This window comes from Mercenaria mercenaria, chromosome 12 (genome assembly GCF_021730395.1).
Source record: "Mercenaria mercenaria strain notata chromosome 12, MADL_Memer_1, whole genome shotgun sequence".
NCBI lineage: Eukaryota > Metazoa > Mollusca > Bivalvia > Venerida > Veneridae > Mercenaria > Mercenaria mercenaria.
Window position 1 is genome coordinate 23,060,186 of NC_069372.1, and position 144,179 is coordinate 23,204,364.

At 36.3% G+C, this 144,179-nt stretch overlaps 4 protein-coding genes across 7 annotated transcripts; 3 read left to right on the forward strand and 1 right to left on the reverse strand.

Moving 5' to 3' along the window:
* Nucleotides 1–28,146: 28,146 nt before the first annotated feature.
* On the forward strand, nucleotides 28,147–68,514 carry LOC123534235 (uncharacterized). The gene is made up of 4 exons (XM_053519433.1): nucleotides 28,147–28,680; nucleotides 40,213–47,619; nucleotides 52,086–52,252; nucleotides 60,555–68,514. The coding sequence occupies exons 1-4, from the start codon at nucleotides 28,286–28,288 to the stop codon at nucleotides 63,611–63,613; spliced, it is 11,028 nt and encodes a 3,675-aa protein (XP_053375408.1). The 5' UTR covers nucleotides 28,147–28,285; the 3' UTR covers nucleotides 63,614–68,514.
* A 19,866-nt stretch (nucleotides 68,515–88,380) lies between these two features.
* Nucleotides 88,381–91,782, forward strand: LOC123539835 (uncharacterized protein K02A2.6-like). Its single transcript, XM_045324618.2, has one exon. The coding sequence runs from the start codon at nucleotides 88,381–88,383 to the stop codon at nucleotides 91,780–91,782; it is 3,402 nt and encodes a 1,133-aa protein (XP_045180553.2).
* Nucleotides 91,783–94,105: 2,323 nt separating this feature from the next.
* Nucleotides 94,106–141,565, forward strand: LOC123533785 (RUS family member 1-like). Its single transcript, XM_053519434.1, has 14 exons — nucleotides 94,106–94,354; nucleotides 117,736–117,813; nucleotides 121,655–121,769; nucleotides 122,724–122,769; nucleotides 124,794–124,826; nucleotides 126,210–126,315; nucleotides 127,571–127,672; nucleotides 128,170–128,240; nucleotides 132,665–132,849; nucleotides 133,807–133,864; nucleotides 134,710–134,783; nucleotides 135,787–135,893; nucleotides 137,385–137,430; nucleotides 140,570–141,565. Exons 1-14 carry the CDS (start codon nucleotides 94,178–94,180, stop codon nucleotides 140,734–140,736), a joined length of 1,365 nt encoding a protein of 454 aa, XP_053375409.1. The 5' UTR covers nucleotides 94,106–94,177; the 3' UTR covers nucleotides 140,737–141,565.
* LOC123543734 (uncharacterized) lies at nucleotides 94,445–108,036 on the reverse strand. Of its 4 annotated transcripts, XM_053519439.1 has the most exons (5): nucleotides 107,304–108,036; nucleotides 100,128–100,869; nucleotides 97,878–97,996; nucleotides 95,652–95,717; nucleotides 94,445–94,516 (listed from the first exon to the last, which is right to left on the reverse strand). In XM_053519439.1, the coding sequence occupies exons 2-5, from the start codon at nucleotides 100,859–100,861 to the stop codon at nucleotides 94,461–94,463; spliced, it is 975 nt and encodes a 324-aa protein (XP_053375414.1). In that variant the 5' UTR covers nucleotides 100,862–100,869; nucleotides 107,304–108,036; the 3' UTR covers nucleotides 94,445–94,460. The 4 variants fall into 4 exon arrangements, with proteins under 4 accessions (XP_053375414.1, XP_053375411.1, XP_053375410.1 ...); XM_053519436.1 differs by lacking the exons at nucleotides 94,445–94,516; nucleotides 95,652–95,717 and having other exon boundaries at nucleotides 97,601–97,996; nucleotides 107,869–108,036; XM_053519435.1 differs by lacking the exons at nucleotides 94,445–94,516; nucleotides 95,652–95,717 and having other exon boundaries at nucleotides 97,601–97,996.
* Nucleotides 141,566–144,179: the final 2,614 nt, after the last annotated feature.

The following is a 144,179-nucleotide window of genomic DNA, read 5'->3' on the forward strand; positions in this document are numbered from 1 at the left end:
CCTATAACTTCCATCGTATTTTTCGGCATTACAACTGTCATAATTAGTCCATTTATAACGGGCAGTTAATCTTTCTTTACACTGATTGCTTTCAACTTGCCACACATCTAAAATGGCCTGCTATAAAACAGAAAGCTGATCATTTCGATCTGATTGAAAGATAAAAGGTAAGGGTAAATTTTCTGGAAGCACAGAGCACCCCAAACACGCTATTTGCAACATTGAACACACTTCACCATACCGTTGCTCTTCACCCCTGTTTTTATCTTTTAAATCACTAACACACTTTTCTTTCCCGATTTTCTTTTATTTTCTATTAACAATCATTGTGGCTTGACGCGCACAAAAGTGTAAACGTCCCAGTAAAGGGTCAGACAGTATTGGAAGATAGATAGATAGACATATGTAAAGTTGAATTCTTCTAAACCCGGGGCTAGAGGGCGTGGACGGTAGCTTGCATTTCCACTACCGTCCATGAACAGGCTCAATCAGACCGAGCCTGCATCATTTTCTTTTATGTCATGTTGAGCGACCTGTTGTTTTCCACTTTTTCTATTTCATTCTGATTCAAGATACAGTTTTCTTGGTAAAGTGTCAGGAAACGGATTGCTTTCCTACTCCTGTATCATATCGCTGCATTCACATAGCCTTGCTGCTGCTTCTACTGTTGCTGCTGCTGCAAAGAGTGTTTTTACATATCTGGATCATAACACTAGGTAAAAAGGCTTTAGCACCCAAGTTCAATGTCAGCGTAATTCTTTTCACTAATTGTTAGTGACTTGGTAGCATATATTATAGGTGTATCCTCTTTGAGGCGTGCTGCTCCTAAGTCTGACTAAGACATTGAAAGCTAATACTGGTTATTACATGCTTGGACCTTTCACAAATCTGCGCATGTGACTCATCCCAGGAAAATCCTGCCTCCTTGGATAATTATTCTCATAATAATGACTCTCAAAGGCTCTGTGACCTGTGCAAAGTTTGGTGCATATCTAGAGAAATAACTAACCATGCTAAGGACAGTGTCAATTTCTAAACATGTGTAAGCGAATAGTATTTTGGCAGGATCGGGACTGATATCTTTTTCGGAAATCAGTGTTAACAAATATTTGATAAATATATAGCTTTGTGTGATTTTCTGTAGTTTGTATTTTACACCCCACAATAGTTTTCTAAAGGTATGTGTTGCATTTCTTAAAGATTCTGTCGACATGTGGTAAACATTAAGGTAATTTATATTAACACCATTCTTTTTATAGCATCTATTTCATCTTACAGATTTTATTTTAAAAAAAGAAATTTTTGTATGTATTATCAAAATTTTATCTGTGGCAGAAAGAAGAAGTTGTGATATATAGACTCATCGGCGTTGTCTGTTTTGACAAATCTTTTTGTATAAAAAATCCAAGGCACTGCAAAAATGTAAGATTCTTTTGGTGTTGTATGTTACAAGTTGTAACGTTTATGAAATACATGTAAATTTGATGATACTAGGCAAATATATATCCTTTGCAAGCTATGATTAAAAACAAAAACACAAGTCCTATCATATGATAAAGTGATGCAATATGAACTGCAGAATAACAGCTGTACTAAAACTAAATTATCTTGAGAAAGGAGCATGAAAAATATAAATATGATTAAAAACACTGTAGAAATAAAACACGGACAACGTTTCATATAATAACGCTTAACGAACAGTACCGAAAAAAATATGACAAAGATCCAAAAAGAATAGCCACGTTCCAAAAAAAAATATCTTAAAAGAATAGCCATGGTCCAAGAACGCATCCCTTGTATTCGTGTGTACATTGCACGTATTAGATGCGAAGTAAAAGTATTTATTTTCAGCATTAATGTTGCTAATCACCTGAACAGTATCATTGGATTAGTACTACAACAAATCTTGAGTGCCCAATGAAGACAATTACACACTATTTTGAGCCCAAAAAGAACAGGGAAATCGAACGCTTTGAATTCAGAAATATTAAACAAAGAACGGACGAATCAACTGATCAATTTTGTACGCGTCTTCGTCAAAAGTCAGAACTTTGTGAATTTACACAGACAGATGATGAAATAAAGATTCAAATAATTCAAGGCTGCTTCTCAAAAAGTCTTAGAACAAAATGCCTTGAGGAAGAAAGGGCATTACCGGATATTTTAATTCTCGCACGGTCAATGGAAATAGCCAAGAAATAAGCTTCAGAAATGGAAAAAAATACGTATCAAGACGGTGTTCAAAGGCTTAAGACGAAACAAAACCTACAACAACAGCCAATGTGTGTGACTGCACGTCAACAACAACGTCAGCCGCAACTTCAACAACGACGTCAGTTCCCAAAACCGAATAACACCTGTAGAAACTGTGGTGGAAAATATCCACACCATATGAACGAACTTGTAATTATTGTCATAAGAGGAATCATCTGATATCAGTTTGTTACAAACGACGAAAATTCAGACAATTTTGAAAATTCTGACTCTGAAGGAACATACGGAATGCGTGAAGAAATCAAATCTGTGAAATCAAAGAAAGTGCCGAAAATAAATGTCAAAATCAATGACATTGATACGAAGGTTTTGATCGATACGGGAAGTTCAATAAAAATTATTAACCGGTCAGTGATTGATAAAATGTCACCAGCGCCAAAACTTGAAAAATCAGAAATCAAATCAAATCAAATCTGAAAAGTAGATCCCTCGGAAGCACCGAGAAGAAAGCAAAAAGCATATCCTTTCGAACAAAAGCAGCCTTTTTATATTAAAGGAAAATATAAATTAACAGTGGAATCGAACTGTAGATTTGTGCTTACTGATTTTCAAAATATCAAAGGAAATTCAGAAAACATTATTAGTTATGAAACAGCTGTAGAGTTGGGAATCGTACCTGTAATTAACAGTATGAGAAACAGTGACTATAACAAGGAACTGTATGAAAAATATAGTCAGTTGTTCAATGGTCTAGGAAAACATAAAGACGTTGAAGTCAAATTCCACGTCGACGAATCAGTTGTTCCGTCAACACAACTGCCAAGGCGTGTTCCGTTCCCCGTCAGAGAAAATGTCGACAAAGGGCTCCATATATAGCGCAATGCCTTGAAAACCTTGACGTCATAGAAAAGGTCGACGGTCCGACGCCTTGGGTATCAAACCTGGTAATCACTAGCAAGCCTCGCGCTCCTGAAGAACTCCGAAAATGTGTCGATATGAGACATGCAAACAAGGCTATTAAACGTGAAGGTCACGTGACACCAACAATTTAAGACATTCTGATATGGCTCTCAATGGCTCTACTGCATTCAGTTGTGTAGATCTCATAAAAGGGTTTCTAACAAGAATCACGCAATATGACGACATTCGCAACTCATGTTGGTCTACATCGTTATAAACGTCTGCATTTCGGTGTTAACGCAGCTCCGGAAATATTTCAAAATGAAATACGCCAAGCTTTTAGTGGATTAAAAGGTGTCATGAATATCAGCGATGACATAATCATTCATGGTAAAACGCGAGAGGAACATGACAAAAATCTAGAAGCATTATTTTAACGTTTGACAGAGAAAAGAGATTTTTCGGGAAAATCAAAAATCGCGTTCTATGGATACGTATTTTCCGACCAGAGAATCTCGCCAGATCTGAAGAAAGCAGAATAACCTAAAAGTGCATCTGAGGTCAAAAGTTTTCTAGGATTAACAAATTACCTGTCCCAATTCATAGACAATTACTCTACGTTAACATAACATCTGCGTAAAATAACGCAGCAGGGCGTGAAATTTCAATGGAATGACTCACACGAATCAGCATTCATTCGTCTGTGTTGCAAAGTGATAAAGTACTTGCGTACTTTGACTCCAAGAAAAAACAACAGAACTCTGGGTCGATGGATTCCCAGTAGGCGTGTCAGGGATTTTAACACAAGAGGGCAGTAGTGGCACTAGTAGGTCTTTACCTGAAGTAGAGCAACGCTATTCGCAAGTCGAAATCGAAACATTAGCAGCCGTGCACAGATTCACTCATTTCCAACTGTACCTGTTTGGGAAAAAGTTTATCTTGAAAACAGATCATCGCCCAATTCTTGGAATTTTAAACAGTACCAAGGACATTCAATCAGCAAGTCTTGACCGATGGAAATTAAAACTTACGGCTTACAATTCTGAACTTGTCTGGGTACCGGGCCCGTCCCAGATAAGCGGCTACTTATCCAGACACCCAGTCAATCAATAATCAGTCTATAGCATCGCCGAGAATTATGTAAATTTCATCGTAAACAATGCCCTTCCTTAAACTGTGACATTAGCGGATATTGCACATGCAACACAGGACGACTGTGTCTTACAGTGTACAATAAAAACAATGAAAACAAATGATTGGAAATTACAAAATTGTGCAGTTAACGATTCGTTTAAGTGCTACAAAATGATATCTAAAGAACTGTCAGTGCTTTACACAGAAGATCGACAAGTACTGCTACGTGGTATAAGACTGTGCATGCCAACAAAATTTCAGAGACACTTGTGTAAATTAGCAAACCAAGGATACATCGGTCGCGTGAAATCAAAGGCTTTATTACGTGAAACTTGCTGGTTTCCGAACATGGCCAGACTTGTTGATCAAGAAATCATGCCAAAAACAACAACGAAACAAAGTGCAAGATCCTATCAAAATCTTGGAATTACAAAAATCTGTGTTTTCGAAGGTTTCTGTCGATTTTTGTGGACCATTTTCAGCAGAAATTTATTACATGGTTATCATTTGCGATCATTCGAGGTATCTTATTGCAGAGAAACTGACTAGTCTTCCGGCAAACACAGTCATTAACAAATTGGAATCAGTTTTCGCAATGTTCGGTTATTGCCAGGTCATTCGAAGCGACAATGGCCCACCGTTTCAGAGAGTATGCAGAGCATGCAGGATTCAAGCATAGGAAAATAACTCGATGGGTAATCCTATAGCAGAATCGTTTATGAAACCGCTCTCAAAAGCAATCAAATCTGCCGCAATTACTGGAAATATTGTAAAAGATGAAAAAACGAGTTTCTTGCTGAACTATAGAAACGCACCTCACAGTATAACACAGCTATCTCCAGCTGAGGTAACTTTTTCTTGTATCAAATATAATCTTGTGACCCTGACATGATCCCACTAGGGGTTAGGGCATATGATCCAAAGACGAAATAAGTTCAAACCTTGAAAATGACCTCGTGAACTTGACACATCAAACTGGAACACAGGTTTTGAACATTATCTTGATGAGATAGACCCAAACTTGATGACAATTCGACATGGCGTTTAGAAGATAAGGACTGCACACGAATTTAAGTCTTAAACTTTCAAAGTGACCTAGCTTGACTTTGATACAATACGGCTGGGACATGAATTCTTCACACAGCTATGGTTAGGTGAACATTTGAACCATGTTTGATGGAAATTCGACAGGACGTTTTAGAGACATAAACTAGGCAAAAATGTACTGACGGGTGGATGGATAGACAGATGGACGGGCGAAGACATCTCTATCTCCTGTTACCACGGCTGGGTATACAGTTGAATAACGCATAAGTTGGTGCAACTAGATATCTTTTATAAAAATGACTTTCCATCTTAGCGGAATTGCCGTCTTAGCATATTTTGCATTTTCTACAGTTTTTCAATAATTCTGCTACATTTTTGTGAGTGAGTGAGTTAGATTTTACGGCGAATCGACACAAAATGGTCATATATCGCCGAGCTACATTTTTGTCAACTAAGATCTCCCACAGAGCCGGCATTAAGTCCCTGTAAATCGGTAATACGTACGACACCTTTGGTTTGCACAATCATCCGTTTTTTCTGTCAAAAAAGGCACTTGCTTGACGTCTTAGCATGCTAATTTTCTCTAAACAAAACAGTTTTCCCGTTTTCAGGCCAAAACTGTTCATCTGTTCATAAAACCGTTTACTTGTGAGTGAAGTACTCACTTTTTGTCTTAGCCTGCGCATATTTAGTCATATTTGATCAAGAAATAAAGAACTTACGCTACTTTGAAGAATCAAAGCGACGGAATTCAGCTTGCCGTATTAGCCATAAAATAACGTCAAAGTCACGTGGTATGGGCACACTGATAATGTTCGGACGAAAACTCAACATAAAACTACCAAAATTCACTGCGAAAGTCAAAGACAAATATATCAGACAACGAGACTGTCTGTTAAATTGAAAAACAAAACGTATGCTGACAAAACACGACATGCTCGAGCATCGCGACCTGAAAGTTGGAGACAAAGTACTTCTGCGACGTGAAACCTACACGAAAAATCAAACATTTTATCATCCGACCCCGCGGGAATTTGTTAAAAGGCAAGGGTCAACAAGGAGGAGTCTTCATCGACATTTACAGGTCTACAACGATCGCAATGTCAAATGTACCTTTTGACATATGACAAAACAATGTGAATGAATGTACGAAAACATGTGTTTATTTTCATTGAGCAATGATTATGCTGAAACAAATGTGTTTAAATGATATACTAGTACGTGGAACTTCATGTAATTCTGTTTATAAGATTTTCTTTGGAATCATAAAATCATCCAGTTTCATAGTTATATGCTATTTTTCTCATTATGCTAGATTCGAAAATTCACTGGAATATGCTGGATATATTAATTCAGTGGCAATATAGCGTGACATTTCATGAAGTGATACGCGTCATAATAATACGCGTTTGAAAATCATCACAAGCAATTAGTGTAAGCATTATGCGAGAACAAACCATGGCATTTTTCCCTTTATTTTTCAAACATTTTATCACAGCAATATTATTCTGTTGAATCATGCAAAAAAAATTAAATGCCATATTATTCACCTTGCTAATAGTTTAATGTTTTCGCAAAATGCATTTATAATTAAGATTTATCAGTGATTCTCAGGACCTCAACGACGCAAGATAAACATTACTTGATTTTACAGCGAAGGATCATAACGGCAACAAAACTGATATTTTAATGTTATCGAAGTTGGATTTTATCTCAAGTGCTAATTTGTATGAGACTAACTTTTGTCGAAGGTGAAAGAGTGGGCATTAAAAAAATGTTCGCAAATAGGAATTCAATTAATGTAGTCATCCAATTTCAAACAAAAAACATGTGTTTGATATACCAGTTTCATTTCAATTACATAATCAGTTTATGCTGACATGTTATATAAATTTCAGACTTTTATCACAAGGACGAATCTAAAAGAAGACAGGGATGTAGTATTCGAATGTATTCATATTTAGCCCCGCTTCTCAGCGGATCAGAGAACAGCATCTCTTGTTGCATTGCCTCTATATATTATTGTACAATACTGTAATATGGTCAGAGTGTGTATGTGCCTGTATGATAGTAACGTATATAAAACCATCCCAGTCTTGAGTCTGAATACTTATCCCTTAATACCAAGGGTCTGGACATAAATAACACATAGATAAACACTACAATCTCCTTGATGCTCTAAACTATAAACTGACAAACCCAAATGTCATCATTATCTTGAAAAACGCGGAAAGAAACGCAAACTGCTTATGAAAGATAGTGTGAAAATGAAGTACTGTGTTTCATGTAAATTATGCACAAATTTATGGGTTTGCTGTTTGCGCGAAAATCTTAGAACGTGCTTTTTCACATTGAATATTTATTCTTTCCTATTGAGCTACTCAATGGTGTTTTGCCAATGTTACACTACTGTGTTCTTTTATTATTTTGTCATAGTTGTCTCTTTACTTTGTCTATGTATTTTTGTTTATTTACATGATGTACAAATACACGCTGCTATTTGGGTTCAGAATGAGGTGACAGCGTTCTGTGAAAGTGGCTGTTTCTATTGATTTTGTTTGTTTGTTTTGGGTTTAACGCCGTTTTTCAACAGTATTTCAGTCATGTAACGACGGGCAGTTAACCTAACCAGTGTTCCTGGATTCTGTACCAGTACAAACCTGTTCTCCGCAAGTAACTGCCAACTTTCCCACATGAATTATCGGAGGTGGAGGACGAATGATTCAGACACAATATGTCCTTTATCAAATCGTCACGGAGAACAGACGATCGAACTCGCGACCCCGCGATTCATAGACCAACGCTGTCCCTACTAAGCTAAGCGGGCGGGCTCCCTGTTTCTATTGAACCTTTACCTTTGCTTTGCTATGCCAAATATACAGAATTATAAGAGTACAAAGCTAGACCGATTGCTAGACGTGTAGGTCCACTATAGGTTTGAAAGATTTTGAAAGGGAGTATTTCTGTCAAATTTATACCCCACATTTTTACAGACGAACGAAAACATTAATATGGTTCGACAACTGACCGAGACTCTTTAGCTATTATATATATGGCATCGTATTAATTTCTAGTTTTAGTGATGGAAGAAGAAACCTAGGATTGTTACAGTTAAAGCAGACAGAAAAAAACAACAATATTTGGACAACAGCGACCGTTATCAATTTGTCCATATGTACCACTTTGTCTCTATATTTCGTGTATATCAATTACGTACACATCCACACATGCACTAATTCGATCGGGTTTCGTTTTAAGAGAGATTTATTCTTATCAAATCTTTCTCTTTTTTCATGTTAACATGTTTAAATCATTTGTGTGAATAAATGCATATGATAGTAAATAAAACACTTATATGACTTACGTCAGAAAAGAATATGATTTGTACAAATACACGGAATTATGTATACATGTACAGTCAAATTGCAATCACTCGAAGTGCCAAGGGACTACCTAATAATTTCGAGTTAACACGTCTTTTGACTGACCGCATTCGATAATTTGTCGAGTTGACTTGGGATATTTTTTAGGTAACACCGGGCCTTTCTCTAGATTACTCGTCATTATCTTTTATCACCACACTCAACAAAATTCCTAATCGGTCAGTTTGTATTGTATTACTATTTTGTTAATAATGTATTTACAACAAATTTCACATACCGACATTTCAATAGGTACTGCAGCTAATTATTGATTTATTTTTGGCCGACTCACGGCCAACGTAACCGTTTTAGGCGTTTTGAACAAAATTGCATATTTTGCACGTGCAAGGCACGTGCACCATTATGCACGTGTTAATGAACACTTTTGGCATAACTGACGAAAGTCCTTCTAGAAAAACACAAATCATCGTGAAATTGACACAAGAGCAATGCGCACAGGCTGTCGGGATTTTACAACAAAATTCAAAATCGGTCACTTCAATAATTGTACTTCGGTTAGATTTTGCCAAAAGAGCGCGGATGGTAGATAACTAACGACTGAAGGCTCTTGTAAAGGGAAATAAGGTTAAAATGGAAATAACTATCAAAGTAATAGCTACAAACAAATTATATCAAAATTCTTTTGAAATTGCAAAAAGTAATTACAAACGTGTCGTAAATGTGTCCCGGCTGGCATCATTCCGACAGCTCGCTCGCGTTGCTTTTGTGTCAATTTCACCATGATATGTGTTTTTCTAGTAGGACTTTCGTCAGTAATGCCAAAAGTGTAAACGAACACGTCCATATTGGTGCGCATGCACTGCACGTGCAAAATATGCAATTTTAGTCAAAACGCCTAATATGGTTATTTTGACCGTGAATCGCCAAAAATAAATTATTAATTAGCTGCTTTCCATATTCAAATGTCGGTATGTGAAATTTCGTGTGAATACATGCATTATTAACAAAATAATAATACAATATAAACTGACCGATTAGGAATTTTGTTGAGTGTATATATTATTGCAGTTTTATTGTATTCTTTTATGTATAAGGTAATTGGTGAAATAACAGTATTACTAAAAGAATGAATTCAGCGTCAGTCAAACCAGTACTTAAAAAATTTAATCACCCAATTTAATGAACATCGCACTCGCATGTTATTAATTCCAACATGTTTAAACTGATCGACAGTTGTTTAGAGATTATATAACACTGATGACGTAATTAGCGAAAACACAAGCCGAGACACGCTAACACACTTATCCAATCAAAGGTGTGAAAAACTTCGATTGAACGTTTCGAGTGATAGAGATATCTATCGACGAGTTTTTCCCATGTCGGGGTTAGAATTATTGTCGAGTCATCGCAGTTTTCGAGACATCGTATGAGGAGTAATTGCATTTTATTTACATTGAAGATATTAGGAAAACGCCGTAACTTCATATTTATTTCAAGTGGGCTTGTGGAGTAAGTGCTTTTTCGAGTGTGACATCTTTGCTAAATGTGTTTTTTTATCACGGACGAACAAGACGAAAACATACTCCAAGCGATCGCACTACCGCATGTTGTCTCAGGTGCATAACTTTTACTATGAATTTCCATTCCAATAAAGTGTAGTGACTGCAGGTAAAATCCTTTTTGAGATATGTGTAACATAACTTTTCTCTGACGGACAGAATGAGGGATGGACAGACAAACAACGCTAAATCTATATCAGCCCCACAGCAAAGCAAAGTATATTGTATTACAACTGCAGTCTTTAAGTGCTGTGTGGCGGCTGTAAAAAGCCAACCCCGTTCTTGGACTCAGCGTTATATTTTTGGTCCTTTGGAATCATGGAGAGCATTCATATTTACTATAATAGAATTCTGCTTAAACCGGTCTTAGAGGGGTTCGAGCCTCACTCGGGGCGTTGACATCTTCATGTGAAGAGGCCCCATCCAGCTGACTTACGGAAGGTCGGTGGTTCTACCCAGATGCCCACTCGTAATAAAATAATGCACGGAGGGGCACCTGGGGTCTTCCTCCACCATCAAAGCTGGAAAGTGGCCATATTACCTATAATTGTATCGGTGCGACGTTAAACCCTACAAAATAAATAAATAAACCGGTCTTAGGGGGGTGGGATGTTGCACATTTCTTTATCACTCATGGGCAGACTTAATAAAACCGAGTTTGTTATTATATTGCTTGTTTTGTTTCCTGATGCTTCACAGATTTTATTATAATAAGCAAAACCTCATCACTGTTATAGGCTCGATTTTCCAACGAAACATAAAAATTAGATTATGTGAACATTAGCACCTTGAAATATCGCTCGTCCTCGTAGCTCACACTGTTACTTCGTAAATGTCAGTTACAGATACTTAGACGATTTAATGATATTTATATGTATCTGAAATAGAATAACTTATTGAACATGTAGTCTTTTATATAATTAAACGATTATATAATTGCTCGTACAGGAGCATTTTTGTGTTTTAGATGCCATGCCTTTTTGTTTCCATTGCGTGTGTTAGACATTCACCTGGCGGGGATTTCTTTTATTTACACTGTTCCATGTCTTTTGGGCATGGTGGGGGTAAGAGTGAGGTTGGGTGCGCACCATAAACCAGTTTAAGATCCACTGGTGTTTTGCTTGCCGCTGACTGTTCCAAGGCGGTGCCCCACTGTGTTCCTTAATTTGTTCGTTTTGTCCTCGTGTGTTTGCTTTATTTGCGAGTGTGTGTGTGTTGGTAGTGTGCATATCTGCGTGCTGTGAGTTTCGTTTTGGGGAGACTGCGTTTTCGGAACATGGCATTCCCTGTTCAGTGCTGTTTTATATTTTTCCTTGTTTTTTTTTTTCAGTTGGAGCTAAAATTTTGCGAAAACCTTTCTTTTGGTAAAAAGCGTTATATTAGCACACACATACACATATGAATAACGTTCAACACCTCCGTGCATTATTGCCCCTCCGTGTATTATTTCATCACGAGCAGACACCTGGATAAAGCCAATTAACGACCTTCCGTAAGCCAGCTGGATGGCTTCCTCACATGAAGAATTCAACGCCCCGAGTGAGGCTCGATCGAACCCACATCGGTAAGGGGCAAGTGATTCAAAGTCAGCGACCTTAACCACTCGGCCACAGAGGCCCCACACCATATCCAAGGGATGATTAAACAATACCGAAAGCTATGAAAGTGGGATTATTGGAACCACAATCCGAAGCCGAAATAATGGTACTAAATAACCCCACATTTTTGAAACCTAGAATATGGCTCGAGTGCTCAGGGAGACTGAATGAGATACGATGCATGATTCACTTGTTTAACCATTTCGTATCGATAATATACATATAGCACATAGCACAGACCCTTTTTGCTCACGAATGCTAAACGTATTTTTTTACATACACTGGACGCGAGCGTATTTTTTTATTCAAAAGAATATATATCGGTAAAATAAAGGGCAGATACCAGTATCCAAACGTTCTCTCGCTATTTCGGTTAAACTTGATCATCTTAATTAATGTATTTAGGACCGTTGGCGTATGTTTTAAGCTTGGATTCATCGATATAGACTTTCGGGGGCATTAACGACCCTGTGTGTCACGCATAGTGCTTCTTGGAAACTTCAACAGGCATGATCAATACAAACAGCCTCAATCAAACCGAGCCTGCAGCATTTTCATTTATGTCGTGTTGGGCGACCTTTGGTTTTCCACTTTTTCATTTTGGTTAACCTTCAACTATGCTGTGAGATGATATACTTAGATAAAAGCGGTATAAATATCAGCGTGTACACCTACATGTAGCTCAATTAAACAGAAGCAACTTGCCTAGTTGTTTACACATTCCCTTGGTAATTTAATAAATACATTTCTTTATCATTTGACATAACAGATCAATTATTTTACATCTTTCGAAAATTCGTATAATTGCAAAGCTTTAATTACATGGACACACTTTTAAATTAATAGATTAATCATTGAAAAGAATGTTAAATTACCAATATTCATACGTACAATGTACATTAATTAAAACATTCAAAAAGCTGTTGAAATGAAATTTTATTTATTTCAGATGTATAGATCAATGTGAATATTTGGACTCAACAACGCAAAATGACATAAATCTGGAGAAACATTTAATCAGTTCTCTGCTGATTTCATCGAAGTTATTTAGAAGTAAATTCTGAGTTTACCTGCAGATGTCTCTAAATTGGATTTAGTTCCTGTAACGTGCAAATGTTGACTTCTGCTCAGCCCGGGGATACAGGGCGTGGGCGATAGCATGCAGTTCCACTACCACCTATGAACATGCAGGCTCAGGCAAATCATGCATTCTATATTAATTTCATGTTTGTCGTCTTTGGCGACCTGTGCAATTTCCGTATTTTTCTATATAGTGGAATTTCTGAATACCAAATTTTCCAAAAAAACACCCCCAGAAACTTCTTAAAAACGGACGATTTTCTCGGTCCTGATTTTTCTTTTTTCTCCATGAATTTTCTATATAGACCGTACTTCTAAATACCGATACTTCGAAATTTAGAAAACAGGGCGATATTTTCGGGAAAAAAATGCTTGACTTATTTAAATACAATTTTACTTAAAAAAAAACAACAAACAAACAAAAAAAACCAAAAAACAAAAAAAAAAAAAACAAAAAAAACAAAAAAAAAACCGCACGACACGCGCAAGTAGATATTTGTTCAAATGTAAATCTGCACCTTCGGGAGAATTTCATCTACAGTACGCCATTGTCTACCAATTATCGGGGACCAATTATTTTTATACGCATTAGAGTCACCGTCTGTCAACAAAGGATTAAAATGCCAGCCGACGATCGTGTTAATTAGATAATTAATGATCTTTCATTTAAGAAATGATTAGCGGATTAAGGTTGTGTGTTTTCATCAAACATCTTAATGGACTTTTAATTCTTACTGTGGTAGCATTAAAGGTTAGTCTAAATAATAGGACGTATACCTTTTGACTGTCGTTGTCTCCGTCACGTCCTAACTAATTCTGCATATTTCTGTTAGAAAATCCCCAATGAAATCCGTTTGGAACGTTTTCTGGTACATGTACAAAGTATTTACAATGATTACATCTCTGGTAATGAATTTATGTTGACATTAAAGCATAAACTTGCCTCGCTGACATTTTATGAATGTATATTTTGTGTTTTGTTTCTGCAATTTAGTGTTATCGTCAGTCTGCTGTTTATTGAAATCGGTGTCAGGATAGATATCTTCTCGCACCTGTCACAGCATATTTTCAATGATTTAATTAAGTCTCTTATTGAAAATTATTAATTAAATTCAACCCATTTGAAGTTTCTACATGAATATTATAATGTTTAATTTATTAAAGCAAGTAAGTCTGACCAGTATATTATGACTTTTTTGGATTTTTTAATGTCTTCGTTTTCCTAACAGTAAAATGCAGATACGGGATTGACAAGTTCTATAAAATATCAGATCATAAAATAAGTCATCCCGATAAGCCAAATGAGCAAGGCTAATTAATTTAAAGGTGTGCATTAAGTTAAGTAATTCATTAGCTACCGTGAAAATTTAACTCCGGGCAATGGTTTGATTTCGTAACTGGTCAAACAGTTTCACAAAATGTCACAAACTTCAAAGCTGGATGTAGATCATGGCAGGTTTAATGATTAAACCCTTTAAAATCACAACATATCATTTTTATAGATGCAGCTAGTCGAAACGTCGTCAGGACAAAATAAAAATCATTCGCGAGTCTGAAGTTTCTCCAAATCAGAAAGAATAACAAATAAAAAAGTTTATAGTATGCAGAGCTCTGTACTTTACCAAATAACTCCGTTACAAAAAAAGTAACATCGAAATATCGGAAACCTCCAAAAACTCGACTCTCTTCTGGTCCCGAGGGTGTGCAATTTTCGGAAGTCTTGTTACATTAAAAGGTTTAGAAGGCGTAAAAAATCTGTTCGTTTCCGGTATCCCGACCTACCCTAAATTTTTGGCCCGACCCTAAATGTTTTTATGGCCTTGGAGATTTTTTTTTTCAACTTTTTGACAAAAAGTTGCAAAACTGCACCTTTTATGTTTTAAACATGCTTAGTGATGTTAGAAATCAACTTACTGATGCTCTAAAGGCATAACCCCCTTGTTTGTATTCAGTTTTTGACACAAAAATAATTTCTGAAAAGTCTCCCTTAACAAAAAAAATCCCCCCCCCCCCCAAAAATCCGACCTACCTACCCTATTTTTTTGAGCATATGTTACCGGAAACAAAATTTTTTTTTCGGCCTAATGACTAAAATGATATGTTGGTCCTTTGGCAACAAGGTAACATTCGTCAGAAATAGTTTTGGGGTTAAATCCAAGTTTTAAAGAAACCGACATGAATCTAAAAAAAGCATAATATTTTCAAACAAAATCCAACGTTGATCCATTATTTATATAATTTGGTGTCCAGCGTTAGCTCCACGTACGTCTGTTCGGCGGCGGATGCTGTTCTAGAAATTAATTCACAAATTAAATCAAAACTGATATTTTCCTGAATTTTTGTCGCAAAATATTGACAGTATATATATTTTTGACGACAAATTGAAAATTAGTAAAATATATTTTTGCAAACCAGAAACGTTAATATAGCAACCATCCGTTCTTTTTTTAAATGATCGATGTATCCTGTTATTAGATGTAATTTTAATCAAGGAACTAAACAAATCAACGATGTAAAATATTCACACATACGGTACCACCTTTCCATCATTCACATGTAATGCATTCTAAATATAGTTATGTAGTCATCGGTTATTTCTTACTACGCAGTATATCTTGAACAAGTCATCACATGATCAAATCAAACCATAGTATTGGTTTACCCAATATCACGTCGACATCCAAATAAGGTCAATGACGTCATTCAATCTGTTTTGACCATGCGCAATATATTCCTAAGTTATCCGCCATTTTGTTTCATCGGTCATAACGCAATGTTTGTGAAATAGACCTAATTTCCTAAATAACGTATGTGATTGCATATAGCATGTATGTAAGTTCAATTCATTATACCTGTACTGTATTTTTGTTTGATCGATTAACAAAAATTTTGTACCGAAGGAAGTATCGATTTAATTGTAAAAGTTTATCAGTCATAGATTTATAAAGGTGTATCCGGTCCATATTCCGGATGGAAATTAGGCTATCGTCATTTATCGGGTTTGGTTGCATGGTATTCATTGTATTTTGCGTACACAGCTGTTTTTTGCAATAATGTATTTACTCGAGTTATTGGATAATTCGTTTGGAAAATGGAATATCTTACGGAACGTAGATTTGTCGCGGTAATTTATGCACAAGGCCAAGGGAGATAATTTGGTACCGAAAAACTAGATAACTCCGGACAATGATACCAGGGCACTGACATTATATCAGTAAGACTCCAGAAGTCTCTCTTTAAAAATAAAATACCCCCAATACTGCAGTTTATAAAATAAAGACAAATTCTATTGTCGCCAGAAGTCTATCTTTATGCCAATAACATAAAATACCCCTCTACATGTGAATAAAAGTGTCAATCAAATTTTTTTTAGATTCCTTATAATTACCAATATTTTAGGCAGTGGTTAGGGAACTGGTTGTTAAAATATGTACCAAAGAAAACTTTATACTGTCTCTCTACCGTTCTTCTGTTGTTTGTATTTATATGCTACTTACAATAGCTTACAGTTTCCTGACCTTAGATTTTGAAATTTACAGAATGCTGCAGAAAACAGTTCTATGCAATACAATTATGGAACCCCAAAAGTGACACCGTTCTGTTTGTTATTGCGTGAAAACAAAATAGTATTTCGAAAACTTGAACAATGTAACTTATTTCATTAAATGGTTTAGTTCGTAAAAAGGAATTAACGAATTTCTTTTTTGAAAAAAAAAATCAGTATACTTTGATTTTGTAACACTTGTAAATATATTCACCTATTTTTAACAAGGAAGTGGCTAGAGAACCTAGACAGCGAACTTATTTGTCCGGAACCGGTTCTCTAGCCAGAATATGGTGCATTAGGATAGGGAACCGGAATTTTATTTCTATGCATAAAGCTTTTGAAATTCACTTTGTTTCTTTTGGAAAGTATCATGTATGTTATTATCTTAATTAATTTTACCATTTCAACCAACCATGCCCTTTCATTTATTTGTGTTTACTGTGTCTCCTAAAGTGTACTAGTACGAATGAATGCGGAAATTGTCAGCACTAGAGCAAGCCGAAATAAACTTGAAATTTAAACTAAAAAGGTACAATACAATAAAACTTATAAAAGAAACAAATTTAAAACAAATTAAGTGATTTCTGTTAATCAGTATTGATTACGTATCTTTGAACGTGAAATGACGAGGTGTTACAAACCAATATTTAAAGTGATCAAAGAATCTGTATGAAGTTAAAATGGCAATTGAATTAGTTTGTACATCTATAAACATGTTTACAATGACACAAATACAAATCAGTATTATTTCACGCATTCATTTGTATTAGTTTATATCATTCAAATATGGCAGGCACGGTATGCGGCGAGTACACTTCTGAAGACAGTAAACGCAGATAAATGCAAGGGCATGGTAAAATTAATTAAGATAATATGCAATACACTTACCAAAAAAAAAAAAAAGTGCATTTTGGCAACATTATGCATAGAAATAAAACTCCGGTTGTTTAGCTTATGCACGGTAGTTTGGTTAGAGAACCGGTTCAGGACGAATAAGTTCGCTGTCTAGGGAACCAATTCCGTTTCTCTAGCCACTGCCTTTTACCAAATATTGCAGTTTTACAAAATATTTATCAAGAATGCGATAAAATTTTCTAAAAATATGTAATTACAGTACAACCTCTCCAGAGTGGCCCTCTCTAAAACAAAAACCTCTCTATAACAACAACATCATCAAAATTTCCCAAAGCTGAAATATACTATCAAACTTCCCTCTCCAGAACAACAACCTCTGCATAACAGTCAATAAGTTTCTCTCAAAGGGTGTTGCTCTACAGAGGTTGCACTGTACTCTGTGTCATGTGCATTTTTAAGAAATGTTTCTTTGTTGTTCACGAAATAAAGATAGATCTAGTAACTGAACAAATAACATAAATTGTAATTTTATTTTTGTATTTACAAAAAAAAAGGAATTTATGGATTGGGTTCTGGTGCAAAATCTTTATAACACCCTCGTAAAGAGCTCGTAACTTTATGTATTGTTAGTTACCCTAACAGAAGAAAAAGGCCTGCTGCGTACTCTTGCTGTGTACATACAGCGTATATGATGCGTACATGATGTGTACTGAAATCAAGGGCTTTAAATAGTACGCAGGATATACACCGCACATACACCGATAGTACGTTTGTAGTACACTTTTGACATGCAAATGAGCTCTGCCGCGTACTACTTGCTGCGTACATGCTGTGGACTACATAGTACACAGGATGTACGCTAGAGGAATTTAGTATGCGGGAAATAGTACGCAGCATGTACGCGGCACATACACTTTTCACATGCAAATGAGCCTGCGGTGTACTACCCCTGCGGCGTACATGCTGTGTACTCCTGCGGCGTACATTCTGTGTACTCCTGGCCCGAGTCCTGCGGCGTACATGCTGTGTACTCCTGCGGCGTACATTCTGTGTACTCCTGGCCCGAGTCCTGCGGCGTACATGCTGTGTACTCCTGCTGCATACATGCTGTGTACTCTTGTGGCGAAACTGCTGTGATAATGTAAATTCCTTACCCCACCAACTTTCTTATGCAAATGCTGATCATTTGGACAGAAAAAAACAGAAAAAAGATAAGTGACATGCATCAATAAGTATTTACCCTTACCAAAATAATGTAGATTGATGCTATCAAATAAATTAGTATGCTTTTCTTCATCTACTTTTCAATGAAATAAATCAATTTTTGTAGCATGTAATTTGGTAAACATCTGAAGAAAATGGCGTAACTGCATCAAGGGGAAACAACTTTAATGCAACTAAATATAAGTGTTATAAATTTCGAAGTATCTGCAGTGTACATGCAGTGTACTATTTTCTTGTACAAGTCCCTCCTGCGTACATGCAGTGTACTCCTTAAATTTTCAGAGTCTGTGCTGCGTACTTGAAGTGTACTAGTGACCTCCTGCGTACATGCTGTGTACTCGTCGAAATAGTACGCGGCATGTACGCGGCATGCGGTGTATGTAAAATGTACTCCTCTGGCGTACTACTGTGTTCGCGGCATATACACAGCAAATACGCAGCATGTACGCCACAGAGGCTGCTTCTGTAAGGGTAGTTACGATACCGTAAGTCATGGATAATCCATTTAATGACATCTTTTTCAACCAACTGCGCATGTACCTAATAGCCCACAAGCTGTCTATTGCTAAACAACATGGGAAATGTATCCACATTATTAAAATGAATTTTTACGGTGGTATGTTTAGAACATGCATTTATTATCCCCTGCCGATGAAATCGGGAGTGGGTATTGAAATAGCGTTGTCCGTCCTTGCGTGCGTCTGTCCACAGCCATTTCTCAGTACCTAGCAGGTAGAATTTCATAAAACTTGAAATAAACATGAACCAACATACTGCGATGAAGCCCGTCAATTTTTTTTTTTGGATTGGTCAATTTCCCTTAGAGTAACTGCCCTTGATTTAATGAAAAATCCACGTCTGCAGCCATTTCTCAATAACAAGCTTGTAGAATTTCATGAAACTTGAAATAAATATGAACCAACCAACTTCGATGATGCCCGTCACCTCACTACTCCACCCAGTCATGCCCCCCACCCCGATCATGCATCCCCCACAACCCCCCTGCCCATTTTGTTTCTTTTTTTTTTCATTTTTTATTTTCCATCAATATTTATAATCAACATGTGGTTTTGTACCCTCACCCGGTCCCCCCCCCCCCCCCCCCCCCCCCCCCCCAAAAAAAAAGCATTCATTTTCTGTTAAATTGATTTTGACTAATGAAATTTTTTGCTTCTTAGTAAACATCCTTAACTTTTTGCCGGATATATCTTTTGCCATTCCTCACCACAAACCCTTTCGACGGGGGAATCCATTACCAATTCATCGAATTTGCTTGTTTCTTTAAGATTAAATTATCTCGAGCGCATGACATCTCATCTAGTGCGCACAACATCTTATCTGGAGCGTATGACATCTCTAGTACACAAGACATCTTATCTTAAACGCAGAACATCTTATCTCGTGGATTTGACATCTTATCACGTGTGCTTGACATCTTACCTTGTGTGCATGACATTTAATCTCGAGCGCACGCATCTTATTTCGTGCGCTCCACATCTTATCTAGTGCACATGACATCTTATTTTGAGCGCACAACATCTTTTTTAAAAAAGTTTTTTTTCTATAATTATACATCAACATACATTGTGCATATAAACTTACATATATATCATAATGCATGTATATAAGTCAGCAGCTACAATATGACGTATATCTATCATGTTATGAAAAAAAAGAAAAACAAGTGCAATTAATATGTGTAGATTTTTTTATTGTCGTTGTGTGTGTGTGTGGATTTGTTTGTGGTCGTGCGTGCTGTGCGTTTGTGTGTGCGTGCGTACATGCATATGCATGATGTTTGTTTGTGTATGCAATTTTATAACTATTCTGACAATGTGCAAATTGATACTATCAGCCAAACTGAAATTTGTTGCTATTCTAACATGCAGTTAAAGCATAATTTTGTTATATTATTTTGACGATAGGATTACCAATTATGTGCACTGCTTCCCCAAATGATGTGATAAACTTGTACTTGTGGGAAGTTTAAATAACATCAGAATAGGGCGGGACGCGAATTATCCACTGGTCCATATGTTTTTACTGATGACCTGAATACACAGAAAGGGCCCTAATAAAATATAGATAATATGTTGAGCGAACGAGATAAGAAGTTGTGCGTTCGAGATAAGATGTCATGTGCACGAGATGACATGTCGTGTGCATGATATAAAGATGTTGTGCATTCCAGATAAGACGTGGTGCGCACGAGATACATGTTGTGCACATGAGATAAGATGTCGAGCAATGAGATATTAAGATGTCGTGCGCTGGAGATAAGATGTTATGCATATGAGATATAAGATGTTGTGTGCTCGAGATAAGATGTTGTGCGCACAAGATAACATGTCTAGCGCACGAGATAACATGTTGTGCGCACAAGATAACATGTCGAACAATGAGATAAGATGTTGTGCGCTGGAGATAAGTTGTCATGCACTGATATGTTCTCCGTGTTCGAAATTAGGGGTAGTCCGATAGCCCGTGGCTACCGAATTTCAGCTCGGGGCTACCGATTTTCCTCTGATACAAGCCAGACCAGACTACCGTTTTTTCCAAATGTGAATAAAAAACATGCTAATTCGTATAGCATCATGATTTCATACAATCTCCATTAATAAACATTTATTGTTCAACAATGCATCATGCATCGTCCAGATTGAGGAACACTTATTGAATTACTGATGCATCGTCCAGGTTGAGGAACACTTATTGAGTAATTGAAACTACAGTGCAACCTCTGTAGAGCAGCACCCTTTGGAAGATACAAATATTGACAGTTTTGTAGAGGTTGATGTTCTGGAGAGGTAAATTTGATAGTATATTTCAGCTTAGGGAAATTTTGATGATGTTGTTTTAGAGAGGTTTTTGCTTAAGAGAGGGCTGCTCTGGAGAAGTTGTACTGTATATGAGCATGCTCAGTTGAGTGGTCAGAATCGTGAGGGAATGGAATTCTAACTGTTTCATAAATTCTTCAAACGAATGATTAAGAGTTAGTCAAAACACAATCATGCACTTAGATCTAAAAAACTTTCACAAATGCAAATGATGCTGCTCACATTACCTGTTGGAAGACGGTCGGAAGAGTGAGTGTACAGATGCATTTGATTCCTGTTCTCTTTCTAGGAATCCCCAGTCGAGGCTCGAGCATGCCCTTAGTAAACAATATGGCAAATTTCTTGAAGTATTTTGAAAACATGGCAAACATATGCCTTTTTTATTCCTTCAAACATGCACAGATGTCAGTAAAACAAAATGTTTTATGGTGCAAAAATTAGATATTTTATGGTGTTTAAGTTTGGGCTGGTGAAATTGGTGTCGGGCTTGGAAAATTTCCTATCTGCTAGCCTGAATGGGCTTGTGGATTCAAATCCGAATTTCGTACACTGTTCTGCGCACGAGAGAAGATGTTGTGCGCTCCAGATAAGATGTCATACGCACAAGATAACATGTCCAGCAAACAAGATAAGATGTCTGGCGCACGAAATAACACGTGTGCAGGAGATAAGATGTCAAGCAGTGAGATAAGATGTTGTGTGCTGGAGATAAGATGTCATGCACATAAAATAAGATGTTCTGCTCTCGAGATAGATATCGTGTACTCGAGATAAGATGTTGTGTGCACAAGATAATATGTCGAGCGAACAAGATAATATGTCATTCACATGAGATAAGATGTTGTGCGCTCGTGATAAGATGTCATGCACACGAAATAAGATATTGTGTGCTCGTGATAAGATGTCGTGCGCATGAGGTAATTTAATCTTAAAAAAATAAATGCATGTCCTAAACATACCACCGTAAATTTTATCCCTTGTCAACAGTATAATGTCAGCCCGCCTGCTTAGCTCAATATAGGTAGAGCGCAGATCTATGGATTGCAGGGTGGTGAGTTCAATCCCCGGGCAGGGCTTATGTTCTCCGTGACGATTTGATAAAAGACATTGTGTCTGAAATCATTCGTCCTCCACCTCTGATTCATGTAGGGAAGTTGGCAGTTACTTGCGGAGAACAAGTTTGTACTGGTACAGAATCCAGGAACACTGGTTAGGTTTACTGCCCACCGTTGTACATAACTGAAATACTGTTGAAAAATGGCGTTAAACCCAAAACAAACAGTATAATGTCTGTTAAAAAGTATTTACATTTCATTTATTAAATAAGAAAAAGTGTTTGATATTTATTCAGCAATGACTTCTATAATTTTAGACATGCCTATTAGCTAATAAGTATGCTTAACTTAAACTTTAAAGTTCTGGCCGCATATACCAAGTTTTGTAAGGAGTGTACTGTATTTTTTCTAAGGTATTGAGCATCGATATTTGGCATGTGACATCATCTAATGGTCCTCTATGAAGATTGTTCAAATTATGCTTCTGGGGTGAAAAGAGGCCCGACCCAGGGGGTCCCAAGTTTTACATAGACTTATATAGGAAATTTTTAAAAAAAGATCTTTTTGTCTGAAACCAGAAGACCTAGGCCTTTGATATTTGGTATGTAACATTGCCTTGTGGTCCTCTACCAAGAGTATTCAAATTATAACCCTGGGGTGATAAGAGACCCCACAACGGGGTCCCAAGTTTTACAATTATAGATTTATATAGGAAAAAACTTTAAATATCTTCTTGTCTGAAACTGCAAGGCCTAGGCTTTTGATATTGGTATGTTGCATTGCCCAGTTGTCCTCTATCAAGATTATTCAAATTATGCCCCTGAGGTAAAAAGAGGCCCACCCAGGCCCTCCCAAGTTTTACATAGACATATATAGGAAAAAACTTGAAAAACCTTGCCTAAAACTGCAAGGCCTAGGCTTTTGATATTTGGTATGTTGCATTGCCTAGTGGTCCTCTACCAAAATTGTTCAAATTATGCCCCTGGGGTGAAAAGAGGCCCTGCCCTGGGGGTCCCAAGTTTTACATAGATTTAATTTACATTAAATATTATGATTTATATAGGAAAAAAGGCCCCACCCTTGGGGTCACTTGTATGAGTTATAATATATTGGAAAAAATACTTCAAAAATTATTTGATCATATATCCTAGACTGTTTAATTATAATTACCTGATGACCTCAAGTAATTAGGTGTCACTTTATTGTGACCTTGACCTAGTCTACTGACCTACTTTCTTGTTTTTATGCCCCCAGCATCTACTGATGCGGGAGGCACATAGTGATTGTCCTGTTCGTTCATCCGTACGAGGTTAACCAAATGGGACCGTTTCGTCTAGCATCAATACCCCTTACTAGAATGACTTGATACTAATGCATATGTAACCTGTGACCACTCATCATCTTCAAACATCACCTGACCTCAGTTAGACCTTGACCTTGAACTTGACCTCCTTTTGGACTTGGGTTGCTTTGTATCGACAAGGATGCCACTGGGGGCATCAAGTGTTTATTGAACGCAGCTTCTTGTTGAAGATACAGCAGTGTTCTCGGAGACACCGAATTCCTCGGTATTCCCCATAATAATGTCTCCACCCGCTGGGGGAGACATACTGATTTTGCCCTGTCCGTCTGTCCTTCCGTCCATCCATACATCACACTTCATTTCCGATCAATAACTGGAGAACCATTTGACCTAGAACCTTCAGACTTCATAGGGTAGTAGGGCTGCTGCTATTGTTTTTGGGGTCACTCCATCAAAGATCAAGGTCACAGGGATCTGAACATTGAAAACCATTTCCGATCAATAACTTTAGAACCACTTGACCCAGAATGTTGAAACTTCATAGGATGATTTGTCATGCAGAGTAGATGACCCCTATTGATTTTGGAGTCACTCTGTTAAAGATCAAGGTCACAGGGGCCTGAACATTGAATCCGATCAATAACTTGAGAACCACTTGACCAAGAATGTTGAAACTTCTTAGGATGATCGGTCGACCAAAGTAGATGACCCCTATCGATTTTGGGGTCACTCTGTTAAAGGTCAAGGTCACAGGGGCCTGAACATTGAAAACCATTTCCGATCAATAACTTGAGTACCACTTGACCCAGAATGTTGAAACTTCATAGGATGATTGTACATGCAAAGTAGATGACACCTATTGATTTTGGGGTCACTCTGTTAAAGGTCAAGGTCACAGGGGCCTGAACATTGAAAACCATTTCCGGTCAGTAACTTGAGAACCACTTGACCCAGAATGTTGAAACTTCATAGGATGATTGAACATTCAGAGTAGATGACCCCTATTGATTTTTGGGTCAGTCTGTTAAAGGTCAAGGTCACAGGGGCCTGGTCATGTAAAATCATTTCCGGAAAATAACTTGAGAACCACTTGACCTAGAATGTTGAAACTTAATAGGATGATTGGACATGCAGAGTAGATAACCCCTATTTATTTTGGGTCACTTGATCAAAGGTCAAGGTCACAGGAGCCTGAACAGTGACTTGAGAACCACTAGGCCAAGAGTGTTGAAACTTAGCAGGATGACTGGACATGCCAAGTATATGATCCCTATTGCAGCCAACCGTCAGTGTCTCTTTGACTTTCGCTCCTGACCCCTATTGACTTCTTGCCTATACGACTTTGCATTGGGGGAGACATGCACTTTTTTTACAAAAGCATCTTCTAGTTTTGATGCATATTCACTATATCTCAAGTTATTACAAAATGGATTTGATTCAACATGACACAAGGTGCATTACTCCTGCACCAATATTTCATGAATTATGCCCCCTTTTTGCTAAGAATTACACTTAATATTTAATGTTTTGATACACTTGATCATTATCTCTCTTATTATTTAATACTTTTGACACAGACTCAAGCTATTATTATTCAATATTTCATCCACGTTGGTGTCATTAAACACTCCAGCTCCAGCTCCAGCTTCATCAAATGTGCCCAGTTTCACTATCCAGCATCGAAATAGTCGAGCACGCTGTCTCCTGTGACAGCTCTTGTTGATATTCCATCAGTATTTATAATCAACATGAAAAGTTTTGTACCCCCCAACGTCCCCCACCCACCATATTATTTTTTTGCTCACCTGTGAGCTTTTGTGATCGTCCGTCATCCATCCGTCCACAGTTTCTTGCTATTTTGGCTTTTACAGCAATATAGAGACTTCGTTTATGGTTTGATTTGATACAAACTTGCAAAATATCTTCAACAACAATAAGTCTTGGATTCCTTGATGAATCTGTCAGATCCAGTCATAGATTCCAGAGTTACAGCCCCTGATTGACCCCTGAAAGAGCCAAAATTTATTAAGTTTTACCTTGTGAACACGATAGAAGTGACATTTTATATTTGATTTTAACCACACTTACACACAACTTTAGTCACAATAAGGTCTCGATTTGTTTCGAAAACTGGCTAGATTCCATCATGGGTTCTAGAGTTACTGCCCCTGAAAGGGGCAGAATTTTCTATTTTGGCCCTTTCAGCCATATAGAGGTTTCATTTATGCTTTGATTTGATACAAACTAGCACAGAATGATTATCTTGATGATCTCTAGGCTTGGATCGAAACTGGGTCATTTCGGGTGAAAAAATTGGTTCTCAGGTCATTGCAAAGGAAAAGCTTGTTAACAACCTAGAGGCCACATTTATGATCCTATCTTCATTAAACTTGGTCAGAATGTTTATCTTGATGATTTCTAGGATAAGTTCGAAACTGGGTCATATGAGGCAAAAACTAGGTCACCCAGTCAAATCGAAGGAAAAGCTTGTTAACACTCTTAAGGCAGCATTTATGACCCTAACCTCATGAAACTTGGTCAGAATTTTTATCTTGATGATTCCTATGCTAAGTTTGAAATTGGGTCATACGGGGTCAAAAACTAGGTCACCCTGTCAAATCAAAGAAAAAGCTTGTTAACGCTCTTGTTCATTTGATGTGCATGAAACTTTGTCACAATGTTTGTCTGCATGAAATATCACAATATTTTCTATCTGGGTCACGTGGGGTCAAAAACTAGGTCACCAGGTCAAATGAAGGAATAAGCTTGTTTACACCCTAGGGGGCACATTTTTGATTCTGTCTTCATAAAACTTGGTCAGAATGTTTGTTGTCATCAAGTCTTGGATGATTTCAAATCTGGGTCACGTGGGGTCAAAAGCTAGGTCACTAGGCCAAATTAAAGGAAAAGCTTGTATACACTCTAAAGGCCACTTTTTTGCTCCAATCTTCCCGAAACTTTGTCAGAATGTTTGTTTTCATGAAATTTTGGACAAGTTTGAGGATGATACTTATAATTTTAAGCCTTTCAGGTTTCATACTACATGTATTCCCAGCACAAGAACTTAAATTCTTACTTTAGGTACCACGCACTGCGGAAATAAAGATACATATAGGAAACATTAAAACAACCAAATATGAGCTTAAAAATGCAGACATTATAATTTCAGCCTAGAATAAACCTGTACTTAATGTTTACATCATTAGGTAAGCTACTTGTGTATGAGTACTTGTGTATATATCTGCGTTTGTGTCAGGAAAAAATTGTTTCTGGCCAAAATCTTTGTAATGCATTATGACAATCTGAAATGTATCCTGACTGGCATTACAAGATAAAGGACACTCTGTTTTTAGCTCGACTATTCGAAGAATATGGGAGCTATCCTACTCGCCCCGGTGTCGGCGTGAGCGTTAGCGTGAGCGTCACACAAATGTTAAAGTTTGCGTACCAAACAAAGTCCATTGAGATATTGCTTTCATATTTTGCATACTTGTTTACCATCATGACCTTAGTCTGTAAAAAGGAGGAGGCAACTCTATCAAGCATTTTGACTGAATTATGGTACCTTTTCGACTTAGAATAAATGTTAAAGTTTGCTTACCACCCCAAATATTTTCAAAGTCCATTGAGATATTGCTTTCATATTTTGCATACTTGTTTACCATCATGACCCCAGTCTGTAAAAAGGAGGAGGCAACTCTATCAAGCATTTTGACTGAATTATGGCCCCTTTTCGACTTAGAATAAATGTTAAAGTTTGCGTACCACACCAAATATTTTCAAAGTCCATTGAGATATTGCTTTCATATTTTGCATACTTGTTTACCATCATGACCCCAGTCTGTAAAAAGGAGGAGGCAACTCTATCAAGCATTTTGACTGAATTATGGCCCCTTTTCAACTTAGAATATGCTAATTGTAATGTTGAAGTTTTACTCATTGCTTATACTATACTATCAAGAAATGAGAATAGTCGAGCGCGCTGTCCACTGACAGCTCTTGTTGTCTTTTCACTATACAGCAGTGACATGTTTGGCCTATTGACAGTCAGGGGTGTAACTGTTTCATAAGCAGTTTATGACCCATTTGAGTTATGCAAGGGGATAAAGGCTTACCCAAAAGCTTCAAAGCTATAAAACTCTTTAACGTCCCATTATGCTTAACAGGTCATGATCAGACAAAAAGAGAATTGGATTAACCAGTTTGCTACTAATTACACTTTAAAAGTCACTGTGTGAAAACACTGCTGAAAGACTTTTTTTTAATAACTTACCAGAGTTAACTATATTTTATAAATAATACAGATTATAAAATGCTTGAATTATGTTGAAAAAGTAACTGAAATAGGTTACATGACTTAAAACAGTTTTTATCAAGTAAATACTCAGGAATTCCATATATATTTGCAGGACAGATGAGAAGGTAGATCAGCAGAAGCAGCCCAGTGCTTGTTTCATTCAGTGGTGAAAAGCACTGTGTATTAAAAACTGTTACATGTTAGAGAACACACTAGAATACATGTAGGTGGATTTTTGAATACGTGTTGAAGATGGAAAAAGATAATACAGAGCAGGCGTTGATAAATCTGGAGTCTTCTTTAAAGAAATTCCATGAAAATGCTTCAGAGGATTCAACTGCTGAATCTAAAGGCAGCGAATCTGGAGAAAATAAAGAAATGACTGAAAAATGTGCTGATCAAAAGAACGATAAAGGTTATGTCAGTGACTTCTTTGAGGATAGAAATCCAGATGTGAAAACAGCAAGTGGAAGCAGTGCAAAAGAATCTTCAGATCTGGAAAAGAATCCAAAACAGGCATTCGATCAGTTTAAAGTGAAGCCTGCAGTAACGCCAGAAATTGAACAAATTGCATCTTCTTCATCTAAACCTAGAAGACCTTCAGCAGAAGAAATTGCAAAAAATTGGCAAGACCTTGGAGTTCAAAGGTATTCTTTCGCACTATCTGTCATGCTATACTGTTAAGTGTTCCAAGTTTGACACACAGGCTAGCCAACTATAAGTGCTCTCAAAAGTCTGAAAACAAATGTAAAATTGTTGAAACTTAAGTACGATGTTTTTATTATACAACTGTGAAAACAATATGTATTATTGGAGGGTAGAAAACGTCTGCAAAAGTTGTCCACTTTATAACTTGAGCAGTTTTTATCCAGTGTACACCAAACTTGGTCACACCGTTTATGTGCATAATATCTCGAAAAGTTTGATAACAAGCAGATAGTACCAGTCACTCTTGAGTTACGGCCCTTGAATTAGTTAATATTGACAGTGTCCTCTTTAATAATAACTTATTAGCAGTTCTTATCTGATGTTTACCTAATTTAGTCAGAATTTATATATATGGCATATTATCTTGGCCACTCTGTAGTTATGGCCCTTTAGTTACCGTATAACCCCGTTTAAACGCCCCCGGGGCGATGCATTTTACGAAAAATTTGATCCAAACAATGTTAGTAACTCGTATAAACTCCCCCCTATTCATCCCAATTCATGCACTGACATATTAACCCAATACGTCATATTACTGGGAATCTGTGTAAAGTCGCGCGCTGAGTGACGTGATCCGAGTTAAATTCGATCAATACTGTAGCGTTTATGAACCCAGATGTTTATCTGGATTTACCTGCACGTAGCATATTCAGTACTTACACACAGTAGATTTATTTGTGCCATGCCTGTTGACGTGTTTAAAAGTTTGTGTTAATAAAATGTGGGGTATTTTTTGAAATTCATTTGTATTTTTATGGAATTGTTATTATCTGGATATTATTGTGTTGGATCTAGGACCAATTTTTGAAGGTAAGATTTTTTTATTTTCCCCAAAAAACATGGGGGGGGGGGGGGGGCTTTAATTAGAGGGGGGGGGGCGTTAATACGGGGTTATACGGTAGTTGAAATTGAGAAAATTGACAACTAATCTGCTCCATAAGTAGAGTATTTTAAAAGTCAAAAGTAGTTTGCTGTGAAAACTGTTCATTGTGACAGTTTGGCACTCTTACTTCTTGGTTAAGCAATTGGTGTTCTTTTTGTGCCCCCTCCACCCCTTCCCCCCCCACACACAAATTTTCTTGGGGGCACTGTTATGCATATTTTTGACTAAGTCAAGGGCCATAAGTCTGCGAGTGATAGATCTGTAACAAAACTCCAGGTGCACAACTTCACATTCTGAATAATATTCCTGTAATGTTTCATAATCCTGGGTCAAATATTTTTGAGATATGTGCAACACAAACATGATAGGCCCTATTTATGCATACCTTAAGGCTTTAACTGAGTAAAGGGCCATAACTCTGATCTGACTGTGTGAGATCCCAAATAAAACAGCAGATCTATGCGAGATTTCCTATGCTGAATAACAATCCTGTGAGGTTTAATGATTCTTGGTCAAATAGTTTTTGAGATATATGCATGACAGAAATTTGGACGGACGCTACTCTAAGGACATAAAAGTTAGTGTAGCACATATCTAAAAAAGTATTTGACCTTGGTTCATGAAACAGTATTGGAATATTATTCACCTTGTGAAGTTGTGCACCTGGGATTTTGTTGCAGATTTCTATCAGTCAGACAGGAATGCAATAAAGGGCATACAAGTTTGTGTTTTGCATGTATCCCAAAAAGTATTTGACATTGAGGCATAAAACATTAGGGGATTGTTATATATAGTATATGAAGTCACACACCTGGTGTTCTGTTTAGGATTTCAATCAACCAGACCAGAGTTATGGTCTTTGACTTAGTGAAAAATACAACTTAAAAGATTGTGTTTCATATACATTTTTGTATCTTTAAAAAATTCACCAAGGTCACAGTGGATAGAACATGGAAATTCATTTCCGGTCAATAACTGGAGAACCTAGACCTAGAACCGTCAAACTTCATAGGAAGATAGGACTTACAGAGTAGATGACCCCACTTGTTTTTGGGGTCACTCCATCACAGAGGGCTGAACGTAGAAAACTCTTTCCAATCAAACTTAAGAACCACTTGACCAAGAATGTTGAAACTTTTTTAAATGATTGGACATGCAGAGTAGATGACCACTACTGATTTTGGGGTCACTCGATCAAAGGTCAAGGTCACAAGGGCCTGAACATGGAAAATCGTTTCCAATTCATAACTTGAGAACCACTGGGTCCAAAATGTTGAAACTTAGTGGGATGATTGGACATGCCAAGTAGATGATCCCTATTGCAGCCAACCATCAGTGTCTGACTTTCGCTCCTGTCCCCTATTGACTTCTTGCCTATACGACTATGCACTGGGGGAGACATGCGCTTTTCTACAAAAGCATCTTCTGGTTATAAGCTAGTATTGGGTGAAAAGGCTGCAGATAGTTGAGCATGCTGTCATATATGAAGCTCTTTCTTTTTTAGCTCACCGGAACCCGCAGGTTCAGGGTGAGCTGTTAGTATAGGTCACTAGGTAGATGGTCTGGCACCCATCATTCGGTGTCTGTAATTATATAATATCTTCTTCTCTGAAACTGCTTATGAGAATTACACAAGACTTTGCCTGTAGTGTAGCATCCTGGCATGGTTTTCTCTCAGTTTTATACAACTATAGGCACTTGAACCCTTTTAGGGGCAGCTAGAGCAATATTAAAATAGAAAACTCTTTAAACATCTTCTCATGAACCTCTTGATGGATCTTCATCAAACTTGATCTGTAGCATCATTTTAAGGTCATCTCCCAATTTAGTTCTAATGGGAGCGCTTGGCCCTTTAAGGGCTGCTAGAGCTAAAAATAGAATAACCTTTGAATAGCTTCATCTCATGAACCGCTTGATGGATCTTCATCAAACTTGGGTCTGTAACATCACTGTAAGGTCCTCTCTCAAATTTGTGAATGGGGGCACTAAGCCCCATTAAGGGGCTGCTAGAGCTTAAAAAGAATAAAAGTTAAAACTACATCTTTTCATGAACCGCTTGATCGATTTTTGTCAAACTTGGTATAGCATCAGTATAAGGTCCTCTCCCAAATCTGTTCAAATGAGGATGTTTGACCCCTTCTAAGAATCCCACTAGACCTAAGAATAGAAATACCTTTAAATGACTTCTCATGATTCACACAATGGATCTTCATCAAACTTTGTTTTAAGTGCTCATTATTATAAGGTCCTCTCCCAATTTTGTTGAAAAGGGGTGCTTCACTCCTTTTAGAGCTGAAAATAGAAATACAATTTTTAGCTTGACTATTCGAAGAATAGGGGAGCTATCCTACTTGCCCCGGCGTTGGCGTGAGCGTCACAAATGATAGGGAGGTTGGTCATGACAAACAGATGACCCCTATTGATTTTAAGGTCAGTAGGTCAAAGGTCAATGTCACATTTACACAGAACAATAGAACTTTTTATGCCCCCGAAGGGAGGCATATAGTTTTTGAACCGTCTGTCTGTCTGTCGGTCTGTCAGTCTGTCGGTCTGTCCGCAATTTTCGTGTCCGGTCCATATCTTTGTCATTGATGGATGGATTTTCAAATAACTTGGCATGAATGTGTACCACAGTAAGACGACGTGCAGTGCGCAAGACCCAGGTCCGTAGCTCAAAGGTCAAGGTCACACTTAGACGTTAAAGGATAGTGCATTGATGGGCGTGTCCGGTCCATATCTTTGTCATCGATGGATGGATTTTCAAATAACTTGGCATGAATGTGTACCACAGTAAGACAACGTGCAGTGCGCAAGACCCAGGTCCGTAGCTCAAAGGTCAAGGTCACACTTAGACGTTAAAGGATAGTGCATTGATGGGCGTGTCCGGTCCATATCTTTGTCATCGATGGATGGATTTTCAAATAACTTGGCATGAATGTGTACCACAGTAAGACGACGTGCAGTGCGCAAGACCCAGGTCCGTAGCTCAAAGGTCAAGGTCACACTTAGACGTTAAAGATCATTTTTCATGATAGTGCATTGATGGGCATGTCCGGTCCTATCTTTGTCATTCATGCATGGATTTTAAAATAACTGTGCATGAATGTGTGACACAGTAAGAAGATGTGTCGCGCGCAAGACCCAGCTCCGTAGGTCAAAGGTCCTAAACTCTATCATTGGCCATAACTATTCATTCAAAGTGCCATCGGGGGCATGTGTCATCCTACGGAGACAGCTCTTGTTTTGCCAAATAACTAGAGAATGCTTTGGTTTAAGATCATATTTGATACAGAGGTCAAGGTCACCATGACCCGGAACAGTTAAACGGTTTCCGGATGATAACTCAAGAATGCTTTGGCCTAGGATCGTGAAAATTGATAGGGAGATTGGTCATGACCAGCAGATGACCCCAAAAGATTTTGAGGTCAGTAGGTCAAAGGTCAACGTCACATTTACACAGAACAATAGAACTTTTTTTGCCAAACAACTAGAGAATGCTTTGGTTTAAGATCATATTTGATACAGAGGTCACTTATTACTGGTAAATGACCCATAATTATTGATTTGAGGTCAGTAGGTCAAATAAGCAAAGTGGTTGAGCTATCTATGGTTTTAAGCAATCATTCAAGCATGTATAGAAGATACAGTCACAATGTATATTGGAAATTGCCAGGGGTAAAATTAATAAATTATTAATCTAAAACTTTACACTGAACTTGGTACTTAGGTGTCTTGCACAGTTACCGAGGCTCTATTTAACAGCGAAACCCTAATCCAGTTCAATGGGAATAGTTGCTTTGATGTTTTGAGTAACTTTTTAGCCCACCATCATCAGATGGTGGGCTATTAAAATCACTCTGCGTCCGTGGTCCGTCCGTCCGTCATTCCGTCCGTCCGTCCGTCCGTCCGTCCGTTAACAATTTCTCGTTATCGCATCTCCTCAGAAACTACTGGGGGGATTTTGACCAAACTTTGTCAGAATGATGTATTGGTACCCTAGTTGTGTCCCCCTGAAAATCAGACTGGTTCAACAATTTATGAGTGAATTATGGCCCTTTGTTTATTTCTATAATTTATATAGATTTATATAGGGAAAAACTTTGAAAACCTTCTTGTCCAAAACCACAGAGCCTAGGGCTTTGATATTTGGCATGAAGCATCATCTAATGGTCCTCTACCAAGATGATTCAAATTATTTCTCTGGGGTCAAATATGGCAGCGCCCTGGGGGTCACATGGTTTATATAGACTTATATAGGGAAAAACTTTGAATAACCTCTTGTCCAAAACCACAGGGCCTAGGGCTTTGATATTTTGTATGTGACATCATCTAGTGGTCTTCAACTAAGATTGTTCAAATTATACCCCTAGGGTCAAATATGGCCCCGCCCTTGGGGTCATATGGTTTACATTGACTTATATAGGGAAAAATTTTGAAGATCTTCTTGTCCAAACCACAAAGCCTAGGGCTTTGATACTTGTAATGTAGCATCATCTAGTGTTCTCTACCAAGTTTGTTCAAATTATCCTCCTAGGGTTAAATATGGCCCTGCCCCGGGGGTCACATGGTTCATATAGACTTATATAGGGGAAAACTTTTAAAATGTTCTTGTCAGTAACTACAACATTCAGACTTGGACCACATGTATATTTTTGAGTGGCAAGATGAACCTTGACATGAGTTGACCTTGATTTTGACCTAGTGACCTACTTTCACATTTCTGTAGCTACAGCCTTCAAATTTGGACCACATGCATAATTTTGTGCACTGGAAAAAACTTTGACCTTTATTTTGACCTAGTGACCTACTTTCACATTTTTGAAGGTACAGGCATCAAATTTGGACCATATGCATAGTTTCGTGTTTCAAAATGAAATTTGACATTGATATTGACCTAGTGACCTACTTTCACATTTCTCAAGCTACAGCCTTCATATTTGGACTACATGCATAGTTTTGTGTACCGAAAAAAACTTTGACCTTGACTTTGATCTAGTGACCTACTTTCACATTTTTGAAGGTACAGGCTTCAAATTTGGACCACATGCATAGTTTTGTATTCTGAAATAAAATTTGACCTTGATTTTGACCTAGTGACCTACTTTTACATTTCTCAAGCTACAGCCTTCAAATTTGGACCACTTGCATAGTTTTGTGTACTGAAATGACCTGTGACCTTTACATTGACCTAGTGACCTACTTTCACATTTTTAAGGTAAAGGCTTCAAATTTGGACCACATGCATAGTTTTGTATTCCGAATTAAAATTTGACCTTGATTTTGACCTAGAGACCAACTTTTACATTTCTCAAGCTACAGCCTTCAAATTTGGACGACATGCATAGTTTTTTGTACCGAAACAAACTTTGACCTTTACATTGACCTAGTGACCTACTTTCACATTTTTGACCTACTTTCACATTTTTGAAGGTACAGGCTTCAAATTTGGACCTCATGCATAGTTTTGTATTCCGAAGTAAAATTTGACCTGGATTTTGACCTAGTGACCTACTTTTACATTTCTCAAGCTACAGCCTTCAAATTTGGACCACTTGCATAGTTTTGTGTAACGAAATGAACTTTGACCTAAAATTGACCTAGTGACCTACTTTCACATTTCTGTAGCTACAGGCTTCAAATTTAGGACCACATGCATAGTTTTGTGTACCCAAACAAACTTTGACCTTGACATTGACCTAGTGACCTACTTTCACATTTTTGAAGGTACAGGCTTCAAATTTGGACCACATGCATAGATTTGTGTTGTGTACGGAAACGAAATTTGACCTTGAGCTAGTCAATAAGTCTTGAAATTTGGAACACTCAAAAATGGCACATTGGTGGGCGCCAAGATCACTCTGTGATCTCTTGTTCTTTAGTGTATTATCTTAATTAGTTGATTGAACATGTATTCTGATTTTTTTCTACATGCTGCAGTATATATAAATTGTGTATGACATTTCAAAGTATGATTTGCTTCAGAGCCAAGTGCACTTGATCGCTGGCAAAGACAGATGTTAAATTGAAATTTCCTAATTATTGGAATGTTTTGGTTAAGTTCATCCATTTGATGTACTTAGACGTACTTAAACATTTATGTAAATTGATTGACACCCTAACAGAAGAAAAAGGCCTGCTGCGTACTCTTGCTGTGTACATACAGCGTATATGATGCGTACATGATGTGTACTGAAATCAAGGGCTTTAAATAGTACGCAGGATATACACCGCACATACACCGAAAGTACGTTTGTAGTACACTTTTGACATGCAAATGAGCTCTGCCGCGTACTACTTGCTGCGTACATGCTGTGGACTACATAGTACACAGGATGTACGCTAGAGGAATTTAGTATGCGGGAAATAGTACGCAGCATGTACGCGGCACATACACTTTTCACATGCAAATGAGCCTGCGGTGTACTACCCCTGCGGCGTACATGCTGTGTACTCCTGGCCCGAGTCCTGCGGCGTACATGCTGTGTACTCCTGCGGCGTACATTCTGTGTACTCCTGGCCCGAGTCCTGCGGCGTACATGCTGTGTACTCCTGCTGCATACATGCTGTGTACTCTTGTGGCGAAACTGCTGTGATAATGTAAATTCCTTACCCCACCAACTTTCTTATGCAAATGCTGATCATTTGGACAGAAAAAAACAGAAAAAAGATAAGTGACATGCATCAATAAGTATTTACCCTTACCAAAATAATGTAGATTGATGCTATCAAATAAATTAGTATGCTTTTCTTCATCTACTTTTCAATGAAATAAATCAATTTTTGTAGCATGTAATTTGGTAAACATCTGAAGAAAATGGCGTAACTGCATCAAGGGGAAACAACTTTAATGCAACTAAATATAAGTGTTATAAATTTCGAAGTATCTGCAGTGTACATGCAGTGTACTATTTTCTTGTACAAGTCCCTCCTGCGTACATGCAGTGTACTCCTTAAATTTTCAGAGTCTGTGCTGCGTACTTGAAGTGTACTAGTGACCTCCTGCGTACATGCTGTGTACTCGTCGAAATAGTACGCGGCATGTACGCGGCATGCGGTGTATGTAAAATGTACTCCTCTGGCGTACTACTGTGTTCGCGGCATATACACAGCAAATACGCAGCATGTACGCCACAGAGGCTTGCTTCTGTAAGGGCACATAAATTGAATAAACTGTCAATTTTGCATAAATTTTGGATACATTTCATATACATTTTGACAACACATTTCAAACATGACATTTCTGAAATATCATGTTGAGTAAATTGTATCTGATAGTGTTAAAAACATTTTGATTGTTTTTTAAATTATAAATGTAAGATCATTTTTGATTAGTTTGAATTACTTTTGCCTTTTCTGACAAAACATTTGTCAGCACAGTATAGAGTGCACATGGTGCACTTGTCTCAAAAGAAGTCGTTGATGTTATCTTGTGTAGACCTTATCTTTTATACGCCAGTTTGAAAAACAGGACGTATTATGGGAACGCCCCTGGCGGGCGGATGGGCGGGCTGCATCCACAGACTTTGTCTGGAGCATATCTTCTACATGCATGGAGGGATTTTGATGAAACTTGGCGCAGTTGTTCACCTTCATGAGACGGAGTGTCATGCGCAAAAACCAGGTTCCTAGGTCTAAGGTCAAGGTCACACTTAGAGGTCAAAGGTCAAATTCAAGAATGACTTTGTCCGGAGCATATCTTCTTCATGCATGGAGAGATTTTGATGAAAATTAGCACAATTGTTCATCATCATGAGACGCAGTGTCTTGCGCAAGAACCAGGTCCCTAGGTCTAAGGTCAAGGTCACAATTAGAGGTCAAAAGATACAGGAATTAAAACTTTGTCCAGAGCATTTCTTCTTCATGCATAGAGGGATTTTGATATAACTTGGCACAAATGTTCACCATCATGAGACGGAGTGTCATGCGCAAGAACCAGGTCCTTAGATCTAAGGTCAAGGTCACACTTAGAGGCCAAAGGTCAGATACAAGAATGACACTGTCCGAAGCATTTCTTCTTCATGCATGGAGGGATTTTGATGTAACTTGGCACAATTTTACACCATCATGAGACAAAGTGTCATGCGCAGTTCCCTTTTTACCTCACCTGAGCCAAAGGCTCATGGTGAGCTTTTGTGACCGCTCAGTGTCTGTCGTCCGTTGTGCGTTGTCCGTCGTCAGTCGTGCGTCGTGTGTCCGTCAACATTTTCTAAAAAAATCTTCTTGAAAACCACTGGGCAGAATTACACCAAACTTCACAGGAATGATCCTTGGGTGGCCCCCTTTCAAAATTGTTCAAAGAATTGAATTCCATGCAGAACTCTGGTTGCCATGGCAACCGAAAGGAAAACCTTTAAAAATCTTCTTGTCCAAAACCACAGGGCCTAGGGCTTTGATGTCTGGTGTGTAGCATCATCTAGTGGTCCTCTACCAAAATTGTTCAAATTATTCCCCTAGGGTCAAATATGGCCCCGCCCCGGGGGTCACATGGTTTATATAGACTTGTATTGGGAAAACTTTGAAAATCTTCTTGTCCAAAACCACAGGGCCTAGGGCTTTGATATCTGGTGTGTAGCATCATCTAGTGGTCCTTTATCAAAATTATTCAAATTATTCCCCTAGGGTCAAATATGGCCCGCACCGGGGGTCACATGGTTTATATAGACTTATAGGGAAAACTTTGAAAATTTTCTTGTACAAAACCAGATGGCCTAGGGCTTTGATATTTGGTATGTAGCATCATCTAGTGGTCCTCTACCAAGATTGTTCAAATTATCCCCCTAGGGTCAAATATGGCCCTGCCCCGGGGGTCCCAAATTTTACATAGACTTATATAGGAAAAAAAGTTTAAAAAGCTACTTCTCTGAAACCACAACACTTACACCTTTGATATTTGGTTTGTAGCATTGTCTTATGGTCTTCGGCCAAATTTTTTCAAATTGTACCCCTGGGGTGAAAAGAGGCCCTGACCTGGGGGTCCAAAGTTTTATATAGACTTATATTGGAAAAAACTTTAAAAATCTTCTTGTCTGAAACCATATGACCTAGGCTTTTGATATTTGGTATGATGCATTGTCTAGTAGTCCTCTACCAAAATTGTTCAAATTATGCCCCTGGGGTTAAAAGAGGCCCGCCCTGGTGTTACTTAGTTATTATGCGAGTTATATAGGAAAAAATACTTAAAAAATCATCTGAATTCTGATCCTATTTCCAAGACTGTTTAATTATAATTACCTGATGACCCCAAGTAATTTGATGTCACTTGACTGTGACCTTGACCTACTGACCTACTTCCCTGTTTTTTAAGATACAGACTTGAAATTTTGATGACATACACAGTTTTGCACATCAATCATAAAACTGAATTTCATTAACCATGAATATGACCTACTGACTTTCTTAATATTTTATCATCAGTTTGACATTTGAAACATGTAGCTCATAATACTCAGGTGAGCGATCCAGGGTCATCATGACCCTCTTGTTTAGAATTACTTCCCTTCGTTGTTACTGTAAATAGCTTATATTGTAACTTTTTCATTACTAGTCATAGGGAAAATTCGAGACCACTTTTCTGTAGTACAACATGCATGTTACATCCAATTTTGAGGTGTATTTTGACCAATCTCTACCTGGTAAGGATTTTTGTGTGGACTTAAATTTTTTTTTTTTTTTTTTTTTTTTTTTAAAGGTTAACTTCCCTTAGTTGTTACTATAAATAACTTATATTGTAACTTCTTTATAATTGACCCTAGGGAAAAACCAAGACCACTTTTCTGTGGTACAACCTAGATGCTACTTTCCAATTTTAGGTGTATTTTAAGGTATCTCTACCTGGTAAGGAGTTTTTTTGTGGACTTAGAAAAACAAAAGAATTACAATGATTACTAAACAACCACAAAATTAAAATTCTGTTTGCAAATACAGGTGCTAGAGTAAAGAAATTTGCTGTGACGGGAGTATATTGTGACATTCTTGCACTCTTGTTTGATATTAAATAATTTGTTTCATTAATAGTATATAATGTATTATGCCCGCCCGCTTAGCTCAGTAGGTAGAGCGTCGGTCTACGGATCGCGGGGTCGTGAGTTCGATCCTCAAGCGGGGCGTATGTTCTCCGTGACAATTTGATAAACGACATTGTGTCTGAAATCATAAGTCCTCCACCTCTGATTCATGTGGGGAAGTTGGCAGTTACTTGCCGAGAACAGGTTTGTACTGGTACAGAATCCAGAAACACTGGTTAGGTTAACTGCCCGCCGTTATATGACTGAAACACTGTTGAAAAACGGCGTTAAATCCAAAACAAAACAAAAAATATAATGTATTATGTCTCTGATAATTGATAAGTTTTGAAAATTACTGTATAACCATTATTGAATTTATATATATAAGAACATTAAAGTAAATACTTTTAATGTTCTTACATTTTAATGACATGTGTTTAGTTAATTTTCTGAGAAACTTCTTGGATATGCTACAATATCTGAAAATATTTAAACACATACCAAGTCATACTTTATTAAGCCAGTGATTTTACCAGAACTTTACCAACTGCAATGTTTTCTGTATTATTATATTTTCATTTCAGATGCCCAAACTGCAAGTTTACCACAGATAACATGGAGTTGTTCAAAAATCATTGTACCACATGTGTATGCCCATCTGATAGATCAACAGGACGGATTACGATAACATACAAAGATGGTGAATTTAAATGCATTCAGTGTGAAGATGTGTGGACAATTAAAGCAGAGTTTGAAGAACATATTGTTTGTCACCTGCAGGAGTCACCGTATGTCTGTTTAACATGTCAGAACAAAAAGTTTCCTAGTCGTCAACAGATTGAAATTCATACAAAAAACGAGCATCCAAGTGGAGATGCTAGATGTGGGCTTAAGGGAATGAAAACTGGACGCAAATACACTGAAGAATTAATGCGCCAAGGAACGATAACAATTCAGGGAAAATTATCGATCCCAAAGACACCACGAAATCATGTCAGTAGAATAATTCCAAAGGAAACAGTAACTAGCCAAACTCAGCTCTATGGATCAAAAATTGTAGATGTTAATTCATCAGCAACAAGTGGTGAAGTTGTTAGTAAACCGATTGGTCAGTTGAATCCTGCTACACCATCTGTTGTAACTGCTCTGCAGCCAAAAGTTATACCTGTGAATTCAGCATCAATATCTCAAGTGAAAGGTAGCACAATACATCACAGGCCAATAGTGTTGAATATGATCAACTCAAGGCAGGTTACGTCAGGTGCATCAAATATGATAGCCAGTGCAGCTAACACAACCCCAATGGTTACACCCCCAACAACAGTTGTGACTTCATCAGTAGATCTACAGCTTTCATCAGCTTCACAGGCTGTCATTACTAGTCAAAGTATATTTTCTACAGTTCTGGATAGCGACACTGAATCAATTTCAAGTAGACCTATGCCTCCAGCTCGGACAAGTTTAAATCTTATTCCAAATGTTTCACCTTCACATTTGTATACTTCAAAAAGTGGAACACTTGTGCGTGTTTCACCAGGAGAAGTAGCTAAATCAAAGCATTTGGATACCTTGTTTGGAGAATTAAATAGAACTACTAATGTAATGCAACCTACAGTTGTATCTCAAAAAATTAAAGATATTGCTAATCCATCTGCTGCCGATCCAAAAGAGGTATTGTCAAAGCCAATACAATACCATTTGAAAACAATAACAGAATACACTTGCACGCAGCCGACAAAAACGGTTTCTTCAGCAGTATCCTCTATGCCGTTGTTACTTGTACCTGTTGGTCAGCCTATCGTGCATCCACAAGGGCAAATCATATCAAGTACAGGAATTTTGTATCAGTCGCCAAGTAATGCAGGTGTTTTTGTTCCTATTCAGCCAAAGTCTGGTAACAGCATATTAACAGGTTCCAACATAAGAGTGCAACAGGCTCCAGTTGTCACCTCCATTCCTCAGAATTTACATGTTGTTAACCATGTACCTCAAAATACAGTTGTGTTAACACCTGGTGCAGCACAAAGTGTCAGAAGTCAGAATAATAACAGTGGGGCAAGTAATATCCAGTACATCACTCAAGCTGATATTGGTTCCATAAAATCTGTTGCTTCTACCTCGAGAGTAATGCCACCCTTACAACCAGCACCTGGTGCACAGATGAATCCACCACCATCTTACAGAGAAGCCATTGAAGAGAAACATGTGACAGATAGATCAAAAATTCCTCCGCCTCTAACAATCCCAGCAGCAGCTTCGGAGGACCATAAAATTCCAAAGAAGTTCCTTTTCAAAATTAAACCGGGACAAGGGTTTGTGTGTGAAGCTTGTAAGAAGTTCACCAGAGATGAGTTTGTGTTCAGGAGACATGTCTGGGATCATTTTCATGGGGATCCTTTAGCTTGTAAAACATGTTCACCAGATTTCATAGCACGAAAAATTATTCTAGAGTGTAAACTTGTCAATAATATCGTATGTAACCTTATAAAGCGGTCTACCCAAGAGGTTCAAGAAATAGCTGCTAAGCCACTGAAAGTTTTGAAAGTTGGTGAAAATGAAATTATAGACATAACAGATGATGAAGAGGATAAAAATGAAAGTAAGCAGCATAGAGGACAGGATCATGTTACTGAAGTTATTGTGGTAGATGATGAAGACGAGAATGGAGATGGGCAAGGATTGCAAATTCGTATAAGTAACACATTTAGTTTGTCGAGCATGCAGAATTTAGAACAAATGCCTAAAAAAGACACACAGCAGAACGATGAAGTGAAAACTCCAGGTGTACAAAGAGAAAATGACAAGCAAGATATACAAAATAAATTACCACAAAGCAGCTTAAATTTACCACTTGTTGTTTCGGGAGAACAAAAAGGTTTTACCAGTTCTCCTTCAGTAGGAGAATCTCAGCATACTGCCTCAGAAACATCAAGTTCTCATCCTCTGAGTGGTCAGATTCATCTGAAAAAACATTTTGGTTTGACTGAAATTGAAAGCTCTGGTAATAAATCAGTTGTTGAAAAACAGTCTTCAGCCGAATCTGCACAAAACGGCAGTAAAGCACAACTTGATACCAGAGGAGAACAAAAAGGTTTGTCCAGTTCCTCCTCAGTACAAAATTCTGAACATACTGCCTCAGAGACAACTAGTACTCATCAGCTTAGTGGTCAAATTCATCTAAAAAAGCATTTTGGTTTGAATGAAAATGAATCAGTTGGTGTAAAACAGTCATCAACTGGTGGTGAAGGGGAAGATGATGAAGATGGTAAAATAAAGGGAACAGATTTACTTGACAAGTCCTTATCTGAACCAGGTAACGATTCAGAAGAAGTAGTTTCCCAGGTTCTAGAAACAAACTTGAAAGACTATGATCCTACTAAAAACACTCCTGAAGAAGATCTTGATGAAGAACCTAATTTTGAAGGAGAAAAAGGTCAGCCAAATCCGTTAGAACTGAATGGTTTGGCAAAAACTACAAAAAGTCATGAAAATGATGGCCCAAGCAACACCACAGATAGTAATATAGATCATGTAAATGTCAGAGGTAAAACTGCATTCGAGTCGGAGATCCTTTCAAAGCAGAGCAACAATGCATTTTATGTTTGTGGATACGAAAACTGTTTATTTACTGGAATGACTTCCACTAAGTATCGGGAACACATTCAGTCAAAGCAGCATGCAAATGAGTATAATTATGTATGTGGCCATTGTGGACAAAAGGATTATACAGAAGACACTCATGTTCGACATATATTTTCTCATGCAAATTCTAAGACATTCCTCCTGTACAAGTGTCCAATACGACTGTGTAAATATAAAACTAATTTACTTCACATGTATGCGGACCATTTACGTGCTCATCCAAATGAAGAACTTACTGTTAAATGCACCTATTGCCATAAAACATTTCCTACAGTTGACAGTCTTGAGCAGCATTTGAAGCAGAATCTTCTGAAGTTTATTATCTGCCCATATTGTACTTTCAAATTTGTCAACAAATATGTTGTTACCACACACATTAGACTTTTTCATCCAGATAAATTAAGAATGGTTTCTGTGACCAGTCAGGTTGTTTGCAATGAGAGGGAGATTAATTTCTATGTGGCTCCTAAATCAAAGGCTCTTCCTCATTCTGATTTATCAGAAAAAGATATCCAAGACACTGATAACATAGATATTCCAGCTTTACTTGATGATTTCCAGAAAGAAAGTGCAGCTAAAGATAAGCCTGTACAGGAACAGACTGTAGTAGGAAAGGGATCTGAAAATGGTGACACTGATGACGTTCTTAGTTTACCCGAAGAAGACCAAGGGGACTTTAAAGAAAGAAAAAATCTGCTGAAGGAGCAAAAGGACAACCAAAAGGAAAATTCTAGCCGAAAGCCTGTTAAAGCCAAGGGAAAATCGGATACAAATACTAAAGGTGGTCCAAAGTCACTTGAATGTCCACAGTGTTCATACTTGAGTTACAATCAGTCTTTGTATGCGAAGCACCTGTCCCTTCATGATACAGAGCCAGAGCGAGAGAAGCGATTTGTGTGTAATCTTTGCCCTAAAGGTGCAGAAAGTCTACCTCATTTCAAAACACATGTTAGAAACCATGTTGGGAAGCACACAATTAAGGTCTATTGCTGCACAACATGTGCATATTGTTCAAACCAGAAATGTCATATTATGGACCATGTTCAAGATGCTCATGCGGAAGAAACCATGTACACGTTAAAAGAAGAATTAGTGGAGAGTAATCATTCTGAATGTAGCTATTGTGCGTTCAAAGCTCGAACCTCAGAGCAAGTTTCTGCACATGAGACTATTGTTCATCGTGTTGACCCTGCTGTTAAATCAAACAATGATTCAGACAATATGGCAGAAGAGAAAGGAGATGGAAAAACAGAAAATGTTAAATCACTGAAGTCTGCTTTTTCAGAAAATGAGTCAGGAACAGTTAGCGGTGAAAGTGAAACTGTTACAAGAAAAAAGAAATACAAATACCATTGTGAATACTGTAGTGAATTTTTTAAGCACAAATCTAACTTGAAAGAACATATGATAAATGAACACAGAGATATTGATAACAAACAATTTATATTTTTCAAGTGTAAATACTGTATATATACTTCAACAATGAAAGATATGATTATTGGTCATTTAGAAAAAGACCATTCTGGGTTAGATTTGCGGATCTTGAGGAAAATAGAAGTAGTAGAGAATGATCATCCAGAAAGAAACAAGAAGATGGCAGGAAGTGAGGTTAAATCCTCAGTAGAAAACCAGGATGATGATGAAAGTAATGATAAGAAAGAGTCAAGTGATACAGACAAGATTGAGATAGTTATACCAGATGGTAATATTTTCAAACAAGTGTTTACCTGTCCATCGTGTTCATTTTCTACAAACATGCGGATTAAAGCTATGAAACATCTGAAAGAACACCCAGAGCTTAAACCCATCAGACCGGATCAAAAGAAGACCCCATCTAAACCAACAGCAAGAAAATCTAGTGGATCACTTTTTCCAAAAGTTGATTTGTCAAAGAAGAAAAGCTCCTTAATACAACAATTACCGGAGTCTGCGACACCGTTGCAAAACCCTTTTACTGCAGTAAAAGAGTCTATGTTTACCAAAGATTCAACGTCTACTGACAAAATGTTGAATAGCCCTTCTAAGGACCCATATATTCTTGGAGAACAGAAGTTGCATGCAGCTTTGTCAGCATGCTTTATACCTTTTGAAAAAGACATGAAATTTCAGTGTCGTATTTGTAAGCAGAAAATTTTTAAAAAGTTCGTTTTGCATCGCCATATTTTAGATCATTTAAAGATAGTGTTCTTCAAGTGCAAGTATTGTGATGAAGGAAGTATAGAGAGGACTCTTATGGTTGGTCATATACAGAAAGAGCATGCATCTAAAACTGTTCAGTATGACTTTGTTGAAAAGTCTGTTTTGGAACAACAGTTCAAAGAAAGGATATTTAGTCAGAATTTTAATGATACCCTTGATATATCTACAACTTCTGGAAATCAAGGAGACACTGCTGATGAGGTCAAGAACATTGGTATTGTTAAGAAAGCAGTTCATGAATATCAAACAATTGATGATGATTCCAGTGAGGAGAATGATGGTTTAGAAGAACCTGTTAAGGAGTCTGAAGAAGCAGATAAAAGCAATAGCCTTAAATGTCCAAAGTGTAGATATGTTGCAAGGTTTAAACATTACTTGAATTTACATATGGAGAGTCATAATGATCCTATGAAGGTATTTACATGTTCAGTATGTGATTATAGAGGAGATAAATTTTCTGTCATAAAACATGTGTACAGTGTTTTTCACCTGACACAGGCAAAAGTGTTAGAAAATGGAAAGCCACTGTACGAGAATCTTAATAGTCAAAAGGACAAAGAAACTGTTAAAAGTGATAAAAGCAAAAATGAAAGCAAGACAGTTGTTGCTGAAGATTCCAAACAGGGAGAAGACAGTAAGACTTGCATAGACAGCAAGTATGTTACCAACAGCCAAGGAAAGCAGATTAAAGTTGATTCTATCACAGTGTCACAGTCGGGCGTGTTTGAAATGAAGACCTTGTACAAGTGCAAAGAATGCGGCCACAAACGCGAGAGTAAGAGTGCTATGTACCTTCATTTTAAAACATCAAAATGTAACAAACCTGTTGTTAAATGCTCTCTATGCTCTTTTCAGAACACTGTTAAAGCAGCTATTCACAGGCATGCTGAAAAACGGCACCCTGGCAAAAAAATTTCTATTCTAGATCTTCCTTTGTCAGCTAAAATGAAGATTGTGAAATTTCCTGTCAGACAAGATAAAAGTATCATCAAAGATCTAAAGAGAAGGGACACAGAAGATGCAGATAGTTTTGACTCTAGTCTTCCGGAATCCCCAGCAGACGTAGTGTCAAATATATCAGAAGGAGAGTCACCAGAGGAAGGACAAATTCGCTGTCAGTTGTGTACAAATTACTTGTGCGAGTCTACTATGAAGTTGCAGTTTCATGTTAATACAGCTCATCAAGGTGCAACACTGTATTGTAAGGAATGTTCCTATAAATCACCATTAGTTAAACACATGATTAATCATTGTAAAAATTTACACTACCAGAAAGTGGCTCTGTATGGAGATCAACCAAGAAGTGTGAAAAAGACAGAAACCAAGATGAATGTTAAACAAGAAAAAGTACTAAAAACAACCAGTAGTGCTGAAGAGAAAATAGTTTTTAAGTGCCCAAAATGTGACTTGGAATTATCTACACTTAAGGTTGTGCAAATGCATCTTTATGTACATTTTAACTATAAACCATACTGTTGCAGATACTGTGGAAAGTGCTCAGGAAGGTTGGACCACATCAAAAAACATATTGAAAGTCAACATGAAGGAAAGGCCATTAAATATGATACGAAAATAGATGAAGCAATTGAATCAAAAGTAAGGAAGATACACGACAGTGTAAAAAGAAATGTAGCAAGACAGAGGATTATGCTTGGAAAAAGTAGACCGTCAAAATTAGACAAGATGGAGCTTGTTGAAGAAGGTATCCGCAAGAAAGAAAAGGTGTTTTATTGTGACTTTTGTCATTACCATTCTGACAGAAAAGCAACCGTTAGGAATCATGTTTCAAATGTACATTCTGGCATCAGCAAGAAGCGCCCTTTAGAAGTTGATAGTGATACTGATTCTCCTGTTAGAAAGGCTTTCAAAAAGCAAGATGACAACAGTGAAATTGCAAGTAGTACATCTTCAGTAATTGATGAAGACGAAGGTGAAACCGAGCAAAACGGTGACGAGTCACCACCTTTGAAATATAAAGTAGTAAAGACTCCAAATGGAACAAAACAATTTGGATGTACTGGTTGTCACTATATGAATGAAAAGATTAAAAACTTGAAGCTACATGTGTCAAGGCACCATGGTACCTTACTTGGGAAGAAGGAATATGCATTCAAGTGCTACTTTTGCTCTTACAGTACAGCACATGGCAGGTAAGCGCATATTCATATTTGTTTCTTTCACAGAGGCCAGATAAGCCCAAATTTTTGTTAGACTGGTGCTACATGTGATGTTAATTTCTTATAGAAGTATGGTTGCTTCCAAGAGATCTACTTTTCAGATTGTATTGTTGACATTGTTTACAAAAAATTGTGCAACTTATTGTTGTCTTTAGACCCTCACTGGAACAAGTGTGTGCCATTTCCAGAAATTTACTAATATATAGTTTTTTGCTTTCATGTAGATAAAACTACAATGCTGAAAATGAGTCAGCCATGTCGGGTCAAGGTCACAACTCAAGGTCAAAGGTTTGAGCCTTCCATTTTATGTCTGCTCTGTATCTCCTAAACCCCTTGAAGGATTTTAATAAGACTTGGCTGTAATATTCTCCTTATCAAGACAATTTGCAGAATTCAAAATTCACCCCTGCCAGCTTAAGGTCAAGGTCACAACTCGAATGTTTAATGGTTCCACCTAATACCATCAACCCTTCCACTATCCATAACGGTGGCGGGGATATAGCTGCCTTTCAGACTGCCTTGTGATATATGCCAAAGCCTGTAGAGAAATTTCTACAGATTTTGTATTCAGTTTATACTTGTTACCATTTTAGGTTTTTGTCAGATAAAAGAAAATGTGTCTAGTTAAGTCTTCCGCATGTAGTGTAGAAAACATATATTTAGTACTGTCAGTTTGTCTATCTCTCAGTCTGTCTTTGTGTTACAAAGTTTCTGACACTTCCAGTCTGGTTTACACCAAACTTTCCCAGAAGAAGCCTAGTTGTGCATATGGTTGGCATTTTCTGGTTCCCTGATTCTCAGCAGAGTTATGACCCTTTATTCATCAAATTTAATGATGTTTTGGCCACTTCTCTGATATTATTTGGGCAGATTTCCGCTAAACCTTGCAGGTGTGCTCAGTCCCACTCTATTAGCCTGAATTGTTTCAAACTTCCACAGATAAACACGCTTGATGTGCAGATGACCAAAAAGGAATGAACTTTTGCTGTGACTACTTTAAGCACAGTAATGACCCTTTAATAGTTTTGCTTTAATAGAATATGGACAAAAATCTCCTCAAACACTATTGAAAGGATATGCTTGAAAGTTTCGCAGATGAAGGACCTTGATGTGAGGATGACCATAAATAATTTTTTCTGTGGGTCTTTTTTTAGCCCACCATCATCAGATGGTGGGCTATTAAAATCACTCTGCGTCCGTGGTCCGTCCGTCCGTCATTCCGTCCGTCCGTCCGTCCGTCCGTCCGTTAACAATTTCTCGTTATCGCATCTTCTCAGAAACTACTGGGGGGATTTTGACCAAACTTTGTCAGAATGATGTATTGATACCCTAGTTGTGTCCCCCTGAAAATCAGACTGGTTCAACAATTTATGAGTGAGTTATGGCCCTTTGTTTATTTCTATAATTTACATAGATTTATATAGGGAAAAACTTTGAAAACCTTCTTGTCCAAAACCACAGAGCCTAGGGCTTTGATATTTGGTATGAAGCATTATCTAGTGGTCCTCTACCAAGATGATTCAAATTATTTCTCTGGGGTCAAATATGGCCCCGCCCTGGGGGTCACATGATTTATATAGACTTGTATAGGGAAAAACTTTGAAAAACCTCTTGTCCAAAACTACAGGGCCTAGGGCTTTGATATTTTGTATGTGACATCATCTAGTGGTCTTCAACTAAGATTATTCAAATTATACCCCTAGGGTCAAATATGGCCCCACCCTGGGGGTCATATGGTTTACATAGACTTATATAGGGAAAAACTTTGAAAATCTTCTTGTCCAAACCACAAAGCCTAGGGCTTTGATACTTGTAATGTAGCATCATCTAGTGGTTCTCTACCAAGTTTGTTCGAATTATCCCCCTAGGGTCAAATATGGCCCCGCCCCGGGGGGTCACATGGTTCATATAGACTTATATAGGGAAAAGCTTTTAAAATCTTCTTGTCAATAACTACAACATTAAAATTTGGACATGTATATTTTTGAGTGGCAAGATGAACCTTGACATGAGTTGACCTTGATTTTGACCTAGTGACCTACTTTCACATTTCTGTAGCTACAGCCTTCAAATTTGGACCACATGCATAGTTTTGTGCACTTGAAAAAACTTTGACCTTGATTTTGACCTAGTGACCTACTTTCACATTTTTGAAGGTACAGGTATCAAATTTGGCCATATGCATAGTTCCGTGTTTCAAAATGAAATTTGACATTGATTTTGACCTAGTGACCTACTTTCACATTTTTGAAGGTACAGTCTTCAGATTTGGACCACATGCATAGTTTTGTGTTCCGAAATGAAATTTGACCTTGATTTTGACCCAGTGACCTACTTTCTCATTTCTCAAGCTACAGCCTTCAAATTTGGACCACATGCATGGTTCTATGTACCGAAACAAACTTTGACCTTTACATTGACCTAGTGACCTACTTTCACATTTTTGAAGGTACAAGCTTCAAATTTGGACCACATGCATAGTTCTATATTCTGAAATAAAATTTGACCTTGATTTTGACCTAGTGACCTACTTTCACATTTCTCAAGCTACAGCCTTCAAATTCGGACCACATGCATAGTTTTGTGTACCGAAATGAACTTTGACCTTAAGATTGACCTAGTGACCTACTTTCACATTTCTGTAGCTACAGGCTTCAAATTTAGGCCACATGCATAGGATTGTGTACCGAAACAAACTTTGACCTTGACATTGACCTAGTGACCTACTTTCACATTTTTGAAGATACAGGCTTCAGATTTGGACCACATGCATAGATTTGTGTTCTGAAGTGAAATTTGACTCTTGATTTTGACCTAGTGACCTACTTACACATTTCTCAAGCTAAGCCTTCAAATTTGGGCCACTTGCATAGTTTTGTGTACCAAATTAAACTTTGACCTTAAGATTGATCTAGTGACCTACTTTCACATTTCTCAAGCTACAGCTTTCGAATTTGGACCACATGCACAGTGTTGTGTACGGAAATGAAATTTGACCTTGAGCTAGTCAGTAAGTCTTGAAATTTGGAACACTCCAAAATGGCACATTGGTGGGCGCCAAGATCACTCTGTGATCTCTTGTTCTAGAATTATGGCCTTTTCTTAATTTAACAAAATAGGCCATAGTGAAGAAATTTGGTGTGTTCAACTCCTCATACACTTTTTAGCTTGACTATTCAGAAAATAAGTAGAGCTATTGGACTTAGCTGTGCGTATCCGCGTCTGCGTCGGCATCCCGATTTGATAAAGTTTTTATATGTAACCTTGTATCTAGTTAACCACATGTGGCAATAAATTGAAATTTTACATACTTATTCACTGTGATAAATTGATCTACATTGCACAGGTTCCAAAACTCCATTTTGCTCTTTTTTTTAAAGAAAATTATGACCTTTTTATTTTTGGTTAAGTTTTGGTATGTTAGCTGGTATTTAAGTTTTTGTATGTAAGCTGGTATCTCAGTACCCACTAATGGCAATGGATTGAAACTTAACGCACTTGTTCACTGTCATGATCTGACTTGCAATGCCTAGGTTCCGTAACTCTACTTTGCATTTATACAAAATTATGCCCCTTTTCCGACTTAGCAGTTTTGGTTAAGTTTTTGTATGTAAGCTGGTATCTCAGTACCCGCTAATGGGAATGGATTGAAATACCACACACTTGTCCACTGTCATGAGATGATATACATTGTACAGGTTCCATAACCCTATTTTGCAGTTTTACAAAATTATCCCCCTTTTTCGACCTTGATATTCATTCAGTTGACAAGGCTGTTGAATAGTCGAGCGTTGTGTCCATCGATAGTCCTTGTTTAAGGAATAAATTCAAAGTTGCTCAAATGTAAACCTTATCTGAATAAAATTTGCTTCAAACTTTTAGTCGAACATCCTTCATGTGAAGATGGTCTGTACTAAAAACTTTACTACTTAGAGAATGGCACAATATGTAGGGACATCCGTGTCCTATGGACACCATTCTGGTTAGATTCTGATTTGAGCACGATACACTAAAAATTTAGAACTAAAGACTACGTGTTATCAAGAGTTTGCAATTTTGAAGTCTGGCCTGACAAAGCAATGTATTCCATGATGATTTGACAGAATATTTTCTGTGATAAATATTTTCCCCATTTCTGATTCACGTTAAGAAAATTATAACTGACTTGCAGAAAGCCACAGAATACAGTCACGTTTGCTATATTGCCTTACCACTTACCAGGATCGCATTTACGAAATTTTTTAAAGAGCATCAAACCAGTATGAATTGATTTTGAGAAAGTGCTATTTTCTCAGCAATAAACTGATATATCTGACTGAATAAAAATTTTGAGCCTGCTAGTATTTTTGTTCTGGAGAGACATGTTAACGATTGAAACACGTACTTTCAACTGTGACTGTTTAATATTATAATAAGGTCTTTTTGTTATATTTTTTCAGTTCTGATATATTCAAACACTTCAAAACTCACCATTCTTCGATGAAGACTGTCAAATACATTAATAAGTATGGAAAAGTTTTAACTCGTGATGTATCCGATAATAAATCTGATAGTTCATCCCCAGGAAAGTCATCAGCTTTGTCCAGTCCAGCACGGTCAGGCACAGGTAAGATATTTTTCTTACTAGACTACAGTTCTTTTATAATACTATTTTTGGCGCAGTTGTATTATGATGATTCTTGCCGATAAATTTCCCTTGGTTTGTAAACCAGTCATATTCCAATTCCCCCCCCCCCCCCTTCCTCCAAAGGTGGATGGTAGAAATGTTAACTGTTGGTCAGATTGCATGAGTAAGACAAGATTAATGGCCCTTTGTGCATTACATATAGTGTATTATTCCATTTTCTGTCCATCTGGAGTCATATCTCAGATGGTTGGAAGGATTTCAATTAAACATGGTAGAAATGTTAACTGCTAAAGGGCAATGGGCCCTGCAAATTTCATCCAGATTGGTTGAGGAAGACAAGATTTATGGCCCGTTTCAATTTTATATATATAGTGTTTTTGTTGGATTTTCTGTCCGTTCGGAGTCGTAGAACTGGTTGGAATTATTTCAGTAAAACATGGTAGAAATGTTCAGTGCAGTCCTGCAAGTTTCATTTGGATTGGCTGAGCAAGACCAGATTTATGGGCTTTTGCAGTTATATATATTTAGTACAAATAAAATAATTTTATTTATTTTTTTCTCCGTCCGTCCGGAGTCTTATCACATAATTGATTTGTAGGATTTCAATTAAACATGGCGGAAAGTTTAATGATTATTGCTGTAATGAAATGCGGCTCTGAAAGTTTTAGTTGGATTTCAAGATTTATGACCCTTTGTACATTTATAAATAGTCCATTTTCAGTTCGTCCTGAGTTATATCTCGGACATGGCTGAATGGATTTTAACAACACATGGTAGAAATATCAAATGCTCTAGGAAAATGCGGCCCCGCAAGTTTCAGACAGATTACTGGAAGAAAGCAAGATTTATGGCACTAAAATTGTACTTTTTATATATGAAATCGCTTTAAAAACTCAACTCTTTTGTCAATTTTTTAGAACGGCAATATGTTTTAATAAATCTGCTTATTACAGTAGAAAGACAAATACAAGTATCCCATTGTTTTTATAAATAATTATGCATGCAGTGGTTGTTTTATTAGACCATAATAAATTAATTCCTAGATTATCATCCAAATTTTGTCTTAAAAGGGGCCGGGAGAATTTAGTTTTTATGCCCCCGAAGGGAGGCATATTAGTTTTAAACTGTCCGTCCGTTCGTCACAACGCTAACTTTTTGCATGAAGGCCAACGTTAACTTTAGCATGAAGGCACTTTACTCGTGAACGACTGCACCCAGGACCTTCAAACTTCACATGCTGATAGTACTTATTGAGTTCACGACCCCTACTGACATTGGGATCACCAGGTCAAAAGTCAAGGTCACAGTGGCTAATGTTAACTTTTTGCATGAAGGCACTTTACTCGCGAACCACTGCACCCAGGACCTTCAAACTTCACATGCTGATAGTACTTATTTAGTACACAACCCCTACTAACTTTGGGGTCACTAGGTCAAAGGTCAAGGTCACAGGGGCCAATGTTAACTTTTTGCATGAAGGCACTTTACCTGCGAACCACTGCACCCAGGACCTTTAAACTTCACATGCTGATAGTACTTATTGAGTACACGACCCCTTTGGGATCACCAGGTCAAAGGTCAAGGTCACAGTGGCCAATGTTAACTTTTTTGCATGAAGGCACTTTACCTGCGAACCACTGCACCCAGGACCTTCAAATTTCACATGCTGGATAGTACTTACTGAGTACACGACCCCTACTGACTTTGGGGTCACCAGGTCAAAGGTCAAGGTCACAGGGGCCAATGTTAACTTTTTGCATGAAGGCACTTTACTCGCGAAACACTGCAGGCAAGACCTTTAAACTTCACATGCTGATAGTACTTCTTGAGTACACAACCCCTATTGACTTTGGGGTCACCAGGTCAAGGTCACCAGGTCAAAGATCAAGGTGCTGCTGGGGCATTTGTCACCATTAGTGACAGCTCTTTTTTTTTTTTTTTAACAACTGTACACTGGGGTTCCACTTGACCCAGAGTAGGGATTTTGACTCTTGAAATTAGCAAAAGTGTACATACAGACTCCTAGGATTTCAAATGAAGGGTCCTTTTCATCAACATGAGATATATTTTAGTTTAAACTCACACAATCAAGCCTTATATATTCAAAATGACAGCTATTTATATATAAAACGAACCCCTGAGTACAAGTCAAGACAAACGGCAAAAATAGAATAAAGTAAAAACAAACTTCAAGACTTTCTTTTTTATTCGCATATTACATGTTATCAACACTTCAACATTTTATTTAGTAATAGTATCTGGGTCAAACCTGCTTTTTTGATGAACCAACTTTAGATCGACCAATAACCGCTTGTATACAGCTGGTTTCGCCACGATTGTTCGGCGCTTTATGATCAAGAATGCCTGAAATAAAGTCATTTTATAGCTCCAGGAATGAGTTCGTATTGGAATAATTGCAGACAGACCAGTCTTTGAGAGTTATTTCATGTTAAAAAACCACCACGATGATTATGAAAACCATAGTGAAAGTTGTTATTTTACAACAATGCTCTTCAATTGGAGGAGCGTAAGTTTAATTTGCGTCACGCTTTATTGTTTTTATTTTGCAGCAGCATTTAAACAAATACATGGGACCCTTCCTTCAGTTCGTACATTTTTGGTTTCATTTTTTTTTTCAGAGAGAGAAATAAAAAAATGGTCGGGGTGGCATAAAAAAGAGGGGGCGGGCGGGGATAATAATCTAGGAATTAATTTATTATGGCCTTAAGCACACCCTTCCAATTAAAAGTAACAGGAAAATGTGATAAATTTGTGGTATATTTCAGATCATTTCAGATCATTTCAGACTTAATTTATAAACATTTTATTTCATTTTATTTGTATTTGGTATTTCTTGTTTTTAACAAGTTTATAATTTCTGTGAATGTATCCGAGAACGCCACATTTTTCCAAATAAAACATACCATGAAACCCTTGATTTTCAGACAACTTAGACACAATAGCATTGCAAGTAAATGGGACTTTGATAGAAACTAAAACTGTTGTATTTCTGAAGATAACAACAGATTTCCATCGCAAACGGAAGTGCTAGATCTCATGTCACCATCAGTTCTTTGAAAACTCCAATACACCGTTGGTTTGACGTTTTTAACATGGACACAAAAATCTTATTGTATAAACCATATTTTTATCAATTGACAAACAGCCTTTTATATGGCTTTAAAGTATTATTTTTGAAATGATTTTGTTTTTTCATAATAATGGGATGAAACCATATATTTCGCAAATGTGTTTTGAAAAAAAATGATTTAAGATTATGGTTTGCTCGTGCAAATCTTGAAAATTGATAAAATGTCATTAAACTGAAAATAAGCCAGGAACTTGCAAAAAAAATCATGACACACGAAACAGGAAGACCGCATATTTCAATAAACAATATAAAAAACAACAGTATGTTCTTTTACCAAGTAAGACAAATTATAAGTGTTGTGGCTTTAAAGCGGTTTAGTGTATATTACATAAATAGCATTTTTAGCTCCAACTTTTCGGGGAATATGGGGGCTATTCTACTCGCGTTGGCATTGGTGTGAGCTTTCTTGGTTAAAGTTTTTTGGCAACGTTTGTTTTTTTGTTACTATTGCTTATATCTTGCTGTAACTTCACATAAACATTGTCAAGCATACAAAGTATGTGCAGGGGCTGGGTCTAATATATCCAAGGTCAAGGTCACCAAGGTGTTATACTTTGGTTATTTTTAAGGTTAAAGTTTTTAGGCAACCTTTGTTTTTCTGTCATAGCTTTGTTACTGTTGCTTATTTCTTACTATAACTTCACATAAAGAATGTCCAGCATACAATCAAAGTATGTGCAGGGGCTGGGCCCATTATACCCAAGGTAAAGGTAACCAAGGTGTTATACTTAGGTTATTTTTAAGGTTAAAGTTTTTAGGCAACCTTTGTTTTTCTGTCATATTTTTGTTACTATTACTTATATCTTACTGTAACTTCAAATAAACATTGTCCAGCATACAAACAAAGTATGTGCAGGGGTTGGGCCCATTATACCCAAGGTCAAGGTCACCAAGATGTTATACTTGGAATTATATTCATGTTCATTTTTTGAAAGCTTCTTTTATAGACATATCTTTGGTACTTTAAAGGATAATGACTTGAAATTAAAATTATTTCTTTGTAATCGTCATCTGCATCCCCATAACTCTAATTGTATTTTTGACAGAATTGTGCCCCTTTCATACTTAAAGTTTTTTGGCAATCTTCGCTTTCTGGATATAACTTGAGTACAATATAAGATAATGACTTGGAACTTAAAATGCATCTTTATTATCATCATCTGCATGTGTGGTAACAATCCCCATAACTCTGATTTGTACTTTTGACCAAATGTTGCCCCTTTCATACTTAAACGTTTTGACAAACTTCGTTTTCTGGACATAACTTTGGTGCTGGTGGGCCGATGGTCTAGTGGTAACACGCTTGACTGCCAATCCAGAGGTCCGGGGTTCGAATCCCGGTCCAGGAACTGGAAATTTCTGAGATGCTCTTGAGTGTCTCCCACCTGACTAAGAGGCCTGTATTGGTTCTTCCCAGGAAAGACGGCTTCGCGTGTATTGGTGCTATACACCGGGCATGTTAAAGAACCATCTATTCGCAAAGAGCTAGGCTAAGCTGGACATGCCTGTATCTCTCTCTGTTTCTCTGTCTGTTCTTGGGGCTTTATCTCACTCTGTCCCTCTGGTCAGATCGCTCTGTCTGTACTAGTAGAGGATGAATTTCGCGCCCTGTGTGGCTGCGTTTGCTATATGTAAAGCGCATTTGAATGTGTTTATCATGAAAAGGGCGCTATATAAATCTGGTATAATAATAATAATGATAATAATACTACTACTATATAAGATAATGAATTAAAACTCAAAATATGTCTTTACCATCATCATCATTACCCCTTCCATGCTTGACCTTTAACCAGTCTGAGTAGTAGGGTCTTTTTGTGCCCCCCATGAGTGGTGGGGGCATATAGATTTGCTCTTGTCCGTGCGTCCGTCCGAAGTTCGTGACATGCCTATAAATTAATGAAACCTTGCAGGAGTCTTTATCATGATATGAACTTGTGCACCTTCTATTTTTTATCTGGCTCCGCTCCCTAATTTTAGAGTTATGGCCCCTGAAATAGTAAAAAATGCACATTTTCACATTTTGACACGCCTAGCTCCAAAAGTATTTGATATAGATTCATGAAACCTTGCATGAGTCTTAATCATGATATGAACTTGCGCAACTCCTATTTTTCATCTGGGTCCGCCCCCTATTTCTAGAGTTATGGCCCCTGAAAAAGTCAAAAATGCACATTTTCACCTTGTGACACGCCTAGCACAAAAGTATTTGATATAAATTGATGAAACGGTGCATGAGTGTTTATCATGGTATGAACTTGCGCACCTCCTATTTTTTATCTGGCTCCGTCCCCAATTTTTAGAGTTATGGCCCCTGAAATAGTAAAAAATGCATATTTTCACCTTGTGACACGCCTAGCTCCAAAAGTATTTGATATAGATTCATGAAACATTACTTGAGTCTTAATCATGATATGAACTTGCGCACCACCTAATTTTCATCTGGGTCCGCCCCCTATTTCTAGAGTTATGGCCCCTGAAATAGTCAAGAATGCACATTTTCACCTTATGACACGCCTAGCTCAAAAAGTATTTGATATAAATTGATGAAACCTTGCATGAATCTTTATCATGATACGAACTTGCGCACCTCCTATTTTCATCTGGGTCTGCCCCCTATTTCTAGAGTTATGGCCCTTGAAATAGTCAAAAAAATGCACATTTTCACCTTATGACACGCCTAGCTCAAAAAGTATTTGATATAAATTGATGAAACCTTGCATGAATTTTTATCATGATATGAACTTGCGCACCTCCTATTTTCATCTGGGTCTGCCCCCTATTTCTAGAGTAATGGCCCTTGAAATAGCCAAAATAGTGGATTTTTTTGTTTGTGATGCTCATAGCTCAAAAAGTATATGGTATAGAATAATGAATCCATTTCATTTTTTTTGAGGCTATACCCCATTAAGACTGCAAACATTTGAATGATTTCCCCGTATTTGTGACAAATGTACCAGTGGGGGGGCACACCCTCATTCTAGTTATATCTTAGTGTATCTTCCTTTTAAAGTAGAGGTCTCTTATCGAGACATAAATTCATTTTACTGTCAAATCGCCGAATAGTGGAGCGCGCTGTCTTATGGATAGCTCTTGTTACTCAATTTTCTGTCCATCCGAAGGTGGTGCCCCACTGTGTTCCTTTATTTGCTTGTTTTGTTCTAGTGTGTTTGCTTTGTGTGGGTGTGTTTGTTGATCGTGTGCGCTTCCATGTGCTTGGTAAAGGTTTTGGGTGGCTGCGCTTTTTTGGGCGTGGCTTTTCCTGTTGAATATATTTATCCTTGTTTTTAGGGTGTCACTGTAAAAATAAAAATTAACAACTTTATTTTACAATTTTGAGCTCACCTTGAGTTTTTGTTACCGCCCATTTTTTGTGAACACAATAGATCCCTTCATGGGTTCCAGAGTTATGGCCCTTTAAAGGGCCAAAATTTGCTATATTGGCTTGCGACCACATTTTGCAATCGATTTTATCTAAACTTGCACACAATTTGTTTTGGCATAATATCTCGGTTCCTTTAGCAAACTGGCCAGATCCCATCATGGGTTCCAGAGTTATGGCCCCTTAAAGGGCCAAAATATACTATAAAATTGGCTTTTGCAGCTATATAGAGACTTCGTTTATGGTTTGATTTGATACAGACTTGTAAAATATCTTTAACAACAATAGATATTGGATTCCATGATGAATCCATTAGATCCAATCATGTTCTGGAGTTACGGTTCCTGATTGACCCCTGAAAGAGCCAAAATTTGTTAATTTTTACCTTGTGAACACGATAGAAGTGACATTTTACATTCGATTTTAACCGCACTTACACACAACTTAAGTTACAATAAGGTCTTGGTTCCTTTCGAAATCCGGTTAGATTCCATCATGTGTTCTAGAGTTATTGCCCCTGAAAGGGTCAAAATTTTCTTTCTCTGCCCTTTCAGTCATATAGAGGTTTCATTTATGCTTTGATTTGATACACACACTTGCACAAAAGGTTTATCTTGATGGTCTCTAGGCCAAGTTCGGAACTGGGTCATCTGGGGTTAAAAACTAGGTCACCAGGTCGAATCAAAGAAGAAGTTTGTTAACGCCCTAGAGGCCATATTTATGACCCTATCTTCATGAAACTTGGTCAAAATGTTTATCTTCGAAACTGGGTCATTGGGGTCAAAAACTAGGTCACCCGGTCAGATCAAAGGAAAAGCTTGTTAACACTCTAATGGCCATATTTATGACCCTATCTTCATAAAACTTGGTCATAATGTATATCTTGATGATTCCTAGGCCAGGTTCGAAACTGGGTCATGTGGGGTCAAAAACTAGGCCACCACTCAAATCAAAGGAAAAGCTTGTTAACACATTTATGACCCTGTATATTCATGAAACTTTGTCAGAATGTTTATTTTGATGATTCCAAGGCCAAGTTAAACAGGTGAAAGATACAGGGTCATCATGGCCCTCTTGTTTGATAAACTGTTTAATAAATATTCGCCAAGTTCGGTCAGAGTCCTCAGGTGAGGAACGTAGACCCATTTGGGCATCCTTTATAAAGATATTACTTGTCTGATACTTGTGGAGAATAAAGTTTAGACCCACACATGTACTAAAACGGGACACTTTGCTTTGGATATGTGTAAGGGATGTTAAAACTAGGTTTTCAGTGTACATGATATGCTATTCGATTCTTTGGGACTTTACAGTCATATGTTTTTATGAATGCCTACATTAGAAGAAGAGGGGATACATTATTTTCCTCATGTCGGTTGGACAGTAGGTCGTTAGACACAAATTTCAGATAAAAAAAATTGTGAACACATTGGCCAACAGTTGTCAAACTCCATGGAATTATTAACCGTGGACATAAGATAACCCCTTTTGTTTTAGAGTCAGTAGGTTAAGGCCACAGCGACATTGAGACTGAAAACATTTTCCGATTGATTATTGGTTGCAGGATTGGCCTACAGTGACCTGACTTGGTAGGATGGTTGCCTGTTGTCAGCAGATGGTTCCATATTGATTTTGGGGCCTAAAATTAAGGTCACAATGGTGATGAGGTTTAAACTATTTCAAGTCAATATCAAGAGAACTACAACATTTTAAGAGTTTTAAAAACTTCCCCCTTTTTTCTTTTACAGAGTCTGTGCAAAATGACTATTCACCAATTAAGCCAGTGCAGCAGAAGAGAACTGGCACGACAAACTACAATTGTAAATACTGCAGTTATTCTGGGACAGGATTTTTCAATTTCCGGCTTCATTTAATAGCACATGAAGAATTTACACAGTTAACTACTGAGTTGGATGACGAGTCAAAAATGTCTTGTGGGTTTTGTAGTTACCTTGGGAAAAATACCTTCGAGTTAAGTGTACATATTGCTTCACACATGGGAGACATGCGTTATAAGTGTGCCTATTGCGATTACACACAGTTTACAAGCTTCAAGGTTTCACAGCATATGAGGTATTGTCATGCTGATAGGAACGAAATTGTTGTTGATAGAGAATTGAGAAAAGCAACCAGTGGAATGATCAAGCTTGTAAATTTTAACCCAACAGTGAATGTTAAGAAGATGAAACGATGGTCAAAAAAGAGAAAATTCAAAAGAATCATGATAGAAACAGATGAGAGTTCAAACAACACATCTTCAGAAAATGAGGATGGTAAGTTATCAGATGTTGAAACAAGTACAAAGGCAACAAATTCTTCAGAAGAGTCCATGAATAAATCTGAAAATATTAGTGCTAAACAGTTTGATAGAACTGATGGATCTTTGAATGAAGATAAAGAGGAGAATACCCACAAAAAAGAAAGTGAAAAAGACGAATGCCCACTGACAGTGACTGCTCTTACAAAACCACAAACAATACCAGAAGAGCAACCAGTAGTTGCATGCCGTTTGGCAAACAGCGAATATGAGGAAAATTCCGAAATTACAGTTAATAATAGTGTTTCTGAAGATGCTGGTTCAAATGAGACACAGATTTTCAGAATAGAAACACAACCTTTTTCACCAAGTGATGTTAAGTTTGCAGAATGTGATGATTTGAATGATGATGAATGTGATGACTTTCAAATTGATGAAAAAGAACAAGAAGTCTCAATTAAAGTTTCTTCAGGTGTTGAGTTTTCTTTAGGTACAAGTGGAAACATTGAAGTAAAGTGCAGTGAAACAGAGAAGTCTGCAGAGCAACCATATATGATGAACTGTCAGAAAGATAAACAAAATGATGAAATTGATGAACACAACAAGACGAACATGGAAGAGAGTGCAGATACTGAATCTGAGGAGAACTTAAAAGGAAGTGTAGATACTGAATCTAAGGAGACTTCAAAGGGTAGTGAAAATACGGAATCTGAGGAGAACTCAGATGGGAGTGAAAATACTGAATCTAAGGAGAACTTAAATGGGAGTGAAAATACTGAATCTAAAGAAACCTCAAAGGGGAGTGAAAATACTGAATCTAAGAAGAACTTAAAGGGGAGAGAAAATACTGAGTCTAAGGGGACCTTAAAAGAAAGAGAAGATACGGAATCTGACGAGAACTTAAAGGGGAGTGAAATTATTGAATCTAAGGAGAACTTTAAAGTCGAAGAAAATACTGAATCTAAGGAGAACTTCAAGGGGAATGAAAGTACTGAATCAAAGGAGAATTTAAAGGAAATCGAAAGTATTAAATCTAAGGAGAATGTAAATGAGAGTAAAAATGCTGAATCCAAAGGAAGTAAAAATACTGAATCTAAGGGGAACTTAAAGGGGATTGGAAATATTGAACCTAAGGAGAAGTTAAAGGGGAGTGAAAATACTGAAACTTATTCCGAAACAACAGAAAAAGAATCAGAGACTGAATCTAAATTTGATACAGAAATGGAAGTAGAAAACGATTGTCTCTCTATAACTGAAGATAACGCAACTGTTGAACTAGGATCAACAAATGGCGCAAAAAGTAAGTCTGAGCAAAATGAAAAAGAATCCCCAAACGTCAAAGATATAGATAGCATTATCGATAATAAGGAGTCGGACAAAGACTGTAGTTCTCGCAATATTGATATAATCATTTGTGCGAATGAGGATATGCACAACCTTCAACGTAGTGAATTGAAAGATGATGCTGATAATGCTTGTACCAGTACAAATACAAATGTCATTGCAAATGATGGATTTAAAGAAACTCAGAATGAGGGAATTTTATCACCAAGAAATCTATTTCAATCAATTTCTGACCCGAAAAATGCTGTATGTGAAAAATCAGAACCAGAGAATTGTGATGTCACGAAAGAACCAATTTTAGCTGAAAGTAAAAGGGAAGAGTTGGAGAGCACTTGTAATGAATTAGCAAATGAAAATGTTTTTGAGAAATTTTCATCTGAAATTCAGCTCGGAGAATCGTCTTATATGTGCAAGAAAGGAGAACTTGACAACAGTAGTGTGGAGGAACGTCGGGACAACATATTTGAAAAATTTACAAATGATTGTGTAACAAATTCTGGAGATCATGGAGCTGAAACAGGATCAGATGTTTCTCCTGTGGAAAATTCAGAGAAGAATATATTTGACACATTTGGGAACATAAACTATGAAAAATCTGAAAGAAGTTCTGCACAAGAATGTGGTAATTTAAATGCAGATAAAAATGATTTGACTGACGTTGATAATCAGTCTTCTCAGAATTCAGATGAAAAGCACGAATTAGCAAAAGAGTCAAATTCATGCGAAGAAATGGATACGGATATTGATAGCAACATATTTAGTAAACTTTCGGAGCAATTAGAGGTAGCTGGACCTAAATTTACAGACCAAACTGACAATCAAAATGTGACCGATATTAATGATAGTAACATATTTACAAAATTCTCTACCACCAAAAATGGAAAGGAAGAGAATATAAATGAATACGATGATGACTTATCAGATAAAGACAATGATAAAAATTTGTTCGAAAAATTTGACAGTGAAAACCTTAGATCGGTGCCATCTGAATGTGACGATAAACAGTTAATTACCCCACAGACTGACCTTAATGATAGAAAGCATCCAGATAAGAAAACATTAGAGTGCTCAAATGTAGAAACTGAGAAGTGTGTTGATGATATGGAGATTGATGAACTGATTAATTCAATCGAGCAAACTGTAAATGAGAGAATGACAGAAGAGTCTGATAGGCAGAATGACCAATGTGAAATGGAAACAGATTAGAAAATTTAAACTCTTATAAGAATTATCTAGAATCTTAATGTAAATTTTGTGCCCCATTTTTAGTTGCTCTTGTCCATCCGTGTGTCCATTCGTCCATCCGAATTTTTGTCGCGCATATTTCAAAAAGTGTTTGACCCAGAGTTATCAAACCTCACAAGATTGGTATTCAGCATGTTAAGTTGAGCATCAGATGTTTTAATTTGGATCTCACACAGCCAGACCGGAGTTATGACCATTGACTCAGTAAAAAAACATGCATGAAAAGGGCTTAAAGTTTCACCGCATGCCTCTTAAAAAGTATTTGACCTAGGATTAGGGAACGTTACAAGAATTATTAAGCATGTGAAGTTGTGCACCTGGGGTTTTGTTAGCGGTTTCATTCAGCCAGATTAGACTTATGGCCGAGGACTTGGTCAAAAATATTAATAAGAATGGCATAAGATTTCTTAAAACTTTTGTCCTAGGGTCATGGACACCAAAAGAATATTATTCAGCATATGCAGTTGTGAACGTTGGGGTTCTGTTTTGAATTTCCGTCGGTCAGACCAAAGTTATGGCCCTTGATTCATTAAAAATATGTAGAAAGAGTGTACAAATTTGTGTCACATGTATCTCAAAAAGCAGTTTACATAGAGTCATAAAGTATTAGAGGCTTGTTATGTAGCATGTTAAGTCGTGCACCTGGTGTTCTGATTGGGATTTCACTCAGCTAGTGCATGATCGTAAGAGGCGACTAATAGGGTCTTAACACTTGGTTTTGCAGTAACTCTGTGATTCCAGCAGGTATGCAAATTTTGATTCCATACCTCATGTTTTTATTTCGATGTAAATGAGATGTGGAACCAAAATTTGTAGTCCTGTTTGGCGCCATATAACCTATATTGTGTTGGTGCGCCGTAAAACTGAAATAAATAAATAAATTCACTCAGCTAGACAGCTAGAGTTATGGGCATTGACTTAGTTAAAATACATTTAAAGTGCTTAAAAGTTTTTGCTGCATATATCTCAAAAATCATTTCACCTAGAATTTTGAAACCATGTACAGTGACAGGAAGCAGGGGTACCTGTGTCCTATCAAGACACATCTAGTTTTAATGTTAAGAGTTAAGTTGTAAACACATAACTTGAATAAGTTATTTTTAGTGAACTGCTTGCTTTTAGAACATTCATGTTTTTCATAATGCACACACATGAAGTTTGTTTTGATAACATGTTAATAAAATGAAGGAGTTGTTGAATAAGTATATTCGAAGATGCAACTTTTGTCTGTTTGCACCTGATTCCATAAATTGTATAAAGAATAATTTAGGTTATAAAAACTCTTTAAGCAATACTTAAGCAATTTGCTGAAAGTTTGTTATCATGTAAAGATATAACTTCTTTGTTTTGCTTCTTGCTATGAACAGACATACATAAGTAATTATTATTGTTTTCTTTATTTTTATTTATAACAATGTAACACAACATGCATATTTCAGGGAAGTAAATTAGATAACCAAATTTATTCATGAAAGGATGTGCCATGTTGTCAAAGAAGTGTGCAAATAAGTGCTTAATGAAAGTGTTATTTCCATTAGACATTTTGTTAAAGACTATATATGTAAATATTTAGAATGTTAATGGAGAAATATGAGTAATTTTAATGTTGTTGCTGTATATAGAAAAAAAGCATGTATTATTTGCAGATCTGTATGTAATCATTTTGGTACATTGAAATTGTTTTGATATTAGTTGAGACAGGTATGCCACGAAACATATCAATTAACATGCTTATTAGTTTTGTCTGTCAGAACAGTAAAATTCTAATTGTAAATATGCTAGTAAAATTTGAAGGTGTAATTTTCAATTGCATTTTTCATTTCAGTCAGATATTACATCCAACTCAGTCGCGTCCGAAAATCAGCGTAATGCTATATTATTAACAATCGAATATAAATTGTAAGCTTCAGATTATAAGAAATGGAAAACCCTTTAAATTTGCTGTAGATAATACATGTATCTTGCAGATAGATAGGAACTTGTACATGTTCTGCCAAAAAAACTGTAAAATAGCTGTTTGAATATATGCATACACATATGACATTCACTGCATTGTACAGAATCAGATGAGCTCAGTTTGTTCAGGTTTACTAAGGGCACATGTCCAGTCTCGAAATAGAATCCCATGTCCGCATAAAAGCGTCTTCTGGTTAGCTACAAAAAAAATTAATCCTGTAGAGAGCACGACTTGCCAACTAGCGGTCAGCACTCATTCTTTGACTTCATTTTAAGGTAACCATTTCACCTGTCACAGTTCATTGGATATGTATCTGTTTGTTATCGTTGTCAGGTTTTTGAATAAAATGATCATTTAACAGTAGATCGAAGAGGAGTTGGGAAAGATGTTAAGTGTATATGTTAAACAACTAGAATATAACTTACTCAATATGGAATATTTTGATTCAGACTAAGTAACCATAAATATTGTGTTACGCAGATTTGCAATGATTTTTCATTCAGATAAAACATGAACGTTGTATTCATGATGGAAATAATGATCACTTTAATTTCGGATTTTTAAGACACGACTATTTATTTATGTGAATTTGGAAATAAATTCGAACAGGAAGAAATCAAGGTAACAACTTTATTGAATCTCAGTTTTGTAATGAATGTGTTGAGTATATTTTAGAATATATAGTTTTTAAATTACTGAAAAAAAAACTGTTATGAAATAAAGATTAGCAGTTACGTTTTGTTAGTATCGTATTAAGATTTTAAAAATATCAGATGCTGCAAAGATACAATTGTGTTTAGTACCACACCCCCGTTTCTAAAGATTAAAAAATACACTAGTTGTGGTTTCAGAAAGAGTGTGATTTAGCATATATTTGAAAACGGAGGTGTAGATTTTGATTTATGGTACTAGAAAATGAGAGTTTTTTTTTCTTTTAAAGAGTGAATAACATTTTATAAGAATACAGAGGTGTAGATCTTGAGTTTTGGTGCTAGAAAATGGTTGAATATAAATTCATAAACTCCACACTTATATTTTTAACTCTATGAAATACTTAATTTCAGTGAAAATCGGACACAGTATTTAATGATCATTTTATTTTTATTAAAACGTAATATTATCAGAAGTAAAATCGATGAGCCGACAACCCTAAACTCAAAAACACGTATGTGCAGCAGTTTAGAGAGTCATATGACTGCAGTGCAGATAAACCAGGTGTAATTCAGTATGTGCACCTGTGTGCCGCAAATATATTGGCAGCAAAATTATTTACTCGTGCAGAAGACATAAACTAACACAGTAGCCAACATCAGGATGCACTCATTACGTGACTTTTAATTTTAAGGTTATCACAGCTCATTATTTTAATTGGATTGTTATATATTTAAAAATGAATTATTCATTAAATGTTGTGTCAAATTTTCACTGAAATATACCGATATTTGATTAGAGATACAATTGTTGTGAGTTTGAAAAGTTGTTTAGAATATCACCCAAATATTGATTGCTCTTTTTAGGTCTAACGAAATTATTTTCTTTTTGTTGTCATTTTGCTTTGTAACATTTTTGCTGGTTTATAAGTCCAGACAATTTTGTGTATTTTTGTGACTTAAAAAATACATTGAAGTGGTTAAATGAGTAAATTTATATGATGACATAGTTAAGTTTGATTTTGTTAGATATTGATATGTTTTCAACAACAACATAGTAATGTTTGATATACTTACGAATGGCAGGTTAACTGTTTTATTCAGAGTTCATTTGTGAAATGCCAGTCTTTGTGAAGTCCAAGTATTAATTGTTTTGGAAATATTAAATTATGTAGGTATTGTCAAGAAATTTCTTTGCTAGGACTTAAGACTAGCAGGCATTTGTGAATTAAAACCTAGTGGAGTGTGAACCGCGAAGCGATAGATGTTTCATTGGGGTCGCCTTAGTTAAATTATGTGCATTTGGAAAAAACCTATAATGTTGTTGACATCTGGTACTTAATCTCGTAATCAAGTTGCAGACTTGACCTAGGTTTTATAAAGCCGTACAATATAGCCAGTTTTCATATCGGTCAATATAAAAGCTTGGCAATAGTGCTTTTTTTGTAACTTGGCCTAGTGACGTGATGCTATTGACCACAGATGACCCAGTTTCATACCTGCACTACATTTCATAAAGACAAACACTCTTACCAGATTTGATTTAGACCTAGTAGAAAATATTGCTGCAGTGTTAAAAAAAATATTTTCATTGTCCTAGTGATCTCTTTTATGACGAAGTTTCAAACTCTAACGTCATTTTGTTTAGACAAACATTCTGACATAGTCGCATTATGACTGGACCACAGTTGTGATCTCTAGTGTTAGATTTGAAATCGTTCACCACGGACAGCGACGACGGATATAGGGTGATCAGACTACTTTACCATGAGCACTTTGTCACGGGTGCTTCTGAATAAAATTCAGTGAAGGTTGGTCAAATACTTTCGGAGATATGTGTAACACAAATAATTTCTTTGACGGTCAGACGAATAGATGGACAGACCGACGGTCAAAAGAAATTAAAATCACTCCACAGAGAAGTTGGACAATAATAGCTGAACATTGTTACCGTTATAGGCGCACAAAATATGGATAATTATGTTGAGATGAGACCCTTGAAATATCGATCGTCCTCGCAGTTAACAACACACTTCGGCTTAATTTGCAAATGTCTGCTAGGATTTTCGTGTTGTTTATCATTTCCTGTACCATTGCACTTACAAATGAATTTCATATATTTAGATAAAATGATTATGCTGTATTTGGACCAAAGTTCTGTTTCATAGATAATTGTTTTTAGAACAATGTTGTATTTTGTCATAGTTTATTAGTATACTTTATAGTAAATATTGATAAAGAATTGGAAAACAGTATTGTACAATTCTAGACTTGTTTACTACACAGCTATTTGAGTTAAGGTGTATTTTTCCAAGTGAGAATGAGAAGTGGTGTACGTAACAAGAAGTAGCAACTCCTACCACAGTGCTTTTATTTCTGCTCCATTCCTTTAAATACTCGCCTCAAGATGAAACTCCAAACCGTTTGACTATGACCAGATGTCACTTCGTGAAAATAGAACTACTCCAAAATTCCTAGCATAACAATTAGTGCAAACTTAGTTATAAGGCGAATGGTTCCAGTAAGATGGCCAATAGTATTATAAATACTGCATGACCTCTCGCCTATCTTGGAAATCTTAAAGAAGTTTTTGATTGGATCATACCTTAAAAAAGGGAAAACTCGAAAAGTAAAGCAAACGTGTAATGGCTGAAGGTCAGACTCCGGTAATAAAAGACCTACAACGCTTACGTGAGTTCTGTGCAAAACCCTTATCTATGACCGGTCTGTAACATGCTTTTTGCGATAAAAAGACCCAGTAAGCCAACAGGAAAGGTTTTGATAGAGTTACTTCTCGATTATTACTGGGAGACACTTGTAAGATATTGTTAAATAAGCAGCTTTGTGTGGTGTGAGGAACAGATTCAGATACAACGGGTTAGAGTTTGGTTTTTACATATGCTTCGCGTACAGCAACGATTCTCTACTTGAATAACCAGATTAGTTGGTGGACACTCGAGAGCATCTAAAAATTTCAATTTCTCTTAGGTTCTAGCTTTGGCCCTATACCGATTTTATACAGAATTTTTCTTTGAGTACCAAATGCCCTTCGCAACGACTTCAATATTGTAGAAAAGCTACTTTGTTTGAGGCAACAAATTTAATCCAATTTTCGAATTATCGGCGGCAGTACTTACTGATAAATTGTTTAGGTCGGTTACATGGCGCGGATACTAGCATATCGAATAGGCACGAGCAAACAGACAAGCAGGCAAACCAAACATTTCGAAGAAATATAATCGCTTACCAGACCCTAAGAATATCGGATTAATTCACGTCCGAAATCAAACTGATCGAAGGCAGATCTGCTAGCTGGGTCAATTTTAACTTAAGACGCACTTGTAGTTTCGCAAATGGTAGAGTTGCGGACTTGATGCCGAATTGATTTACGTCATATTTTGGCCGTATGTTTTCAATGACGAGGTAGTTGCCACCCCGTCTCCAAGTAGACCTTACATCGCCATATTAGGGAAAGCTTCCAGACATGTTTAACGGTAGACTTATGGTTTATACATGTATGTTAATACAAACTTTCATTTCTTTCCAAGGACAGTTCTCCCCAAAACTTGAACATTTCGGTATGACTGTCAGCTCTGTTGAGCATCTCGCCTTAATAGAGCTGCCACACTGATTTTACAACTTGATGTTTTTCCCTCTTTACATGTACGTATACACGCAAGAAAAAGAAAACGTTCGCAACATCTGCTTACGGCAAAGTACTGCGGTATTTGTACCAAACTTCGTTTCAGTGCTGATCTTGGTAAATGACAGACATGTGATGATTAACGATTAGGCACATTAAAGGTTAATGCCACTCTGGTTAAATTTACAGTATATTCTTAATCACTCCAATATAATTATCAAATAGAAAAAAGTGGAAACTCCACAGGTCACTCAACGCAACCAAAACGAAAATGTTGCAGGCTCGGTTCTATTGAACCTGTTTATGGACGGTAGTGGACATGCTTGCTACCGTCCACGCCTTCTAGCTCCGGTTTGAGCAGACCTCTACATTTACACGTGCTACAAGTACAAAAAGAATTAGAGACCTTCGCAGAGGATGGGGTAGACACGTTTTAGGTTAGTTGTCTTTAAGTATATACATGTATTAGTGTTCTTGTATACTGTTCTATGGAAAATGAAAAGATTCGACAGGAAAACTTCATATTTATGCCCCCCTTCGAAGAAGGAGGGGTATATTGTTTTGCAGATGTCGGTCGGTCGGTCTGAATGTAGACCAATCCGTTTCCGGATGATAACTCAAGAACTCTTAGGCCTAGGATCATGAAAGTTGATAGGGAGGTTGGTCATCACCAGCAGATGACCCCTATTGATTTTGAGGTCTGTATGTCAAAGGTCAAGGTCACAGTGACCCTTAATAGTAAAACGGTTTCCGGATGATAACTCAAGAACACTTGGGCCTAGGATCATGAAAGTTGATAGGGAGGTTGGTCATGACCAGCAGATGACCCCTATTGATTTTGAGGTTAGTATATTAAAGGTCAAGGTCACAGTGACCCAGAACAGATAAACGGTTTCCGGATGATAACTCAAGAACGCTTAGGCCTAGGGTCACAAAAGTTGATAGGGAGATTGGTCATGACCAGCAGATGACCCGTATTGATTTTGAGGTCAGTATGTCAAAGGTCAAGGTCACAGTGACCAGGAACAGTAAAATGGTTTATTGGGCAATAACTCTAGAACGCTTAGGCCTAGTGTCAGGAAAATTGATAGTTAGGTTTGCCATGACCAGCAGATGACCCCTATTCATTTTGAGGTCATTAGGTCAAAGGTCAAGGTCACATTGGCCAGGAACAGTTAAACGGTTTCTGATCTTCTTGACCAAAACCATAGGGCCTAGGGCTTTGATATTTGGTATGTAGCACAATATAGTGGTCCTCTACCAAGATTGTTCAGATTATTTCCCTGGGGTCAAATATTGCCTCACCCCGGGGGTCACATGGTTTATATAGACTTAAATAGCAAAAAATTTTGAAAAACCTCTTGTCCAAAACCACAGGGCCTAGGGCTTTGATATTTTGTATATGACATCATCTAGTGGTCCTCTACTAAGATTATTCAAAGTTTTCCCCCAGGGTCAAAAATGGCTCCGCCCTGGGGGTCACATGGTTTACATAGACTTGTACAGGGAAAAACTTTGAAAGTCTTCTTGTCCAAACCACAAAGACTATGGCTTTGATATTTTGTAATGTAGCATCATCTAGTGGTTCTCTACCACGTTTGTTCAAATTATCCCTCTAGGGTCAAATATGGCCCCGCCCCAGGGGTCACATAGTTCATATAGACTTATATAGGGAAAAACTTAGAATCTTCATGTCCATAACTTACATCATTCAAATTTGTACCACATGTATAGTTTTGAGTGGCAAGATGAACCTTGACACGAGTTGACCTTGATCTTGACCTAGTGACCTACTTTCACATTTCTGCAGCTACAGCCTTCAAATTTGGACCACATGCATAGGTTTGTGTACTGAAAAAAACTTTGACCTTGTTATTGACCTAGTGACCTACTTTCACATTTTTGAAGGTACAGGCTTCAAATTTGGACCACATGCAGAGTTTTTTGTTCCAAAACAAAATTTGACCTTGATTTTGACCTAGTGACCTACTTTCACATTTCTCAAGCTACAGCCTTCAAATTCGAATCACAAGCATAGTTTTGTGTACTGAAATGAACTTTGATCTTGAGATTGACCTAGTGACCTACTTTCACATTTCTGAAGGTATAGGCTTCAAATTTGGACCACATGGATAGTTTTGTGTTCTGAAATTAAATTTGACCTTGATTTTGACCTAGTGACCTACTTTCACATTTCTCAAGCTACAGCCTTCAAATTTAAATCACAAGCATAGTTTTGTGTACTGAAATGAACTTTGATCTTGAGATTGACCTAGTGACCTACTTTCACATTTCTGAAAGTATAGGCTTCAAATTTGGACCACATGCATAGTTTTGTGTTCCGAAATAAAATTTGACCTTGATTTTGACCTAGTGACCTACTTTCACATTTCTCAAGCTACAGCCTTCAAATTTGAACCACATGCATAGTTTTGTGTACCAAAACGAAGTTTGATATTGAGATTGACCTAGTGACCTACTTCCACATTTCTGAAGCTATAGGCTTCAAATTTGGACCGCATGCATATTTTTGTGTTCTGAATTGAAATTTGACATTGATTTTTACCTATTACCTACTTTCACATTTCTCTAGCTACAGCCTCCAAATTTGAAGCACATGCATAGTTCTGTCTACCGAAATGAACTTTGACCTTGGAATTGATCTAGTGACCTGCTTTCACATTTCTCAAGCCACAGCTTTCAAATTTGGACCACATACACATTTTTTTTGTACCGAAATGAAATTTGACCTTGATTTTGACCTTGAGCTAGTCTTGAAATTTGGAACATTCAAAAATGGCTTAGTGGACAGCACCAAGATCACTCTGTAATCTCTCGTTAGGTTAATAGGTTAAAGGTCAAGTTCAGATTAAACCAGAATGGTAGAACTTTTGTTTACAGTAAGCATATAATTTCTGTTCCTTGTGCAATTACTGAATGCATCAAGGGGGGCATTTCGTGTTCGACGAGCTCTTGTTTCTATAGAACCATTACGGATGAAAACTAATGTATTATGTGACCCGGTTTATTCGCCCTAATCGGTATGCAATTATAGGCCGAATCGCGAGAGTTTACAAATAATCAACCTGAAAACTGTTGAAGAAAACGAGAAACTCTTCAAAGACGAATATTCACCACGACGGAACAACAACCGACCGAGAAACACGCACCCTCATAACGTAGTATGTTTATCCAACATTTGGTTTTTCCAACATATCAAATTCCGGTTACTTCACTGACCTATTCCTGTTTGTAGGAAAGGATCTGATTGGCCAACGTGGTATATGAACTGGAGTTATTGAAAGCATAATACTGAAATATTTGGCTACAACTGATGAATGAAAAATATTTTATTTTGTTTACATGCGTGCTACCTGTTTGCGGCAGTTGCGTTTTAAGGAGGGAATTGGTCGTTCCTGGCCATGTTTTTATATAATACTTGTACATAAGGCAGGGGCCTCTGTGGCCGAGTGGTAAAGGTCGCTGATTTCAAATCACTTGCCCCTCACCGATATGGGTTTGAGTCTCACTCGAGGCATTGGATTCTTCCTGTTTCGAAATAAGAAAATGGAAAACTACAGGTCACCCAACACGACATAAACGAAAAATGTAGCTCGGTTTGATTGAACCTGTTCATGGACGGTAGTGTAAATGCAAGCTATCGTCCACACCTTCTAGTCCCGGGTTGAGCAGAACTCAACATTTACACATGTCAGTACCAGAATATAATTTAGAGACATCCGAAGATGTATTCATACGGCGATGCACATGGAACCTTCAATGATGCTTAGAGTGCAATTCTATGAATCCTCAGATAAAATATTTTGTCCTAAACGAGACATCAATGGGCATAATTAAACAAACTGAAATTTAGAGAGTGGATCTGTGGTTATGGAGTCTGCATATCAAAGAACCTGCCACAAGACAAAATTAAAAAGCAGGCACCAAATCACAGGAGTGATTAAACAATACCCAAAGCTTTTAAAGCGGGAGTATTGGAACCACCCAAGCCGAAATGTTTAGACTGCAATATTAAACAGTACACTAACACAACATAAATGTCAGCCGCCACATGGTACAAACAACGTCTTCCTCCACCATCAAAGCTGGAAAGTCGCCATATGACTTATAATTGTGTAGGTGCGACGTTAAACCCAACCAAAAAATTGTACTTAAGGTGCGGCATGTAAAAACAGATCATTCGGGACCAGTAGTAGAAGCAGTCATCGTATAGAGAGAGTCGTGCCAGTGTGTCCTTAAAATTACGTTATGATCTTTCTCAAAAACAATAAGTAGACGAAATCGCCCATTGACGTTCGTAGGTCCAAACATCACTCTGGTAGAGACGCAAAACCAATTTGAGCCTTGTGGTTAGTTTCACCATTTCCTTTGATGTACTATCACAAACATAGTTGGAAATGCATTCAAGGCAGATAACTGACCATGTCTGTTAACCCAAACGAAACGCATTCTTTAGCTGAAGTTGTTTTTAAGCTGTTGCCTACAAAAGAGTTTGTACGGATCATCGGCTGAGCAGGGGAATTTTTTACGAAATAGTGGTAAAGGACTGGTATTTTTTATGTATTGAACTGTACGAAGCGCTGGCTGATCTTTATCTTCCGAGAAAAACTTACGCGGGATGTATAATGGACTTTCTGTAATATATCTTAAAAATCTGTAATGAAAAAGCACAGAAAACAGTGAACGTAAACGTAAAAGTTAATTGGTTCGAGCCCTACTTTGGTCACGACCATAACATATGACACCATTACTGGTTTTTTCAGGAAGCGAACTCGAGAGTGGTTCCAATAAGCCCGAAGCTTTCATCACAATCGAACTAAAACAAATTAGTATAAACTAAACGGTTACATTACAGAAGACATATCACATTTCCACTTTTAACAATCTCGTTTATGTATTCTCGATATAAAAAACGAGATGGAGCCGTCCTATGTCTACATCCATGCACAATCTGACTAAAGTACATCTATTACGCTACGCTTAGAATCTGACAACGAGCTATTGATAGCCTCGTTCTGACGACCCTTCCGCTAGCCAATCAAAAGCTAACTTACAACATTCTGCAAGCTTTAAAAAGCCTTGGTTTTTGATATCTACAATTTTTATGTCGAAAGATGTCAGATAGCCGGTTAGCTCAGGCGGTAGGGCACTTGCTCTGTAAGCGAGAGGTCCCAGGTTCGAGCCCTGGATTGACTGCAAACTTTTATTATTCTGACATTCAAACAAGTTGTCTGATTGGTTCAAATAAAAATAGATTTGCGAAAATAAAAATAGCAATATTGGAAATCCAAAATATACAGAAGGTCGTTCTCAGATCTTTTCAGATCTTCGTTTAGAAGATCAAATACTTTAGTCAGATTGCATCCATGCATCACCTTGAAGGGAGCGACTTGTAAACGAAACACACGTCGAAACGCTTACCAAAAGAAGAGTTTCTTGCATAGCGTGTGTTATTTTTCTGCTATTACCACATTATTGTCATAATTTACCAGAGCTAAATGAAACTATTTTAGCGTACAGTTCTCAACAATTGCGTGTAATTTTGTTTGCTGCCTTTTATATGGATGCTTAGATTATAAAGAAGTCTAATGTTATACAACCCTTGGCAAATTGTAAACGATTAACCGAAGAAAGGAAGGTTACGGTTGATCAATCATTATTCCATCCAACACAAAAATCGTTCTACTTGTATAATCTTACTTGCAGTTTATATTGAATGGATAATCGGAAAGTGCAGGTTGTGTGAGCCCATAAGTTGTAACAACAATCAATCGTCACCCTTTCTTTCTACGAAGATAAGTCTAGCTTAATCTTTCAATTTGATCGAACAAATATACTCCTCATGAACCCCGAAGAGATTTTAGTGAGGAATGTTTACGATAATACGAATTACAAAATGTACCAAATGTTTATGTCATTTTATTTTTGTGGCATTTGTATCCAAGTGACTAAGGTCGCTCACTTTCAATCACTTGCCCCTCCCCAATGTAGTTTCGAGCCTCGTTCTTTTGTGTAAGCAATCCAGATGGCTTACGGAAGGTCAGTGGTTCTAAGAAAGTGCCCGCCTTTGATGGAATAATGTTCGGAGGAGCACCCGGGGTCTTCTTCCACCGGCAAAAGCTGGAATATGATATAAAATTGTGTCGGTGTGACGTTAGCTTTTATGGGTTTGTTCTTTATGTATCATTGAAGATTCGATGTACACCTCCGCCGCGGGTGTGTCGAAATATATTTTGTGTAAGATGTGTAATTGTTCAGTTTTGCTAAACCCGGGGCTACAGGTCGTGAACCGAGCCTGCAGCATTTTCATTTATGGTGTGTTTCGGCCTTTTCAAACCCAACAAAAAAATAATAATATGTTTTATAACCGTTCTCATACTGTGTATACTTCCTTTAGTTATGATATTTGCTGTATGAAATCTCAAAATATCTCACGGTAATTCACTCATAAATGTTAAAAATGGCATTTTGAACGGTAGAATTGTTTTTCACCAGAATACCATATATACTGAGTAAAACTTCCAACTATAGACCCTTAAATGAAGAATGTAGATATCTTTTTTAAAAGGTAAGTTAGTGAATTTTAAACATTGTTTTATTGACCTGAATGCCTACATAAATATCGGTAAAATAATTTTTGCTTTTGCGGAAAAAACGTGCTTGGCTGTTCACGAGCAAATTGTTACTTTGTCATTTGTATTTTTATAATTTGGTTGAATTTAATTTTTAGCTCGACTATTCATAGAATAGTAGAGCTATTGGACTCGCCCATGCGTCGGCGTCCGCGTCCGCGTCGGCGTCCGCGTCCGCGTCCCGATTTGGTTAAGTTTTTGTATGTAAGCTGGTATCTCAGCAACCACTTGATTGAAACTTCACACACTTATTCACTGTGATAAACTTACTTACATTGCACAGGTTCCATAACTCTATTTTGCTTTTTTACAAAATTATGCCCCTTTTTTGACTTAGAAATTTTTGGTTAAGGTTTTGTATGTAAGCTGGTATCTCAGTAACCACTTGTGGGAATGGATTGAAACTTCACACACTTATTCACTGTGATAAACTGTCTTACATTGCACAGGTTCCATAACTCTATTTTGCTTTTTTACAAAATTATGCCCCTTTTTCGACTTAGAATTTTTGGTTAAGGTTTTGTATGTAAGCTGGTATCTCAGTACTGACTAATTGGAATGGATTGAAACTTCACACACTTGTTCACTGTCATGATCTGACATACACAAAGCAGGTTCCATAACTCTTTTTTGCTTTTTTACAAAATTATGCCCCTTTTTCGACTTAGAATTTTTTGGTTAAGGTTTTGTATGTAAGCTGGTATCTCAGTATCCACTAACGGGAAAGGATTGAAACTTCACACACTTGTTCACTGTCATGATATGACATGCAGTGCAAAGGGTCAATAACTCATCTTTGCAATTTACAAAAGTATGCCCCTTTTTAAACTTAGGAGTTTTGGGTTAAATACTTATATGTAAGCTGGTATCTCAGTACCCACTAATGGGAATGGATTGAAACTTCACACACTTGTCCACTGTCATGAGCTGATAAGCACTATGCAGGTTCCATAACCGTATTTTACTTTTTTAAATTATGCCCCTTTTTCGACTTTCTTATTCATTCAAGCAACAAGGCTGTTAAATAGTCGAGCGTTGCTGTCCTCCGACAGCTCTTGTTGTTATATGTCTCGAGATGCCTGGCGTTTTTTGTAAGCAAAAAGCTGAAAACATTTGAAATAAACTGAATATGCCTCGGATGCGACTCGATGAAAGATAGCATGCTATAGGAATATTGGAAGCAGGAATGGTTGACACATGCCTGTTTATGATCCTATCCACCTGAAATAAAGCAGACAACGTACTAAATGTGATTTCTGAATAATTGTTTTCTTGTGTAATGATATTAGAGAACTTTCTTTCAAAGAATATTGACAATTAACATGAATCACAATGCTTACCCGACGTCGTGAAATTCCTGCTTTCATCATTACTACAGCACGCGCCCTTTCATCTAGTCTTAACCCGCTTAGATCAGTAGGTAGAGCGTTGGTCTACGGATCGCGGGGTCGTGAGTTCGATCCTTGGGCGGGGCGTATGTTCTCCGTAACAATTTGTTAAACGACATTGTGTCTTAAATCATTCGTCCTCCACCTCTGATTCATGTGGGGAAGTTGGCAGTTACTTGCGGAGAACAGGTTTGTACTGGTACAGAATCCAGGAACACTGGTTAGGTTAACTGCCCGCCGTTATGTACATAACTGAAATACTGTTGAAAAACGGCATTAAACCAAACACAAACACACAAATTTCATCGAGTCGCATCCGAGGCATATTCAGTTAATTTAAGATGTTTTCTTGTTTCTTCTTACATAAAACGCCAGGCTTCTTGAGACACACAACACAAATTAAATTCAACCAAATTTTAAGAATGCAAATGACAAAATCACGATTTGCACGTGCACAGCCAAGCACGGGATTTTCACAAAAGTAAAAATGATTTTACCGATATTTGTAGGCATTCAGGTGTGTCTAATCAATCTCATGATATGAAGTGTCTGTCCTCTTTGTGTCGTGGGGCCTCTATGGCCGAGTGGTTAAGGTCGCTGATTTCAAATCACTTGCTCCTCATCGATGTGGGTTCGAGCCTCACCTGGGGATTTGAATTCTTTATGTGAGGAAGCCATCCAGCTGGCTTACGGAAGGTTCTACACAGGTGCCCGCTCGTGATGAAATATGGCACGGAGGTGTACCTGGGGTTTTCATCCACCATCAAAGCTGGTGACTTATGACTTATAATTGTGTCGGTGCGACGTTAAACCCAACAAAATAATATTTGTGTCGTAATTTACAGATACACCATGCACAATTTGCACGAAAGTTGTTACAAAATTAGATTATTCATACCAGAATTGTATCTAAGCACAATCTTAACATTCCATGTCGGGTTTTTTCTGCATCGGTAAAGTAGGATATTCGTTGAATAATCCTTCATGAACCGCAGGATGAGAACACTTGAATGTAAGTTAGTATTTCCTTTTAGATCAATAAATCCGTTTATTGCTAATCTCGCAGTATCAATAGCACTACAGTTTAACATACATGTACTTACGCAAAGCGGACATGTTTTCAAAACTGACCTTTTATCAGGTTTAAGGAGATTGTTTTTCTTCTTGAAATGCCCTGGCGCCTCAATTTATGTTCTGATAAATTGAAAACAACCAATCTCATCTCTTCCGACGGATATTTTTTAATTTTAGACTATGTCGAGTATTTGGGAGAAGAATGCAAGGGCCTTTTATCAAATTTGCAATACTTGGCCACCATATGTTTGTCTTCTTTCATTTTCTGTAAGTCACTAAGTGTTTTATTCAAAGTGCGTAGGTGGGTACTTGTGTCGAATAATTCTTTGTTGCTTTATCAACATGTGTTGTAAATATACACTGACTACTAGCTTTAACGGCGGCAGAGAGAAAAAATGTTATCTATATTTACATGTTGTTAAATTATACGGCTATTTAAACCTCGCAAACAAAATACTCATTGCAGTAGAGACAGAGAGCGTGGAAACTGGGTCATAAAATCGGAAGTGTTGATAGATACGAGATAACCAGTTTTACGTTGTAAAATTCATTTTTAATCGGCTTAAGCGTTAAGGTAGTTCTGCACGTTTGAATCGAATTTTTTTCTACAATGTAGAATTTGATTAAACTCTGATTTTTCAAAACTTCAGAATATACCTAGAAAATTCAGCAAATAAAAACGATAGGATCGTGTGCTTGATGTTTTGCTAGACTAGAAAAAATTAGACCTCACGCAATTTTTCATAATGGAAGGAGATCTATGGGAAAATCATAACTTCCATAACATTTTTGCGAATAGAATTTTTTCTACAATGTAGAATTTAATGAAACTTCCCAGTTGTAAATAAACATATGGCCTATAATGTGGTGAAATAAAATGTATAGGTCCGTGTGCTTAATTTTGAGATATTTGACCATGGTTAAAGTGAACCGCACTTTTCACGCTAATTTTAAGACATTATTTTGAATTTTTAGCGTGTCAGATGTTTTAATATCATATTTCAACTTTAGAAAGACAGTAACAGTGCCATTGTAATAAATTTACTCATAGGCTGCTATTAATTCATAAAATAATGTTCATTTCCGTTCGCCGAATCCAGGCTTTATTCCACTTTTTCGGATAAATAACGTTACGCCATCACTTCCGGTTAATCAAACGTGCAGAACTACCTTAAAGTCAGTTGGTAATCTGGGTGGAGTCGACTGGTGATTCGATTAAGTAAAGATTTGTTTCTTGAATTGTTTCTTGGAGATTGGTAGCGTACATTTCATTGTAGATCTACTTTATTGTTGATTTGTTCAGTGAATATTTTGATTTTTGGTTTCGTTGCGGTTTTGTTTTCAAATTGTAACTTTATTAGCAGTTGGATTTTGTTGGTTCATTTGGTGAATTTGTTGTTACTTGATTTGATTGATCATTTGCATTTTTGGATTTAAGTGTTTTTTGCGTTTTAGAGGTGTATAAATTTATTTTCTGCTGTTTTGAGTGTATATTTTGTTCCGGTTGTTTGGTTTTGAATGGGTTTTGGTTAAAGCTTATCATAGCCGATCATAAGTTTTGAAATACTTGCGGTACTGTCGGCGACATATGACGATTTTGTGTCGATTCGCCGTAAAACCCAACTCACTCACTCACTTGCGGTACTTTTGTTCATAATATACCTGCGCACTTGCCGAAAAGCGTTGCAAATTTAATTATTGTTGGAAGAATGTATGTGGTGTTTGATTTATGTGTAAACAGTACGTCATCAAGCTTAGGTATATAATGTATATGCATGTACAGTGAAAAATATACATAAAAACTACAAAAACACACTCACAAACACAGACGCGTGCGCGCACACACACAAATAAATAACAATAAAGTTGTAGTTCCCAAGTTAAATGTTAACGATAGCCAGGCCGTGCAAGCTACCAAACTATACAACTAACCGCGCCGACCATCAAAACCTGACAAATTGTTCTTAACATCCAGGGATATTTTGTATTCTTTTTTCATGCTACTGAGCAATCACCAGTTTTCCCGTCATCTACAGTATTAAAGGCCTGGATTTTGGCAGTGGGCCAAGGGATTTCTGTCTTCACCAGCACAGTTGGGGGCTAATGACCATCACAGTATGGTTCCAATAAACAAGTGTCATTGTTTATTGGAGAGTCAGTCTACGTTTCAAGTGTATCAATTAGTGAGAAGGGGAAACAATGTAATTTATTTTAAATTAATGAATAATTAGTAACATTTAAAGTTATACTAGTTTTTTTTGGCATTTCTATGTAAAGAAAAATATTGTTGATCAAACACAATAATAAAATAATCAGAAACTTATTTTTGCAATAATAAAATAATGAGAAACTTACTTGAAGAAATATGCAAGTTTTTATTTTTTCAAATTCTATCTGGAGAATTGTGATATTTCAGAAAAATGTGACTTTCACTCATCTAAAGCTGGCAGAATATTGTAGATAACATTTGTCTAAAAATTGAAAACAGTATTTGCATTTCAAAGTTACAAAGCAAAGCATGAAAAAAGTCACTTTTAGATGGAACACAATAATTTTATATTAATTTGTTTGTCAGCACAAAGAACTCGTGAAGTTTTCACTATACTTGTGTTTTATTATCATTATTATTTTTAATATTATTACTGTATCTTTTATCATCCTATATGTAATATAATAATAATAATAATAATAATAATAATAATTATAATGATCATTTATATTATTATTATTATTATAACATTAAAGTAATAGTTATTATTATCTATATAATATCAAAATAATAATTATTATTATTATCATTCCACATTCACTGAAGAAAAATTTATTTCTTTCAACTCCACTGCACACATCTTCATGGTCCAGTTGGGGTCCCTGCTGTGCTAATTGCCTCTAATCAGTTACTGTTACATAATCGCTGATAAGCAGCAGATAAGATGGGAGTTGTATATTGGATTGGGGGGGGGGGGGGGGAACACTTATATAGTAGTGAATCTAGGCCTTTAATGAGAGATTTTATAGGGCCATCGTAGTTACTTACAGTATCTTCTTTTTGTGGATTTCCGTCTTTTGTTTACCACATGCGAGAGCTGGAACAAGAGAAAGACACATTCCTTTTAGCGCTTTTTTGCATAGCAAATCGCTGGATTTTGTATCCCGCTGTTACATTCTCTTTATTGACTCATCGACTTTGGAAATTTAATAATTATATTGCTACATTCTACACTTCTACATCACTCGGACATAGATGCTTTGACTTCCTTCAATTTTGCCCTAAGAGCTTTATTTGCTAGTTTCGTAAGGTTCTCATCAATAGGTGGTCCTACATCGACGTTTATCACGTAGGAATCACATATTTCTACCTATTTTGCATTGACCCCGCTCCCACTCCGAGTTCACAATTTCCCTGGTCAACAAAATCGTCGCGCATATATTCGTTGTATTATTAACTTTCACACGACCGACTGGAATTACCTGCAGGTCAGTCCTTACTTTTCTCCCAGAAATCTTTGAGGCATTACGCAGAAGCGTACTGGGGCGAAAGTAGACAAAATTACTCGTCATGGACACTGACAGCAGGTCACGGAAGATACTATTTCAACGCGTTGGAAGAAAATTGTAAACCATAAAATGGTTTTGAACAATTAGTCGCGAAATTAAAAGAACCCTTATTCAGGACAGTGACTTTAAAGGGGAACTAATAAGGGATCACATTTTTTTAGTTAGATCGAGCGAAATACGCGAGAAAGTGATCATAGAGATCAGATTTAGACGAAATAAATATGCTGACATAGCACACACGCACAAGTTCAGTTTTTGTCCCAAGCTAAAGCAACTGAACTTTTTGCCAGCCATAAACTCTTCCACACGTTTAAGCTACATAGTTATTAACTGTACTGCGAAGACAGATCAGTCAGCCACTGCTGCAATTATTGGATTTTCCTCAGCAGATTAATTCTGTCGGGAGATGTTTAGCATTCTACGCAGGAAGTTTGTGGCTTTTGAATATTGTCGTTTGTATTGATGTTTTATGTCATTGTATATGTGTACTTTATAATTCTAAGTAGTAAGGTCGGTTAAAATAATATCGAATGCATGGTGCAGATCAGTCTCTGTGGACAATGCTAGCGTTTATTAGATTTGACAAAAAAAATGATGATCGTGCTGACATCATTTCTCTCTTATTCTTTACCGCTTTCATAAAAAATCACCAATGGCATGTCTGTAGGTCCAAGCATTTCCGTATAACAGATCGGAAACGAAATTCAGCTATGAAGTCGGTTTCATCAGTTTGGGGATCACAAACACGTTGAAACTTACGTTGAACACAGTTTATCGGCCGTAGTTGACCCAAACGACACGCCTCATTTAGTTGAAATCATTTTACAAGGAAATATGTTATAATTAATAGTTCGGATTCAGCGACTTTTTTTGGTTTGCTGTGATAAGTTTAAGTTCACAAAGGAAAGGAAATATCCTAACCGCTAGTTTGATGAGTGCTGCACTGGAGTAGATTTGCTTGATCGATGTTTAGATTCACCCCCCCCCCCTCCCGCATTTTCTATTTTGTCTCAATAATAATCTGGTAATATAATCTTGTAGGTATTCAAAAATGGCAACGTTATTTTTAGCTATTTTATGGGTTAGGATACTGAATTGTGTTTTATTCTCTCATAAATAATGCAAAACAAATGAATATTGTTGGTTAACAATATTTTAAATTCATCTACATGCGTTTGAAAAAAGAACAATGCTAAATAAAAGAAACCTTCGTGCGTTTAAACGTTATATACACTCAGCCAATCAGCGATTGCTATCTTGCACTAATTTTATACCTGGCGAGTTTTAGTTCTTGGGTTGTAACAGTCGTCGTAATATGTAGTATAAACGCGTGGAAGAGTCTACTGTTTAATTTTTCAGCTTAAACATTTCGGCTTAAGTGGTTCCAATACTCCCGTTTTCATAGCTTTAGGTATTGTTTAATTATCCCATGGTTTTAATTTTGTCTTTTGATATTCAGGCTCGATAACCTCAGATTCACTCTCAAAATTCTGGTTTGTTTAGTTCTACTCATTGTTATCTCATTTAGGACAAAGCCATTATTTTAACTGGGCCATACGTCGCTTTTCATGGAATCGCACTCTGTGTCTCTGAAGGTTCCATATGCACCGCCGTATGAATACATCTGCGGATGTCTCTAAATTATATTCTGGTCCTTATAGCATGTGTAAATGTTGAGTTTTGCTCAACCCGGAGCAAGAGGTGTTCACGGTAACTTGCATTTCCACTACCGCCTATGAACGGATCCTGCAATTAACATTTTCGTTTATGTCGTGTTGGGCAACTTGTGGTTTTCCACTTTTCTATCTCATTTAACCTAAAGTTTCGGTATGTACATAATCTAATTAACTCAGTAGCATACATAAGACTGTGTGATGGTACACCACGCTGCTAAAAGGAAGAACATGCAGAATACACTCATTCTTTAAAGGAACGATTGAAAAATATACGAATGTAACGGAAGTACCGAATTCTATTTTCAGAAAAACAACAATAAAATACACAACAAAAAATAATTAAAACTTTGAAGCACACCACGAAGCTAAGCAAATTAAAAGATGGCTGGGTTCATGAGAGGTCATGAGGTTAATGAACGATCTGTATACGATCAGGTTTAATTAATAACCATCAATTTACATAAAATATAATTCGAATATAAAAGTGGACAGTGCATTCTAAATTTTTACTGAAACAAGACCATACACATTGTGTACTTTGGCATTTTAGACAGTCTTTACGACATTCTGGATATCGTGTGAATAGTTTACTGAAACAAAGGTATAATCTGAATAACACTTGATCGCAGTTCGTTAAAACGATAGGATAAAACATTGCAAGAGTTACATTAACCTATTCTACAGAAAGTTTATTTACTGTAACATCTCTAAATATGAATTTTGCTAACCTTAATGCGGTCTTGTGGCAAAGTTTGTAAAGCTCTCTCACTCGTAGCTCTTACTCTCTTTATTAGATAACATGTCATGTTTGCGAATGTAGTTTTCCGACTGGTAAGTAGAATTCCCACGGAAACTAATCTTTTGTCACAAATTAATGTGTAAAATAATCAGTTAGGTTAGACAGTACACCAGCTACACACCTGTCAAGTTGATATATTGTTGATGCATTTATGTAATTGTTTATTATATCAAACCCACACGTTTTATACGTCAAATTGTCAACAGATCTTGGAGAATTACTATATATTGATGTTTTAGATATCTCGAGTCAGAAGGGTCTAGAGAGACCAGGTGCATGAGACCTAGGAATGGGTCTCGCAGATATTAAGTTAGGGTTTAGATATGACATTTGTTAAGACTTAAGAAGTTACAAAATGAATTATGAAAGTTATGTACGAAATATTCTACTGTGTAAATAAACATCGAAAACGTTCATACACGTGTTTGTGTTGTGTTACGTTACAAATGTCTATATTGTTATGACAGACATTTCGTGTTGGCCCTTTCTCCAGGTTCGAAACTTTCGGCACGACTGCGTTTAACAATATGTCACGCTGGGCAATATTCTTGATACAGCTAAATTCTTTTCTAGCTCGACTATTCAAAGAATAGGTAGAGCTATTGGACTCGCTCATACGTCGGCGTCGGCGTCGGTGTCCCGATTTGGTTAAGGTTTTATATGTAAGCTGGTATCTCAGAACCCACTAAGGGAATGGATTGAAACTTCACACACTTGTTCACTGTCATGATCTGACATGTGATGCACAGATTCCATAACTCTACTTTGCATTTTTACAAAATTATGCCCATTTTTCGACTTAGCAGTTTTTGGTTAAGTCTTTATATGTAAGCTGGTATCTCAGTACCCACTACTGGGCGTGGGTTGAAACTTCACACACTTGTTCACTGTCATGATCTGACATGTAATGCATAGGTTAAATAACTCTACTTTGCATTTTTACAAAATTGTCTCAGTATTTACTTAGCAGTTTTTTGTTAAGTTTTTGTATTTAAGCTGGTATCTCAGTGCCCGCTAATGGGAATGGATTGAAACTTCACATAATTGTCCAGTGTTATGTTATAGGTTCCATAACCCTGTTTTGCAATTTTACAAAATTATTCCCCTTTTTCAACTTTTATTTTCATTCAACTGACAAGGCTGTCGAATAGTCGAGCGTTGCTGTCCTCCGACAGCTCTTGTTTGCTCTAATGGTTCGTAGTATTCATCCCCCAGAAACTCCAGTTCAAATGAAATAAAAGTTTGATTACTATTCTATCCTTTTTAATTTCTTTATACATATGAGTTTTTAGCTACATAATTGTTTTATTTATTCTAAGAAGTTCATATCGCACATTCATGTTGCATATACACATTTTAGCGTAGACGTGTAGTTGAAAAGACGCTTAACATAGATTTTCAAATCGGTCAATCAAAATATCTGTAGTCGCCTGGACAAGGAGTTGATTAGGGACTTTGTGAAAGTTTTTTTTAACGTCAAAAACACAGAATACGGAGAATGTCTTTGTGATAAAACATATTTATTAATAAACGATATCTATAAACAATTGAATTCAGAATTTTCGATGCACAGTATACGTTAGGAGACGGTGTCCCTATGTGTTCTTTATTTCTTCCACGTTGTCTATATCATTTTTTTTTACATTGTATATGTAGTTTAATGTGCATATTTAACATAATATCTAGAATTTTGACAGGAGAAGACCTCCTTTTTACTATTAGATCTTTGTCCAAAGTTGTTGTAATCTTTTGTCAAATAAAATTTTTCTACCTGGTAATGGACAGTTTATTCAATTCAGTCATTTGATGCAATGCAAGTATTGACAAAGAACTCAAAAATAATTCAATAATTCGCATTGATAAACTTATTACAGATCTAGACTCTTTCCGGCCACGTTTAGCCCTTTCTTATCAGTGCGTTACATGCTCTAACATATCATTGACTGGTCAAAGTTCGCGGATACAAGAAACAACCATTTCATATTTGAATAAAATTAGCAAACAGCAACAAATGTATATGCTTACAATTAAATATTTAATCTATATCCTTTAAAGAAACATGCAAAAAGCATCAAAAATACCATAATCCTTCCAGAAATATGCAGAACAAAACATGCATGTCTGTTAGTTAACCTACTTTCACTTCGTGCAAGTTCGTGGATGACGTCGTCAGTTTATGTGCTCACGAGATATTGTCAAAATCAAAACGAGGCTGTCAAGTTAAAATCTAAGCAGAGCAGACGAGATGATATTTGGGAAATATATAATAATGCCATTCTATAGTATTTAAGGGGATTATGAGTTACGGGCAATTTGGGATTAGTAAATACAACGTATTTCTGCATGCATGGGCTGTTATTGGTGTTTTCGCCTGTTAAAACCTCTTATTTTGACTTTTTTGGTGGTTAACAAAAATTTGTGTTTACTGCCGGATTTTCTGTTGGCAAGTGCGCGCGTACGCCAAAGCTGGAGTGTGACGTCATAGTGATGGGGGAATCCACGAACTTACACTATCCACGAACTTAGGCTAGACACAACGATCTATCTTGTGTAAATTGTAATTCTTTAAAAGATAGCAAATTGACAGACTGTATTATATTCTTGTCTTCAAGCATATTAACTCAAACAGTTCATCTCTAATTAATTGAACCAATTAAACTTATTAATTTCAAAGGTACCCATTTAATTAAATTTAAGGATAAACTATTAACAGTGCATAATTAATGTGCCATAATAAGCAATTAAAGGCCTAGATTCACTACTATATAAGTCCCCCCCCCCCGCTCCCCCACCAACCCCCCAATCCAATAAACAACTCCCATCTTATCTGCTGCTTATCAGCGATTATGTAACAGTAACTGATTAGAGGGCAATTAGCACAGCAGGGACCCCAACTAGACCATGAAGATGTGTGCAGTGGAGTTGAAAGAAATTAATTTTTCCTCAGTGAATGTGGAACGAGAATGATATGATAATTATTATTTTGATATTATATAGTTGATAATAACTATTACTTTAATGTTATAATAATAATAATAATAATAATAATAATTGTTACATTATAGGCTAGTCCACTGGCGAATCACAGCTATCAGATCTACTGATAAGCACCGCCCACTGACCACTCTCTTACTTGTATGTTTGTTGTACATAGAATATTCGTTCCTATAGATTAAAGCATAGAAAACAGTTGTGTCTCCTTTATATCCACCAACATTATAACATGGTGTCAGAAGTAAAGTGACTTTATTCTGTGCCTAATTACTGACGGATTAAACAATTAAATATTCTGCGGACTATTGTTTTGTATAAAAAAAAACCATTGTTAAGATGGAAACACAAAGCAATCCCAGGATGGATTGGGAATCAAATGACTTGCCAAATGCGTTTAAGCGTTTTAAAGAACATGCCGAATTTATGTTTGGTGGACCCCTAGAAAAGAAAACCGAGGAATCAAAATGCAATTATCTAATGCTTTGGGTAGGGGAAAAAGGACGGCAGATATTCTCAACATGGAACATTGACGCAGAAGCAAAGAAGTTATTGCAAACATATTATGATGGTTTCGCAAACTACTGTGCACCAAAGTCAAACCACATATACAGCAGATACAAGTTTAAATCGCGAATTCAGCAAGAAGGAGAAGTCTTTGAACAGTTTGTAACGGAACTGAAAATCCTTATTAAGGACTGTGGATATCCAGACACAATCACTGACGAAATGATCAGAGATCACATAGTGTTTGGAATACGCTCGCACAAAATACGAGAAAAACTCATCAGCGAAGGATCGGGACTTACACTTGAAAAGTGCATGGATATAGCACGGACTTATGAGCTGAGTCAAACTCAGGTCAAGGACATTAATTGTCAATCCCAGTCGGTGAATGCTATCGGACGAACCGCAATGCACAGGGCAGCGCAGAAGAAATCACGGAGTACAATGCAACAGACTTATTCCAGAAACCCCCAAGATCGCCAACAGAGACCATTTCAAGGGAAACAACAAGGTGGACAATATGACACGCATAGGACTAGCAATTTCTGTGACAATTGTGGGAATTCAAAGCATGGATATAATGACATATGTCCCGCTAAAGGGAAATTTTGTGATTATTGTGCCAAACCTAATCATTTTGCCAAAGTATGCAGAAGGAGAAAGCTTGACAACAACAAAATCAATGAGGTAACGCATTTTGATACTACATCTGATCTTGAATATTCCTCCCTAAACACCCCTTCCCATGATGATGAATTCTATGTCAATACAGTTGAGCATGATCATATCACAAATCAAGCATTTGCCACAATCACAATTGGTACAACACCAATTTCCATGAAAATTGATAGCGGTGCACAGGTAAACTGCCTTCCAAGGTCCGTTTATGCATCTCTTAAGATTGCAGGCCCACTAACACCTAATCAGAAGCGTTTAACAGGCTATGACGGAAAGCCGTTAAGGGTGGATGGTATCATCAAATTGCCATTAAAATACAATGGGCAAACATTTTATGAAGAGTTCTATATAGTAGATACCAGGTCACAACCCATAATAGGTTTACAAACATGTTTGAAACTTAATGTCATGAAGTTGGTCCTAGCTGTGGGCTCAGACTCGCATCCAACAAAAGAGTCAGTACTAGGTCAATACCCGGATATATTTCAAGGTATAGGGCAACTACCTGGTGAATGTCAAATACATTTACGCGAGGATGCAACTCCAGTTATACATCCTCCACGAAAAGTGCCCATAGCAATTAAGGACAAGCTCAAGGCAGAGCTCGACCATATGGAATCCCAGGACATAATCGCTAAGGTCACAGAGCCAACTGAATGGGTCAACAGTCTTGTCACTGTTGAAAAATCTAATGGATCTCTGAGAATCTGCTTAGACCCGAAAGACCTGAACAATGCCATTAAGAGACCACACTACCCAAACAAGACCCTTGATGACATACTTCCTGAATTGTCACATGCTACAGTGTTCTCTAAATTTGACGCTCGTAGTGGTTACTGGTCCATAAAACTTACAGAGGAGTCTTCATACCTTACATGCTTTAACACGCCATTTCAAAGATATCGTTTTCTACGGTTACCCTTTGGAATTTCATGTGCAAATGATTTGTTTCAATCAAAAATGGATCAGTGCCTTGAAAATCTGCCAGGTGTAACGACAATTGTTGATGATATTGTGGTTTATGGTAAAGACCATACTGAACACAACACAAATCTCCACATGTTCATGCAAAGATGTCGAGAAATGGGCATCAAGTTAAACCCAGATAAGACAGAGATAGGGAAAAGTGAAATACCCTTTTTCGGTCACCTTCTCACATCTGAAGGTTTAAAAATGGACCCATCCAAGGTTAAAGCCATTGAACAGATGCCTTCACCCACAACAAAGTCAGAACTTCAAACAGTACTTGGGATGGTAACATATCTGCAAAGATTTGCACCTAATCTATCAGAAATAACTACCCCTTTAAGACAACTTTTGTCTAAAGATGTTGAATTCAGATGGGATACACCCCATGAAGATGCATTTCAAAAGGTCAAACAGCTCATTACGCAAAGCCCAGGTCCTATCCTCGCATACTTTGACCCAAAACATAAGGCTACTCTGCAAGTCGACGCTTCCAAATATGGCCTTGCTGCAGTTCTCATGCAAAATGACAAGCCAATTTCATTTGCATCAAAAGCATTAACACCCACAGAAGTCAATTATGCGCAAATCACAAAAGAGCTATATGCTATACTATTTGGCTGCAAGCGCTTTCACCAGTACACATATGGTAGACGTATCACATGCCAAACAGACCACAAGCCACTCCTTGCTATCTGGAAAAAAGACTTGCATTCTGCACCTCCTCGCCTACAGCGCATGCTGTTACAGCTGCAGCAATATGATATAGATCTGGTATTCGTGCCGGGAAAAAACATCCCCCTAGCAGATACTTTATCTCGCAAATTTTTACCTGACAAATATCCAGAAATTGCAGATGACTTAGAGTATCATGTACATGCAGTCATGTCCAACTTACCTGTGAGTGACAGTAAAATGCAATTAATCAGGTCAACAACTCAATCAGATTCGCAAATGCAACATCTATCCAATGTCATTTTAGATGGTTGGCCAAATGATAGAGCCAATTGCCCCAGTCAAGTATTAGAATTTTGGAATTATAGAGACGAACTATCTGTGATTGATGGCATCATCTTGAAAAGGTCAAAAATCTTGATTCCAAAACAATTAAGGCCAATGATGCTTGAAAAAATTCATGACTCACACTTAGGTGTAGACAAATGTACACAGCGTGCGAAAGAAATACTTTTCTGGCCTAGTATGTACAAAGACATAACAGCAAAAGTACTAAGCTGCCCAATATGCATACAACACAGGTGTTCAAACACTAAAGAACCTCTGCAACCTACAGAAATTCCCGATAGGCCATGGCAAGTTTGCTCTACAGATTTATTTTACTGGAACAACAATGATTACATACTGCTAGTCGATGCATACAGTAGATATTTCGAGGTCAGTCAGCTTTCTAGTGCAAGGTCAAAATCTGTGATTGATAAACTCAAAGGTTATTTTAGCCGCCATGGTATTCCGGAAGTGTTATACTCAGATAATGGGCCTTGTTACGATAGTTCAGAGTTCAAAGAGTTTTCACACGCATATGATTTTCTCATGTCACTTCCTCCCCAGGTCACCAGTCAGGAAATGGATTAGCAGAAATTACTGTGAAAACAATCAAGGCACTCTTTACAAAAGCAAAACAAGCTGGAAAAGACCCATATCTTTCACTTTTAGAGTACCGCAATTCCCCACTGGCATGTGGTAAATCACCAGCTCAATTATTAATGAGCAGACAGCTCAGGTCAACACTTCCTGTAATTTCTGAGAAACTACATTCAAATGTGCCTGACCAACAAATGATCAAAGGCCACCTACAGAGATCAAAACAAATCTCGAAGGGTTACTATGATATGTCCACAAAAAAGCTCAAACCATTAGAAATTGGGGAAGGTGTAAGACTCCGACAAGGAAAACAATGGCTACCTGCCATAGTTGAGAAAAAAGTACATGATAGGTCATATATTGTCACAACTGAAAATGGTGGCAGCTATAGAAGAAATAGGCAGCATCTTCTGAAGTCAAACGAACAGCCATTCACAGATCATGAACTATGCACAGCACCTTTCCCTTTACAAACAACACACAACACAAATAATTCTACAGAGAGTTCCAAACAAATTGAATCTAACATGCCTCAAGCTCAATATTCTACCCCACCCTCGCTGGAACAATCTATGCAGCAATCTCCGCAAAAAACACAATCCGCACAAACAACAGTAACTGATCCGCCCCAGGCCAGTCCAGCCACTTATAGAACAAGATAGGTCGTAGTATTAAACCACCTCAAAGGTTGTCTTTTTGATCAATATGATAATTAATATTAACAGTTATAAAGTGATGAAATAGTTCACAATGTGTGTGTTTATGTATATTATATTGGTGATATAATGAATGATGTTCAAGATAAGTAAATGAAATACAGCTGATTACTAAGAGCTATATTATTAGAGTGATGATCTTGCAGCTTTGAAACAGACAGAGATCTTTGATTGTAAATGAGCTGTGAAGTGATAAACATTCAGTGGAACAGAACTGTAACTTGATAGAGTCTACCTGGAATACATTAATCAATCTCTAACAGAAGGCTGAACTTTCATGAGACTTTTATTGCTTTGAACTGACAGTTGATGGAACTGATTAACTGTTTGATGTGTTTCATTTTTTTATGAAGAAGGGAGATGTTACATTATAGGCTAGTCCACTGGCGAATCACAGCTATCAGATCTACTGATAAGCACCGCCCACTGACCACTTTCTTACTTGTATGTTTGTTGTACATAGAATATTCGTTCCTATAGATTAAAGCATAGAAAACAGTTGTGTCTCCTTTATATCCACCAACATTATAACAATAATAATAATCATAATCATTATTATTATTAATAATATATTATATATAGGATGATAAAAGATACAGTAATAATATTGAAAATAATAATGATAAAACACAGGTATAGTGAAAACTTCATGAGTTCTTTGTGCTGACAAACAATATTTTTCGAATCGGAAATTGATTTTCTTGTATTCATGTAATCAACATTATTTGAATATAAAATTATTGTGTTCCATCTATACTCAATTTTAATTTTCTGTATGTTGCCAAAAGTGACTTTTTTCATGCTTTGCTTTTAACTTTGAAATGCGCATTCTGTTTAAGTTTAAGACAAATGTTATTTACAGTATTCTCCAGACAGAATTTGAAAAAAATAAAAACTTGCATATTTCTTTAAGTTAGTTTCTCATTGTTTCATTTTTGTGAAAATAAGTTTCATATTATTTTATTGTGTTTGATCAACAAATATTTTTCTTTACATAGAAATGCCACAAAAAAAAAAAAAAATAGTGTATTATAAGTTATCAATTATTCATTAATTTAAAATAAATTACATTGTTTCCCCTTCTCACTAATTGATACACTTGTAAGGTAGACTGACTCTCCAATAAACAATGACCCTAGTTTATTGGAACCATACTGTGATGGTCATTAGCCACCAACTGTGCTGGTGAAGACAGAAATCCCTTGGCCCATTGCAAAATCTAGGCCTTTAAACCCATTCATTTTCATTTTATTCATATTCTATGTCGTCTGCGTTTTCCAATATCCTTTCTTTACCCATATGGTCTGCATAAGGGAAAACCCTTCTTTGTGTATGTGGTCTGCAGTCACTCTATCTGTATGTGGTCTGCGTTTTACCCTGTCCCGTCGATCATCGAGTTTCATGTATTTACAAATTTTTTTATAATTCATCAAAGAATTGCACCATTTGGTTTCCTCTTGATTGCTAACTTAGATCTTCAGAAATATTTCAAAACTTAGGAATAATAAACATAAATCAGGTCCTTTCGAATTATGCTACGCCTTTTCCGCGTAAAGGGCCCTTTCTGGAATCATTATTTACGGGGGATAAATCTCCCCATGTGTTTAGAGTTACGCCGCTTTTGTTTACGTGTGGATTTTTATGTCCTTTTTTTCAGCAGATGATAATGAATGCGTAAAGCTGATGACTGCAGTCTAACTATCGAGCAGTTTTATGCTTTGCAAACAATGGAAGAGTCCTACGGTTCAACGTCTCTTCGTCGGCGTTACACTTGCGGGAAAAATGGAAGGATACAAGTGACAAGCAAAAAATCACGTGGATTTGTCTCCATATCACATTTCTTTGTGGTAATATATCAGTATGCAGTTGAAAACCCGCCTTAATAAACGCAGTGAAAAAAATTTTTAAAATTTTTGTTGCTTGGGTTTCTTGGACCTATTTGAAAGTTCACCTTTAAGATAGCCATAATCGCCTTCTTCCTTGTAAGATATAGCGTTTCTGTATTTCATCTGCAAATTCAAAATGGTTATAAATGTTAGTATGTGTCTAATACTATAATTCAGTTCTACTGGATTCTACCTCCATCATAATAATGATTGAAGTATGTCATTAAATAGTCAAAACAACTTCTGGGCCTATGTATTTAAACCTTTTAATATTTTCCTGGAATAAAAATGGAGCTTAAATTGCCTTAAATCTACATCTGGGAGCCTAATCTTTACTCCAAAGACCCTACCACAATCTCTCCAGTCTCTGGGGTAGAGTAAGATTTGTAGTACTTGCTTTAAAGTACAATAAGAACTATAACAAAATATATACAGATCTTTGTACATCCACAAAAGCTGTGTCAAATCAACCAGCTACATCAGACAAGTAACAAGTAGAATGAACACACATGAACCACAGTTACATTCAACAAAATTGTAATTAGATTTTTATGAACTTTTGCAATTAACAATACTTTACAGCTTACGCGCTTGAAATTACACAAGATTAATATTATATGTATGACAGAAAAATTAAGAACATTTTATTTTTACAGGTGTTGCTTGGATACTAAGTTACAGACAAATTAGATGTTTTGAAAGCACATTCGAATTAATTGTTCTACAAATTTTCCATTTAGAATAGAAGCATTTGTCACTGGCTGCTGAAGTTAACTGCCTTTATTTCAAAGCTTTAAATAACTGGTCAATACAATTTTCTGTTGTGTATTGGTCAAGACGGTTAGGAAGTTTTTTATTGCTGTCAGGCAACCTGGTTTCAATTTCCGGCTTAGACATATACTCAAAAATTAGAGAAGTTCAATTTTAACCAAATTTTAAGTATTATAATAGTCCCTTTCATATCAATTTTATGTCCAAAATATATTTTCATTTGTTTTTTTTTTCCAGAACCTGGAAATTTCTAAAAAAACAATGTTTTTGAGGAAATTTACAGACCGTGGTAAGATAGTTTAATTCCTTTAACAATGCATCTGCAAGTAAAGTGGAATCTTTATTCAAATAGGCCATAAATCACTATGGTAAATACCTAATCAAAATTGTTTTCCATTATAATCCACATATTTGCTACTTCAAAAACAGCAAGAAATTGGTTATGCAATGTTATGCATATAGGAAGTTTGTGAAATACAGCTGTTACCTTTTTGCTGTTCTAGAATGTCACTACTGTTTAGTTGATACACCTCTTCTTCACTGATTTCCTCCCCTGTAATATATGCAACAAGTAAAATTATTGTACAAATTTCTGGACATAATTGTATATTTAACTTGCTTTCTTTTATGATTTTTTTTGTTTTAAGAATGTTATATACTGGACTGCACTGCTGCTGTATGCTAGACTTTCGATAAATATTGTCTGTTTATTAAGTTTTATTCCATTCCTTTATATAAATCGAAACCCTTATAGTGCATTTTATTTGACCGGACGGGGCGTGGTTTCGCGACAGTCCACTACATTTTTGTGCAGGGTTTGTAGTACATGTAACCAATGTAGCATTGAAGTTTAGTCGTTGGTTACCAAAGATTACAGAATGAAACAATTATATTGCTCTACCTATTTTGCTCATTTTTTGAGATTACCATTATTTGCATATGTCACTCAGAGATTAACTTCGCCCCGCCAGGTCAGATAAAATGCACTATATCAGGAATAAATGAATTCTTTTATTTATGATTTATTATATTAGGAAAACAATTCTTTTCAACAGAAATCGCTTAAAATGCATTGTTAGAGCATCATATATGCGACATAAAGGTGAATATAGAAAATATATAGAAAAACAGTGTGAGAGATAGTCGCTCTTATCAATAGAGAACTGTAATATATCTGTAATTACGTTACCTCTTTAAGGATTCGATGAATATTTGAAGTCTTGAAATTGGAACATCATAAAATAAAAGAATGAATCATTGTTTTTCATGAAAATTGCACAGCTAACTAAATAAGTACATAATTCTGAAATTCCAATGTCAGTTTAATGATAGACGCTTGAATTCCCAAAAAGGGACTACGATAAGGGAACTCAATTTTGGTCAGTTCAGTGCCTTTAAAATCGAACCGTTTTCAAAGAAATGTTGTAAATTTTTTGTTCATATGCATTTCATGACTTGCAACAGTTACTATGTGCGAGTACTGAAATTTCGGATAACAAGATTGGGTATCTTTTCTAGAAATACTGAAAATTGATTGGTTTTTTTTCTTTACAAATGGAATTCTATTTTAAAGGGGAATAACTTCTTATGAATATTTTATCTTTGGAGCTGTAAAGGACAATACGTTTAAACCTGTATTGGAAAGAATGTTTTTGTAAAGATGTTGTCAATCTAAATACATTTGTGAGATGTTCAATTTAGGGTACATAATATCATTTTTTTTTGGATAATCATGTCTTTTCCATGAAAGTCATTATATATTCAAAGTTTGTAAATGTCAAGTATGAAGTATTGCATATTACGCTCAAATGAAAAAAATGCATCCTAAAATTAAAAGAGATGTATGTTTGACATTGATATACTCATTCTTTTTCTTTTTGTCAACCATACACATTTTTGACAGATTGCCCTTTGCAATCAGATCAAAGAGAAACAACTATTGTAAGCAAATGTGCATAATTACTTTCATGAAGCAGAAATGATTACTCAATCAAAAGAGAATTATACACCGTGAAAATGAGTTCTTACTATGTTTTGCAAGGAAAAACACATTTTAATACTGACGTTCTAGTCATTCAACATATGTTTTCCCATTATGTTCCGAACTGTCTCGTAGTCATTTCAAGACAGTTATCCCCCTTTAGAAAACAAATCCATTTGTAAAGAAGTGAAAACAAACAATTTTCAGAATTCTTGAAAACGTTGTTTAAGGTAGTAATTCGAAATTTCAGCACTTGCACTGTGCCGCAAATGCATCAAAATAAAGATGTGCAACATTTCTTTGACAATGGAGAGATTTTAAAGGCGCTACACTGTCCAGAAGTGTGACCCCTTAATTTGGACCCTCTGTCATTCAATTGACAACTGGTTTTAATGAATGATTTACCTATTTTATAACCTATTCAATTTTCGTGTCATACATCTTTCACTTTTGATGATGTTCAAGTTTCAAGACATCAAACAGTCAAATATCCATTGAACCCTTAATAACAAAATGAACTAATGCACAAAAAGAATTACACTCATGAATATAAGTGACACAAAACATCAGCAAAATGCAATGCAGCCTAAAAGTAATGGCACAATATATCAATATAGTAATATATATATAATATATCTACTGAGCATCTAAGCAGTTTAGTAGTAGGTTTAAAGATGTGGTCCGAACAAACTTTTGTGACAGATAAAAAAAATATATTTAAAAGTTTCTTACCTGCACACTCTTCTTTTCTAGAAACCAACCACTTTCTGAATTCATTTGTATGCACACAATTTGAGAAGAGGGAGTTGTAAATTTCTGAGAAGGCATGATGGGAAACAAATGCGTGATTTCTGAAAAAGAAGTCAGTTACTGGACTGAGTATTGACAAAAAATAAATAAATAAAAAAAAAATAAAATAAAAATATTATTCAAAACAAGAGGAATAAAGATAAAATCCAAATATCTATGACAGCAGTGTAGTGTAGATAACATTTTGGTTGGAAGAAGTACAAATTAACTCTTACATAATAATAAATTACGTTTAATTCCTAAATACCATTCTTCCTCCATACCCCATTGGACAATCCAGGATTTTGGTTTATGGTATGGCATGAAGTTAAATGAATGTATAGGGACTTAGTTCAATACAATAGAAATGAAAATATAAAAATGAATGGCAAATATACCTAACACACAGTTATTTTATAGTTTTGTTTCAACTTGGGCAATTATAAACTGATTGCCACAGAAGCAAGTAAAAAATTTTCATGTTCCAAATTTTAGCTACCTCTGCCTCTCTCCCACTGTCAATGTACTTGTCACTGCCCCTTCCCCATGTAGTGACTATTAATGATTAAATTGCTATTGATTAAATTTCTTAACATATAATATGAAAAGCTTTTTATTTTTAATTCAATTTGATGGGTCCATCTAATCATTTTTTAGCTCCAATATTCGGAGAATAGGGGGGCTATACTACTCGCCCCGGCGTCGGCGGTACCCTTCTTGGTTAAAGGTTTTCGGCAACCTTTGTTTTTTCTGTCATATCTTTGTTACTATTGCTTATATCTTACTGTAACTGTACATAAACATTGTCCAGCATACAAACAAAGTATGTGCAGGGGATGGGCCCATTATACCCAAGGTCAAGGTTACCAAGAACTTATACTTTGAATTATTTTCTTGTTAAATTGTTTTTTGAGAGCTTCGTTTATAGACATATCTTTGGTACTTTATATTATATATATATGTAAATTATATAATGACTTGAAATTAAAAATATTTGTTTATAACCATCTGCATGTGTGGCTACATACCCCATAACTCTAATTGTGTTTTTGACAGAATTATGCCCCTTTTGTACTTAAACATTTTTGCAATCTTCGCTTTCTGGATATAACTTTAATGCAATATAAGATAAAAACTTGAAACTTAAAATGTATCTTTATCATCATCATCTGCATGTGTGGTGACAATCCCCATAACTCTGATTTGTATTTTCGACCGAATTATGCCCCTTTTACACTTAAATTTTTTACAAACTTCGTTTTCTGGACATAACTTTGGTACCATATAAGATATTGACTTGAAACTCAATATATATCTTTATCATCATCCACTGCATGTGTTGTAACAATCCTAATAACTCAGATTTGTGTATTTGATAGAGTTATGCTCCTTCGTGTATCTTCCTTTTGAAGTAGGTCTCTTATTCAGACATGTATTCATTTTACTGTCAAATCCCCGAATGGTCTTGTTTATGTTTAAAGATTATTTCCAAAGAGTCAGGGTTTTTATTCAGCCGTTTTTATAGCTGTTATCCGGCTATATTCCCAACCTTTTCCTAAAACAAGTGCAAAAATTCCCAATCTACATTCTGAAAAAAAATTCATCAGAATTGCACTAAAACTGACCAAATTATGGACAATTTTGTAATGGAGGTGTGCTTAAGAGGTTCTACAATGTGAAACAAGTGTATTACTATATCCTATGGAGCTAAATATTTCCCAATTTGGAACTTTTACGCATCATAATTCCCAATTTTGAGGGTATAGGCTATGTTCCCAAATTACCTAGAAAAATCCCTAACAGTGTCAGTTGCTTAATTATGTCTCCCACCACACAGTGTTGTGGGAGACATACTGATTTGTGTGTGTGTGCGTGTGTGTGTGTGTGTCACAAGTTCTAATTTCAATTCAGCCAAGGGTTGTTAACTTGGTTATATTCAAAGGTTTAATACCTGGGTAGCCTTGTTTAAAGTTTTAGTCCATGGTTACTTATATATAAGTTGCAAGCAAAAGTATAATCAAGGTGTTACACTTATAGCAAAGTTAATAAAGTTAGAGAGATTCTTCAAATCTCTGAGGTACAACTTGAGAACAAAAAGTACAACAAAATTTAATCATGTACTTGAATTTCAAAGAAATGTCCATCTGTATTAGAATTTTAAGGTGTCTTAAATTACATATTAACGAGACTTACCCAGATTCGCAGAGGAGCTCATGAACGTCTCTTGTCAAATAGACACAGTTTGATGAACTTATCACAGGTTGCTTTTCACTGTAGAAGAAAGTGCCTTTTGCAGGGCATGAGTATCTGTCAACATTATAGATGGCACCACAACCTTTCTTGCACCGTGTTGTTGTCTTCATACCTGGCCTTGGTCCATTCATGGTAAACAGAGTTACTTGAACTTTGTTTAAAGGATAAAGTGTCCCACTGCATTGTAGACATTCACTGACAGGAGGTACAAGAAAAACTAAAAAACCTTCATCATATTTGTTTGTACAACTCCACAATGTATTTCTGTCAACCTCAAAACCACACTGATTAGCATACACTTGCAATGATCTTACATACTTTTCTACAAGATTTAGAGATAAGTGATTTCCATCACAATTCATAATCTTAAATATGTATTGATACCGTTCTAAGAAAGAATTTGGCACATGGCGGATAGCACCTAATAATCTTACTACATAGTTTAAGCCATATGTGCACACTAGACTGGCTGTGAGAATACTAGGATCCTGTACTTCAGTTCCTCGCAGAAAAGTATCCTTCACAACTGATATTTTCTCCACAAGAATATCATTATTGTCCGGTTCATCAAACAGCTGACGGAATTTGGCTCTTTTTGAAGGTGTATTTACTGGTTCTCGCTTTTGTTTTGAAGGTGTGTTAATATTCCGAAAGGTATGTCTTGGGCTAGCCATGCTAATATCTGCAAATATATGGAACAAAAGCTGTCAGTGGACAGCGCGTTCAACTATTCTCTGTGCTTAATGGTATAATATAAGCAATGAGTTAATCTTTAACATTACAATAACCATATTCTAAGTCGAAAAGGGGCCATAATTCAGTCAAAATGCTTGATAGAGTTGCCTCCTTCTTTTAACAGACTAGGGTCATTTTGGCAAACAAGTATGCAAAATATGAAAGCAATATCTCAGTGGACTTTGAAAAGATTTGAGGTGGTACGCAAATTTTAACATTTATTCCAAGTCGAAAAGGGGCCATAATTCTGTCAAAATGCTTGAAAGAGTTGCCTCCTTCTTTTTACAGACGGGGATCATGATGGTAAACAAGTATGCAAAATATGAAAGCAATATCTCAATGGACTTTGAAAATATTTGAGTTGGAATGCAAACTTTAACATTTGTGTGACGCTAACGCTCACTCCCACGCCAACACCGGGGTGAGTAGGATAGCTGGCCTATTCCTTGAATAGTCGAGCTAAAAATGATTAGTGTAAAAAAAGTTATTTCCAATATCCTGACCTACCCTAAATTTTTGGCCTGGTCCTAAATGGTTTAATGGCCTTTTTTAACAAAAATTAAGTTGCAAAACAGCTCTTTTTATGCATTGTGAACATGAGATGTTGGAAATCAATGAATCAACTTTCTGCTACTCTGAAGGCATTGCCCTCTTATATGTATTGATTTTTTACACAGAAATAATTTCAGAAAATACCCACTGAATAACCTCCCCCCCCCCCCCCCCCCCACCCACCCCAATTTTTTTTTTTTAAAAATACCGACCTGTAATACGTACCCCAATATTTTTATTCCCCGCGGATGAAATCGGTAGGGGTACTGAAATGGCGTTGTCCGTCTGTCAGGGCCAGACACTAACCATTTTGGGCGACTGGTCCGAAGAGCAGTTTCCGCTAAATTTTTAAATGAAACGGTTACTGGTCCTCCAGATATTTTACTGGTCCTTGTTGCTTTTCACTGGCCCCGGACCAGTGGACCGATGTTAGTGTCGAGCCCTGTCTGTGCGTGCATGCGTCAGTCAGTCCACAGCCATTTTTCAGTAACTAGGCTAGCAGATATTTCATGAAACTTGAAATAAACATGAACCAACATACTGCGATGATGCCTGTCAAGTTTGGTTTTTTTATTGGTCAATTTTCCTTAGAGTTATTGCCCTTTATTTACTGAAAAATGCCCAAATGTGTCTGTCCGCAGCCATTTCTCAGTAACAAGCAGATGGAATTTCATGAAATTTGAAATAAAGATGAACCAGTTATTGCCCCTGATTTAATGAAAAATGACCAAAAATATCTGTCTGCAGGTGGTACCAATTAATTAAATTTGCTTATTTAACTTGTTACACTGGAAACACACAATTTTTCTAATGCCTATAAACTGTGAGAGTAAAACAATTCAATAAATAAAAGATGAAGTTTTACGGCAACCTTTGTTTTTGTGTCATATCTTTATTTTTATTGCTTATATATCTTACTGTATAGTTTACATAAACATTGTCTAGCATAAAAAGAAAGTATGTGCAGGGCTGGGCCCATTATACCAAAGGTCAAGGTCACCAAGATACTTAGGTTATTTTTAAGTTTAAAGTTTTTCGACAACTTTTGTTTTTCTGTCATATCTTTGTTACTGTTGCTTTTATCTTACTGTAAGTTTGTATAAACATTGTCCAGCATACAAACAAAATATGTGCAGGAGCTGGGCCCACCCAAGGTCAAGGTCAGAAAATTGCTATACTTGGAATTAATTTCAAGTTAAAGTTTTTGGAAGCTTTGATTATTGACATATCTTTGGTTCTTTAAAAGATACTGACCTGAAATTAAAACTATTTCTTTATAACATATGTGTTACAATTCCCATCGCTCTAATTGCATTTTTGAAAGAATTATGCCCTATTCATACTTCAATTTTTTGAGCAATCTTCGTTTTCTTGATGTTACTTTAGTACAATATAAGATAAAGACTTGAAACTAAAAATGTATTTTTATCATCATCATCTGCAGGAGTGGTGACAATCCCCATATCTCTGATTTTTCTTGCATATACCAGACAGGGATTTCTCGTATATTTACCAGTGCTGGAAAAATGCTGTAAATGACGTATAACAAACTACATATATGTAGAAGATTTATGTAGTAATTTATATTTTATTTTAAAAATGGAATAAAAATTCAATACCTTGACATTTCCTATTGGTTCCTGATAGTATATTTCTCGGTTCAAATCACGTTATTTTATCAAAAATTCATAACGTTACGCTGTAACTGATAAAACAAAAGCGGAACTAAACATTGTTGTTTGTTTTGAAGCGTCATGATGTCTTTCCTGTATATGGACGTTGGTTCCCCGTGCTTTGTTTAAATACACTGCCATAAGAAAAAGTTCTAAAACAAAAGCCGTTCGATTGATTTTACTTTTTATTAATATTTCTTGAAATCGGTATGCAAGAAAAAGATTCTTTCACTAGTTATAGGTGCAGATGGAAATATCCGGCTCTCCGGTAACTGTTTAGGCGGTAACTTGGCTGGGAACATCGTTACCGCCTAAAGAGTTACCCTCGAGGCCGGATATACCCACCTGCACCTACAACCAGTGAAAGAATCTTACAGTATTTATGACCAAATTATGACCCTTTAATATTTAATTTTTTTGTGGATATAACTTTGATACTATATAAGGTTATGACTTGAAACTCAAAATATATATTTTACCATCATCATCTGCATGTGTATGGTAACAATCCCAATAACTCTAGTTTGTGTTATTGACAGAATTATGTCCCTTGGTGTATCTTCCTTTTAAAGTAGAGGTCTCTTATTGAGACTTATAATCATTTTACTGTCAAACTGCCGAATAGTGGAGCACGCTGTCTTACGGACAGCTCTTGTTTAATACCAAGTTGATCATAACTGGAGATTGCTTGTCATGAAAAATGCTAGAAGTGCACAAAATGTTCTCACGTCCAGGCTAAGAATATATTAAATTTAGTATAGAAATTTATTTGGTATCAGAACTAAACATAACTTTTACAGTATGGGTGAGTGTATGAAATCAAGGCAAAGTTCAATAATCAGTCAGTTCGGATCAGTATCTTTAGAGTTATGGCCCTTGAACTGGTCAAATTTGTCCAGGTTGACAGTATCCCCTTGATAACTATTGCAATTTTTGTATAAGAACTAAACATAACTTATAAGTTATCATCTGTAAGTTATAACAAATGTGTAACTGTTTAAAATCTAGGCAAATTTCAATTACATGCCAGTTCTTGCCTGAGTATCTCCAGAGTTATGGCTCTTAAATTGGTCAAGTTTGCAAAAACTGACATTTTCTGCTTCAAACATTTTTCTGACTATTTTTTTTAGAAACCTTATTTTTATTTGAAACAAATATTAGCCTATGCAGCAATGACTAAGAGTATCATGACTTATAGGCAAACTCAAGTATAGGTCAAGGCATCACTTAGGTCATATATACCTTATATAAGGTCATATAAGATCTTTAGCAATAAGTTTAACATACACTTTACAGCAACAAGACACAGATAAAATGTGAAATAAAGATTTTTTTACAGTTACATCCCTTTTTGTTTTTATAAATAGCTTTTATTGTATTTTTTTTTATTTCTGGCCGAAGGGAACAATCAATACTAGTTTTCTGTGGTACATCATGCATGTCACATTCAATTTTTAGCTCGGCTTAGCTCGGCTATTCAAAGAATAGTCTAGCTATTCTGCTCACCCTGGCGTTGGCGTCACACCTTGGTTAAGTTTTTGCATACAAAGACACACATCTATCATTCAAAGGCATATAGCTTTGAAACTTACTTTTCTTTTTCTAGGTCAATTACCAGCCTCATTGGGTAAAGTCCCATAACTCTGACATGTATTTTTGAGCAAGTTATGCCCCCTTTTGGACTTACAAAATTCTGCTTAAAAGTTAAAATTACATGCAAGTTACTATCTCCAAAACTTATTCCCCCCTAGAAACATTCTGGACACCATAACTAAAATCTTCACGTCTGAACACCCCAAGTTTACTCTACTTTAATATTCTTCATAAAACATTAATTCTATCAATTTTAAATTCTGTATTGTTTTTGACCACTTAAATTAATATCTACACGTCTATTTAACCCTTACCCTGCTAAATTTCTATAATGAACTTGTCCATCTTTCAATTCAGACAGTTCCATTAACTGTTAAAAGGGGTCTTTGCCAAAAAGATACTGACTGAATAGCGAACAGTGCAGACCATGATCAGACTGCACGGATGTGCAGGCTGATCTTGGTCTGCACTGGTCGCAAAGGCAGAATCACTTGCCGCCAGCAGGCTAAGGGTTAAGTAAATATTTTAGGTTGTCTTTTTATACTTTTCTTTTACCTGTTTCTGATACATTTGGCACAAGTTTTTTTGTTGTTTTTTTTTTTCAATATGTCATTGTTTTTCTTATTATTTTCTACATTAGTTTTATCTTTTCATAAAAATTTCACTAACAATTCATTACTCATGTGTCTATCATATTGTACCTAATTTTGGAGTTAAAAAAGTTTTCAGCTACAAAAAATGTGCAAAAATATTAATTTTCCTACCAGAATATGAATTTTTCATAAAATATATTTAACTTTTATTTTGTTTGTGTTTGACCATTCAAATCAATGTCTGTACACCCAAGTAAAAGAATATAATCATAGAGCATATTTAATTGTAATCTATGTTTTGAATGCTAACATTTTGCCAAAATTCCATATAGCATTTCTTTCTTGAAAGCAAAGAGCTATAAAAATAAATGTATTTTATACTTCTTTGTTGAAAGTTGACTTGTTATCTAAAAGTCATAAGGAACAAAATTAATGCTTTATTTTGATTGGCTGATAACCAATCAATCATAAAGCACCAAGCACCAAATTTAAGTCTGCCCCAAGGCAGTGCAACAGCTGCTGCAGATCAAAGATCCATAAATCACAATGTTCTGATTGATAAGGGCAATATGACATAAGATTATGTAATTACTTAGGATCTACTAATTAGTTAGTATACAAAAGCACATGTTCAAAAGAAATTTCTTATTTGATTTTAAGGCTATCAGTCTTTGAAGAATTTAATTAATGAATATACATTCGCAACGACTTTTCAGACAATATAACTAACTTATATATAAAAAATTTACATATATTTTTTTAATTTAACAGAATTAAATAATGAAACAGCCTGTCATATAGAATTTGATGATTTAAGATAAAGTAGCACAGAATCAGACAGCAAACTAAGATATATTTATTTAATTTCTTATAGTCTTATAACTGAAAGTATCACCAATACAGCATAATTATAATTTGTAGATTATCAAGTCGTATAATAATGATGTCTTCTATTCCACAAAAATGCTTTGGCAAAATAATACAGAGTAAGAGCAGACCTAATATATACAGCTTGTTATAAAAATAAAAACAGGATGTCATTGATGACATTAGTACATATAGGAGTCTAGGTCAGATGTGAAGCACCGTAGGTTCACACATTAGGCATTCATCTACTAAACTTATACTAAAACTAGCACTTTTTTCATATTTTTGTAAATATCGTATTATTAACAAATTGATTGTGTTCATAATTCTTCTTTACGTAATTTAAAAATATCAACTTTTCTGGATTTGTAGTGATTAAAGTCAGTTCCATAATTTGCATAAAGTGTTTGTAAAATCATACTTACATTTACATCAACTTGTTGTTAATAACATGCCAAAATTTCAGAACACACAAAGATGTATTAAATTGGATTCCTTTAACTATGAAATCTTGCAAAAATCCTCATAAAAGTGTTTTTCAAAGAAAATGGATGAATACAATCAATAAGAATAGATGTGTAGATTTTGATAATTTACTAGAAACAGGTTAAATGTTATATGATATTAATTAAATTAAATAATAATGTCATTGTCTGATTTTGTCAAAAATTTGAAACCATATTGTGTTCTCAATTACAAAAAAAACACTATCTGTAATTTTTAAGGTATTATCAAAATTATAAATGGCAGGTTAGCTTGTTTTTCAGTATAGTAGTAGTTACTTTAAACCTAAAAATAATCTAAAACATTATAATATTTATAATAGATTCAATTAAATGTTGTCATGAAATCCATTAATACGCACTCTAAATGTATCATAATTAAATGTCTAGAAAGATGCCAGAACAATATAATAATCAGGAAATGTGTAATAGTGATGCTCCTCACCCTTAAAAAATACACATTAAAGATACTTTAATTAATACAAATTCACCATTATCTACCCAATAGAGTATCCTGTTATACTTTTAATATTCCTATTTGAATAATCAGATGATGACCGAATGGTTATCACAAATTAATTAATGGTAACATGTACATACCTTGAAAGATGTTGACTCATGCCAGTAAAACTCACACTTGTTACCCAGTTCTTAAAATATAAGTTTAAAACAAGCAAAAGAAAAACAGTTCTGACTGAAACAGTAAATTATCATTTAATGATAAGATGCAGTTATCTCACATAAATTTTGATGCTGTAGTCTATTTTGATTGGCTGTTAGCTAGGACCAATCAGTCATAAAGCACCAAAGTCCGCCCTTAGGCAGTGCAGCTGCAGATCAAAGATCCATAAATCACAATGTTCTGACTGATAAGGGCAATATGACATAAGATTATGTAATTATTTATGTAATTAATTAGGATCTACTAATTAGTTAGTATACAAAAGCACAGGTTCTATTTGGAGAAAATTACAAGTCTTTGAAGAATTCCTATATATGAATTCACTCAGGCAATGTCAATTGATTCTTAATTTTCAGTCATGATATTAGGGAAGCAAGAAAAGTATAACAGAAATAACAGAAAACATTCAGTGGAGTCTTTTGCAATAATAATTATTAATTAATTAATACCTTTAACAACTAAATTAAAATTTATGTGACTTACCTTGAAATTTTCAGTAACAACACCTCAACTTCCTCGAAAACTTCATCCGCATGTTTATGCAACAACATCTTGAATAAGAATGCCGCGCGAGTAAAGCATAAAATAAGAATGAACTAGTGAAATATGCACCAAAGAAAACGTCCAAGCAGTGTAAATGCGGCAAAAATACAACGACGGGGGGGGGGGGGGGGGGGGGGGGTGTAAAAGTCAAAACATTCAGTGGAGTCTTTTGCAATAATAATTATTAATTAATTAATACCTTTAACAACTAAATTAAAATTTATGTGACTTACCTTGAAATTTTCAGTGACAACACCTCAACTTCCTCGAAAACTTCATCCGCATGTTTATGCAACAACATCTTGAATAAGAATGCCGCGCGAGTAAAGCATAAAATAAGAATGCCATGTGATCAAGCATAAAATAGTTGTATAAACTCATTCCTCCTAAATGAAAAAAGGACAAAATCATTCTTCAATACTGCAGTAACCAAATACTGCAGTAACCAAAGTCATAGAGTAAGTAACCTTGGTAACCAAAGGAATATAATGGTCTGTAAATGGACACTGTGCACTGACACTAAAAGAGTACAGTAACCAAAGCAATATAGTAAGTAACCCCAGTAACCAAATGTATATAGTAGGTTACAAATGGACACACTTGTGCAGAGGTGCACATTTTGGGCCATATATGTGGTGTTGGAATTGTCTGGAATTATGGATTCGTTTAGGAAGTTTTTGTTCTATTTAAATTAGATCTATTAAAATTATAAGTATTGATTAATGATAATTCGATCATGATTTCTGAATGTATGTTTTAGTCTGCATCAAATTTAATTCTTGACATGTGAAATACTCGAAAGATATTCTGTATATAATTAAAAGAAAGTTCGATATAGATTAACATCTGCACCAAAAGAAAAAAAAAACGTATTTGAATAATTTCTGTTTTAAAATGTACTGCATCAACAATTTTACATAAATTATTATCATACTGGAAACCATGCAGTCACAAATGATAACTCCTTTAAAATTGAAAAGCTTCAAACCTAACAGAATCTCATTAGACCATTAGCCGAAGGAATTCTGTCTCTTTGCGTGTGAATGTTTGGCAATGAGGACTTAATGTAAAAAGTTAATGTTTCAGTTCCAAAGTTAATAGAAATTAGAATTTACGTAATCCTGGAAATGACTATTGTAATTCTTTTAAATGTCATTATTGTCAAATTTTGGTTCTTTCTGAAAGGAAGAATGATTGTGTCCAGCTTTCAGTCAAAAACACTGCTATAATAGACGCCTGGTATGGGAAAATTACAATCATTTACATGACTATACAAAGCTTGTTGTAAACCCAAAAGACTAGCAATTTTTAAAAATTAATGATCAGAATTTTACCTAGAGAAAAACCGTGTTTGCCGAAATTCCCGATTCATCGCCAATAATTTTAGTTTTGAACTCTGGTCAGTGATTTTAAAGCTAACGGATGAAATATATGCGAACGGGGAAAAGAGCATTATTTGCTTTTAACATTTCAATGCCTATATATTTTGATCCTAAAGCTTTTTTTTTTTAAAAAGTTATGTCTGCTGACTACTGCACAGGCACTACATTGGAACCTGACATCAAAACTAAACACTTGTTGAATTTCACAATGACTTTAGTTATACAATATTTTCAAAACTCATAATAATACAACAAAAAAATGAAATAAAAAAGGAATAAAAAAAAAATCTGGTCCAGGTGAGGTCCGAACTCACGACCTCTGGTTTACAACGTGAACTCGCTAACAACTACACCACTGAGGAGTTCTGACGTCATTATGACAAACATAAGTATATATAATAAAGTCTGGTAATGGCAGCTTGACAAAAGTCGTTTCAACATGAAAATATTGTATTTTATTTCTTTTTTCTTCATAGAAAATGTATTTAGCACTAATTTTTTATTACCAAATGCACATTTACATTTTTATTCAATATTCAAAGCAGTATGCGAGACGCTTTTGTCAACCGTAAACAGTAAGCGTCTACTGACGTCTTTACTGATTAATTACTATGTGCATAGCGCACATGAAAAAATCCGAACAACACCAATTCCAAAAAGTACCACGAATTTTCAACTCAATAGTATACACAGTTAGATCTCTCTATTCGTTTTCTTGTTCATACGTCTAACCGTAATGCGACGCTGGTAGCTCTGCTATAAATTTTATTTTAAGTCGGCAAGACAGAAAATCAGTATCCCGGCACAACCAGTCTTCGACCGCTTAACAAGATTTCTGTGCAGTTTTGTACAAATGCAAGTCCAAATCTTTGGTTTATTGTCTAAAACTTTCTATCAGCATAAGTGCCATAAAAGCATACCATTTAATTTCAAGTTTCGGGTAGTTTCCATTTTAGCGGTCCCCACTGACTTTGACGCCCATAATCAATTAAATAGCGCCAATGTCTTCATGAGAACGGCCACACATTTTTTTGTCAGGGATGTTAATCTAATATATTGTTTTCATAATTTTGGTATCTGTAGGGTGCGAAAAGAGCATTTATAGAGTTGGACTGTTTGGAAACTTGTTCGCAGCACATGAAATAAAACTGATAGTAAAATTGTTCGTGAATTACGTTACTTCTTAGCTCACATATACAATCATCAAATCTAAGAAAATAATCAGTTAGTACCGGATCTAAACGTTCAGATACCTGCGGCATGGAAAATAATTAAGAGATATTTTATCCTAAAAAAGTTCAAGTAGGCGTAAATTTTCTCAAAACAAAAGATTCAGTATAAGCTTAATCTCTTATTTTATCAATTATTTGCACAGTTTAGGAACTAATACATTTGACTTTATTTTGCTGGTAGATAATGCAAAGTCTGTGACTTTAATCATCTTCAGTGCAGATAAAAGAGCAGTGCTGAAGTGCTGTCATACAAAAATAATGAATACGACGTTACAACTCAAATTTATTTGTATTTCAATAAACAGTCTCAAATGTAACGTAATTCACATTCTTTTTGCCAAAAATGACATATATAAAAATCGAAGTTGACAACATGAAACAGCCATACAATGATAGATGTATCGAACTTTACTGAGTCTACTTGTGACTGAAGTCTCAACCTTGATAGAATAGTCGAAGAACTAATGCAACCTGGTTACGAAGTTATTCATATCTTAAATTTTTGTTCAGAAATGTCACTAACATTAAAACAGCTATATGCAAGACTGATACTAACAATAAAATTTAAAATATGTTAGTGAAACTATCTGTTCCTTATAAGAATCTAACGCTTAACACAAATTGAAACTGCAATAAACAGAAAAAAACTATTCAACATTAACAATTGCTTTTTGTAACGTAGTTCACATTTTCAGGAGAAATCACACGTAACATTAATTTACATTAAAACGCATAAATTTTATCAATTGGAACAATAATTCTGTTACCAGTAGATCTACATATAATACGTACATATAAAAACATTTAAATAAGACAATTTATGCCTTTCACATAGTCCAAAACACAACGTACCTTTCAATAACGTTACGTGACACATTATATCTTTCACTTAAAGAACAACTCTAGTCAATGAATTTCATGCAGGTGATAAACTTAATGACGTAATCATATGCTTAAACACTAGAATGTCAAGAACTATGAAATTTCAAAAAAATTAACTGCAGTAATAATAACTGGAACATTTTCAATTAGTGTAACGTAATTCACAAAATTATTTAATCAATGAAACCATGCACCTTAGGATTGATGATATGCAATGAAAATACTGCATACTATATTCTGACTTTGATGACTTTATTGGTGTGTACTACACGATAGTTATTTCTGTGTTAGTTCATCTAAGTATATGTATATGGTAGTTTTCAAACCAGATCATTTTCCAACACACTACCAGATTACTTGCCAAGATACTACATGTATGCCGATCTAATTTCCATATAAACTTTCAACATTATCAATGTCATCTTGGAGGAACTTGAACGTGTTTCTTGTTTTTCCAAGTCTAACTGGTTCACGAACCACAGAGAGGATGTCATCTTCCTGGATCCAAATTGTGTCTGGTTTATCAGGCCATTTGTAAGACTTCTTACCGGCAACCATGAACGAAACAAAATACTCCTGATCATTTTCATCATATTCTAGTATTTTACCCATATACCACTGTTTGTCATACAAGGCTGCCACATAACTACCGATAGCAAAGCTTGGTTTTATAATGGATTGGTCTGGCACAAGTTGTTCCTTCTCAAGTTCGTTTTCAGTTTCAGTGGAAGTGTTCTTCGCCGAACAGTATGTAGCGTTGGTTTACTCCACCCTGGACATAGAACTGTAAATTTACCACCATTAAAGCAGCTTTCACAAAAGCATGATGTATCCCTGACTGCTTTGCGACCGTTATCTAGAGGTACAACTGCATGCAACTGTAGGGTGCTTTTAATAGGTTTGATAGCAATGTCATCAAGTTCTTTCTGAACGTCAATACACATGTTGCGGGAAACAAACAAATATTTCAGACGACTGTTTTCTTGGCTCTTGCCCCAACTGTAAAAATCCTCTGCAGATTGTATAACAACAGACTGACGCTTGACAGCCATATCTGCTAGACGCTTTGCTGTGCCCCCAACACCATCGCACGGGCCTTTACCGTGACCTGCTTCAAAATACAACCATGACACTTTAACACCTGGGAATATTTTGTCATGGTTTGCAACGACAGAACATATTTGTTTGTTTCTGTACTGGGACGTAGGTGAGTCAGTCATGTAATGTATCATCTTGCATTCTGGCATTATATTTTGTACTTCCTTAACAACAGCTTTCATGCATGCAAACACGGTGGTGGCTGTATGAGCAGTTTCATCTGATACAATCACAAATGATCTATGTTCAACTTCTTCATCATTCCCTTCTGTATTGTTGCTATAAATAACTACTGGATGCAGTGTAACTGTACCTTTGTCAAAATAAGCAGTTTGCACTTCTTCTGCAAATGTGCAAATGTAATTCTCTGCAAAATCCATGTGACAGATCACATGGTCTATTGGTAATTCATTCTTTAACTTCCGTGACTGCTCGTACTGGATTTTCACTTTCCTTATATGTTCTCTAAATTCGCCCAACTCTTTTACCATTCTCTGTCTAAATTTTTCTTTCTCCTGTTCTACATTTACAATCTGCATGCGTTTAAAGACTCTGCCTTTCTTTTCTACTGTCACCCTTCGCCACTCTGAGAATTTTATAACGTCATCTGTGTTGTCGTCTATTTTGTCAGCGATCTCATTGTCATTTAGTTTTTCGACAAGAGCATCTGGATTATCTAACATCATACTTTATAGTCTCTTAACGCCTTACATTTTAACACCATGTTTTGGTGTTTCTGACATAGACATGTTTTCCTGTTTCTGAAGTGTACCAGTTGTACATAACTTGGTCTCAACCTACTGAAAATGCTCAGACTTATGTTGGATGTGCTATTTTTGGCTTTAAACTTCAGATGTAGATTGTAGAGGTAATTGTTTAGAACTCTCTTTTGGTATCTTTCCTTTCCGATTTTCTTACTGTCCTTTTTACTGGGTAAGTTGGTGCTATTATCATCCCTCTCCATAAAGGCCCTTACCTTTTCTCTTAAGCTATTTCTTTCTCTTTCGTTTCTAGTCTTTCTTATTGATGAACTTTTTCTGGTTTTCTGTATCTGTTTTCTATTGATGCATGTGTATTTTCCCAGTTGCCATTCCATCTTGTATTTGTGCATGATCTTCCCACAGAGAACACTTAAAAGAGGTCACTGTGATTGCTTTCCTTTTGCAGAATTAACAGATGTCTTCACTTCTTGTAGTAGACAGTTTTGGAATTCAAGCTTCTTTAGAACTTTCTTACGTGTAGACGGCGTCATATTCATTTCTCTTATTCTGCTTTTGCTCTACTTTTTGGTGTCAATTCGGCTTCCTTTTGATCATTACTCTCAGTACATGGGGTAGCTTTATCGTTTCTAGGTGTTTTTGTTTTGCTTGCTAATCTATGTAATCTTTTTCTCAGGCAAGAATTTCGGCGCTGCAAGTTTTCGACTTTCTCGTTCATTAGCTTCAATTTCTTTTTTGTTAGATACAGCTGTGAACTGGCCTTTCTCTTTTTCTCTTTTCTTGGCTGTTTAAAGTCTAGTTTTACGGTCAGCTTTGACGGTTTGGGGGCTTGAACAAGCATATCATCATAATACTGTAGAATCACATGGATCATCATTTATTGTTGAATCTCGTTGACTAAAACTACATGAAGCTACTTCGGAATTACTATTCACTTCATTTTTGTTACTGTTTGGCCTTTTTCGCATTCTTTTCATACATTCTCGGATTTTTTCACGCCTTTTCAATAGCTTCCTTGTAGGCATGCAGCTCTGTTGTTGGGACATAATAGCGCTGTACTCTTTTACTTTCTTTTTGAAGAAATTTCTCTCCTTCCTTGGCCTTTTTACGCTCTCTGTATTTCTTTTGTCTCTCAGCATTTGACATACGAGCCATTTCCTGCAATAACAGAAGTCAGTGAATTACGTTACATTATGATTTCAGCAGTTATTTAGAAAAGGGAGCCTTTAATACACAATTGTGATGTGAATTTATATAATCATTTATATTTTAATCCTCAAAAACAAGTCACACATGTAATTACGCTAAATAGAATGTCAAAATCGCAAGAGAATAAAATGCATACTTACCTAGTGTTTTTGGCAGAATTCATGTACGCTTTAGTTGTTTTCCAACATGGCGAAATTACGTCATTTATGACGTAAGTACTTGTAAGCGGTGTTTATAATTGTTTTTCTATGTGAAGATAGCTACTTTAGGCTGTTAACCTTCAAATCTTATTTTGTTGTGTAACGTAGTTCACTGTTACGTAATTCACATTTTAGAAGAATACTTCCACAAATCTACATAAATTTATGGAATCTATATAACACCTGTGCTTCTTATGGGGGAACAGTATAGTCTAGACAGCTGTGAAAGGATGATTTGTATTCCACCCTACACTTTCTGATAAATATGCGTAACGTAATTCACAAAATATTGGAAAAAATGAAAAAATTAGAAATCAAGTAAAGTAGCGTGGTCTTTATTAGACTGATCTTTATATGCACACTTTTTCTATTAAATTGATGTATTTACCTGCTAATTTGACGATACTATAGAGTTTTTACATGTTTCCGTTCGATTAATATATTCATCCAGTTAGTGTAACGTAATTCACATAAATATTGTGACAAGTGTCAGTAAGAAGTGTGGAAATTATTTTTTGAAGAAACTATTAAAAACGGCTGATGTCACTCATGTATATTTATTTGTAATTATAATTAAATGAGAAAATGAAGTTAACATTAAGTTTAATTAATGTAGCCCCACAGGTTTTATAAACCACTGGCACTGTGACAGGCTATTTGAGGAATATAACCATCAGGTTCCGGTGTTTTGAAAAGAAATAGCAGTAACAATTACTTTTACCAGTTTAAACAATATCAATTACATTAGCACCTTTAACAAAAAACTTGTTTTGTATTGTGCTGTGAGTTATTATTAAGTATATGTGCATGTGACATAAAAAGGCGACTGGCGTGATTTAACTGATTTTGGACGTTCAGGACTATTTATTTTAGGAGGGTTGTGTTTAAATTCTTGTTAAAATAACATAGCTTTGGTATGGGGCCAGTAACGCTAATGGAAAAAGCAGGGGTGTGGGGGCGGCAGCCCCCAAAGTAACGTGACGTCATGACCTACTTCCGACTGGGGACCGCTAAACTGGAAGTGTCCCCAAGTTTCTTACAGATCGAATCCCTGGCATGATGATTTTGAAAGCCATCAATAGGAAGTCATGCTGAAAATTTACAACCTAAATTCGACCACAGGTGGTATTTTCTTTCCTGCAAAATGAAACAGCACTAAAAGTTTACTGTAGTTTCATTACACCATGGCAACCATAGAACATCCAAAATTCAAGTCTGGCAACAAACACCAAAACCAACATGGCAGATCAATATACTGTAGGTACACTTGCCTAAATTGCCACCTAAATTACAGGGGGTAGGGTAAAGTAAATGGCAGCCAGAATTTAGTGCATTATCTAAAGAACTATATCATGTGCTCAATTACTCCAGAGAACCAGGGTGTCACATATCTGCTACATTGAAAGCTGTCACAGATGACAATGTATTATATAATTGCTAAGCTTTTGACACTCTGAATATTTCAAATTGCTTTGCAAATGAAGAAAACTGTTGCAAGGACAGGCATCATGATTGCATTGTCAAAATAATTGAATAATAGTATGCTTCACAATTCTGGCAGTAAGCATGTGTTAAGCAATAAACATTTAGTGCAAAAGATATATAAATACTGATATTGGCTTAAGCAAGAATAAGTAGTAGACAAGGAAAGATGCAGGTTTTTTAGTAATAAGAAAGAACTCATGAAAACATAGCACTGCTACATAAATGGAATTTATATAATTTTCCAAGTACCAAAACTGAAGGAGAATAGGTTCCTAACATGTTCTGTCTCTGCTGTAAACAGTGAAACAATCAAAGCTGATAAATTTGGCTTGTAAAGGTTTTTATCATACAAAGTCCTAGGCGGTCGAAAATAGGTTGTGGTCGCCAATAGTTTGTGTGGGTATACAACATAAGCGGCAAGTACTTTTTAGCCAACTAGCCTTACTTGTTCTAGGCTTATTAGGATGGCAGTGGCTGGAGAACCGGAATCGGTTCCATAGACAGCAAACTTATTGGTCTGGAACCGGTCCCCAATCAAAAGAAACGAAGTGAATTGCGGCAGCTTTATGTATAGAAATAAAATTCGGGTTCCCTGTACTATGCACAGTACTTTGGCAAGAGAACTGGTTCCGGACAAGTAAGTTTGCTGTCTAGGGAACTGATTCCGGTTCTCTAGCCACTGCCTATCGGGAAAGCCTATTTTATTGTCATCGCCTTACTCTAGAAAAGTATTCTCATGATTTGATTAGGCATAAAAAAAAATTGTTTGTTTCCGGTATCTCGACCTACCCTAAATTTTTGGCCCAACCCTAAATGTTTTTATGGCCTTGGAAAATAGTTTTTTCAACTTTTTGACAAAAAGTTGCAAAACTGCACATTTTATTAAATTTTATGCTAGAACAGCCTGATCAATTAGATCTGATATTTTATAAGGCATTACTATAGCATCAGTTGTTCCTAATCCCTGTACCATACCCATGCTGTACATCAATGTTCAGGAACAATCGGTTTTGTGTGGAGAATGACAGATCAGTATGGGTGCCGCTGTCTATTTTCAGAAATATATTTCGCAATTATTGTTATATGTTTAATAAATTAAATATAATTAGATCTTAAGAGTACATAAAAGTAAATGGTGACACAATACTTGTATGATGATTATAATAAAAAAAATCTAAATGGCAGATGTCTACTTTGGAAATTGGAGAGAGTTTTATGAGTTCTGCTCTAAATCGTTGGTTAAAATTTCAACATACATATGAAATTAATGGTATAATCCATACGATAGTAAGTTGTACAACATGAAAATTAAGCATTAACAGGGATTTTTTTCCTTCATAAACTGACTCTGGTCAGTGGAGTCTGTACCCAGCTGCAAAAGTATGCTTTTTCCCCCCCAAAATGAAGGCAAAAATTTCCCAAATTCAGTTAACAAAAAAAAATAAACAGAAGGTTATGTCGTATCTAAAAATTGCATCTGAAAACAAGTAACGCAACTTATATACGATCATTGAATTTTACACATGATATGACATATGTTTGACAGATCAGTTTGAATGCAACTGTAATTGATGAAGACTCGCGGTCTAATATTTTTCAGACTGTTTTCTTGCCCCAAGGATACCCAGACAGTGTGAGTGAGGATTATCTTACATATCAGATCTGGGACACCATACAGGTATTCTTTAACCCTTACCATGCTAAATTTATATAATGAACTTGTCCATCTTTCAATTTGGACAGTACTATTACCTACATTAAAAGGGGTTCATACCAAAAAGATAAAGACTGAATGGCAAACAGTGCAGATCTTGATCTACACTGGTCGCAAAAGCAGAATCAATCGTATCCAACATGATAAGGGATAATAATTATACAGTACTTTATTTTTAGCTCACCTGTCACATAGTGACAAGGTGAGCTTTTGTGATCACCCTTCGTCTGTCGTCAGTCTGTGCATCCGTCCGTCAATAATTTCTTGTCTGCACGATAGTGGTTTCATTTATGATTTTATTTTAACCAAACTTGCAAACAACTTGTATTACCATAAGATGTCGGTTCCTTTCTTGAACTGGCCAGATCCCGTTATGGGTTCCAGAGTTATGGCCCCTGAAAGGGCCAAAATTCCTTGTCTGCACAATAGCAGCTTTATTTATGATTTGATTTTTACCAAACTAGCACACAACTTGTATCACCATAAGTTCTTGGTTCCTGTCTTGAACTGGCCAGATTCCATAATGGGTTCCAGAGTAATGGCCCCTGAAAGGGCTAGAATTAGCTATTTTGACCTTGTCTGCACAATAGCAGCTTCATTTATGATTTTATTTTAACCAAACTAGCACACAACTTGTATCACCATAAGTTCTTGGTTCCTGTCTTGAACTGGCCAGATTCCATAATGGGTTCCAGAGTAATGGCCCCTGAAAGGGCTAGAATTAGCTATTTTGACCTTGTCTGCACAATAGCAGCTTCATTTATGATTTTATTTTAACCAAACTAGCACACAACTTGTATCACCATAAGTTCTTGGTTCCTGTCTTGAACTGGCCAGATTCCGTTATGGGTTCCAGAGTAATGGCCCCTGAAAGGGCTAGAATTAGCTATTTTGACCTTGTCTGCACAATAGCAGCTTCATTTATGATTTGAATTTAATCAGACTTGCACAAAACTTGTGTCATCATAAGATCTCAGTTCCTTTCTTGAACCGGCCAGATCCCGTAATGGTTTCCAGAGTTATGGATCCTGAAAGGGCCAAAATGAGCTATTTTGACATTGTCTGCATAATAGCAGCTTCATTTATGATTTGATTTTAACCAAACTTGCACAACTTGTATCTCCACAAGATCTTGGTTCCTTTCTTGAACTGGCCAGATTCCATCATGGGTTCCAGGGTTATGGCCCCTTAAACGTCCAAAATTTGCTATTTGGCTTTTGCAGCCATATAGAGACTTCATTTATGGTTTGATTTGATACAAACTTCCGAAATATCTTCAACAACAATAAATCCTGGATTCCATGACGAATCTGTCAGATCCAGTCGTAGGTTCCAGAGTTATTTTATATTTGATTACCTCCTCTGATTGTAATCAAAATGGATTAATATCAGTAAGTACTTATAGGACTTATTTGAAATTTCATTATTGTCATTAGTTGGACTTAGACAATCAGGGTAGATAACTATGGACTGATTTTATATCAAATTACATCCCTTTAGTTCAAATTAAAATGTGTATATCTCTGTAACTGATGAAGATACTAATCTGAAATTTCATGTATGTCAACAGATGGACTTGGACAATCAGTGGAGATACATATTGACTGAATTTATGACACATTACCTCCCTTTATTTTATGTAAACGAATGTATCTCAGCAGCGTCTTATGAGATTGGTTTTAAATGTTATTTAAGTCTCCCAGGGTAAGGAATAGTCATGTTAGTACAAATTGCAGCATTTGAGCCTAGGACCCTCAAACTTGGTATGGAAATCGGCCCTGACTAGGTCAAAAGGGACTGTTACAAGAAAATGTTTATCCTGATGATATTTAATGTGTATGCCTATGTGCTCTATGTCAAAACTTGATTATGTCATTTTGAGCAATGGTACTCAGGTGAGCGATACAGGGCCATCATGGCCCTCTTGTTAGCTTGACTATTTATTCTACTCACCCTGGCATCGGCGTCACACCTTGGTTAAAGTTTTGCATGCAGGTATTTAAAGGCTTATAGCTAAGCTTTGAAACTTAATTCTTTCTTTTTCTAGGTCAATTACAAACCTCAATAGGTCAAGTCCCATAACTCTGACAATTATGCCCCTTTTGGACTTAGAAAATTCTGGTCAAAGTTTTACATGCAAATTACTACCTCCAAAACTAATGCAGATATTGAATTGAAACATCACATATGTCTTCGGGGTTACAAAACTAGGTGATATCACCAAGTCCCATAACTCTGACATGCATTTTGGCCAAATTTTGCCCCCTTTTGGACTTAGAAAATCCTGGTTAAAGTTTTGAGTGCAAGTACATATGGCTATCATTTAAAGGCATATAGCTTTAAATTTATTTTTTCTTTTTCTAGGTCAATTACCTACCTCACTGGGTCAAGTCCCATAAGTCTGACATGTATTTTGGGCAAATTAGCCCCCTTTCGGACTTGGAAAATTCTGCTTAAAGTTTTGCATGTAAGTTCTTATCTCCAAAACTAATGCAGGTATTGAAATGAAACTTCACATGTGTCTTTTGGGTTATACAACTAGATGATAGCATCAAGTCTAAAAACTCTGACATGAATTTTTGCAAAATTATGCCCCCTTTTGGACTTGGAAAATCCTGGTTAAAGTTTGGCATGCAAGTCATATAGCTATTACTTAAAGGCATATAGATTTGAAACTTAATTTTTCCTTTTACTAGATCAATTACCAACCTCTATGGGTCAAGTCTCATAACTCTAACACACATTTTACGCAAATTATGCCCCCTTTTGGACTTAGAAAATTCTGGTTAAAATTTTGCATGCAAGTTGAATTGAAACTTCACAATCAGTCATGTGTCTTCGGGGTTATAAAACTAGTTGATTGCATCAAGTCACATAACTATAACATGTATTTTGGCAAATTATGCCCCATTTTGGACTTAGAAAACTTCTGGTTAAAGTTTTGCATGCAAGTTACTATCTCCAAAACTAATGCAGATACTGGATTGAAACTATGTACATATTTTAACATTAGGGTAATATTCCTGCTTCTGGGACAACAGTTCGAATAGTCAAGCGCTGGCTGTCTTACGGCTAGCTCTTGTTTACATATAAGAAAAGCACAGATGTACCTTATCTTGATTTGTTAGTAGTGTAATGAATATCAAACATCAATCAATTTGCCTATTTTTAAAAGAATAGTGTTTCCAAGGAAATTATATTTGTTTCGAGTTCAGATGTGAAGGAATGATATCAAGTGGATACAGCCCAAGTGATACAATAATATGCATCTGAACAACAAGCAATCATTTATTCAAGAGAAAATAACTGTTTGAGATCTACTACTGTGAAATCATTTAATTTTGTGGGCACGAAATTTCGTGGTTTTGGTCAAAACGGCAATTTCGTGGGGATATGAATTCGTGGATTTCAACTTTTGAACATAAAATGAATGGGAATTTTACTTGTTCGTTGGGATTAAATTTCGTGGATTGACTCAACCACGAAATCCATGAAAATTAGTCCCCCACGAATATTAATGATTTCACAGTATTTTGATTCTAACATGAAATCAAGATTTATTTTTTACATCCTTGACAACATCCACCAAAATTGTCCTGTTTTGTGTGGTTTTCTTTTCTGGCATGCTGCTGTGATGTTTGACACTGACATAATACTTGCGACATACTAATTATGATTTATTGCAAAATAACACACAGTTTTTAGTCTTCATTGTTTAACAGGGAAACAAATTTGCTTGTGTTCCAATTTACTTTAAAATGTTGACTTTTACAGGTAATTCATTTATATTGTATACATGTTACAGGCATTTGCTAGCAGTATAACAGGTACACTAGCAGCTCAAGCTGTACTGAAAGGGTACGGAGTTGGGGATGAATCTGCCACAGTTCTTGCCGCCACATTGACATGGCTTCTCAAAGGTAGAATCTTGTCTGAGAAATGTATGGTAGTAGAGATAAAGTGGCCTTTAAATGACAGTATCCAGTGTCAAATCTCCAGTTACCATCTTTCACTAAACTATTAATGAGCCATGCCATAAGAAAACCAACATAGTGGGTTTGCGACCAGCATGGATCCAGACCAGCCTGCGCATCCACGCAGTCTGGTCAGGATCCATGCTGTTCGCTATTAGTTTCTCTAATTCCATTAGGCTTTGAAAGCGAACAGCATGGATCCTGACCAGACTGCGCGGATGCGCAGGCTGGTCTGGATCCATGCTGGTCGCAAACCCACTATGTTGGTTTTCTCATGGCACGGCTCATTTTATCTTCAGATATTTACTTAGAATGTTACAAGAAAATCCTCATCAGATATATTCAACTTTACTAATATATAAATTAAGTGTGTCTGTAGAACTATTTTCAATCATAATTATGTTTCGTGCAATAACAGTTTACTGATAAAAAGACGTCTAGTTCTTTTCTACGGCTGCGTCATACCAAAGACGTGAAAAATGGTACAAGTAACTCCCTTGCTTGGCTCTCAGCATTAAAGGGAACTGGCTTCTCTTCTCTCATACCCTCCTGGTAATGAATTCCATCAGGAATGAGGTGTCGAGAGTGATTAATATAAGTTGTGGAACTTGCTTTGCAATCAAACCTAAAATAAATTAGTGTAAACTAAATGATAAATATATAATAACTGAATTTCTGTTGAAGTATCATTTAAAACTATAAGGTAAAAAAATGAAAATTCCATAACATGTTTGTGTCATGTAATTTATATTTTCTTTTTCAGTAGAAAATACACTTTCAAATGATATTAAAATTATATGAGCTTACCAGGCATCAATATTTGATATATTTTGATAGCACTGTTATATAGAACTTGCTTATTTGTGGACAGGATACCTTAAGTGAATTTTCTTTTTTCAGATGGTACTGGCATGCTGGGAAGAATTTTGTTTGCCTGGATGCAAGGGTTTGTGTAACTTTAGCAATCACTGTTAAGTTCTGAAGTCAACATTTTTGTCAAGCCTGCTTGCGGTGAGCTTGACATAGTTGTCACATTTGACGGGTCGGTGTATATGCGTGTGTCTGTCCGATTTTGTTCGGACCATAACTGACACGCATGGACCAATCTTGTTTATATATGGCATGAATGTTTACCTCAATGAGGAGGAATGTCATGCACAAACCCCATGTTCCATTCTCAAAGGTCAAGGTCACAATTGGAGGTCAAAGGTCAAATTGAAGTTTGTCCGGAGCATTTCTTCTTCATGCATGGTGGGATTTTGATGTAACTTGGCATGAATGTTCACCATTATGAGTCGAAGTGTCATGCGCAAGAACCAGGTCCCTAGGTCTAAGGTCAAGGTCACACTTAGAGGCCAAAGGTGCTGGCGGGCTTGACATTCTGCCTGTGGGCAAGCAGAATGTATTTCTAGTAATAATGTATTCGGATAATTTGTTACTGTGGCATTTGTTTTCCTGCACTGAGATTATAATGTGTTGTGGTCTTGTATTTTTCTATACCTCTCAGAACAGACTGAATCAGAGTGATTATGCTATAAATATACTTGGTTGCATTCTAGTCAGATTCCAAAGTGTCTTCTTAATGTGTTTATTAGTTCGTCTGATTTTTGAAAACAATCTACGAGGTATTGTTGTTACTTGATCGTCGGTATTGGTTAAAAATTTTGTTTAGGTCCACCTTTTCTCAAAAACCATAAGAGTGACAGCTTTGAAACTTTGCACACTTGTTTGTCATTATTAGATGACAGTATGCCAAGAACCATAACCCTGATATGCATTTTGTCAAAATTATGGCCCTATTTGTACTTAGAAAATTTTAGTTTCTTGGTTAAAATGTTTGTTTAGGTCTACCTTTTCTCAAAAATTTTAAGAGCTACAGCTTTGAAACTTTGCACACTTGTTTATATCGTTAGGTGACTGTGTAGGCCAAGAACTATAACTCTGGTTTGCATTTTGTCAGAATTGTGGCCTTTTTAAGCTCGACTATTCTGAAGTTTGAACTATAACTCTTTTCTTACAAACTGACCAGGCCCGTGTTCATTAAACATTTTTCAGTCTCAGCTGAGTTTGAGTTTGAAATTTTAATATCACTTTTACTAAAACTTCAAGGTTGAATTCCAACTGAGGCTGATCATCAATACTGAATAGCCACTTGAAAATAGTTATTAACTTAAAATTTAGTTTTAAACATGCTATTTAGATATAAATGACAAATAAAGTTTCATTATAAAACTCAGCTGAGACTGAAAATGTTTTGTGACCACAGGGCCAGCACTTGCAGACGAGCGATGGCACCCGTAGGCAAGTGATTCCGCCTTTGCGACCAGTGCAGACCAAGATCAGTCTGCACACCCCCTTCAAATGGTACTGCCCAAATTGAAAGATGAACCAGTCCATTTTAGAAATTTAGCTGGCTAAAATTTAATTATAGCAAACAGCGATCTTTAACTGTCAAATGGCAGCTGTAAAATGTCTTTCTGTACTTGGACTCAGTGTTGTTATATTTTCTGGTACTTTAGGATCATGGAGTCCATTCAACTTTGCTGCAATAATAATAGAATTCTGCTTAAGCCACTGCTTGGGTGCATGAAGGGTGTGGCACATTTCATTACCCCTCAGACAGACTTCATTTTGCTTGGTTGTGTTCTAACTTTAAAAGGATATTCTTATGGATTTCTTGATTACTTCTAAAATTGTACTATTCATGGAATCAGCCTGTCCAAACCCAAATGCTTAGCTCAGTAGGGAGAGAGCATGTCCTTGAGCTGTGAGTTCAGTACCCAGTCAGGCACATATTTCATATACTTAGTAGTTCATTTTCTGTCCAGTTTGCCAGAAACCCACAGATTGTAACATATACTCTGCAGCAATTTGATAGAAGACATTATGTGAACATTGTAAATTTTCTCCCAGACTTTGAACAATTTCAGATTTATATTTAGTTTTATATAATACCATGTTTCCTTTCAGGACAGGTCTGGATTGTGATGCAAAGAGATGGAGGTGTGAGTTGTTTTTTTTACAAAATTCTGTATGATAATTTATGTCGAATTAACAAATTTTTTGAATTTTTAATAAGGATAATGCCATGAAGGATGTTTTGTTATACGCCTGAAGGGATATATTATGTTATGACGCCGGTGTCCGTCTGTCTGTTCGTCCGTTAGCAATTTTATTTCCTTTCTGTAACTCTTGAACCCCTTGAAGGATTTCTAAGAAACTTGACACAAATGTCCACCACATTGAGACGACGTGCAGAGCGCATGTTTTGGATAGCTCGCTTCAAGGTCAAGGTCACACTTAGGGGTCAAAGGTCATATGACTGTTTCGTGTCCGCTCTGTAACTCTTGAACTGCTTGAATGATTTTAAAGAAACTTTGCACAAATGTTCACCACATCGAGACGGTGTGCAGAGTGCAGGTTTTGGATGGCAAGCTTGAAGGTCAAGGTCACACTTAGCGTCAAAGGTCATACCTTTTGGCGTATATTGCTCCACATTGCGGTGCTCTTGTTTTGCTTTGTTTTTGTTGGGTTTACAGTCATACCAACACCATTATGTCATATGGTGTCTTTTCAAGCTTTTTATGGTTTAGGAAGGTGCCTCTTCAGGTATTTTTTCCTCACTGGCAGGCACCTGGATAGAACCACTGGACTTGCGAAAGCCAGTTTGGATTGATTCCTTAGATGAAGAATTCTAAACCCTAAGCAAGGTTTCAAACATGCATCGTTGAAGGGCAAGTGATTTGAAGTTGATGACTTTAACCACTAGGACATGGAAGCCCACATATGCTGATTTTTGTGGACATACTGGTTCAAAGAGGTTTAACATGACATACTATAGTATTTAATTACACATTGTATAGTATGTTGTTTTTTCCTGAAGTCTTATCTGTATTGTCAAAGGCAGGTTTTGTCCAGAATTTAATTCTGGTGCGTAGTGGAAGATGACACTGAGAATACCTAATTGTCTCCCCTGTCATTGTTTCTGATCTTAAATACTTCTATTTACACAATTTCTTGGATGTATTCAGGGAGAACGAATCAATTGTACTGAAAACTGTTGTTTTTGATTGGAACAGTATTCAGATAACTTGCCAAAAATATTCGTGATAGCAAGATGACATGTTGCATGTAAGTCTCAACCCAGTTTCTCAAAGGTCAAGGTCACACTTGATAGTCAAAGAATGTATATTGATACAGTTGATTTGCAACTCTTTCCTTCTAGAGTCAAAAAATTTTGGCACAAATATTCACTAGAAAAAGACTTCTCACATGCAAGACTTGGACCCCTAGCTGGATTGTCAGGGTCCCACATGGAGGAAATTAAATGTACACTTGAATGAATACTGAAATAGTCTTTGACTTCCTGCATTTATTTTGTTCTAGGTTGTTTGCAGATATTATCAATGATGCAGCAATATTTCTGGAGATTATGGGACCACATTTTCCTCATGTTTTCACATTAATCCTGTGTGTGTCAGGTGTACTTAAGGTAATGTAATCCTGTGCGTGTCAGGTGTACTCAAGGTAACGTAATCTTGTGTGTGTCAGATGTACTCAAGGTAACGTAATACTGTGTGTGTCAGGTGTACTCAAGGTAACGTAATCCTGTGTGTGTCAGGTGTACTCAAGGTAAAGTAATCCTGTGTGAGTCAGGTGTACTCAAGGTAACGTAATCTTGTGTGTGTCAGGTGTACTCAAGGTAACGTAATCCTGCGCATGTCAGGTGTACTCGAGGTAACATAATCCTGTGCATGTCAGGTGTACTTAAGGTAACGTAATCCTGTGTGTGTCACGTGTACTCAAGGTAACATAATCCACAGTGACTGTTTACACGCACACTAATGTGTCTATTTCATGATTACATAGATGTTGTATGATAATAATTCTTTTTTTTTTTCAGATATGAACTTTAGGCATAAAAGTTTAATGATAAGTTTCTCAGTATTGTTTTGGCAGAATATGAAGAAGCACACAGAACTGTTCAAGACCTTTGAATACAGTTGGTGTTAAATACACACATTTTCATCATTTTTGAGTGCCACTAACACTGGTTGGGTTGGCAAAATATTTCTTATTTGGGAAAAATGACAATTCAGTCTTGTAAGAATTTTGTATAGATACTATTTGGAAATGTGGAATATGTTTGGATAATTGTTAATGGCAATTTTTTTTTATAGTTTCTAAATACACATGAAAGATTTCAAAGTAGCAGAACATAAAAAAAACAACCCTGAACAGTTGGTAATCATTGGGTATTTTAGGTTTGTAATGGGGTGTGTGGGGGTGGGGGTGGAAACATTCTTTCTTTGTGACTATCTCTCTTTACTGGAAGTAACATTATGGGAGAGATAAATCTGTAAATCAATAGTTTTCCCTTAATTATGCCAGGTGAAGGAAGTACAGTTTTAGCTTGACTATTTGAAGAATAGGTAAAGTTTTTGCTCTCGCCTATTTGTTGTTGTCGATGCCTGAATTTGGTTAAGATTTTTATGTAAGCTGATCTCAGTACTCACTAGTGGGAATTGAATGAAACATTACACACATGTCCACTGGGGCACTGCTATAAACTGACATGCGTTGTACAGGTTTCATAATTTTGTTTTGCATTTTAACAAAATGATGCGGCTTTTTCAATCTTTGTTTTCATTCACTTTTTTTTCTCTTGTATAGATTTAAAGTACATTGTTGTAGTTTGCATACCCTAGTGCTCATTACTAACAGAACGGATTACTTTTTTATTGCAGTCTATAGTTGGAGTGTCAGGCGGAGCCACTCGAGCTGCCTTAACTCAACATCAGGCTCGTAGAAATAACATGGCAGACGTGTCGGCTAAAGATGGAAGTCAGGTATGTACACTTCTATTGTACTGTTTGGAAATGTTTGTGATTTTGGAAAATGTCCTTTGAGCAACTGAGTGAACTTATTCTATTTAAGTGTTATGTTTTACTGTACATGATCCAGACATTTTAAATAAATTATTGTTGTAAATATATTGTTTTTGTGTTATTAAAATCTGTAAAAAGATCCTTTGAAAGCATAGAATGCAAACAAGAAAAATAATAGCAGACTCATTTTGGTTGAGTCTGTTCATAAGAGGTAATGGAAAGTAAAACACGTCTCTCGTCCCCTAGTACCGGCTTAAGTGAAACTCCATTACAAAGATACTGAATGGACACCATGATCACAAAGGAGAAGAAAATTTAACACCGAATCCAAGTACGGGGAGACTTTTACGGCACTTAAAGATTGCTGTTGTGATAGTTGATAAAATCTTTAAAAAGATTATGTTTAAGTTGGCAGTGTATGTTATAAATGTTACAATATTTTACATAATTTCTTTCAGGAGACACTAGTGAATCTAGGAGCCTTGATATGTAGTTTTATTTTGGTACCAATAGTTACAGGAAGACATGCGTATGTAAACATTCTTTATTATCAGATAACCCATTTCAAGTTTGCCTGTGGAAATAATTATTGCTTTAAACCATAAAAGGTTCTTAATTTCTGTCAGAATAGTTTTTATGCAAAATTTTAAGAGTATAGCTTACAGTATGTGTGAAAAGTAGAAATACAGTCTGACTGCTGGCAGGGTGGGGGGTGGGAGGCCTTTGTGACTGAAGAGTTAAGGCCACTGACTTCAAATAACTTGCACCACACTGCTGTTAGTTTGAAACCTCTTTCTTTAGAATTCTTTCCTGTGAGAATGCCATCCAACTGGCTTATGAAAGTTGGTGGTTCTACCCAGGTGCATGCTGGTACTTAAAAAATTGTCCTTTATATCATTTTTACAACATTGTACCAGTTTTACTGGGGCAGTGCCATATACATTGGGTGATATCTTACTCAAAATTGTGATGTCAGAATGGTTAATATGGAAAAAAAGTTGGATTATTCTTTGAGAGTTTTAGATTTCTTTTGCATTTTAATACTGTGAAGTGCACATCTTTATTAGTCCCCAACTGGCTGAAAACCAGTTTCGGGGACTATAGGAATGCGCTTTTCCGTCCGTCCGTCATTCCGTCCGTCTGCAATTTCGTGTCTAGTCCATAACTCTGTCATCCATGAAGGGATTTTAATATTACTTGGCACAAATGTTCCCAATGATGAGACAACGTGTCTTGCGCAAAACCCGGACCCCTATCTTAAAGGACAAGGACATATTTGGAGGTCAAATGTCAACAGGGCTTTTTTCCTGTCCTGTCCAGAACTCTGCCATTCCATGAAGAGATTTTAATATTACTTGGCACAGATGTACCCGACATAATAAGACGATATGTCATGCACAACTTTCAGACCGTTAGCTCAAAAGTCAAGGTCAAACTTGGCAGTCAAATGTTAACATGGCATGAACAGGGTCTGTTACGTGTCTGGTCCATAACTCTGTCATTCATGAAGGGATTTTAATATCACTTGGCACAAATGTTCCCCATGATGAGACGACGTGTCTTGCACAAATCCCGGACCCCTGGCTCAAAGGTCAAGGTCACAATTGAGGTCAAAGGTACATGTAAACAGGGCTTTTTTCCTGTCCGGTCCATAACTCTGCCATTCATCAAGGGATTTTAATATTACTTGGCAGAAATGTTCCCCATCATGATGAGATGGCATGTCATGTGCAAAACCTGGACTCCTAGCTTAAAGGTCAAGGTCACAATTGGAGGTCAAAGGTCAATATGGTTTTTTTCCTGTCCGGTCCAGAACTCTGTCATCCATCAAGGGATTTTAATATTACTTTGCGTAAATGTTCCCCATGATGAGACGACATGTCATGCGCAACAACCAGAACCCTAGCTTAAAGGTCAGGTCACACTTTGAGATCAAAGGTCAATGGGACTCTTTTTCTTGTCCGGGCTATAACTTTGTCATGCAAAACAGGGTTTGAATATTACTTGATAAAAATATTTCCCAGGATGAGACAATGTGTCATGCGCAAAACCCAGGCCCTTAGCTGCAATGTCAAGGTCACACTTGGAAGTCAAAGGCCAAAAGGGCTTTTTTCCTGTCCAGTCTGTAACTCAACAATCCTTAAAGGGATTTTAATATTACTTTGCACAAATGTTCACCAACATAAGATGGAGTGTCCTGCGCAAGAACCTGGTCCCTAGGTCTAAGGTCAAGGTCACACATAGAGACCAAAGGTCAGATACAAGAATGACTTTGTCCGGAACATTTCTTCTTCATGCATGGAGGGATTTTGATGTAACTTGGCATAAATGTTCACTACCATGAGACGGATTGTTATGCGCAAGAACCAGGTCCCTAGGTCTTAAGGTCAAGGTCACACTTGGAGGTCAAAGGTCAAATTCAAGAATGACTTTGTCTGGAGCATTTCTTGTTCATGCATGGAGGGATTTTGATGTAACTTGGCACAAATGTTCACCACCATGAGGCACCCTTGTTTTAGAATTATGTCCCTTTGTTGTTACTATAAATAGATTATATTGTAGTTTATTTATTGCTGGCTGTAGGGAAAAATCGAGACCAGTTTTCTGTGCTACAACATGCATGTTACATCCAATTTTTAGGTGTATTTTGACCTATCTCAACCTGGTAAAGAGTTTCCTGTGGACTTATGTTATATAGATTTTTTTTTTTTAGGATTAATTTCCCTTTGTTGTTACTATAAATAACTTATAACTTATATGATCCTTTTTTTTGATAATTGGCCAAAAAATGCCATATGAAAACAACTGTAGTTTTTTATATATACAAATTTTAATCCAAGTGTTTTGTTATAACATATTGTATATATAGTACAATATTGTTTATACATCATTGACAGATATCAGTTCATTATGTTATACTGCAGTAGAGAAATTAGGTGCCTTCCAGTAGGGGACTTCGTATTGCAAGGCAATACTTCATTCACTTGTTGTTTTTGTCTTTATATACTTCTATATCTTTATTGATGTATATTTTGGAAAGAATCTATCAATTTTTTTTTTGATAGAAGCATTAAATGTTTAATATCTTCAGGTATCTTAATTGGCTTGATGGGTATAAACAGGTGTTATTTATCCCCCCACCAAAGGTGAAGGGGATATTAGAAATGCTCTCCGTCCGTGCGTCCGTCCGTCCGTCCGTGCGTCCGCAACGATATTTGTCCGGAGCATAACTCCAAAAGTACTTGAGGGATTTTCTTCAAACTTCATACACTGATAGAACACATTGGGAGGAAGTGCAGTATGCAAGAACAATAACTCTACCTTGCCTATTTTTTGAGTTATTCCCCTTTATCTTATTTTCTTAAAAAAATTTGTCCGGTGCATAACTCCAAAAGTACTGGAGGGATTTTCTTCAAACTTCATACACTGATAGAACACATTGGGAGGAAGTGCAGTGTGCAAGAACAATAACTCTACCTTGCCTATTTTTTGAGTTATTCCCCTTTATCATATTTTCTTAAAACATTTTGTCCGGAGCATAACCCCAAAAGTACTGGAGGGATTTTCTTCAAACTTCATACACTGATAGAACACATTGGGAGGAAGTGCAATGTGCAAGAACAATAACTCTACCTTGCCTATTTTTTGAGTTATTCCCCTTTATCATATTTTCTTAAAGAAATTTGTCCGGAGCATATCTTCTTCATGCATGGAGGGATTTTGATATATCTTGGCACAAATGTTTACCACCACGATGCGGAGTGTCATACGCAAGAACTAAGTCCCTAGGTCTAAGGTCAAGGTCACACTTAGAGGTCAAAGGATACAAGAATAAAAACCTTGTCCGGAGCATTTCTTCTTCATGCATTGAGGGATTTTGATATAACTTGGCACAAATGTTTACCACCACGAGACGGAGTGTCATGCGCAAGATCCAGGTCACTAGGCCTAAGGTCAAGGTCACACTTAGAGGCCAAAGGTCAGATACAAGAATGACTTTGTGCGAAGCATTTCTTCTTCATGCATGGAGGGATTTTGATGTAACTTGGCACAATTATACACCATCATGAGACGAAGTGTCATGCGCAGTTCCCTTCTTTAGAATTACTTCCCTTTGTTGTTACTTTAAATAGCTTTTATTGTAACTTTTTCATTACTAGTCGTAGGGAAAAATCGAGACCACTTTTCTGTAGTACAACAAACATGCTAAATCCAATTTTGAGGTGTATTTTGACCAGTCTCTTCCTGATAAAGATTTTTGTGTGGACTTGCAATTTTTTTTTTTTTTTTTTTTTTTTTTTTTTTTTTAAAGATTAACTTCCCTTAGTTGTTACTATAAATAACTTATATTGTAACATTTTTATAATTGACCCTAGGGAAAAAACAAGACCACTTTTCTGTGGTAGAGCATAGATGTTACTCTCCAGTTTTAGGTGTATTTTATTAATTTTATTATATATAAGGTATCTCTACCTAGTAAGGAGTTTTTTTGTGGACTTTAAAAAACAAAAGACTTACAATGATTACTAAACAACCACAAAATTAACATTCCATTTGCAAATACAGCTGCTAGAGTAAAGAAATTTGCTTTGACGGGCATATATTGTGACATTCTGGCACTCTTGTTCCCTGTTAGCTTTCCATTCCTTCTTTTTACAGTAGCCATATAGAAAAACATCATAGTTATACTCTTCATGAAAATTAATAAAATTTAGCAGTAAACCACCTCACTACTGACTTCTCTTTCTTCCACATCTTAAAACCCCTGATGCGGACCACATCCTTCAATTATGATATGCCCGGTGGGGGGATTAGCCATGTCTGACATGGCTCTTGTTTCTATTTACTGAGCATAGTGTTTACTGAGCATAGTGTTTACAGAGCATAGTGTTCTCGTTGAAACTTATTTTAGGAGTTGTGATTTTAGGTTCCATTTCTGTTTTCTGAATACAGATTGATCTGGGTCCTGTATTTCCTGTTTACATCACTCCATCTGTATGCAAATTACTCAGCAGTAAGGGGTGTTGTCATGGAGACAATCAACCAAGCACGACTGTATATTCTGCTGGCAGAATACTTCAAGATGGGCACTATCCTATCACCAGTTGTTGTAAATAAAAGGGAACCAGTACTGTGGAGTGAGTACTAACTTGATAAGAAAAGATTATAAAAGAAAGTAGAAATGTTATATTTCTGCAGTAGAAATTTAAACTTAACTCTTTTTGGCTCACCAGAGCACAAAGTGCTCAAGGTGAGCTATTGTGACTGGTCATTGTCCGGCATCAAAATTTGCCTTGTGAACACTTTAGAGGCCACAGTTGTGACCCAATCTTTATAAAACTTTGTCAGAATGTTTGTCTTGATGATCTCTAGGTCAGGTTCAAATCTAGATCATGCGGGGTCAAAAACTAGGTCACCTGGTCATATCAGAGGAAAAGTTTGTTAACACTGGAGGCCACATTTTTGTTTCTATCTTCATGAAACTTGGTCAGAATGTTTATCTTGATGATTTTGAGGTCACGTTCGAAACTGGATCATGTGGGATTAAAAACTAGGTCACTAGGCCATACCAAAGGAAAAGCTTGTTAACACTCTAGAGGCCACAGTTGTGACCCTGTCGATATGAAACTTGGTCAGAATGTTTGTCTTCATGATCTCTAGGTCAGATTTGAAACTGGGTCATGTGGGGTCAAAAGCTAGGTCAGTAGGCCAGATCAACTCTGATGAGCGATATAGGGCTATCATGGCCCTCTTGTTTTAACAACTAAAAAATTGGAAAAAATCATCTAGGTAGAAGTTACAACTTTTACAAATAACAATTTTCTACCTCTTTCAGCCTGCTGTCACTTATTTGTTGAAAAAGGACTAATATATCGTACAGTCCTTATCTTGAATACATATTTTTCAGACAACTTTTTTTAAAAGGCATGCGAGTGTTACAGCTCTTTGAGCATCTTGTTGATATCAAAACAGATCTCTTTTCAGCTGAGTATAGTTTCACTAAACTTGAAACAGAATGCTTTAACTTGCCCTCTAATACATCAATATTTTAACCCGGTTTGATGCTCATAACTTAATAAAAAATTAATTTTCAGGAACAAGAAGAAAATTTGATATTTATCTTGGTACATCTATGAAAAGCTTATGTGAAAGGTAAGTACAGTTTACAGAATTTTGTTTATTGAAGATCTTTTATGTAAAATGGGCTATGTTGTCTCCAGAATCTGTAAGCGCAAGGCCTTTGTCACCACTTAAACAAAACTGAGCATAAGTGACAATACTGTATAATTATACTGTATGTGTTTCTTTGTTGTGGTTGTTGTTTGGTTTACCGACACGCTCCCTCACATGAGATCATTCTACACCCCTAGCAAGGTTATGAACCCACAGCAATGAGAGGCAAGTTATTCAAGTTAGTAACCTTAACTACTTGGCCATTGAGACTCTTACTGTATAAACAAAGCAAAATAAATAAAAAAAAAAAAGTTTACAGAATAATTAAACACTCATCAGTTTGAGAATTGTCTCATTGCAAAACTTTGTGTATTTTTGATAAATTTCAGAAATACTTCTATAGGTTATGTTTAGTTCAAAGGTTACATTGAATATCAGTATTACCTAGAAGTTGAAAGTTTGCATTGTTAAGTATTTACTGGAAATTCTCTGAAATTTTATGTTTAGACAGTCAGTTCTGTTAATGTGTGTGAAGTAGAAGGTGTTGAGAACTAATTTAATTCCATTTTCAACAAAATCACTGTTTTTTTTGGTGATGGTGGGGAAGAGGGGGGCAGTACATGAATTTGTTGATTTCAAATTTAATATACATGGGATTTTTATGCGGGAGGTTTGTTTGTTCATCGGAATTTAGTTTGAGAGAATAACCCAACCATCAACTCAAAAGTAAGTCTTCCACCATAAACTATTTTGCAGTATTAACATTATACAGTAGTGAAACTTACACTGAGTTAAGATGATTTCATTTTTCCTTTTGATTTCAGCAAAGAAGATATAGCAGAATTTTTAGATATTTATAAAACCAGTAGATATTTTCTATGGATTGGACCAAACAGAGGTAAGGCTATCATTTAAAAAAAAAAACAACATTTGTTTGCGGCAACACCACCTACCCGATAAAATTGCTGCATCCCAACTTTTTTTCTGGCCAAATGAGAAAAAAAAAATCCTTATTGATTATATGCAAAAAAAAAATTCCCTACCTACCCACACAAAAAACTGGGTTGTCTTACCGCAAACAATTGTTTAATTACGGCTAATGTTACAATTTCAGCAAGCCCGCCCGCTTAGCTCAGTAGGTAGAGCGTAGGTCTACGGATCGCGGGGTCGTGAGTTCGATCCTCAGGCGGGGCGTATGTTCTCCGTGACTATTTGATAAATGACATTGTGTCTGAAATCATTAGTCCTCCACCTCTGATTCATGTGGGGAAGTTGGCAGTTACTTGCGGAGAACAGGTTTGTACTGGTACAGAATACAGGAACACTGGTTAAGTTAACTGCCCGCCGTTACATAACTGAAATACTGTTGAAAAACGGCGTTAAACCCAAAACAAACAAACAAACAAACAATTTCAGCAACTCGCTTTAATAAAGAATAAAGCTTGAAAAAAATAAGATGTTACTTGTCTTGGCAAAATATTGTAATAATGGTGTTGCAAATATTTCTTGTAATTTTGCCAGAAGCAGTTACAGGGATTGATAATTGTTCTATGTAACTCTATAAGTGATTCTATTTGTACTATATTGGAAAATATTTGTTCAGCCACATCACAAATTCAAGGTGTAGCAAAAAGAAAATCTGAGGAAAAAACGAAAACTTGTGAAATTAGTATCTATGTATGTAAAGTATTTTACATTAAAAAGAAAAATTCGTCAATATATGTGAAGAGTTTCCATGGACAGGTTGCAGTTCTGAATCTTTTTAACAGTTCGTCATACCAGGAACTTCAAATCTGTATTTGTACACTAGAGTTCATTTCAAGATATATTTATGCTGGTTAGTTATTCAAATTTATTCTATTCAATTTTATTTAAAGCTCTGTTCATGCTGTTATTTTCAGATTGTATAAATATAGCATTACAGCAGACGGCAAGTGTTCTGGATCAGTTAGAAGCTTGCTATCATGCAGAGTTGATCAACTTCCTGCAGGAAAATCAAACATCTCAGGTCTGTACTACAGGACACAAACCCTAATCCTAGTACTGTTGTCCCTTTCTGGAATGCATTCTGTGCACCTCCAGATTTCAGGAAAGTTGGAAAAAATGGCCGGACATTTGGTCCAGCAATGCCTAAAAATCTGCCATACCGAAAAACAATAAGCAGGACCATAACAAATGTTAGTGCACCGCATATGTTGCTTTTCTCCATCATATAAAAGCCAGGTGCGATTTTTAGTCCATTTCTCAAATGTTCGGTCAACACTTTTGTACATTCTTTTCGTTTCAGTCCCATTGTCGTTTCAGTCCCATTGTCAGTTGTTTATTTGTTTCTTTCCCAGTTCTGCCCCGGCATAATATGTTAGTGACACCATTTTGATGTGTTGTCTTTGATGTTGCGGTTTTCAGGGTTCGATAAATGCCAGTCAGTCGGACTGCATCCGGATTAAGAAACAGCGGATCGCGTCAAAATTTTCCAGTCATGTCCGTCGTACCAATGACTTTCCGGAAGTCTGCACCATACTGTCACTGTACTGTTATTTGTTTCTAGAATGCAGTCAGTTAACCCTACTATCATGCTTCTGTTGAAATGTTCTAGAATGCATTTAGTACTCCATACTTTCACACTGCCTGTAACAGTCATGTTTATGCCTCTTATACACAAGGCCTGTCCTCACAAAACAACCTTCCATCTATCAATATTTATAGGTTACGTGTACATAGGTATGTAATAAAAAATTATTATCTTTGTATTGGGACATATGCATGAGTTCTGCAGTGGAAATATTGCACAACTTTAGGAGTGCGATATTCTTCCACTAAAGAACAAGTGCATATTTCCCGTTGCAAAGATAATAACTTTTTATTACATATCTATGTACACATAAAAATATAATGTAAATGTTATGAATATGTTCAATAGCTTGAATAAAATTGACAGTACTGAACTAAATAAAAGAAAATAATGCAACAACGCACATTAAATTACGTTTACGTCACGCACCTGATGAAGTTCAGGCGTCAGTGTATGGAAAAATATTTTCAGTACCATTGTGAACGGGGAATAGAAATGAGAATGTAATAAGTTTTTTGACCTGTCATAATGATTTAGTACACTACAGTCTCTTGTGCTGATTAGCAAAAGCACACTTGACTCCTTACTCATACTGTAAGGCAGTGTCTTATGAAATAGAAAATTTATTAGTCTATCTATTAATATATGTTTCTCACATGAGACAGTTTTCATGTTGCAGAATTTACATTCATTCAAGTTTTTCAGATATGAAATCATTTTTAATATATATGTGTACTCAACATTTTTGAGACATTGTAGAGAGCTTGTACAATAAGGCCATGGATTATGCAAATGTATTGTCAATATAAAAAAAATCTGAAAAAACAACAGCATAAAAATGTATTTGTTTGCAATATATACTTTAAAAAAATAAATGCCCTTACATTAGTATATAAACATTATGTTCAGTTCTGCTTTCTGTTTCAGGGCCTGCCTATACCACTTCAACATTTAGGAAAAGAAGTAAATGAAGGTAAGATTTTCTTTCTTAATTGTCTTTCAATAAAACTAAGTATTAGTAGGCAGGACTGACATGTATGGAAGTTATAAAATGTAGAGGTAAACAAACATAATGAATGCATGTTTATAACTTAAGTATAAAGTTTTTGCCCAAGAAATCATGAAAATATAAGTAGAAATATTATCAAGTGGACAGTGCAAGTTAGAAATTAGGGATCACTACAAATTCCTCAGAATTCTAGGCCCGTATCCATCAAAGTTCTGAACCCGTAATTTTCAAAGTTGAGGGCCTATAGCTATCAAATTTTTTTTACCCATACTGTAAAATCTGGTAAATAAGCGTATACGCTTATTAGCTCACATGTCACAAAGTGACAGTGTGAGCTATTGTGATCGCGCAGCGTCCGTCGTCCGTCATCCGTCCGTGCGTCCGTCCGTCCGTGCGTAAACTTTTGCTTGTGACCTCTCTAGAGGTCACATTTTTCATGGGATCTTTATGAAAGTTGGTCAGAATGTTCATCTTGATGATATCTAGGTCAAGTTCGAAACTGGGTCACGTGCGGTCAAAAACTAGGTCAGTAGGTCTAAAAATAGAAAAACCTTGTGACCTCTCTAGAGGCCATATTTTTCAAAAGATCTTCATGAAAGTTGGTCAGAATGTTCATCTTGATGATATCTAGGTCAAGTTCGAAACTGGGTCACGTGCCTTCAAAAACTAGGTCAGTAGGTCAAATAATAGAAAAACCTTGTGACCTCTCTAGAGGCCATATTTTTCATGGGATCTGTATGAAAGTTGGTCTGAATGTTCATCTTGATGATATCTAGGTCAAGTTCGAAACTGGGTCAGCTGCGGTCAAAAACTAGGTCATTAGGTCTAAAAATAGAAAAACCTTGTGACCTCTCTAGAGGTCATACTTTTGAATGGATCTTCATGAAAATTGGTCAGAATGTTCACCTTGATGATATCTAGGTCAAGATTGAAACTGGGTCACGTGCCATCAATAACTAGGTCAGTAGGTCAAATAATAAAAAAACCTTGTGACCTCTCTAGAAGCCATATTTTTCATGGGAACTATATGAAGATTGGTCTGAATGTTCATCTTGATGATATCTAGGCCAAGTTCGAAACTGGGTCAACTGTGATTAAAAACTAGGTCATTAGGTCTAAAAATAGAAAAACCTTGTGACCTCTCTAGAGGCCATATTTTTCACAAGGTCTTCATGAAAATTGGTCAGAATGTTCACGTTGATGATATCTAGTTTAAGTTTGAAACTGGGTCATGTGCCATCAAAAACTAGGTCAGTAGGTCAAATAATAGAAAAACCTTGTGACCTCTCTAGAGGCCATATTTTTCATGGGATCTGTATGAAAGTTGGTCTGAATGTTCATCTTGATGATATCTAGAATAATTTCGAAACTGGGTCAGCTGCGATCAAAAACTAGGTCATTATGTCTAAAAATAGAAAAAGCTTGTGACCTCTCTAGAGGCCATACTTTTGAATGGATCTTCATGAAAATTGGTCAGAATGTTCATCTTGATGATATCTAGGTCAAATTTGAAACTGGGTCCGTGCCATCAATAACTAGGTCAGTAGGTCAAATAATGAAAAAGCCTTGAGACCTCTCTAGAGGCCATATTTTTCATGGGATCTGTATGAAAGTTGGTCTGAATGTTCATCTTGATGATATCTAGGTCAGGTTCAAAACTGGGTCACATGAGCTCAAAAACTAGGTCACTATGTCAAATAATAGAAAAAAATGACGTCATACTCAGTTCAAAACTGGGTCATGTTGGGACAGGTGAGCGATTCAGGACCATCATGGTCCTCTTGTAATAATTTTAGTGACACTTTTATGCGCCTATTTTTGATATGTGCTTACATTTAAGCCAAAACTATGCGCTTATATTTGATATGCGCTTATAGAAAAGCCGTGTGCGCCTATTTTTGATACAAATATTAGGAATATTGACAGTGCTTGCCTTGGTTGAGAAAACGAAAGTAAAACATGGTCATAGACGTGCGCACTGAACTATTGCCTTTTATTGCATAGGCCTACAGTATTTCTACATAATGAAAGCATAATGAACTACATAATTTGCAAATAATGTTCAATCTCTCGGACCATTCAATAATTGTTCAATACTAAGATTGTAGCATTTTATCCATATCCTTCTCACAGATTTAGAAAAGAATGACAATCTGTAATGACAATTTTTCTGGTATTCAAACTTCTACCTCCATTTACTGAAAACATTTTCTATTCAAAAAGCATGATTATTGTAAACAATTATCGTTTTATCAGACAATAGATGTTAAAATCTTTTAACACCCATCGGCTATTCAACAAGTACGAACACTTGTCATCTGTATTTGTGATAAACAATTATCACGGTATAATACCGTTAATTACGTCTTTTTGCTGCATCTGTTGTTTGTTTACCAGTAATCGGATATGCGCCTACTTTCGAGACAAAATTATGGTAAGGGCATGACATGCGCTTATTATCCTATACAGACTAACAGTAAGGCCATATGCGCTTACTTTTGATATGTGCTTATATTCGAATATGCGCTTATTTACCAGATTCTACAGTATTTATCAAAGGTTAAAATCTGAAACTTGGACTTGGGCATTAAAAGACTAAATTTCCTTTTGGTTCTATCATTACTTAATTAGCATTGTAACGAGACTTTGCATAAGTATGCTTTCCGCAGCTACAGGGAGCACAGAAAAAATTTATTAGTATCACTTTGCTATAAAAAACAGTTGTAGCAAACTGAATATTTTCCATTTTGAATAAAAGTAAGTTTCAGCGAATATGGTTCCAGTTCATAATTGCTGTAAGAAACCAGTAGTGTAAACGTACATATTTTTGCGGGGTTAAAATTTCACAAATTTGAAATTTTGAGTATGTTCGCAAGGTTTAATATTCGCGAAGTTGTAAAAATGGTATCCTGCTTGCATTAGATTTATACTAATGGTGAATATTTACGCGAGGATTAATTTTCGCGAGATGTAGGGCCTCGCAAATATAGCAAAAATTAAACCCTCACGAAAATTTCTGCTTTTACAGTAATTATCGAATGAAGAACACGAACATTATATTCTGCTGTTAGTTAAGGGTAAAATATCTGTATCATTGTTTCAGGAGGTCTCTCGTTGCTACGGTCATCACGGGAATATGTTTTAAAAACATTCCCACAATTTCTAGAAGATGTTCACCAGGGTCGCTGGAAAACTGACATCTGTCTTCTTGGTGCTGATGAATGGAGAATTGAGGACCAGACTGTCCAGGGAACAGTGAACAAAATGTAACCTGCTCACTGATAGCTGTTCACACTGTTGACCATCTCATCAACAAGATTTGATGGCTAAATTCTGAAGATTTTACATTTGAATTATTATTTAAGATTTTAATATGAAAATGTTTTCTTATGCAGATGTAGACTGGGGTTTTACTGTATGATGGTATTTACTGTTTAGAAGGCAATTAAAAAAAAAGAAAGATAAAATTTCATAAATAAGGCCTTGAAATCAGACAGTTTAAAGTCTTCAGAGAAACTTTATATTCAATTGATGTTGTCTTTCTACTAACTGTCAGTACTGATTTAAAAGACATTATAGCACACTAAGTTGGTTTGTTTGTTTTGTTTTGGGTTTAAAGCCGTTTTTCAACAGTATTTCAGTCATGTAACGGCGGGCAGTTAACCTAACCTGTGTTCCTGGATTCTGTACCAGTACAGACCTGTTCTCCACAAGTGACTGCCAACTTCCCCACATGAATTATCAGAGGTGGAGGACGAATGATTTCAGACACAATGTCTTTTATCAAATCGTCACGGAGAATATACGCTCCACCCGGGGATCGAACTCATGACCCCACGATCTGCAGACCAACGCTGTCCCTACTGAGCTAAGCGGGCAGGCTCACTAAGTAGGTAGTTAGTAGTGTTCTATGTATAGGGATAAAACAACATTTATAAATGTTCCGCAGTAAGTTATTAGCTTTAATACCTGAGCACAAAGTAAGCTTTAGGATTTACTTTCATATTGCCACAGAGTAGGTGAAAGGTGACATTTGTCCAGTTTTCATTCATGACATATTGTAGTGTACTCATGTTTGAATAAAACTTGTCGCATTTTCTTTGTGTGTGAAGTGTTCTTTTATGACATTTTTATCTTAGTATGTGGGCTTGATTCTGTGCTCCGTTTTTGCCTGATGCACCATTTTCACCAGTTATACTCGTTTCAGTCAGACTAGTTTCGCATTAATTCGTTAAGACATGCAAGACATGCTTTGAAGTTAGGATACCCCGGTGTTCTATGAATCAAACCCACCTAGTGATAAAGTGAATATAGCAGTAATTCGGTCAAAAATATGCTTCCGAAGAAAGTCTTCATTTCTTAAAAGAACTAAAAGAAACTTTTGTAGAAAAGTGCATGTCTCCCCCAATGCATAGTTATATAGGCAAGAAGTCAATAGGGGACAGGAGCGAAAGTCAAAGAGGCACTGATGGTTGGCTGCAATAGGGATAATCTACTTGGCATGTCCAATCATCCCACTAAGTTTCAAAACTCTGGGCCTAGTGGTTCTCAAGTTATGAATTGGAAACAGTTTTCCATGTTCAATCCCCTGTGACCTTGAACTTTGATCGAGTGACCCCAAAATCAGTAGTGGTCATCTACTCTGCATGCCCAATCATCCTATTAAGTTTCAACATTCTGAGTCAAGTGGTTCTCAAGTTATTAATTGAAAAGATTTTTCTATGTTCAGCCCCCTGTGACCCTGACCTTTGATGGAGTGACCCTGAAAAAATATGGGTCATCTACTCTGTAAGTCCTATCACCCTATGAAATTTGAAGGTTCTAGGTCAAATAGTTCTCGAGTTAATGACTGGAAATGGATTTCCATGTTCTGTCCACTGCATCCTTGACCTTTAATAGAGTGACCCCAAAATCAATAGGGGTCATCTACTCTGCATGTCCCATCATCTTATGAAGTTTCAAAATTCTGGGTCAAGTGGTTCTCAAGTTATTGATCGGAAATGGTTTTGCATGTTCAGGCCCCTGTGACCTTTTCCTTTATTAGTGTGACCCCAAAATCAATAGGGTTCATCTACTCTGCATGATCAATCATCCTGTGAAGTGTCAACATTCTGGATCAAGTGGTTCTCAAGTTACTGATCGGAAATGGTTTTCCATGTTCAGGCCCCTGTGACCTTGACCTTTAATAGAGTGACCCCACAATCAATAGGGGTCATCTACTCTGCATGTCCAATCATCTTATGAAGTTTCAACATTCTGGCTCAAATGGTTCTCAAGTTACTGATCGGAAATGGTTTTGCATGTCCAGGCCCCTGTGACCTTGACCTTTAATAGAGTGACCCCAAAATCAATAGGGATCATCTACTCTGCATGTCCAATCATCTTATGAAGTTTCAACATTCTGGGTCAAGTGGTTCTCAAGTAAATGACCGGAAATGGTTTTGCATGTTCAGGCCCCTGTGACCTAGACCTTTATTAGAATGACCCCAAAATCAATAAATAGGGGTCATCTACTCTGCATGTCCGGTCATCCTATTAAGTTTCAACATTCTGGGTCAAGTGGTTCTCAAGTTAATGATCGGAAATTGTTTTCCATGTTCAGGTCCCTGTGACCTTGACCTTTATCAGAGTGACCCCAAAATCAATAGGGGTCATCTACTCTGCATGACCAATCATCCTATGAAGTTTCAACATTCTGGGTCATGTGGCTCTCTAGTTAATGATCAGAAATGGTTTTGCATGTTCAGGCCCCTGTGACCTAGACCTTTAATATATTAGAGTGACCCCAAAATCAATAGGGGTCATCTACTCTGCATGGTCAATTGTCCTATCTGGCTCAAGTTTTTGATTGGAAATGGTTTCCCATGTTCAGGCCCCTGTGACCTTGACCTTTGATGGAGTGACCCCAAAAACAATAGGGGTCGTCTACTCTTTCCCCCAGTGTGTGTGTGTGTTGGGTTGGGGGTGGGGGGAAGACATAATTATGACCTAGAAGTGAAATTCAGTTCATGCTGTGACTCTTAGCTATAGACCTGTGTATTTGGTGTAACATGTCATGTTATGATATTTATCCACAGAATTTGATAGATATCGGTCATGATCTAGACATGAAATAGCACCTTAAGATAGTTCAACATCAAGATTTTATGCCAGTTTTAAATCCACTGATGAATGGCATAACCAAGGCCTGTAAATGACCAAAACACTAGAGTGAAGCTGAACATTGGCATCCCCCTAACCCCTGATGAAGCAAATTTTATGTAAAAGTGGTCAGACGGCACAAAAGCAGTTATTTGCCCTTTGTTGACCACAATAAGGAAGTGGTTATGAGGAAAATAGTTCCTCTGTGTATATTGATGAAGTTTTGAGTGAAAGACCTGCAATAAATGGCATAATTTAGCAGAGGAGATATGAATGTCAGAATATGTATAACATAACTTTTGATACATGACCCAGTTTAGAACTTGGCCTAGGAATTATAAAGATAAACATTCTTACTAGGTTTCATGAAGACAGGATCATAAATGTGGCCTGTAGAGAGTTTTAACAAGCTTTTCCTTTGATATGAGCAGGTAATTTTTGACCCCACATGACCCAGTTTCAAAATCGCCCTAGGAATCATTAAGATAAACATTCTGACCAAGGTTCATGAAGATAGTATGTTTGTTTGTTTTGGGTTTAACGCCATTTTTCAACAGTATTTCAGTCATGTA

Bases quoted from the DNA above. Each gene is read 5' to 3' on its own strand.
- LOC123534235 (XM_053519433.1), top strand. From the start codon at position 28,286: ATGGAAAAAGATAATACAGAGCAGGCGTTGATAAATCTGGAGTCTTCT. The intron at 28,681-40,212 runs GTATTCTTTCGC...TTTTCATTTCAG, and splicing joins CAAGACCTTGGAGTTCAAAG to ATGCCCAAACTGCAAGTTTA. The intron at 52,253-60,554 runs GTAAGATATTTT...TTTCTTTTACAG, and splicing joins TCCAGCACGGTCAGGCACAG to AGTCTGTGCAAAATGACTAT.
- LOC123539835 (XM_045324618.2), top strand. From the start codon at position 88,381: ATGGAAACACAAAGCAATCCCAGGATGGATTGGGAATCAAATGACTTG.
- LOC123533785 (XM_053519434.1), top strand. From the start codon at position 94,178: ATGCGTAAAGCTGATGACTGCAGTCTAACTATCGAGCAGTTTTATGCT. The intron at 122,770-124,793 runs GTTTGTGTAACT...GTTTCCTTTCAG, and splicing joins TTGTTTGCCTGGATGCAAGG to GACAGGTCTGGATTGTGATG. The intron at 127,673-128,169 runs GTATGTACACTT...AATTTCTTTCAG, and splicing joins CGGCTAAAGATGGAAGTCAG to GAGACACTAGTGAATCTAGG.
- LOC123543734 (XM_053519436.1), bottom strand. From the start codon at position 100,861: ATGGCTAGCCCAAGACATACCTTTCGGAATATTAACACACCTTCAAAA. The intron at 97,997-100,127 runs GTAAGTCTCGTT...CTTCTTTTTCAG, and splicing joins GAGCTCCTCTGCGAATCTGG to AAATCACGCATTTGTTTCCC.